At 50.7% G+C, this 121,896-nt stretch overlaps 4 protein-coding genes across 8 annotated transcripts; 2 read left to right on the forward strand and 2 right to left on the reverse strand.

Moving 5' to 3' along the window:
* The first annotated feature begins 23,655 nt into the window (after positions 1 to 23,655).
* LHX5 (LIM homeobox 5) lies at positions 23,656 to 36,482 on the forward strand. The gene is made up of 5 exons (XM_067550291.1): positions 23,656 to 23,828; positions 26,458 to 26,681; positions 28,719 to 28,996; positions 31,787 to 31,952; positions 35,746 to 36,482. Exons 1-5 carry the CDS (start codon positions 23,656 to 23,658, stop codon positions 36,111 to 36,113), a joined length of 1,209 nt encoding a protein of 402 aa, XP_067406392.1. The 3' UTR covers positions 36,114 to 36,482.
* Positions 36,483 to 56,132: 19,650 nt separating this feature from the next.
* Positions 56,133 to 74,370, reverse strand: SDSL (serine dehydratase like). 5 transcript variants are annotated; one of them, XM_067550165.1, is made up of 11 exons: positions 74,109 to 74,370; positions 70,683 to 70,783; positions 70,199 to 70,300; positions 69,104 to 69,242; positions 64,784 to 64,969; positions 64,277 to 64,316; positions 62,794 to 62,933; positions 61,390 to 61,478; positions 59,645 to 59,872; positions 57,665 to 57,789; positions 56,133 to 56,961 (listed from the first exon to the last, which is right to left on the reverse strand). In XM_067550165.1, exons 5-11 carry the CDS (start codon positions 64,949 to 64,951, stop codon positions 56,768 to 56,770), a joined length of 984 nt encoding a protein of 327 aa, XP_067406266.1. In that variant the 5' UTR covers positions 64,952 to 64,969; positions 69,104 to 69,242; positions 70,199 to 70,300; positions 70,683 to 70,783; positions 74,109 to 74,370; the 3' UTR covers positions 56,133 to 56,767. The 5 variants fall into 5 exon arrangements, with proteins under 5 accessions (XP_067406266.1, XP_067406265.1, XP_067406267.1 ...); XM_067550164.1 differs by lacking the exon at positions 74,109 to 74,370 and adding an exon at positions 71,578 to 72,217; XM_067550166.1 differs by lacking the exons at positions 69,104 to 69,242; positions 74,109 to 74,370 and adding an exon at positions 71,578 to 72,219.
* A 5,342-nt stretch (positions 74,371 to 79,712) lies between these two features.
* Positions 79,713 to 89,353, forward strand: LOC137154565 (L-serine dehydratase/L-threonine deaminase-like). The gene is made up of 8 exons (XM_067550293.1): positions 79,713 to 79,842; positions 83,467 to 83,627; positions 84,258 to 84,297; positions 84,783 to 84,922; positions 85,150 to 85,241; positions 86,181 to 86,408; positions 87,171 to 87,295; positions 89,145 to 89,353. Exons 2-8 carry the CDS (start codon positions 83,475 to 83,477, stop codon positions 89,351 to 89,353), a joined length of 987 nt encoding a protein of 328 aa, XP_067406394.1. The 5' UTR covers positions 79,713 to 79,842; positions 83,467 to 83,474.
* Positions 89,354 to 97,679: 8,326 nt separating this feature from the next.
* On the reverse strand, positions 97,680 to 113,119 carry PLBD2 (phospholipase B domain containing 2). The gene is made up of 12 exons (XM_067550168.1): positions 112,821 to 113,119; positions 108,535 to 108,628; positions 107,848 to 108,006; positions 106,869 to 106,969; positions 105,653 to 105,867; positions 105,102 to 105,196; positions 104,587 to 104,747; positions 103,199 to 103,294; positions 102,484 to 102,555; positions 101,541 to 101,693; positions 100,639 to 100,801; positions 97,680 to 99,327 (listed from the first exon to the last, which is right to left on the reverse strand). The coding sequence occupies exons 1-12, from the start codon at positions 113,033 to 113,035 to the stop codon at positions 99,160 to 99,162; spliced, it is 1,692 nt and encodes a 563-aa protein (XP_067406269.1). The 5' UTR covers positions 113,036 to 113,119; the 3' UTR covers positions 97,680 to 99,159.
* Positions 113,120 to 121,896: the final 8,777 nt, after the last annotated feature.

Consider the following 121,896-nt stretch of genomic DNA (forward strand, 5'->3'; position numbering starts at 1 on the left):
GAAGTGATCAGCACAAGGTATGAATCTGTTAGAGTCCATTCGTAGGAAGCCTGGCCGTTTAACTGAAGCTGTCTCTTATCTTTGGTGGCCCTCAGGTTCAAGTCCCAATAGGGTGGCCGTCGCATAAGATGGGAAGGAGCCAGAGCTGTTCATATCCTCTGTGGATATGACTGGGTTGCAGGAGGCCTGTGGGAAGGACAGAAGACAGGCTGGCCTTCAGGGTTGTGCAGCGTGATCCAAACAGGGTGGCAGAGCTGGGCCGAGAAGTGTGTGTGTGCAGGAATGAAGGGGAGACGGCGGGGGTTGAGGGAAAGGACAATTACACCCCACCCCCCCGGGGAGGAGCGAGGATGGTGAAACCGGCTAACTGCAGAGGCAGCAACTCTAAAATATGATGCAACTGGATAAATAGGGAAGTAGGATGGAGACCCTTGGGAGTCTTGCCTGTTCAGGATGAGCGGCTGACAAAGAGAACTGGGTGTTTGCAGCTACGGGCAGACATAGCACAGGGGTCCCTCCCACAGATTTACCAGCTGAGGGGCGGGCGGCGTGTCTGACTCTGGGAATTTACCCCCTATGTGCACACAATTTGCCTCGTCGGGGCTTGCGGATGTAATCGGCACATGCAAAGTGGCATTTTGTATATAGGCATGATGAAGACTTGGCTCACCTTGGGGGGGAGGAGGGTTGTTTTGTGTATACTGATTATATCTGCTTATGAGAAAGAGGCAGGTACGGTATATACCGACATATACAAAATGCATGTGTCCAATGCACACTAGTGCAAACAGAAAAGCTCCACGTGTGTGCACGCGCGTTCGTGTGCCCTGGCCTCCGTGTGTTTGCCTTTCACTTTGCTCACTGTACTGTGACACCAGAACGCTGCGCTGCCTGCGTACCTCTTTTCCCCGTCGCAATCCTTTGGGGATATCAAGGGCAAGCCAGAGAAGGGTTACCTGGAGAGAAGAGTTGCTAGGCAACCAAACACCCACCACCCCCAAGCACCACAAGCCCAAAACTCCGTTCCAGGCCTGCAACCAGATTAGCATATTAATGAGGCTGTAATTTCCCTGGAATTGTCTGCACGTACACGCTTGCTCACAGCACACTGGCCCAGGAGTTTGCTATGCAAATAAACTGGTTTTACAGGCTGTGGCTTAATTAACTCATCAAGTTCATCTTCCTAACAGAAAAGGCAGACTAACTGCAGATTAATGGACCTGTGTTTGCTCTTCTCTCTCTCTCTTTCCCCCAATCCTCCCCGTCTCTCGCTAAACCCACATATGCCCCCTCCCTTCTCTGACACCGCTCCATAGCACAAAAGCAAGGTAAAATCGCCATCATACAGATGGGCTAAATTCAAAGGGGGCCCGTCCTGCTTCCATCAAAGTCCATGGGAGTTTTGCCATCGACTTCAAGAGGAATGGGTTGGGTTGGGTTGGGTTGGGTTGGGTTGGGCCTTGGATTATATCTACACCCTCTGATTTAAGCAGGCAGGTGAGAGGTTTACAGGTAGGGGTGGGAACTTTGTGATGCCGTCTCTTTAAAGTGGCCCCCCTCCAGTGTGGTTGGTTTTTGTTGTAGGGGGGAGGTTGTTCGGAGGGGGGGGGGTTGATCCGCCATTTCTAGCTGAGCTTCAGCAGTGATACTTAATCACCCGCAATGTTGGGTCTGGGAGAGAGGAACAGAAAGAGAAATTCTCCCTGCCTGCCTGTTAATTAGAAATGCCAGTCTTGGCTGCCTCCCACCTTAATCAACTTTCTCTAGTTCCTGACGTATGACAAACAAACAAAAATAGAGCATTCACAGAAACTGGCTGGGAAAAAGTTAACATGGCTGCGACTCTGGATTCAGCTGTGAACTTTCAAACTGCAGGTTCCTTTGAGCATTGACTGAACTGTATGTGTCTTCTCTTCAATAGACTTTTTCTCTCTCCTCCCCCTACCCCACCGCCACACGCACACCCACTTTCTTCTTCATCCTTTTCACTAACGCTCTGATGGTTGAGTGGAGGTGAGAGGAGGAATTTTCCATGGGACAAGAACTGCTGGTTTGCCCTTGTTCTCATACCCCTCCCCAGATCCTTCAAAATGACTTTACTTTGGAATATGCAATTAAATTTTCCATACAGAACAAAAGGCCCTAGAGGCAGTTTTCGAAGGAACCTACTATTTTGTGGGTGAACTAGTTCAGGGTATTTTTTTTTTCAGATTGTCGGGGTCCAGGTGTTGAGCTGATGGAAACCGACGTACCTCCGTTGAGTTCAGTGAAAGGCTTACATCGCCTGAGGCTCTGGCTCTGAATGTTTAATTCATAATTTAGTTATAAGCAATTATTTAGTATTTGCCTAGGAGCCCAAATGAGACCATGCGAGGGGCTGTGCAAACACGTAGCGAGAGCCAGTCTTTGCCCCAAAGAACCTGCAGTCTGAATAAACAAGCTGGAGAAAGGCTGGGAGGGGATCCAGGCATAGTGAGGAGAAGTGACTGGGGCCAGTTCGCCTGGGAGATGACGCATTACAGTGTCTTACCCACGGAACCACCATATAACAACGATGCACTGAAACCAACGTTTTCAAAGTCGGTTGTTTGTCCATGAAGAGTTTGATCCTGCCAGACGCTGAGCTTTCCGGCTCTGAGCCAGCTCAGCACTTAGGCATGTACTGTCCTGTAAGCGGGTGAGTAGCCCCATTGAATTCAGTGGGATCAGTCACGTGCCTGAAGCACACGCTTTGCTGCATTGGGATCAGAGTGCCGGTACCATCCTGTTTTTACCCACACAGTCTGGTTTTTGGCTTGTGTGTCCGGGTGCCATTTAGAGTTGCCAGAGGGCCAGTTTTCAGGACCTGGAAATCCTAAATGGTACCCAAATCGAAAGCCTGGTTACTGCAGGGAGGCACCGGGTCATTAACCTGCACCAGCCCTTGCTCCTTGAGATGATCCAGCGAGCCATGGAGGGACGGGGAAGAGGAGTGAGTGAGAGGGGTGGGGGTCTGGGGGAAGATTTGGATTGGGGCAGGGACTCAAGGGAAGAGACAGAGAGGGGGTGGAGCCTCAAGAGAATAGGGTGGGGGCATGGGTGGGGCCTTGGGGGAAGAGCTGGGGCAGGGGACAGGACCTCGGGTTCCAGTTACCATCAGTTAGAAAGGTGGCAACCCTAGCTTCTAAACCCACGTGCTGACTCCTGGTAGGACATACCGGGCACAACCCAGTGCAATGAGTAGCTGTGTCGCCCCTGCCCTCTAACCTGGGGTGCCCTTTACAACGTCTTGCTGCTGTCTCTGAGGAACCGATTGGGCCATTCCCCAGATTTACCCGGAAAACGTTTTTAGTCATGATTTCAGCTTGTTTATAACTTCCCCTACAAGGCTGCTACGTGCATTTTGCCATGATATTACTGATCAGCAGATCATAAGTTTGAAATGCTACCTCACAAGACACGCTTTGTACAAACATTACCACAATAGTGTGCAGGTGTGAACACAGGGGTGTCATTCGGTCACACCTGGCTTTCAATAGGCCCTGCAATTGCTCAGCTGCTCTGAAAAACAGGCTGATGGTTTAAGTGCCTTGATCTGGATTTAGACGTTAACTTTAGGAAGCAAGTTGGGCAATTTGTGTTTTTGGTCTTTCTTCTAATCCCCCTCCAGATTTGGATGTGTTTTAAAGGGAATGGTCTTTTATAGCGAAAGAGCCCATGTTACAAAGGATACAGGGCCAGCGCCAAAGCTTGATGCTCTTGTCGTTCATGGACTTTGGAGCAGGTCCATAAACTCGATGGCAAGAAAGGAACTGTTCAGAGTGGGCTGAAGGGGTGTTTATAACTGGGGGGAATGAGCTGAAATTAAGTCCAATGGTTCTGGTGCAATCAAGAAACCCTCCTCTGACTTCAGTCAACTGACATCAAGGGCAGCATTTAACCCAACAGCTGCCTTTCAAGAATCACTTGCTAACAATGATGTCCCCTCGGGCCTGAGAGTGCAATCTTTATGCACATTGCTGACCACTTGCTCACATGAATAGTTGCAATGAAGTCAGAAGGACTACTCCAATAAGTAACTTCTCACCACGGTGAGGAATGATGACATAATAAAGCCCTTCCTGAATATAATTGTCCCATACAGGACTTAGCTTGACGCCTTTTTGTTAAAGTGGTTTGACTGAACAGAGTCCTGGAGAATATGCTGTACTTGCAAGCTGTCCTGCGTTGGCAGAGAAATGGACTAGCTGACCCAACAGGCCTTTTCCGTCTCTAATTTCTGTGGTTCTGTGATTCATCCCCCTTATTTGAAAGCATTTCATACATGGCGCATCTAGCACAAGGAAAGAATGATACTAAATAATCTTTTTCCATTTCCTCTCCTCATTGTCGGAGATGATGAGAGGTGAGAGGTGTTTCTGCCATGACATTAGCAAAGCAATGGAATAGAAAGGCAGCCGGGGATTTGGTGTAATATCAGATAAAAAAGAAGAGGCTATTCACACCAGGTGGGATAGCATGATATTCTAGCATGACATATTCTCAGCCAGCCCGCTCTTACCATCTCACTTCAACCCAGGAGAATGTACTTAGATACCAAGGAGAGAGCCCAGGCATGGAGAGAAACAAATAGGTGGCCCCGGTTGGTCGTGGCTGAGAGGCACAAGCAGACAGTTGTGGGGATTTTACTCATTCTATGGAGCTCCATTACAGAAGGGAGGAAGGATGGTCTTGTGGCTGAAGCGCTAGCTGAGTGATCAGGAAAGCTGGGTTCAGTTCCTGGTTCTACCACAGTCCTGTGTAACCTCATGCAAATTGCTCCATCTCTAGACCTCTGTTCCCATCTGTAAAATGGGACAATAATATTTCCCCTGTCTACGTAGATCAGCAACTCATTAGCACAGGGATTTTCTTGCCAGGCGTATGTACGGTGCCAAGTGCAACGGGGCCCTGATCTTGGCTGGAGTGTCTAGGTGCTATTGTAATAAGAGTTTATGGTTAATGAAATACATCTGGCCTAGACTGCATATTACAACAGAAGAATAAGTAGGCTGTGGTGATCTGGGTGGGAGGGGAAAAACCAGTTTTCTTTTTAAATATTGGTTTTAAATAGCTATAAACAATAGTCTCTGAGCTTCAGCTGCATGCCTCCGGCATACAAACAGCAGCTGGCTTGGTGTCAAGACTGACTCTTCCAGCTCCAGGGATCGCATCTCAGAAGTCCTGGCCTCCTTTCATTGGTGGGCCTGACGAATACCAAGCCCCTGGTCAGTTGCTGTGATGACACATTTACCAGTGCTTCATTCATTAGTAAACCCAACCTGCCTATTTCTCTCTCTCTCTCTCTGCTCATCTTCCCAAATTCCCTCCGAGGTTTTCCAGTTGTTCTCCATCATCTCAGGCTTCCCAAGGTTTATATCAATGACTGTGGATGATATTATAGGGCTAAATACTACTACGCCCTCATCTTGCACCAAGCCCAAGCCACTGGGATTTGCGCAAGAGCGCTACCAAGGATGTGTTTACACTAAAGGGACTATCCTGGCAAAGCCACATTGTTGTCACTATGCCACACTAACCCCATAGCATTGACGCAACCTGCAGCAATGGCAGCGGGTTTTCTCATTGGTGTAGGAACACCACCTCCCTGAGCGATGGTAGCCAGGTCAACAGAATCATTCTTGCGCTGATACAGCAGCCTCAGCATCAGCCACTCCCTGTTTCATTCCTGTCTTTCTACTCCTGTGAAGTTTCGCTACTGATTTCAAAGGGAATAAGACCAGGCCCCGAGTTTTGGGGGGGAATCTGCATCCTTGTTGGGTTGATTCCTGCTTGCCTTATTTTTCCTGCCCTTTTCCTCATCTCTAATAATAAAGATGTTACAATTATCTGGTGATTTGGTTGATGAGGGGGGAGCAGCTTCTTCTGGGTGTTTCTTCTTGAGGTGGGATAGGCTGCCTTTCCCACCCCCATCACTGTGCTGGCTCAGCAGTGCTGGCAGGAGGAAGAACTAGGCTCATCAAATTATTCCCTATAAATACCATTTTTGATTACTGACCCTTCTTCTGCTTGTGAATCCTTTGCAAACCAACCTTAACTTTTGCTAACAATTTATTTTGCATAAGTGTTCTTCATGCAGACAAACATCAGTGTCTGGATTGTTTGCACGCTGTTCACTTCCACTACTCTCCGGTCACTATTTGTGTCACATGAGCGGTCACCTAAGTCACATGATCTCATTTCCACTCCCTGATTGGATGACTGAAACTTGGTAAGCAAGGAACTAATGAATAACACATGGCAAATGACAGATATCACATTTTGGGGGAGGAATCTTCAGATAAATATTCTGATCATTTGTGCTAAAAATTTTGGAAACTTTGGGGATCTGTGAGCAATTTCATGTATACTCATGCATGTATACTCTGCATGCTCACTTAATAATATAACCCACTAGCAGCAGCAAAACTAACTCACTGCTCTTGTTTATGGATCACTTGCTGTATTATTCAAAAAGATCAGGCAAGAATTTGTTTTCACCAGCAACGTCAGCTAAGGAAAGAGGTTTGGGGGTTATGGTGTTAAAGGGGACTCAGGGTGAGGTTCAGTTCCTCTCTGCAACAGGCTACCTACATGGCCCACCTACAAGTCACTTGATCTTTCTCTCTGCCTCCGGTCCCTATGCTGTGCGATAGGGATCGAGCTACTTTGCCTTATGGGAATATTGTGATGGTGTCAGATACTATGCCGATGGAAGCCACCGTGTCTAGATATGCTTAAAGATACACAGGGAAAAGATACGTTGAGTAAGAAGGTGCAATTTTTTACCCAGAGCTTAATCCTGTTGTAAATCCACATTTAAAAGTCCCATTGATTTCACCATGAATTGTGGATCAGGCATAGCCATCTTTCTGACTAAAGCAATCTCTCCATGCTACTTCTTCTTTCTAAAAGAATGCAGTGAGATGAGGGATGTGTCTGGGTCTATGTATTTATCAATGCTGGAAGAAAATGAGAAGCAAACTTTATTTCCACTTGTGAATTGGAATTTAAAAAAAAACCAAACCCTTTATCTGGGGAAATTCTGGGCCTGATCCCAGACCATCAGTCGACAAGAGTTTTGTCATTTACATCATTAGGAGCAACAGTGGGCATGCTCTGTTCTCTCTGTTAAATATGTTTATTTGGTTACTCTTAGGAACTTTTATTAAATGTATTTGATTTTTTTTTATTTCTGTATTTTAACAAATGACATATTTTGTCCCATTTTGAAAGAAAAAAATGCTATATAAACCAAATTACTTATTTACAAATTCTCAACCCTTGCTACAAAATATAGTTACAAATTTTCTGAAACAAATACCTTAGGGATCCTGTAAAGCTATTGTTAAAGGATGCTCAAAACATTGAATTCTAGATATTTGTGCCCACCATTGTAATTTACAAATAGATTTTTTAAATTTAATTTACAAATAGATTTTTGTATCTATCTTTTTTATACAATAACATTTGGACTCTATGATTCCATAGTATAGATTCCTCCTTTTCTTTTTCATAATCTCCTCTTTAAAAGAATGGTTTAAACATTTTTCTGAGAGGAAACAATTATTTAATCTGGTAGGAAAAAAAGCAGAATGGCTGGAAGCAGAAGCTAGTCAAATTTAGGCTAGAAATAAGGTGCAATTTTTTTAAAACAGTGAGGGTAACCAATGGAACAATTTACCTAGAGATGGTGGACTCTCCATCACGCGCAATCTTTAAGTCAACATTGGATATCTTTCTAAAAGATATACTATAGTTCAGATAGAATTTATGGGTTTGATGCAGGAATTATTGGGCGACAGGGTCTGTGACCTGTGTTATGCAGGAAGTCAAACTAGGTGATCATAATGGCTCCTTCTGGCCTTGGAAGCTATGAATCTATTGACATTCTGGGATTTAAAAAGCAGCAGCTGCTCTTGTGTAGCACCTAGTTCTCATAAGCATTTGGTATAATATATCCATATTGTGCCAATGCATACTAATGTTCATATACATTTGCAGCTCACAGAGTGATGCTTTGGAGACAGCCAGGTGTCAGATTGAATCAGACTCAATGATACACCTGTCCCACACACCAGACCAGGATTTCTCCACTAGCTCCATTGGTTTCTGCAGCAGTGAAGCTTTCATTTCGCTACAACAATTGGTTTTATTCCTTATGGCTCTGAAAAAATAAATTCTGAATCCGACCCAATGGGGTGCTGTTTTCCTGAGTCTGCAGACAGACAGAAATCATTAGACAGATCCTGGGTTTCAGAGACAGTCAACAAGAAAAATTAGAGGCATGGAAAAAGCTCCATTTTAAGAGAGATTGAAAAGACTGGGATTGTAGAGCCTCACTTCCGACGTTAATTATTTAACGTGCTGTTATTCAGTGTCACAAAGAAACTGACAGCAAGGGCCAACTTCTGCTCTCAGCCATGCCCAAACAGCCTCCATTTAAGGCAAGAGAAGCAGCATGCAAGTATTTGCCAACAAAGGGCTTGATTTTACTCCCATCAAATGGAATGGCCAAGATCCAGTTGACTTTCAAGGGGCAAGTACAAGACCCAGGATATGGAGAGTTCTTTTTTGTTTTCTCAGGCCAGTTTACTAGTGGAAAAGTTTATTTCACGTTTTATTTTGGACTGAGACTCCTGTGTGTCTGTCAAGTCTTCTGATACTTGTGGGCCTGTTTAGGTTTTCTATGTAAATCGACTCATCAGATATGCGCCCACCCTACCAACCCTGACTCATTTGAATAGTCTTTATTCCTTTAGCTAATCTCATCGAATACAGTCTACCGCGTATATTAAAGACAAGCTGATAATTATGTTTTGCTATTAAATCAGCCTTGTATTGTGAGAATCAGGGTCAAACACATAATATTTCAGGACCGAAGGAGGCCATGCAACCTATATCTCGCTTGTACTGTTAACACGCTATGCCAGCCTGAGCTGTGTGTGTGTGTGTGCTTGTCATTGCACTGAAAATACCATATTTTATAACATTACACTATAACACATCTTAAGGGCACAGTCCTGCCCATTCTTGCTCACCTAAATGATGGGTGAATAGCCCTATCCACTTCATTGGGGCTAGTTGCACAGGTAAGGACAACTTGTGCAAGTTTGGGTTTGCTGGATTGGGCCCATACTTCATGTAAGGCTGGCTCCAAAGCTCTTGGAGGTCAATGAGAGTTTTTTTTTTTTTTTTCATTGGTTTCAATCGGCTTTGGCTCAAGTTCACAGCGGTTTTGATTGGGCCAAATTCGCATCTGGTCTTAAGAAGTTGATCTCTATTGAAATCTATGAATCTATTGATGTTGCACCCACTTATCCTAGGGTGGAGCTAGTCCCCCTCCCTTCCAAAACATGGAAACTCCTGTGAACAACAGCACAGTAAGATAGTGTGTAAATTCTGCTTTCAACATGTAGAGATGGGGGCTGAGCTGGTTTGCTCCGGTGCGAATCTGGAGCAGCTCCATTTATCCTCATTGTAACTGCAAGCAGCACCTGGTTTGAACTGTTACCTCTCGCTTGATTTGGAAATAGCATAGCGGGTGGTCCCAGAACCCCACTACATCTTTGAACCCCAGTTCGGGTGTCAGGGAAGAAGAGATGCTTAGCTGAGAGTGGAGTCGGATTAACAGACTCCCGGCGAGGTAGCCGAGAGCGTGTGGGAGGCGGGGATTGTTTTTTACAGCATCTTACCCTTTGATTTTTTAGTTTGGATTCTCTAACGGGGAGCAAATGTTGCTAAAACCCCCTTGGAAATGGGGAAGGCGAAGCTACCTTAGCAAGTGCCCCAGGGCCTGACACACAGCGGCAAAGGGGCCGCACTCGATAAGCGGAGAAGCAGCTTTGCCCCCCGGTTTGGTTTTTATTGCCTTCAGCGCGTCTAAGGGCGACTCCTGCCCTGCCCGTCACCGCAGAAGGGCCCATCGGCATCCGAGGGGCAGGAGAAAGGCGCGGGGCCTGTTCCGAAGAGAGAGGGAGACCCCCTCGGAGGACGGGCAGTTAGCTCTGCGTCCTCACGGCCTGCCCCTCTGTGCAATGGCTTTACAGGGACTAGGCCTGCCATACCCGCGGGCGCAGGCGGCCCAGTTTGACCACGCCTGTTCCCAGGGGGGAGAACTGCGCACCTGGCTGTCTTGGAGTCCGGGGCATGTGCAGGAAACCAAGCCGGGCGTGGGATGTGATGCAGAGCGACTCTCCCAGCGAAATCCGCTTCCAAAACGCGCACCACAAACCGCTCCCTCGTCAGCCGCCCGGCCCAGAGCCACTTGCCGGGCTGATTTCCGCCAGCACCGTCTCTGGCCCCTCCAGCTCTGGGGACGCTGGAAGCCGGAGTCTTGGGGCTGATTCTTCCCAAGGGAAACGCCTCTCTTCCCAGCCCCGTTTAGAAAGCAGGTCTCCTGGCTGGGGAGGGAGTTAGCAACGGGGGAGGGAAGTGAGCAAGTGTGTGTGTGAGACAGACAGACAGACAGAGCCACCAAATCCAGGCAAAGCTGCCCCGGGACTCGTCCGCAGCGAAATGATCAGAGTTCTGTAATCTGGGGGGAAATCTGAGAACTTTGAAGTCTTCTGCTCTGCTAAAACTGTCAGGGAAATGAACTTCTGTTCAACGCCTGGTTTGCTAGCGGCTGCGGCGGGTCTGAGCGCGCTCTCTTTATTTTATTTTAACCGAAATGGGATATTTATCCCAGTGGGATCTGACCGCCTGATTTCTCTCTCCTCCCCCACGCCAGAGCCGTGCGGAGAGGTGTAAATGGCCCAACTCCTGCATCGGGCAGCAGGCTATGCAGACGGCTCCGGTTAATATCATTCGAGCCTGTCCACGTTTGGCACTGATCGTGTGGACGGCACGGCTTGCCACGGCCAGACCACGGTCTAACCCCAGAGCAGGCCGGGTCTGACTGGATCCCGGTGACCCTTCAACCGTTAAAGTTGGCTAGGACTTTTGGTCTCCCTGTCGTACCCCGGGGTGAGGGGCTTCAATCAGCGACCCAAAAATGAATGTGAACTTCAGAATTAATCTACGCTTTCTATCCCCCCCCCCTTTAGTTCTGCCACCAGGATGCGAACGGATCCACCCGCCCCGCGTGGGTCCATTGTTGTGTCGCTTTAAACATCACATCGATGAACGTGTGCTTGTGTGTGAAAAAGTTAGGAAGGAGGGGAGAGAGAGAGGAGAAAAAATCCGTGTAACTGTGGTTTTGGGTGTAGGTGAGCTGGAAGGAAAAGTTCTTTCTTTCTCATTCAACTCCCACCCCAGCCGTCGGCAGGAAGAGTGAAATAAACCCGGTTTGCAACTTCTTCGGCTGCGACAATGCGCCTCGAAACAGGTGGATTTATTTTTAACTAGTTCGCCCAGTAAAGGCAGCTTATTAGATCTCAGAAACCAGGGCTGATCCGGGAAGTCTCTGAGAAATAACCCTTAGAAATTGATCTGCTGCGTTTAGCGGGGGTTTAGCTACATTACTTAGAGCTTGTTTATAATGTTTAATCACCGCTGGTGCGAATAATAGCATAACGATCAAATCACTTCCCCGTTTACACCGAGAAATAGAACCGGTGCCTGCAACTGACAATTTATACTAGAAAAAGCAGCCAATTTGCTCACTGTAATTAATGAGTTAATGTTTATACAGCAGCGCAGAAGATATAAAGCCCTATCTAAATGCTAAGCATTATAATGATATGATCATATTTGTGATTGCTGTTCACTATTTTATTGCAAAGGTAGCTTTTTTCGCGAGAGGAGTGACAGAGAAAGAAAAGATCTGTGAGGGATCCGTGTTTGATTCTCGGGAAGGAAGGAAGTTTGTAAGGACGGGTTGCCAATTTGAGAAGCCAATATGCGTTGCGAGCCGCCGGTTTTCAGCACCCTGGCCAGCTCTCTAGCTCCCGGGTGCTTTGATGCGCAGAGACCTCTCCCATTGTCTTCTTGCGCCAGGACTGCAGGGAGTACAAAGAGGTGTTGTGTATACCATACGGTGCGCACTGCTCCCTGGTGAAGCTGTGGGACTCTCCACCCCCTTCGCCAACCTCCTTTGAGAGGGAGACAGAGGGGGGCCGAGAGAAATCAGGTTATTTATTCCCTTTCACACAGTGTGGTCCGCCAGTCATAGGAAGCACAGGTATTATACACTGAGCATCTTCGCCAGATGACCCTTGATGCAAGGAATAATTATTAGATCTATTTCAGATTAAGGTTTCAAGACAAACAAGAGATTTAAATTGTAGACCTGTGGGGCCTCTGTATATGTTATTTTAATGCTGCTTTTTAAAAATATTCTTGTCAGTTCCTGCATCCCCCGGAACATGGAAATAAACCTTGTTAACTAGAGGAGATAGGTACGCCAGATTTAAAAAAAACAAAACAAAAAAACCACACGACTTCAAACATATTATTACACGTCATTTTAAATTTTATTTCCCTTTAAGTCACCCTATTGGGGAAAATGTAGAATATCTAAGATCTTAAATGAAATATTTTAACAGCATTTTGAGAATAAAATCCTGCGCTGGAGAGGGACATCCGTTTATTTAATAGCGGTGTGAACCAACAAAGAAGGAGGTTCAAACTTTTTTTTTGTTTTAAGTGCATGTCATTTTTAGCACCAAAAAAGCGAGACGGCCTTCCGGAAAAATAGCGTTCGTCTTTTCCCATGCAAATCGGATTGACCAATGAGGCGTGGCGATAAATAAGGAAAGAAAAATTGCATCTTTTAACTATTTCAAATAAACCCCAGCATTATTGTCTGCTTCTGAATCAGATCCGAATGAGCAGAGTGGGACTATCCGGAGAAATCCCTTTAAATATGAGGAGAAAGATTTAAAAAAAAACAGCCGCAGCAAAACAAAAAACCCAACAACAGCAACTAGCCACACTTGTGCAGAAGAAAGTTTAGGGAGGAGAGAGGCGCCCGCATTTTCCTCCTGGATACAAATTGACTCGCCATGGGATCCCTGAAATTAACAACAGAAACGAGCAATTTGCCAAGGCCTCCCTACGGCTGCGAGAGTGTGTGTGACTGTCACACCCACACCCCAGTCTTTGTCCCCGCAACAGTCTCCAACCTGGAGCCCCCGCCGCCAAACGTAGCTCGGAGCAGAATCTGGGTTTGGGTTTTGTTACATCGAAACGTGTTTCGTTTCCCGTTTGCATTGGGCCGCGTTGGAAAGGGAAGCATTTTGTAAGTCCACTGCGGGAATCTGAACCTGAGAGGAACGTTTTGTTCTACGCCTCTTTCCAGCGAGGAGAAAGCCTGGATCTGGGAGATCTGGGAGGTCGGGAAGTCTGTAAAGTTTCACAAGAGACCGCACCCCGCCCTCCACCCCACCGGCTCGGAGATAGTGGAAATCACTTAAAACACCCGCTCCCCGGACGCCTGCCTTTGCTTCTGTCCCCCTGCGGGTCTAGTCCCCTTTGCCTGGAGGGGCGAATGCGAAGCTCCCAGGTACCGGTGTTCCCCACGTCGCCTTGAGCTGTGCATGCGGCGGGCTTTCTAATGCAGATTTCCCTTTTAACACCTTCTAAACAAAGGCAAATGAGGGCATTGCCTCGCTATATCAACACGCGATCATTAGCAGCAAATGCAGCGCGAGGGAGAGAGAATTTCTCTCCCAAAGTCTATGCAAAGGGGCAATTAAACTCAGAAGGGGGTATGACGGAAGAGGGGGGGCAACCAAAATGTGGATCAACAGCAGGCTACAAAGCCGCCCCCGAGTTAACAAAGGCAGGATGAGTCTGTCATGGGCTATTTTCCTCCTGGTGCTGAAGTTTTCAGGTGCTATCCCTTCTGCCTTTCTTCCCAGCCACACTTTTCATGCCCAGGTTACGATCTTTTATTTCACTGTGACACACACGCTAAATACAAATAAAAATCCAGGCTGGGAAAGCATCTGCCCTGCTCGGCTTTATTGCAAGAAATCAGAGAGAAAGAGCCTCCAAACTCCGGACCCCCTCTTTGTTCAAGATCGGAGCCGATAATGGAAACGAGATCGAATCAGTGGCCAGCTGAATAGCACCCGAGCAGCAGGGACCGGTGCCTGCTCTCCCCTGTGCTCGGAGCGATTTACCCGGGCAGGGGAGGCACTGGAAACTGCGACAGCGGGCTGGTTTGGGGGGCGACTATTGAATCGAGCTGCGCTGGAAATTAACCCGGAGGCTGGTCTCAGTGAGGGCGGGAAGGTGCAGTTCAGTGCCAGGGGAAAAAACCAAGAGACGCATCCACTGTGCCCAGCCCCGCTCTGATAAGGGGGCGCGCACCGGCTGGAGAATGGGGTCGCGGGCGGTTTCTCCATCCAGGGCCTCCTTTGGCTTGGCCTGCTGCATTGAAGGCCGTGGGAAGGTTTCCCTCGCCTAGCCTTGGGATCCGGCCCTTTGCGCCGCCCGTTCTCCGACACCCAGGCTTGGGAAAGGCGCCTTCGCCCCGCGGCGCGGAAGCGGAGCAGCGAGGCGCGCAGCCCGCTTGGTGCCGAGGTCAATGTGTCGCCTCGCACCGGCCGTGTGGGGCCGGGGCCGGGTCACGGTAACCCCCTAGCGAGCCTCGCGCGTCGGGGCTGGCGGTGCGAGGGAGCTCGGGGTCAAAGGAGGCCCTTGTTCCATGAACCCTGCCTCTCTCCTCTGCAACCCCGGGAATGCCAGCCAGGGAGCCGCCACGGCTCCAAACACCCCCGAGTGCTGTCCGATAGGAGACACGGGCAGCGCATGGCCTGTCCGTGAGGAAATGTCACCCAGAGAGCAAATGCGAATCCAATGACTGAACTGTACACAGAACTACAGCTGTGTGTGTGTGTGTGTGTGTGTCTGTGTGTGTAACACACATGCATATTATACACACATGCATATAGAACTACAGCTCTGTGTGTGTGTAACACACATGCATATTATACACACATGTATATGGAACTACAGCTCTGTGTGTGTGTCTGTGTGTGTGTAACACACATGCATATTATACACACATGTATATAGAACTACAGCTCTGTGTCTATGTGTATAACATACATGCATATTACACACACGTATATAGAATTATAGCTCTGTGTGTGTGTGTAACACACATGCATATTATACACACTTGTATATGGAACTACAGCTGTGTGTGTGTCTGTGTGTGTGTAACACACATGCATATTATACACACATGTATATAGAACTACAGCACTGTGTGTGTGTGTGTCTGTGTGTGTGTGTAACACACATGCATATAGAACTACAGCTCTGTGTCTGTGTGAGTGTAACACACATGCATGTTGTACACACGTGTGTATACACACCGTTACTATTCTAAGCATAGACTGTATTTTTGATCTGTATTAAGCGATGGATCCATTTTTTCCTCTCGTGACATGCCATATCTAATCTATGTGGACACCAGCCGTGTGTTTATATACGTTCACCCAATGGCGACGTGTTGTGTGTCTTCGTGGCTGGGTGGAGAGAGTGAAGGATCTGGCCCGGCGAGTATCTATATTACTCATCTTTGTGGGGGTGACACCTTCAACGTCAATCAGTGACAATCACCCTAAAATACCGCTTGCATTCCGTCCCAGCACAGCTCCCCCGACCCCCCGGATACAGCCGCTGGTTAAATCTGAACCCAGCCACCAGAGAGGCGCAAACGAAAGAAGCGGAGGAGGCGAGGTCTAGCCAAAGATCCAGGCGAGATATTTATTTGAACAAGTCCAGCGTTAATGTGCACCCGATTTTTACACCCGCGGTGAAACACGGTGACAATCCGTGTGCGGCAGTGAACCGCGGTGCCTCGCCGCTCCCGTTTCCTTCTTTAAGCGGTACTGATCTAATGTCATTTTTTAAGTCTTTTTTTTGCCCTCCCCCGCGCTAGTAATTCACCCCTGCGCCTCTCAAGCTCCTGTTTGGTGCTTAGTTACCTTCATTTTCCATATCTTCCTTCGAAATATACTCCGCGGGAGCGATCGCTGCCGCTCAGAGAGAGAGAAATAAAGGAAAGGGAAAATGAACTGGCTATCCTTTTTGTCTCGGTAGTACTTTCATTCCGTGGGTGAAAGAAAGGCCCATTTAATGAGACAATTAATTACCAGGATTTAATATACTTGGTTTGGTGTCCCCCCGCAAACACCCCCCCCCCCTTTTCCCTGGCTCCAGTGAAATTAAAAACAAACCCAAAACAGGACAGAGGATGCCAAAAAAGAAAATCGGATTTGAATTGAGAGGTTGCAGAAGGAAGGATCCCTAGCGGTGCAGAGTTGCCCAGCTCCAAATGGCTAATGGGCGTCCAGATTCGGATCAAATATGAGCCCTGGTTGCATTGCAGTTGCATTTAGCCTATAGAGAGAGACTATAGGAAACACACTTCGAAATGCATGCCATGGGTTTGACAGAGCTTACAGAAGTGTGTATATACAGAGAGATAGAGAGCGGTGTTTGTACGGATATTTAATTGCAAATATCTGGTCGAATGGTTTTTGTTCTGTGAGTTACTCATCTTAATGCTGCCTTTAGGACGACACATCTGTAAATGTATAAGCCTCACACTGTGCGAAAACACGTGTGCGTTGCAAGCAGTGTAATTGTCTTGTGTTGTGTGTGCATCTGTGTGCGTCGTAGTTATGGGGGGATAGTTTTTGTCGGTCTGTCCATTATTTTGTGTTGTCTATGTGTGCGTTGTTTGTTGCCATTTTGTTGTGTTTGTGCATGAGTGCTGGTGTGTATGCAGTTATTGTTTGTGTGCATGTGAAGACTTGTTACCTTGTTCTGTTTGTGAGTGTGGCGTAATTGATTTTGGTTATATTGATGTGGTTATATCATTACTTTGTTTTGTGTAAAATGTGTGTAACGTAGCAATGGTGAGCGTATTTGTTCGGATATGTGTTTGTGTGTGCAGTGGAAGTATTTTATTTTGTGTGTGTGTGCATCTTTGTATGTTTTGTGCGTGTGTGTGTGCGATTGAGTGTGCAACGTTATTCTTTTGTAGGCATGTATATTGGGGAGGTAGGTATGGAGTTTACTCCTGGGGGAGATGGAGGTGACAACGCTGTGTTATTTTGCTATTGTGCAGTGTTGTGTTGGGTGCGAGTATATACGTATATAAAGGATGTGTCTGCCCTGAAGTTCCAAATTCCACAGCTGCCTTTCCTTTAACCTTGGTATTAATTTAGGACAGATATCTTTAAATGCCCCAGTAATGCATTCAGACGCTGCTGGAGGTTTATCTTTTTTGTACCGTGGGTTATATTTACACCCAAAACAAAATAATTACACTTTTGTTGGAGAGAGAAAGCTGGTGATTAGACTCCGGTTCTTTGCAGCAAAACCCTTTCTCAGTGGTACACCAGTACAATTTTTCACGGCTGGCTGAAATCAAACGCAGGGGGTAATGAATCCTGTGAGCAATTTAAATTTACAATTTGTAACGCAGCCACTCAGAAAGCTCCTATAGCCCAGCCAGGAGATTCTTGCTGGGTTTGTTTAATGTTAAAAACTGCACCGTCCCTTTACCAGGGGGAAGGAGGAGATTTGAATGATGAAAATCATGCAAAAAATGTGTTGCATCTCTAGTGACGGAGGTGGGGGTGGGGAGAGCGCCCAGCGTTACCAACAAACTCAAATCGCTTTCACATCCCCCTCTTCCGAGCTATTATTCCGATGCCTGAACCAAAGCCACTTTCGCTAGCAGGAGCAAATTAAATCTCAGTGCAAAACGGGGGAATCCGGCTCTCATTTTTTTAAATATTATTTTAAACCTTCCAGTTGCTCCTGTATAACACTCCCCTGTACACAATCAACACACATTTGTTTAAAGTAACACGGCTAAGATCGACCGTTGATGATGATGAAACACCACCCCTCAAAAAAAAAATACTTTGAAATATCAACAAACTCGTCTGCGGAGCATCCTAACAGATAGATAATTAATTACAAAACACAAGGGGGAATATGCAAACTGCATATTACAAATTCTACAGGGCTTAACTGATTGGAAACAGATTATTATCTTGTTTGTCTTTTGTCTGTTTTACTTATCCCTCTGCCGTCTGTTGTGTTGTAATGTTGATACACTTTACTCTTGAAAGGGGATTTTTTTATATAGTAAATTCCATCAACATCTTGTATAAGTGACACTGCTTCTCCATGCATTACCCTGTTAAGACACAATAGGTTTATTAGTTACATATAGGAGGATATTATGTTGCCTGAATAACCATCTGTCACCGCTGTTAGCATAGGGTAATGTGCCTAATAGTTCTTGGTTTTAATGCAGTGTAACTTGGGAGATTTAAGAAAGAGAAAGCAACCCCCTTTCCCCAAAGCTAACGGGGAAGAAAGGCTTGCAGAGGAAAGCAGTTGGGGTGAGGGTGGGCGGAGGGGGAGCTGATGGAAAGCTACAGAACCAAATGGCGGTGTTATCTGCAGGCTGCAGATGCTGATTGCCCAGTCTAGAGCGGCTGCATATTTATTCTCCACATTACCAGTCAAAATAAATACCAGGTGACATATAGGCGATGGACCTGGGACCTGTAAAGGACATGTTTACTGCGCTGAAAAGATAACTTCACCTGATAGGAGACACGAAAGAACGTGTGTGTGTGTGTGTGTGTGTGAGAGAGAGAGAGAGAGAGAGAGTACGGTGTGTGGGTGTAGTTATATCAATCTGTATATATCATGTGATCTTCACAGACACAAAACACTACTTACACTAGTCTAGGCCCATGTTTCTCTTGTCTGAGTCTTTCTCTGTGTTGGTCTATATATAAATCTACACGCGCAAAGATACAAAAGAAATCAACATAGGGCTAAAATACCGTGCATCTAAGGGTGTATGCGTGTGGTTGTGTATAATCGATTCAGCAGCACAGAACATACACAATCCGAAATGCAAACGGACATGTGTAACTGTCTAAATACACATCTCTGCCATTCAGTTCAGCCTGTAGTCCTCCGAAACTCTATACACTGTAGTAACATTACATACAGAATGATTGTGTATGTATGCTGCGGAATACAGGCTGAACTGAATGGCAGAGATGTGTCTATAGACGCTTATATTTGTACATTACAGGTGTATATCTTACAGATATCTCTAAGACCTGTCTCTCTAAGCTCGAGTTGTATTATGGAGCAAGCTAGCTTCTCCTTTTTATACATTGGCAATTGAAACACGGGTCAGTTATTCTTCCACAATCTAGGCAGTGCCGAATGCAGACTGTGCCCCCTTTCTTTGGTTCAGATCCCATGAAACTCTCTCCACCAAGGACTCTCCCCTTTCGCAGTAAATGCCAGATAAGGGCCAGGTCGGCCACACACCGTATATTCCGTACGCGCTGCTCGGGGGGAATTTTTCAGCCCGGTTCGTTTGTGGCCGCGGTTCATGGGAAACAGAAATCAATCCGCCTCCTTTAATTGTATGTTTTTTAATGTCCCTGGGTTTGTCCCTGGAAGTTCAAATTCTCTGCGTGAGTGGGGAGGAGGGGGTCACCTGGAGCATAGCAAAGACCAGAATCACGATTCTTCCCGGCGCGTGTCTCCTTGAGGGGCTGGTGGGGGAAGGGGTCCGAGCAGTGTGAGAGAAAAGCAGTGTGAATGATTTCGTGGTAAATGAGCGCACTCCCAGACCCCGCGAGTATCTGGTACCCAGCAAAGCAGCCACAGGATTAGCTTTAGCTGTCTTTACGGCTCACGTTTATGTGCAATCGGTGGCAAAATAAATGATTGGCGTGAGTAGACTACACACGGATAGATTGCTGAGTAGCTTTCCAGGAGCTGGCTGAGGTGTGAAATGCTGTGGCTCTGTTGTTTGATCCCAGTTGATGTGGGAGGGAGGAGAACGCAGAGAGATAAAAGAGTTCTAATATTCTACACCTATAATTATTATGGAGCATGTTTAAATGTTCAAATAAACATGAATAGGTATAATTGTTATATTGTGTTAGTTATAAAATGTGTCTGTATAGTATAGTGTGTGTATAAATATGTAATAGTGTTGTTTATAGGCTAAATATGGATGTAAATTATAGATTAAATATTAGTAAATATTTTATATGTACATAAGCACTGGAGCAAACAGACCAAGGTGATTATAAATATTTATTACATGTAATATATATAATCCACACATATAAATGTACACACTCACACATTTCGTTCTGCCCAGAGATGCAATTCAAATGTGGGACACACAAAATATTTTTTAAAACAACAGCAAGTATTTTTATAGAGATAAGGTGTGTGTTTCTATATCTTTTTGTTGTGGTGTTTTACAAATATTTTGTGTGCCATGCATTTGACTTGTATCTTCGGAAAGAATGAGCCCATTGCAGAGCCAAAACCCCAGTCATTTCGTGTTGTCCCGAGGTGTAACATTTTGAGCTAACCATTTTAAAATTGTTTCCCCAGATTTTTCTCCCCTCGAGACACTATTAACCTTTTTGTGAATTTCAGATTCGGCTGTTTGCTCTAGTCTAGTGGGACGATTCGTTTGTTTTTGTATTGCACGGAGATCATTAATGGATATTTACTTTTATTTATCTTATCAAGAACATCTCTCCTCTGCAATGGGGAATTTCCCTATTGGCGTTTTAGCTAGTGCGAAAGATTCACTAAATACATTTTTTTTTAAAGTTCCAAAAAGGTGTTAAAAATAGTTTTGGTCTCCCGACTCTAAAAAAAAAGCATACAAGAAAAGCAACCAACAACGAGGGACCCCTGTGCGTACAAATAGTTTGCAGGGAACTGTCGTCATGAAAGAAGGCTGAAAAGACTCTAAGAGCTTTTTAAAAATTATTTCCCTTTCTTTTTTGTAAAAGTCCATTGCGGGAGGGTGTCACCAAACTCCAAATAAATGACTTTTCCCCCGAAGAAAGGTTTTTATTACGTGTTAGAGGGAATCTATTTCCCTTCTGGAGCCAGGGATGCATCTAACCAGGGATGCTTCTCTCTGCGCGCCTACCTGTAATTTCTAATTTAAGTCGTTTGCTCTTGGTGTTCCGACCTAGAGAGAGAGATTATTTTATTTATGGTAGGGTCGCTCAGAGCTGCTTTTAAACCCTGCCCCCCCCCCCACCCGCTTCTCGCCCCACCACCGCTCGCGAATATTTTTTTCTCTCCCTACGCATTGATGTCTAAAGTGTTCTCTTCATCAGCAGACTTAATGAAATGACTAACTAAACATTTGGGTACTTTTCCACTAACAATTGCTTGGTGAGACCCTTGTCCAGCCCACCCCTTCTAGGGGGGTAAGGATGGGGGCGGGGGGACGGAGCAAGAGAACCTTATAACTTAATCTATTGTGCCGGCATGTCCCTCGCATGACAAAAGGAAGAAGCAGGGAATCAGCCTTCCCAACCTCCCCCCCCCCTCCCCCCAACACCTAAGCAACAACAACCAAATCCTGCAAACAAACCGGCCCCCTCGTTTAGCACGACCGGCTGCGACCGGCCGAGCTCACTGAAGCACGAGTTCCCTGAGATACCTGCCTCGCAAACGCGGACTTAGACATTTTTACACGCGCTCTTAATGGAACAGTTGCAAACATTGGGCTCATTGGGTTCAACAAGTGCACGAATCCAGAGGTGCTAAGCGACCTGTGCCGAGCTAGCTCCCGCTCTACCTATTCACCTACGTCTAGCGAGCGAGCGAGCGAGCCACCCATCCGCAGTGATACACGGAGAGACTCCGAGATTCCCAGGCCAGACGGGACCCTTCTGATCATCTCGTCCGCCCTCCCCCGTCCCAGGCCAGAGAACGGCCCCAAATCCATTCCCAGAGGAGATCTTTTGGAAAAGCAGCCCGTCTTGATGGTCTTCTCTGTTCTGATGCGTTCTTATCTCTTTACCTGTATTTCTATCTCTCCATCTAACGCTACACCCGCCAATCTATCTATTGCTATTTACTCTTATCTATCATATATCGATTGCTGTACCTTCTCAAATACCGTCCCCATACATTCCCGTCTATCTAACGATCGGTATTCATTCGTCACTATTGTTATACAGTCTTCTCTCTTTCATTATCTGCCTACCCAGTTCATCTATAGTTACATCTTCTAATCTATCTGTTGCTAGCTAGATCATCAATCAATAATATTTTATCATCCAATCTATTTTATCTATTGCATACCTTCTCATCTATCTATCTGTCTGTCTGTCTGTCTGTCTGTCCTCCCAAAGTAGCAATTTCGGATAACAACTTTTATTTTAAATCAGAAATATTTGCAGCTCTAGAACATGTATTTTAAAGGGCGAATTAATTCGAGCCATCACCTTGCGCACAAAGTGACTGGGTAATTTCAAAGTCCGCAGGACCTGAAATTAAAGAGAACAATCATATACAACAGCACAACAAGACGAAGGCTCCTTCTTTCCGAAGGGGGTTTGCTTTCCCGACTCTCCTCCCTTCGCTCTCGTGTTGACTCTGCTTTTAAAGATGTTGTAAATTACTTAAAGTAAATCTTTTTTTTTTTTTAAATCCTACCCCCGCCCCCCCCAAATCTGTATAACAAAAGCGAGCCGGCCCACTAGGGGGTCAATTACCTTCATACCTAAGAAGGACAAAACAGATCACTTTTCATCCCAATACATTGCCTGAACCTGCCTTCTGTGGGGCATTCCCCTCAGCATGCCAGTGGCCTGAACACCCCCTAGATCGGGTTCTTGTGGCTTTTCTCTTTTTATTTGGATTCATGGAGATCACTTAACAAAAGAGCAAGAATTTCCACCTTTTCTGCTTATGCAAAGAGGCCATCAGCTGCTTTCACTGGCTTTCTGTTGACACGGAGGCGAAACGGAGCTTGTTTTGCAGGTGCAATGACCTCCCCGAGGTCTCACTCCCCCAAGCACCCCCAAGAAGAGAGAAATAAAATATTAGGCTCCCCCACCCCCCTCCACCGCAAAAAAAAAAAAGATCTGAAATCTGCACGCACCCACCCCTGCGAACAAAATAAAGGTAAATACTTACTGAGCCCCCGCACCAGGTAAAACCTACAACTCAACAATAGTGCTGCCTTGTTTTTTTCCCTCTGTGCCAAGCGCAAGGCTGGAGCCAATTTAGATATGCTATAAATTAAGAGGTTGCCATGGCCACCGCCTTCCCATTGGCCCGCGGCCCCTCTACGTTCCGCGAGACGTCACCAAATCTGAATAAGGATGCGCGAATTACTAAACTGGGAGACAAAGCTGAAGATGGGAACAGCGTGAAAGTGGAGAAAAGTCCCAACCAGCCGTCTACACGTAGGGACACGGGGCTCCTGGCTTCCTTCTTCTTCGGTTTTATTCGCCTTCATCCCTCGCGTGGGCTTGCTGCTTCCACAGAGGCGCTGACGCTGCTCCAGGCCGAGATGCTGCTTTAAATTGCAAGGCACCCGAGAAAGTCGACCCGCACCCCACGAGGATATCTTTGCTTGGCTTCCCGCCCTCCCCCCATTGAACCTGCTGGGAGAGGTTTGGTGGGGGGCCGTGGGGGAAAGAGAGGCATCAGCCTCAGTGCTGGGGGGTCTGGAAAGTCCACGCGACACTTTTTTGCCTGCCACCAGGACGCCGGGGAGGAGAAGAAAGAAGTTGACGGTGGCGTTCGCTGTTTCCCCCACCCCTAGCGATCGTTGCAGGCGGCGGGGTGGGGGTTGCGTTGTGTTTTATTTTGTTTGTCTCTCCTTCCCCGGCGGAGGTCATGATGGTGCATTGTGCAGGCTGCGAGAGGCCCATTCTGGACAGGTTTCTGCTGAACGTGTTGGACAGGGCATGGCACATCAAATGTGTCCAGTGCTGCGAATGCAAGTGCAACCTGACGGAGAAATGCTTCTCCAGGGAAGGCAAGCTTTATTGCAAAAATGACTTTTTCAGGTAAGTTTCGTAAGAAGGGGAGGGGGGGGGGGCGGCGAACCCCTTCACTAGCTGCTTGACTAGCACAGAGGGGGCAAATGGCTGTACCCTGCTTCCGTGTAAACTCCCCAGCTACCCGGATCTGAGAGCCCGTTGCAATTTGCACGTTGTTGGAGCCTGCTCCATCGGTCGCTGTCGAATCCCGGAGCTGCCGGAGCTGCCTTTCCTGTCAGGTCTATATGCCACTCCAATTCCTACATCCCCCTGACGTGATTTTTAAAAGCCGCGGGCGTCTTGTGCCCATTTCCTCTTTTTGCGATATTCCTCCGAGTTTTCTGTGCAGACGGGAAGACCTTAACCCGCCAGTTTTATAGAACGGGGGGGAAAGTCCAGTCTGCTGGGTCGCTGTGTAACCCGATTCGCCTGGCTCTAATGCGTGTCTATTCACAATATCGAGCCAGGTAGGAGATGGTTGCATGCCAGGAGAGAGGGCAGGGGTTTGTAGGTTACTTTTTGAAAACATGCATTGGTGGGGTGGCGAAGAATACAACTTTCCTCAGCAGAAAACTGATTTTCTGGCTTGCCAAACAAAGCTACTTTTCTCGTGGCGAGGCGTGAGAAGCAATCAGGACCAAAGTGCAGAGAGAATCTCTCTGCAGAGAGCAGGATAGCGGGGGACCCTACCAAAACTCCTTTGCCCCGACATGAAACAGATGCCAGCCCCCAGCCTGAGCTGAGAACTCTATGAAGCCCAGCAAAGTTCCTCGCAAGGGTTAGGAGCAAGTCTTTGTGGTCTAATTGGCTGGGCATGCACAGAGCAAACTTGTTTCCCCCACCCCCTCTTTCTTCTTTTAAATCAACAAATGAACTCATTGAAAATGTAAAATCGCCCTAAATATCGCTTGGCCTTTTGTTTCTGGCTGTAATTGAGGTAAATGTGGTCATTTGTTTAGCGAAAGGGTGAAAGGCTCTGGGGATGATTAATATGGGGGGGAGGCAGTTTTCCTACTCCTGTAGGCCCTAAGGAAGGTGAATTTGAATAGGTTAAGTGTCACACTCGCCTTTACACATGTAAACTACTTTTAATGGCCCCTATGCATTCAGCCCCCCCTAATTCGGCAACTCCTTAAATGCCTTTAATGATTTTTGATAAGGTGCAGATGAGCCAATTATGCTGCAGGATAAGACCAAAAAATGACTTATGACTTTTAATGCTTTCACTAAATCAACGTCACGGACAGTGAAGCTGGGAGAAGTTGTGTTTAACCCAGGAAGAAAAAAGTCTTATTTCTCGCCCCATCACACACCGCACTTCCACTAGTGCCCTCAGATCTCTAGGGAGCCAGAATCAGGGCCCCAGAGTGGAAATTAAATTGCCTGCTTTAAAAAAAAAACAGGTATGACACCGATTCTTGATAGTGATAATTTCTTATGAAAAATATCTGCTTTCTGCAATGAAAAAAGAAAGGGGGGGGGGGGTGAAAAATGGAATAGAAGGAGATCAAAACTAGAACCTTTTTCAGCATCCATGTGTGGGTTATTTTATCGGGGGTTAGGAGATAATGTTTAGGATCCCCAAATGTTATTTAGATCTCCGATCCCCATTCTGATTTTAAATTAAATAAGCAGCCATCTGCGTTTCTCTTTTTGAACTAACCATTCCTCTAGCCAAAAAAAGAAAGAAAAAAAAAAAAGGGTATCAGTAGAGATTTACTTGACCGAAATGTGACATCATTGAATAGAACACGAATATTCATAAGAATTATAACTGGAAAGGAAGATCGATTGGTTACCTCCTCCTATAGCCTCGGGAAATGCATCCTGAAAAAAGGACGCAAACGCTTTGCGGCTTTCTGGTGGATACAGTTTGGCGCAAAAAAAAAAAAAAAAAAATTGCTCCATAAATGCTGCAAACCAAAGCGGATATTTATTTTTGCACCGAATAAAGGCTGCTATTTAAGTATCCCCTCTTTATCACACGCGTATATATAGAAACCGGATAGACTTCCCTCACGTTATATATCTCTCTATCCACATATTTCTCCCGCAAAATAAATCTGAGAAAACTCCCCCCCCCCCCCACTTCACCTCCCACCGTTTGCAACTTTGGCAACCCAGAGAGAAGAATTATTCTCTTCCTCCGCCCTGATTCTGGCAGTGGGAAAAAAGCTCCAGCCCGGGAAAGTTTTCTACCTGCCGGAGATATGGGAGGGATTTCACTCAACAACCAAACAAAAAGGACACTCCAGAATATTTCCCATGGAGACGGAACTATTAAAGTGGGGATGGATGGGGACTTTTTCTGGAGCCAAAGGAGGGCACTCCGGGCTAAGAGATAAGTCACATGTAAACGTGAGTCCTCTCTTCTGCTGCGCGACACGCATTTTGCTCGCAACCAGAGGGAATACTTTTGCGCACATATTTTGCTGGTGACAAAAACCGCTCGCATTTTATTGCTGGAATCCAGGCAATTGCTTTACGGGCCTCATCTGCCACTATCACCCCCCTCCACCCATGCGCCTGCAGTTGGGTGCGATGCGATTATCGAATGTGGAGGACTCCTAGGCCGATAAACACCCGGGTATTTATTTCCATTGTGTTTCATTTTCCTCCCTTCTCTCTCTTTCTCTCGCTCCATTTTTTTTTGTAGGAGGTTCGGTACCAAATGCGCAGGCTGCTCCCAAGGCATCTCTCCAAGCGACCTCGTCAGGAAAGCCCGGAACAAAGTCTTTCATCTGAACTGTTTCACATGCATGGTTTGCAACAAACAGCTCTCCACGGGAGAGGAACTTTATATCATAGACGAAAACAAATTTGTTTGCAAAGAGGACTATTTGAACTCGCCCAGTTTAAAGGAAGGCAGCCTCAACTCAGGTATGAAGCGTCGATCCACCGTGCCAGCCTAGGTGAATGAAAGCCTCTAACCCGGTGTGGGACATTAGCGGCCGAGCATGTGTGTGAATTCGAAAGCAATCGGGGCTCTTATTCCAACAGCAAATTCAGACTAGCAAACTGGGGGATTTGGAGTCTTTTTTGTATTGGTTTTGGATTGGACGTGACTTTTAACCTGTGCCTTTAAAATGAGCTCTCTTTCTCTCTCTTTTACACACACACACACACACACACACACACACACACACCCGTGGTCCCCATACAACCTGAGCTACAGCTGTCGGATACCACAAGGCGCTTTCATTCCATCTCAATAATTTCCCCATTCGGGAAGAATTGTGTTTCATCTCTCAGAAGGGTTGGACGTGCGCGGGGGCGAAGGAATCCTTTAACCATTTATTGTTTTCGATCACTCCATTTCGCTTTCTTTTTTCAACACAATTACATACATCTCTTTTTCTTTCCTCCTTCCCCTCACCCCCATTTCTCAAATTATTTGCTGTTTGGGGCCGGTAGAGGGGGAGTAGAAAAGTGAACTAAAAACTATGTTGGGGACGGGGCAAAGGGGCTGGAGGAGGAGGATGCAGGGCTGGAGACAGGATTAGAAGTGGGAAACGAATTTCCATTAACAAAAAAAACCAGGCCCCGCGAGCAGCCGGTGCTGGGGAAAAGCGACCATTGTCAATTACATTTACAGACCCAACTGTGAACATGTGACCAGACCGGGGAAGGGGGCGTGGGGGGAGACAGATGTTTCCCTGGGTTCCTGTTTGATGTGGGCTACCCACATTACCTTTCCTTACTCTCCACCATCCAAAAAAACAACCCACGACCTGGGATATTTTCCCGGCTTCCTTATGTGCAAAGAGACTGAATCCAGACAAGACCCCAAGCTTCTAAGCCCCACTCAGGGAGCGATCCCTTCACTACCACGGAGTAACAGAGAAAGGGCGACGGTATCTAGCCCTATATGAGGCCTTCCACCTTCTCCCTTCACGGATAAACTTCCTTCCGTTCCCCTGGACTCACACACAAATCCTCCGATTCTTTCTTGCCAGCTCTGTGGTACCAGAGCCCTTCAGAAAACGTCATGGATGCAATACTCCACCCCCCCCCCCCCCCCGTCTGTCCATCTGCTAGGCCCGTGTGTGAGGTGTGTGTACACACAATAGGTGATTCACATACACAGACGCATGTGGGCCTGATCCTTCTCTCTGTAAGCAGAGGCAAAACTCCCATTTGACTTCCTTGGAGGCTGTGCCTGCATCCGGGCCCTGGGATGGGGCCCAGCAGTCAGTGCTCACCCCCTACCCCGGGCTCGGTCTCCTTTCAGCCCCTGCGGCTGGATCTTGCCAGGCGTCTCCCCGGGACCGCTGCTCTCAGCCAGGCGAGCAGAGGTTGGCCGGGGTTTTTCACACTAGGGGCGGGTTTGATCCGGGGGGGGGCAGCCTGCCGATTTCCGAGCCAAGGGGTTCGTGTGGAGATGAGCCAGGGCCAAGGTGCCCTGCCGGCTTTGTGGCGCTGGATCCTTGGTCCCCAGCGCTGGCTGGGTGTGTGTCTCTGGAAGGAATACGCTCAGCTGCTCCACACGAACTGTGCTTTCCCAATTCGGGAGCCTCCGGGCTGGGCCAGCTCCCTCTGTGCCAGTGGGTTGCAAACTGCCTCCGGATCCAGCCACGCCGGTGTCAATCCGGTGCGACGCCACCGTAGCCAGGGGCTTTACACCGGAGTCACACCCTCTGCCTGTTCAAGTGGCAGAAAAGGCCAGGTGTGATGCGCGCCCCTGCTGCCACGTGAACCGATGAGCCCATTGTGCTGCTGATTCATTAACTCTTCGCGGAGTTCATTGGGGAGTGATTGATTCCTGTTAAATTAGCGCAGGGGATCTGGCCTCCAGAGAAGTTCACCCCCCATTCCCCTTCCCCCTCCTCCCCCCCCCCCCCGAAAGCTACCCTGTCTAGGACAGCGTGGGTGGAGGGCCCCATCTCTGAATCCCTCTCCTGTCTGGCTCTCTTGCAGTGTCCTCCTGTACAGACAGAAGTTTGTCTCCGGATATCCAGGACCCCACGCAGGATGACACGAAGGAAACAGACAACTCCACCTCTTCGGAGAAAGAGACCACCAACAACGAGAACGAGGAGCAGAACTCGGGCACCAAGAGGAGGGGACCCCGGACTACAATTAAAGCCAAACAACTGGAGACTCTCAAGGCGGCCTTTGCTGCTACCCCCAAACCTACCAGGCATATCCGGGAGCAGCTGGCACAGGAGACAGGGCTCAACATGAGAGTGATCCAGGTACAGAAAAACCTCAGCTCCCATAGCTGGCTGCCAGAGCAGAGCAAGGACTAGAGTGGCCGCCCGTAGCATTTACACTAGTCACCCCTACTCCGTTTTGGATCCATTGGGTTAGAGTTCCCAGCCGCCTGCTTTTGTTACATCACAGCCTGTCGCCATGGAGATGACTGTGACGTTCCAAACTCAGCGCGGTATCACTTCAGGTGGACCGGAGGGGCGGTGAGGGGGAAGCGGGGGCGAGCGAACTCGGCCATTTAAAGAAAAGGAATCTGGCAAGCAGCCAAAAATGTCGGAGGAAATTGGTAGAGAAACAAAGGGGAAGGAAGCAGATCGTTGCTATGAATATTTCCCCTTTGTAATCCCTATGCATAAGGCTTTATAAAGGAGGCAAGCAGAATTACCCCCATTTCACAGATGGAGAAACTGAGGCACAAGGCAGCGAAGTGACTCTCTCAAGCTGCCGCAAGTGGCAGAGCAGGGCTAGGACCCGGGACTCCCCCTCCCCACGCCAGTGCTCAATCCACTAGACGCTACTGTCCCACTCGTGTTGTTACCTGGATACTGAACATTTCCTCTCTCCTAACCAGGAGGACAATTTCCTCTCCTCAACGTTATTGTAACAGTTCTAGTAATTGGCCCCTGCGCTTAGTAATAATGATGATTATCCGAGATTTTGTTTTGAAAGCTCTCTAGTTATATAATTGTTTTCTTCGTCTGGAGAGGCCTTCGGCAAAAGCCAGCACTCAGTCTCAAATACTAACGTGTCTAGTGCCTCATCCAACGCCCATTGAACTCAGCTGAGAGGCTCCAGGCCTTTGGATCAGGCCCTTGCACACCTGGGAGTTGATATTCAGAACAACCCTGGTCGTGGAGCGTTGGACCTCAACCTTCGACTGAGGTCATCCAAAGACCACGGGAATCAGTGGAAAGACTCCCATTGATTTCAGTGAGTTCTGAATCAGAGCCAGGTTCCCTAAACAGCTGACCCAGCTCCCCACTGAAGTCAATGAAGAGGCTCCGGCTGGAGCCAATGCAAATGGAGGCCATAACAGCCAAGAACAAAACAAAAATGATCAAGGGGTCACCATTAGACTCCTGGTCTATATGCTGTATCTGGTGCTGGATGCAAACCCCGGCAGATGATGGGCCTATCACATCTCCATCCAATAGCGGATGGGAAGTTGTTACAAACGCGGTGTCCACCTGATGCCCGTGTTGCAACACCCTCAACCTCCGTCCAGTTTCCTGCCTCCTTATTTGAAGCAGTATCAGTTGTTCACTGAAATCTCTGTCTGCTCTGCTTGCCTGGTGGAACTTTCAGGCTCAGACAGTCAGCGCGAGAAAATGTGGAGTGTTGCCTCAAAAATATATATATATATATATATTTCCATGAATCATAAATTCAAAGTAAAAAACAAGAACAAAACCAAAACTTTTAAAGCGAAGGGGATCTAGAGAAGCAATAACTTTAATCCTTTAAACCTGGTCAAACTGAGTCTCTGTCTTGACGTTTTGCAACAAGATATTTTCACGCTGTTGATTAAGAGAGTCTGCAGATTTATATTGACGAGGAAACTGGGGGGATAAAAGCAATTCCCCACATAGAAAAATAAATAGATTGAGATGAAACAGAGAAGAATATTTAGGTCTCTTGCTACTAGTAAAGTAACGTATTCAAAGACGTTTCTGCTGTACGGCTGGCAAATATATAGTGTTGAGTGTGTGGGGGAAAATTATTCCAGTCCAAACAAAAGGGGGGAAGAAATGTTCCTCATTTCATCTATGAAATATGCAAAATGGGAAGATGTCCAAGAATTCCTTTCCCTCTCTCTCTGTCTAGCATCGGTCGCTCTAAATATTCATGTATCTATGTGTATATGTTCTTATTATTTATCGCTATCCATTTCTATCTACTTCTCTGCATTCTGTATTGCTGTATATTTCTGTCAGTCGATGGATAGATAGATTAGAAAAGCAGGCACACACACACTTGTTTGTAGTTTGAAAAGTCCCTTTAACTGCCTTTATGAATATGTCTTCTAGGATTTAGAGGGGGGGGGGGGAGTAGGAAACACACTTCATTATGAACCTCTCCAAGGGTGTGCAAAAATCCTTCACTCTTGGATGGTTCTGGGAGTTCACTCGCAACTTTCCTCTTCTTTTTAATTCAAAGCCAATCTGCTTCATTGGCTAAACTGCAGAGTTTAATCCCCCGGCTGAAGTTTCTCCTCATTTTTCTTCAGTGAGACTTCGCCTGCCTCTTGTAAAGGGTCCAGAAAGTATTCAGCTTGTCCAAAGAATGGGAAAGTGGATCTTCCGGGAGCCTGTCAGCTGGGAGTTGGGGGGGGGGGGGGGGGGGAGGCGGGGAGGATGTGACATGCTGCTGCCTTCATCTGGCAAATCCTGCAGGAAAAACTTGGACCATCTTGATGCGATCATGTGAAGGGAGCCCGTCTCAGCTGGCACCCTTCATTCTTTAACAGCTCCAACTCCCTGATCTGTGTGTCTGCCTGGATCTGTGTGTGGCGCGGCAGACCCACGCGCCCCTATATCACAGAGAGAAATCAGTGCATTAGTAGATGGATGCAGAGACCGAGACCGTAGTGCAAGAGACAGGCGAGCCCAGCTAAAAGCCGGCAAATCAGAACAAACGAATCCACTTGGTTACCGCTGTGCCTGCCCCTCCAAAGCTCCCGTGGTGCTGGATGGGCCCGTGGGTGGCAGCGGGCGGGTGCTGTGGGCTTGCTGCGGACGTGGTCACCACCTTGCTGCCGTTGAATTTGCCCGCAGGTTTGGTTCCAGAACAGAAGGTCCAAGGAGAGGCGAATGAAGCAGCTGAGCGCTCTGGGGGCCAGGCGGCATGCCTTCTTCAGGAGTCCTCGGCGCATGCGCCCGCTGGGAGGCAGGCTGGATGAATCTGAAATGTTGGGTTCTACCCCTTACACTTATTATGGAGGTAATGAGCGTTGTATGGATCACTTCCTGGGCGACCTCCTCGCCCTCCGTGTATTCAAACAGCGAACAAACACAACAAACACGGACCCAGAGCAAACACATTCCGGCTGCAGGAACCTTTCGCTTTCTTTCTTTCTTTCTTTTTCTTTCTTTCTTTCTTTCTTTTTCTTTCTTTCTTTCTCTTCTGATTTTTTCCCCTTTTTCTTTTGTTCGCTTGTTCTTTCTGTCTCGCTTCCCTTTATTCTTTCTTTTCCCACCTTTAGAAATGAAGCCTCTGACATGAAATTGCATTTCACAGCGGATGCTGTCGCACGTTATCACGGGCGTTTGTCTTGCTGAAGGCAGGATTCTCCCTCACCCACCCCCGTCCACGGCGCTTCTTCCCTTCACCCGGCAGCCCAGGATGCTGTACGTTATCACCTGGCTGGGCAGGGTGTGGGGAAGGAATGTGTGGGTCTGGTTAAGTTGTTACCTTCTATGCCATGCATCTCGCACGACTCCAGCAAACCCCGGTGCTTAACCCCTTGTCCTGTTTCCGGGCGCTCTGCAGCCAGGGTCCCGCCACTTCCCCGGGCGTGTCTCCTTCTACCGGGGCTTGGTTGGTTGGTTCGACGGTTGTACATACCCGGGACCAGAGGCAAATTCGCCAATCGCCATCTCTCGGCGGGTTTTGCCTCCCCCGGTGCCCCTAGGATGCGATCTGGGACTCCCGAGTGAAAGGAAACAGTTAATATTCTCCAGCGAACATCCCTCTCCTAAAGGGAAGGCTCCGGATTTCCCAGGAGCTGTGGGGCACCACCTGCAACCTTCCCGGGCGCCCTAGAGAATCACCGCTGGGACGTACTGTAGGGCTCGACCCTCCCAACTTTACTACTGGGTGTAAATGTGCTACTTCGGCGCCCAGCCCTGGCCGGGTTACCTTACTGCCGGTCACAGCAACGGGCTGGCTTCTGACGTTCACAGTTACCTCCGGTGTGAGTCTGGAAGCACACCGGTGTAACCGACGCCAGATTCTGGCTCAATAGGTCTGGTCGCCTGAATAAAAGCTTCCTCCCTGGAGTACACGCTCCGGATTTAGGCCCATAGCTGGCAAATCATCATGAAAGCTGCAGCACGGACAAAAGGAAAAACAATCCTTCCCTGGGGCTGGGAGGCTGTTTCTGGGCCAGAGGCAATGAGCAGGGGGCTGGTTGTTGTGTCGGTTTGGTGTTTGAGGCCGAAGGGGATTCCCTCGCCTGCCCTTCCCTCCCCTACAAACACAGCGCGCTCCTGCCCTGACACAGCTTGGTTGTCTTTTTTAAAGGCAGCGTCATTTTGAAAGAAGGTAGCGCGTGAAATGGTAGGAGGCTCAGCGCAGCAAAACTCGGCGCTGTTGTGATTTCACGACAACGGGGTTGGTGCTGCCAAACCTAGCAGGGGCAGGACAGACGTATTTGTATCGGCATCTCTCCGGACTGGACGAGTTTGAATGCAACATATTCCCTCCTTTCTTTCTTTCTTTCTTTCCTTCGATCTCTTTCCCTTCCCCTTTCCATCCTTCCATCCCTACTCCAGCTTTCCTTCACTTTCTTTCCACCCTTCTATCTGTCTGTCTGTCTGTCTATCTATCTACCGAATCTCCTGGTGCTCCGGGGCCCAGAGATAGCGATCAGTGATCATTCGCCGACAGAAATCAGCGCGCTAAAGACCAGGCAGGCCAAGGTGGTAGCGGGAAACAGGGGGAAGGTGAGGGACGGTTGCCATGACTTTGCCACCCTTCCTGTGGCATCTGTTTGAAGGTGTCCCCCCCCCCCTCCGGCCTCACGCACACCCCCCCCCCCCTCGTCCTGAATGCGAGCTCAGCTTGCCCAGATCCCCTCTAATCCCCCTGTTAGAGATTCCGTCCGGTCCTTGGCCAAGTTTGCACCCCTGCAGAAAGTAAGAAAGAGACATTGTGATGAAGCTGTCTGTCTGAACAGGAGCCCCTGCCCCTGCTCCCATTCAATCCCCCCGGTCCCCCCCTCTTGTGTTCGGAGGAACAAAGCTCCAGCTGCACCCTTTTGTACCTCTTTCAGACGGCATTTGTTCCAATTACCTCCGAACTCCTGGAGCATATGGAAGGTCACTATCACAGAGGCCGGGCCCCCGTGTGTTTGCTATTTGTTTTCTCCCCCTTATCGCCGCTTTCCCCCTCCCCATTTGGTCCATGATGTGGCCCCTCGAAATTCACGCAGGCAGGGAGGCTAGGGACAATCTTTCCCGGGGTGGGGCGCATGGGAAGGGGGGGGGGTCAGTTATTACCCCACCCCTGAAGGCATCTGGGGGCTGAAAGTTGGAGCGTGCATTAAGCGGGTGTTTCTAGACTGCCCGGCTGCTGTGTGAGCTGGGAACAACGACCTTTCCCTTTCCGACCTGCCATGGTTGAAGAGAAACAAATCGTCGGGGTATCTTGGCCAGCGCCAGCTAAATAAGACATTTTCACCCAGCCATTTGCTCTCTCTCTGGCTCTCTCTATGTTTATAAAATCTCCCTCTATCTACATCTGTATCTATCTATATAGAGAGAGAGATTTTCCTGGAGTTGTGAGTGTAGATTTTATATATATATACAGGTATGGATAGCTTTCCTAGTTCTGTTTTTATTTTATTTTATTTTTTTTTTTTTTTAATTTTTGGTCAATGAATATTACGGAGACTATTTTTTTTCTAAGTTTGGAAAGAAACTGGGAGCGTTCGCATACTCTCCCCCTCTCCCCCCTTGCCCCCCCCCCCCCCAAGGTTTCTAATAATTTCACAGATTTCGTGGCTTTCCAGATACTTCCCCTGGTTGCCGAGATTTCGCCTGCAATGCAGTGGGTGCCGGTGTTGTAGTGTGTTTGTGGGTGTTTTCTTGCCAGGGTGACCACGCCAATTGTTGTTTTTTCTTTGCGGGGTGGAGGGGTGCATCGAATTTAATCCGCTCTTTTCCCATCGGCTCTAACATTTGCAAACAAAACCTTGTTAACATTATAACTTTAACCCCTTCCCAATCCCCTCCCCCGGGGAAATATTGATTCGATGTATGATTGTCATTCCATCTCGTGTGAAAGCATTTCCGCCTTAGCATCTGGTTGGGAGAAGGCGCTGATGTTATTAAGGGTGAAAGTCATTAGTCCCCGAGTATGAATCTGGTTAGTCTGGTGTTTTGCACCGGATGGACGCGGGAGGAGATGCTCCCGGAAAGCGCGCAAGGATTAGCCCAGCCCTTGCTCACCCGGTGGAGAATTGAGCTAGAGAACTGGGGAACCCCGGCAACGCGTTTGATCCCACACCCTCCTGGCTGTGGCTGTGGTTGTTTGTTATCCCAGGATCTGGAAATCGGTGTCATTAGGCTTCATTTGAGGCTGGGGGCGGGGAGCAGCCAGTGAAAGAAGCCGGAGGAAAATAAACGCCAGCCACGTAAAGCTCCGGCGGAGAGTCACTTTGGGAGACTCTGGGTCTCTTCTCGGGGGGCGCAGACGCCCCCGGCCAAGGTCTGGACCGGGGTGGGGGGGGGACCCATCTCCGCGGAGGTGGGTGTGTTTCTGCAGCCGCGCTCCCGGCCCCCGGTGGCTCTGCTCCGCGTCTCACCGGCTCGGCGCGGCTGCGGGTGCAAAGGGGCCGGGCCGGTCCCTTCCCAGCCGGTCGCGCTGGCTCGGCAGGCCGGCGGGGGCTGGCTCCGGGCTGCCGCGGGGCCGGGCTCTGGGCGGCTGGTGCCCCCGCCGGGGCTGGGGAGGCTCGGGTTGGGATCGCCCCAGCCCCAGCCTCAACCTCCCTGCTCTATCTCCCCTGCTCCAGATTACCAAGGAGATTACTACGGGCCCGGCGGGAACTACGATTTCTTCCCCCACGGGCCCCCCTCGCAAGCCCAGTCCCCGGCAGACTCCAGCTACCTTCCGACCTCAGGGCCCGGCTCCACGCCCCTGGGGCCCCTGGAGCCCCCGCTCCCCGGACACCACTCCTCAGAAAACCAAAGGTACACGGATATGATCTCGCACCCCGACACCCCCAGCCCCGAGCCGGGCATGACCGGCTCGCTGCACCCCATCCCCGGGGAGGTCTTCAGCGGCGGCCCCAGCCCCCCGTTCTCCATGTCCAGCAATAGCGGCTATAGCGGGCCCCTCTCGCATCCCAACCAGGAGCTGAACGAGGCGGCGGTGTGGTAGAGCTGAGCCAGCCGGCGGCTGGGTGCGGAGGAGATGGCGGGGGAGGACGCCCGGCTCCCTCCGGCCAAGGCAGAACCAGCCTCCTCGTCCCATCACCGGCTACGACACCAGCAACCAAAAGCGGCCGCCCGTGTCACGCGGATGCCAACATCCTCCGGAGCTCTGACCGTCTCCCCGCTCCCCCCATCCGAGCCAAGGGCAGCCCAGACCGCTGGGTCTCCCCGGACTCGGCGTCTTTCTTCTTAGCCACGTGCAAGCAGGCATGGTTGCCAAAAACGTGTCAGTGCTGAAGACAGCATCTCTTGGACCAAAGCTGAACTGGACTGGATCACAGATTTCCTCTCGATTGACTGAACTTCATATTTTTTGAAGGGGGGGACCTTTCTTTCTTTCTTTCTTTCTTTCTTTCTTTCTTTCTTTCTTTCTTTCAGAATTGCATCTTGTTTGTTTGTTTTTTTTTTTTTAAATCTTAATCGAGAAAGGGGGAAAAACACCTCCCCATAATCCACTTTTTTTTTTAATTAGAAGGTTTGTTTTGTGGTGATGGAGGTGGGAATGGAAATTGGTGTGTCTGTCTTGCAGAAGAAAACCTCCCCTGATGACAAGACACCCCCCTAGTGGTAAGTTCTGGCTCAGCTTTCAAGGACTGCAGGACTTCAATGTTTGGAGAGACTTTACTGGGGTTTGTTTTGTTTTTCGCTGGGCAGAAATATAACTGAAACTACCAATAAAAAAGAAATCCAAGTGTGAATGTCTCTGGCAAACACCAAGTCAAATCCAAAAGTTTATTGGAGGCTACACGGATTGAAGGATGTATTATAGTTTTGCTTCTAGTTTCTTTATTTTGTATAAAGAAGAAACAAATAAAGTATGTTTTTGTGTTTACTGGTTATTTATTGTACTTTAGTCAACTGATGCTCCAACATTTTTATATTTTTTAAAAGGGGAGGGAACATGGGAGGGCAGTGACAGGAGAGAGGTTTGCCTAAAACTTTTTTTTTTTTTTTTTTTAAGAATAATAATTTAAAGAAAGAAAAGAAATTGTTTTTTCAAAAGCATTGTGGATTTCTGCCTCTTGCAGATGGTGGCAGCGCGACTAGCACTTGTTGTTCAATGTGAATAAAAACACTTTTAGTTAACTAATCCTCATTCACCTGGTCCCTTTCTTTAAGAAGAGGAAAATAGCAAGGCTGGTTAAAAAATGCTGCCACAATAGCTTTATCCTCTTTTTATAAGTCCTTCTTTATATTGTTGGGAAAAACTGGCTCCAGACAGTGCAACTAAAATATAGTGCAGAGAAAAATAATCTTTACAATTTATTTTAGTTGCCTTGCCTAATGTCAGGGGTATTAATTATTAATTAGTGTTATTATATTCTCCCTCCGGCATTCTGCAGGAAATGTATATAACATCAGGGGTTGACTCCTGCAACCCTGACTACTCTCGGCCTTACTCACGGAAGTGTCCAATTTCTGTAGTCCCATTACAAATCCATGTGAGTCCGGACAACTCCACCGAGCAGGGCCTGCAGGCTTGACTGCCAATTCATCTTCCCTCAGAGAAGTTTGCCAGGCTTCCGTTCAACTCCCTGGGTTGTAGGCCTGATCCGAAGCACAGCCAAGTCAGTGGCAAGATGTGCGATTCAAGGAAGATCGGCTTTCACTTTGTTTTTCCCTCTTGATATTCATATTAGCTTGAGGTCAATGAATACACAACGCAGGCAAAGGGTGAGAATAGATGTTTTGATTATCTTTTCATCTTCTCTGCGGAAAAAAAAAACAAACCAAACTCAAACAAATCTCCATCCCTACCCAGAAATTGGAGCTCTGTGGGAATGATTTACCAAGTGAGCACAGCACTTGTCACAATTGCCCAAGAAAAGAGACAGAGTGAGACCATTTTAATTAGGAAGCCACATTTCTCTCCTCTCATGCAGCAGCAGCAGCACTAAAGAAGAAGAAAGCCAGGTCAGAGAAGGCTGAATTTTACACGTTACAACACACCCAGCAATGGTGGAATCAGTAGAATAATAGCTATGGGACTCTGTGGTTGCTTAACGCTGTGGCTGAGAGATTAGCTCTGTAGCTATAACTCGCTAGGTAATCATTTTTGTTAAAATAAAATTGTCTACAATGATTGGTTTAAATGTGTGTGTGTGTGAGAGAGAGAGCTCTCAGATTCTCAGTCAGCATGAATAGGTGAAGAATGTAATTTAATTCTGTTTTATACACATAATTTCACACACACAAGAGTCACACAGACACACAACTAGACACATACAGGCACACACCTGTTTTATTTCTGATGATACTTTACCGTTATGGAAATAATTGACCTGATTTGTTGTTTTTTTTTAAATCCCGCCAATGTAAACAAGGCCTTTTTCTGCTAAGCAGAAAGTGCTGCCCATGTGGTGTTGGGAGTGATTCTAACTGGGGTGAAGGGGGGGGGGGGAGCTGTAGGACACAGGTTGATCCAAACTAACTTTCCCTGCATGTCGTATGTGCGTACGTCAGTGCAGAGGTACAGAAAAGGATGGTGTTGTTGCCAAAGGAGGAGGATGTGAGCCTCTTAGCCCAAGATGGTGTGAGAAGATGGGGTCACCTGGGAAACACCAGGGGACACCCCCAGAACCAACACTTAGCTTGTTGCTGCTGCTGGTTCTTTCTTGCAGGTGTTAGTTAATTCCCCTGAGCCAGGCTCATTCTGCCAAGAGAAGGAGCAGGGCAAAAGGGGCAGAGATGGAGACCTTTTTACATGGCTCATGCTTCCTTTCAGCTTGGGTGAAAAATACCTACCCCAGGCAGCAGGGATTTGTGCTGTTGGACAGCTCCCCCCACTGCAAGCCCAGGGCTGGTGATGGACCATACTGCTGTGGGGCGCTTGGCAATTGCCAAAAGAAAGAAAGTGGTGCTGTGGGTGAGGGTAAGCTGGTGTTCTTAGCAGCATCCCCCCCACACCCCATCATTGCTGGAGGAAGCAAGTGGTGCTAGTGCTGTGCCATGCTCATTGCATAGGGTACAGGCAGGGAAGGTGATGATGGGGTGGTTGGGGCAGGAGGCCTTGTGCTGATCTGTAGCTAACTTGCAGTAGGCAGGAAACATCCATAGATTAAGCCCCCACCCTCCCAACGCAACTCCCAGCAGTTGAGGGTGTGCGTTTCTTGCGTATCCAGTGCTGTTAAAGATTCCGTCTCTGGGCAGCCCAGTTGCCCCCTTTCTGGCTATAGTCCCTGCCCTGCCACTGTGCGAGATAGAGACAGGCAACATCTTTTAGTGGACTGGCTTCTCTCACCAACAGAAGTTGGTCTAATGAAAGAGATCGCCTCGCCCACCTTGTCTCACCCGTCCCCTGGGCCCATCATGGCTGCAACAACCCTGCATACCACTGGGCGATAACGTCAAGGATGGATGTGACCGACACCATGAAGGTCACATCGTGCTTGTCCCCAATGCTTCCCCTTCCCACAAGGCCTTTCTGGCCCTTCAGTCCCGTTGCTGGGGTCTTCTCCCGGCTGCGTGTTGGTTTTTTTTTTCCTCATAGGAATCCAGCACTCCCAAACTCGTGACTTCCCTTATGGCCTGACCCGGTGCCCACTGAAGTCAGTGGAAAGTCTCCCAGACTCAGCAGGGCCATTTTCCCAAGGCCCAGAAGACTCTTCCCCATCCTGACCCCAAAAGAGGACCCCAGATCCAGGAGGGGGAAAGCGAGGTGCTGCCATGCCCAGAGTCACCATTTCTCATCCACACTCTTCTGGGGCTGGTGTGTGAACCAGGGAGCTGACTGTAGCTGTGTCATATTGTTTAGTTTTGGTACTAAAACTATTTAATCTATTTTGGGTGAAAACACACGTGGGGCTAGAGACAAGTTCCAACCCCGGGAGGAAGAGGACAATGGGGAGAAAACAATGCTAGAACCTTTTCTTTTATCTTTTTCTATGACTTTTGTCACCAGCATTTTCTTCCTCTTTGGTCCAGATAGCACTAGCACCCTCCCTTCTGGTTCTGTTGGTCCAGTCTTATACATTCTTATCTCTCTGTCACATATACGCATTTTTTTCATTCATTCTCATATTGTAAAAGGAAAGATCCATATCGTCTTCTCTTCTGTTTGTCCATACTTTTTCATCATGATCTATCTGTTGCTCCATCCACACTCTGTCCCTCCTACCTCTCTATTTTCATCCTCCCATTTGCCCTCTAGTCTGTCAGATGACTTCAGAGGCCTACAAAGCATGGGCTCACTTCTTTAACCCCACAAGAACATTCAACATTTCTAGGTGCAGTCCTTTGAAAGCCCCGAATCTGTGCATTTTATTTATCCTTCCTTGCACAGAGCTGTAATTCTTAATAAGATGTGGCAGTTAAACTATATCGATTCCAGCCAGTATCATTCACACAGCCCTGCTGCCAAACAGCTAGAGATTCTCATCTCTTTTTTTTTTTCCTCTCTCTCTCTCTCCCAGAGATATAAATAAATAAAGTCCAAGGCAGGCTGTAGCTCTGAACTAATATTTAAAATGCAAAATCATTGTGGAGCTTTTTTTTTTCCTTTGGCTTGCAGTAAAAAGATATAAACAGAATAAATTACCTTCCCTTGGTGGATTATGAGAGTACCTATCTCCTGACCTGAATTTTAAGTCCTAACTCGATTGTACCACCATGCACTGGTGATTTATGAAAACCCAGTCACTTCTCTGCATATTTTCTCTGTTCAGCCAAGTGATGGAATTTATCCTTCCTATACCATTAAAGATTTTAACAACTGGGTTACCTATCACCGTAAATGAGCCATTCTAATGATGAACGGAAACCAGCGCGCTTGCTGAGGAATGAGATTGTGGTCTCACTCCTACTTTGGCTAATGCTTTGCTTTTACACAGCACCTGTCTCTTGTAGATCCTCAGGTGGGGGAGTGGTATTATCCCCTTTTTAAAGGTGGGGAAACTGAGGCACAAGGCAGTGACGCGACTGGATGGGTCAGAAGGAGAACTGAGTAGAAACCAATGGACTACTTGCCTGATGTGTTACCCCCTGTTTCATGCTAGTGTTAATACAGCCTTACATTGGGATAAATCCAGACTAAGTCTCTAGGTTCTCCTGTGGCATAGCTACTGGGTACCCACCCCTCAGCAGGCCATGCCAGGGAAACAATCCACTCTTGTTAGCAGGATAAACATGATAGGACCGGATGTGAAGCTGTGTCACGCTATTGATGTTCCCCGGAGCTACACCCATTTACACCAGCTGAGGAGCTGACTCATTGGACTGCACCAATCATGGGTGAGGGTTAAATTGAGCCTGTTCCCTTTTTTTAATGTTGTTTGTATTACTCGGGTCATAGGCGTTTTTATAAGTTTAAGGAGTTGTAAAGTAACTTTCTTAGAGCACTGATACAAAGTCACGTCCAGGGTTATTAGCTGTTGACAGAATCTCAATTTTTTTTTATTTTGTTATTTTTTAATTTTTATTTATTTGATTTTATTCCAAGGAACCAAGAAGAGCTCCATAATTTTTTAAGCAAAATGGGAAAATGACACCAGCTTAGTTGCAATTCCTGGAGCTTCTCATTGGACCCTTTGTCTCATTCTGGGTCCGTCATGCAGTCCCCAGATCCAGTCTCATACCTTTCCCTTCTCCTCCCAGTATTCCAGCTAGAGATTCAGTAAGGGTCCAACTCATGAAAGCAGATACGGTCGTGCTTAGATTTAAGCACATGCTTATGCCCCATTGCCTTTGATCTAAGCACATTGCTTTAGTGCTCTCCTGAACAGGGAAGCTTTCTTGAATATCCAGCCTAGGGGGTTCAGCCTGTACCCACTGAAATGAAGAGCCAAACTCAGGGTCAAGCCCTAAGAGAGATTACAGCCAGTGCAGACACAGAGGGCTTGAGTCTCTTGTCAATGAGTGAAATTCACCCCTCCACACAACACAAGCACAAAGATCAGCCAATATCCAGTAATGCCAATAGAAGTTGTACCAGTAACATCAAAGGACTTTGGACCAACTCCACAGCCCATGCACTGTTTAAATCTCGTTGAAGCCCTGTTCTCAGTGGTCCCTTGAGCTGAATATCACCTATTTCCACAAGCACTGAGTTCAGTGGATTAACTCCTGATTTATTCTGGTGTAAATCAGAGGAGAATCAAGCTCAGATAAACTTCCAGGAGACTGTTTGGTTCTGTCACCTAAAAATTAGACAGTTTCTGTATGTGTGTGTTCTTGCATGCATACGCAGGATTAAACAGACAGAAATGGGAATATGATATTCATTGAACTTTAGTCTTTCTCAGTTTCTCCTAAAGATGAGTCTTTAATTATAGCTGGAGCATGCTCAAGGGGGTGTGAACTTCTCCACTTCCCAGTCATCTCATTGGCGCATGTCAACACTAGCTAGTTCCCTGTTGGACATTTGAGTGGCTGGAACAGGAATGGGGGGTGGGAGCGCAGTCCCTCGGGCCGATGGGAGTTGCTGCAGGGAAGGATATGCAACCAGAAGAAGAGATAAGTCCCCAAGATAGGGGAAGAGGGAGACAAGCAGAGAGAGACATAGACTTTAAGGTCAGAAGGAACCATTGTTGTGACCATATAGTCGGATCTCCTGCACCCACCTACTCCTGAATAGACCCCTAATCTCTGGCTGAGTTACTGAAGTCCTCAAATCATGGTGAAAGACTTCAAGTCACAGAGAATCCACCATTTAAACTTGTTTAAACCTGCAAGGGACCCGTGCCCATGCTGCAGAGGAAGGCGAAAAAACCACCAGGGTCTCTGCTAGTCTGACCTGGGGGAAAATTCCTTCCCAACCCCAAATATGGCGATCAGTGAGTCCCTGAGCTTGTGGGCAAGACTCACCAGCCCAGACACCTGGGAAAGAAGTCTCTGCAGTTACTCAGCGACCTCCCCACTTAGTGTCCTAGCTCCAGCCACAGGGGATTTCTGCTCCTGGCCATCACTGACGAGCCATTGTAGGCAGTCCCATCATACCATCCCTTCCATAAACTTACCAAGCTGGCTTGAAGCCAGTTCGGTTTTTGTCCCCACTGCTCCTCTTGCAAGCTGTTCCAGAACTTCACTCCTCTGATGGTTAGACACCATGGCCTAATTTTGAGCCTAAACTTTTTGATGGCCAGTTTATATCCATTTGTTCTTGTGTCCACATTGTTGGGTAGCTTAAATAACTCCTCTCCCTCCCTGGTGTTTATCCCTCTGAGCTGATGTATTTATGCAGAGCAATAACATCTCCCCTCGGCCTTCTTTTAGTTAGGTGAACATGCCAAGCTCTTTGAGTCGCCTCAAAGGAGAGAGAAGCCTGGAGAAAGAGAGCAGATTTTCTCGTTGAATGTGACAAAGAGGGACTGATTACATGCGAGGATAGTTCCTACATCAAGGCTCCTTCATCTCTATACAAACCTCCTGACATCAGTGGCAGATCTGCTGTGCACCCGGGGGAGCGTGTGAATGCCTGACTGTGCATTCTGGCCCGTGGACCATAATTAAACATGGAATCCCTCCCTCTCTACCAAATGCACTTGACTCTCCTGCTCTAGACGCATCATGTCTCCATGTCGGTAGCTATGTACATAATCAGGCCCAGAGCCTCAAAGTTACTTGGAATCACTGGGTGTTTGTCACCCAAATACCTTTGGGGATCTGGGCCTTAATTAAGAGAAAGCATGCCCTCTGCTGGCACATACAGCTGTGCAGCATTGGCTCTAAGTCAGTCGGTTCAGTAACGGTTAGTATGCACTGCAGGTGGTGCTCCGCTTAACATGCGACGTCTAGCATCTCTAACCTGCTTCCTGCAGTGGACTGCGCCTTTAAGAGACCACAGTGGTACAATACCAGGATATGATCCGGGTTGTGGTGTAGCCTCCGTACAGAGAGGCTGCACCAGGTTTTTCTGGGTTAGCCTCAGCGAGCAAACAGGGGCTTTGATGTCATGGCAGAGAACGGGAAGAAATGGATCATTTCAGACCCCCTTCCCTTCTCTCCCTCCCAGCCCTACATGGAAACCCTGCAGAAAACCACAGAGAGTGGCAGCAATGTGTCACGCATAAGAAGGGTCCTAATGGGTCAGGGCAATGGACCACGTAGCCTGTCTTCCGACAGCGGCTGGTGCCAGAAGCTTCAGAGGGAATGAACAGAACCGGGCAATTACAGAGTGATCCAACCCCTGTCGTCCAGGCCCAGCGTCTGGCAGTCAGAGGTCTATGGATACCCCAGTGTATACAGTTGCACTTACCACTGCACTTCCTGTTGACACAGTGTGGTATATTGAGAACGCTGATAAAATGCTGATCTAGCACTTTAAATTCCCAGGGGTTTTCCTGGTCTGCTTGCAGGCAGGAGCTCTGCAGGGAAGCATGCAATCTGGCCTAGCACTTGCAACAGTCCGTCTGCAGCCAGCCAACCTAGAGTAAAGTGGGGTGCATGGAGCCTCTCTGTTTTCTACAGTGCAACCTGCTTGTCTTTCTCTGGTTTGGGGATCTCGTTTGGCATTCTAAGAAATATATAGTGTTACGCTGCAGCCTTCGACAGAGTACGTCATGTTAGTGGGGGGAATGGCACTAGATGTGAAAGAAAAAAAAATGGTAAATGAATCAAACTATACAGCAAAATCTCTCTGGATAGAAATTCCATGCTTGAATAATAAGAGTATAGGAGCAGGACTGTACTACCGGTGCCTGACCAGGATGGTGACCGTGAAATGCTCAGGGAGCTTAGAGAGGCTCTGAAAACAGACAGACTAATAATAATGGGGGACTTCAACTATCCCCAAAGTGACTGGGTATATTTCACCTCAGAATGGGCTGCAGAGGTAAAATGTATTGACACCATTAATGACTGCTTCTTGGAGTGGCTGGTCCTGGAATTGACAAGAGGGGGTGGTGGAATCTCCGCCCGTAGAGATTTTCAAGGCCTGGCTTGATAAAGCCCTGGCTGGGATGATTTAGTTGGGGTTGGTCCTGCTTTGAGCAGGGGGTTGGACTCCTGAGGTCCCTTCCAACCCTAATCGTCTATGATTCTGAGTACTTATGTTTTTACCCAACGTCTCTGTGTGTATGTCATGAACAGAACCAACAGAATATGTCCACAACAAGAACAATACTAATAACAGACAATAATTAGTGTAGGGCCTGATCTAGCGAGGGGCCAAGCACCCTCAATTCCATTTGACTTCAACTTGAATCCGTGTGTGCCAAGACTTCCAGCATAGTTTGCAGAAGCCCATCCTGAAGGGCTCTGGGTATCTTGACAGAGGATCGTTGAAAACACACTGACAATCAAATAATGCTGATGTCAGTTTCTGAAGAGAGGGTGTGGACTAGTGCTTAGCGTGGGAGTCAAGACTTCTTGGTTCAGTCTCTTGAAAGCAACAGACTTTGAAAATTTTAAATGAGTCTCACTATTACGACGTTCAACTGCTAGCAATTAAAAGGTGCTCACAATCTGTTGTGTAGGATCCTACCTAATAAAAAGTGACTTAAGGTAAACCCATGCTGTCGTCCGCTCCAGATGAGCGTTTGCAATGTCCTTTTTCAGAGAAACTTTTCACATTTGTTCTGAAACATTTATGTTATTTTCTGCTTTTTGAGAAGGGGAAGGATTGTGGAAGGTAGAAAGTGATCGGTTTTCAGATTTAAGATAAAAAATAGCTGGAGTAGGTTGGGTTGACTTCTTATAATTAATGGCATGCCTTGTAATAGGAGTCTCCAGCCGTCGGTGCTCCCTGGGACCACCTTTTTACATAAGATATTGCCCACCACAGAGCAGCAGGGTTTTGATTTATGGGGTTCCATCCTCCAGAAAACATCTCCTGGGGTTGCCTGACCAGTAACATTTATCAGAGGGGGAAAGAAAGGAACGAAAGAAGGAAAGATCCATTAGGGAGGGTTGCAAACTATGCTCCCAAGGAAATCAGCATCGTTCGAAGAGAAAACATAGTACATACCTCCTCCTATCATTCAACTCTGAAAGTAGTATACCACAATTAACAATGGACACCTTCTGTGATCTTTCACCTCCAAGATCTGATGTCCAGGAGAGGTGAGATAGATGCTAACAGCATGAAATCTACAGCTGTTGTTGCTGTTTGTTATTTGTGTTATGCTACTGCCTGGAGGCACTGAGTGAGCTTGAGGCTTCCACTGTGCTAGGCAGTGTACATAAACATAACAAAAGTTTCATAGATTTTAAGGCCGGAAGGACCATGAAGATCATCTAGTCTGATCTCCTGTACAACACAGGCCAGAGAATCCCACCTTATATTTTCTTTCATCAAGCCCATATCTTCTATTCAAGCTGTAGTGCCTCTTTTAGAAAGACACCCGGTCTTGATGTAAAGACTGTGAGTGATGGAGAATCCACCGTGACATTCCTGCCCTGGAAACTTTACAATCAAAATAGTCAAGACAGACAAAGGAAATATGCTCCGCATTTCACAGATGGAGACTGTGACAGAAGGAGGGTAAGCAGCATGACCAGGGTTACATAGGAAGTCTGTGACAGAGACAAATATGGACTCCCGGTATTTCGAGTCCAGTGCCTTAGATACAAGACCATCCATCCTCGCTCTATTTTCACTAATGCAGAGGGGCAGCATAAAACAATAATGTTAGATTATCTGTCCTCGTTGGTATCTCACTGAGGTTTCCTAGAGTGCGTGACCTGTGATATCTAAGTAGTCAGCAGCTTTAATGTCTATCATCCTCATTGAGCCCTAAATGCACTTCACAATTACATGCACACAGCCCCACCAAAGTGCTACTCCTTTGAGGGTGGAGGCCATCAGAGCATGCAAGCTGCTGTTGTTAACTAGCCTGCATTTGGCGCCTGGCACGTGTGAATTCACTCTGTCACCCACTGCCATTTTGGATCACTCACATTTAGAGTAGCTGCAAGATCCATGCACCAAGGGTGAGTGTGAGGGAGAGATGGAGAAGAGGTTGTTATGGGCTGGATTTAACCACCACCTTCACTTAAGATAGTTGCAAGAAGCCAGTAAGTTCGTTTATGGAACCAGGCAGCTGAAACAATAGACGTGTCCACTCAAAACGCAAGAACGCGTCACCACCCAAAACAAAGGCACGTGCAAGGCACACAGCAGTGAAGGGGTTTCACTGGGTATTGTTTGGTGCAGGTTTGTTTGTCAGTAAAGAGCCGGATCAGGGAACTTTACTACATGATTTCTCATGCAAGACCATCACCTGTGGTCACTGTGGTTGGTACAACAATCCTTAGTAGACGTGCATGTGAGTGTGTGGGTGTGAGTAACAGAGGGGCAGAAACCCTACAAGAGGAGACAGAGAAGGCATCAAGGAAGTGTCAGCCACAGCCACAGAAGCACTGGCAGTATGACACTGAGCAAAAGCTAAAGGAGAGAGCTTTTGGGAAAAGTGCTGGCTAAAAGAGGCCTGGAACTGTGAGCAAAGAAACTGTCTCCTGTTGTCTCATTCCTCCTGTATTCAAGGAAACAGACCTTTGTAAATTTTCTAAATAAACAGGATTGCATCAAAGAAATAACTGACTCCATCATCAATTTCTCCTCCTAATGAACACAATCTGTAGAACCATGAATTTTGGCTGATTGCTTGGGTCAAAGGGGATAACTGTGTAAAAGGTCTTTGAGGTATTAAAGTAGGGTTTGGGGCTGTGTGCCAGTACCTCAAATGTTGTAACTAGATCTAGCTCCACTGAAGTTCAATGTCTTCAATAGATTGACCCCAATTTGCCCCCAGCTGAAGATCTGGGCCTAAGGCTCTTACCAGAGGAGGAAATGAAAAGAACGGAGGAGGGAAAAGAAAGGTGATGGCAAACAAGACCATGGGTGAAAACAACCTGCAGAGAGAAATTAGAGAAAGGCCAAATCAGAAAAGAAAAGTGTGCTGGGGGGCAGGATATGTAAAATATGAAATGATAGAAAAAGAAGGAAACCTAGCTACTGAGAATAACTGAAGAAGGGAAAGTAGAGGAAAGACAGAGGACGGGGAAAGACCAGAGGGACTAAAAGTGCTGGGATGAGAAGTTTGCCAGAAGCATCATTCTTTGTCTCCATGGCTGACTCCAGACCCGATGAATGCCCCTCTGTCTCAATTGCTACGGCATGCTTCTCCCCCCAGTGATATTTGTGTTTTGCAAAGGGGGAGGGGTGGGTACAAGGCATTGACCAAGAGAGGAATCTTGATATGGCTCATCGGGTTGGTGTTTATTATAGGTTTGTACAGCACCAAGCACTATGGGGCCCTTTAGGTGGAACATACAGGTTACTATAGGCAGGTGACTTTGCTGCAGAGAGGTAACTGTATGGAAGCAGGGGGGTATAATGGGTGTGTTTGCAGCCAGCCAGCACTCCCCTAAATACTTCATTAAATAGCACATGCCCCAAACAAAGCCTCTCACTGGGATTGGGGAACATGTGTAGTGCTGAGGACCCTCAAATACTGACTGGCCAAAGGCCTCACTTAGTCCCATATGTTTGTGTGCATGGGTAGTGGTTGTGTACACAGAGGCTTTGTCAGTATATGTGTGTGTGAGATCGGGAGAGGGTTACAATGTGTCTGTGTGTACACTCGTGTGTATGGTTAGAAGGGGAGTCGGTATGTATGCGTGATCTCAGAGTTGTGTGTGTGTATTTGGAATGTGTCTTTATGTATATACTTGTGAGCATGGTTAGAGGGGTGTGTGTGTGTGTGCACGCATAGCAAATGGGCTTGTCTCTGTGTGTGTTTGCCTAGTTTCTAGTGTGTGCATCTGTGAAGCTTTATGGCGATTGTAGTTAGAGGCTTGTATGTTTGTGTGTCTGCATTATGAGAGAGAAAAGAGAATGTGTGTGTGTGTAGAGGGTGTGTGCTGGTGTGCGCATAGACAGAGGAGGTATGGGCGTCTATTGCATGGTGACATCTGGGTGTGCAGTGTGTGTGAGCAGACTACGGGTATGTTTTAAATACGGATGTGTTTTAAACAGTGCTCATGAACTCAGCCAATAAATCACTGTAACAAGCAGGTCTCTGTGTGTTGTTCTCTTCTGACCAGAGACAGAACAGCAGGAATGGAAGAAGAGTGCAATAATTAATAATAATTATAATAAAATGCATAAAGACAGTAGCAAAGTAATTAAACGGAGAAGGAGCGCTTGCTAATTAATGCACTGAGCTGCAATCTAAACAAGCTGACTGAGGACAAATATTAAGAGTAATAAACAATAACAATCATTGTGGCATGTAAGCCAGCACCACAGTGACTGGCTGGACATGGGATGACATCTCTTTGGCTGGTGTGCTCAACTGGGAACTCCACTGAGTTCAGTGGGGCTTGGTGGGAGTCTGGGAGGGCGGGGGCAGAGGGAAGGTTAGAAGGAGCAAACAGGCTTCTAAGATCCTGCCCCGGGTCTTTGCTCCAGGTTCTGGGTCTACAATACAGAGCAGTATGTGTACAAAGGGCTGTGGCACTTTCCCAGGGCACATCTCTGCACCAGCTGGGCGGTGTCATTCCCAGCTTGATCAGGCCGTAGAGCTGTACACGGTTGGAATTATGCAAGGGCTGGAGGCCCGAGAGTGCCCAGATACATCTCCCAATGGGAATTCGGACTCAACGGAAAAACTCTAGCCGGTTCCTGCCATGGGAAGTCAGTGGCGGGGGCGGTGGGGGGGTGTTGAAGGGGTGTCTTTGGTTAAGACTCAAGAGAGCTGAGTCCCATTCTTGGTCGCACCACTGGTTTGCTGTGTGATCATGGACAAAAGTCACTTCTTCTTCTTGTGCCTCAGTTTCCCCATCTGTAACATGAGACTAACGATACTTACTTTGTTCACCAGGCTAATGTGAGGCTTCTTTCATCGACAGGTGTGATATGCCATGCTCTTGTCCTAAACAGTTGCATCCCAATGGCTCTGTGCTATCAAACAGCTTACTCAGTCCAGCCCAGAGGTGGCTGCTTTTCAGTGGGTGGCCCAGTGAGCTATACATAGAACAAAGGCGTAAATATGCATATGTATTAGCTAGCTAGACAGACAGACTGTAAAAGACAGCATTTATATGATGGTAGCCCTTAGAGGCCCTCAACTGAGATCAGGACCCCTTTGTGCTAGGTGCTGTACATATACATAGCGAGAGACCATCCCTGCCCCAAAGAGCCCACAGTCTAATTAGACAAGACAGAGAACAGGTGAGCGGGGAAATGACACAGCTGGTCAGTGGCAGAATCAGGAATAGACCCAAGCCTCCTGTTCTAACCCCTAGACCATGCACTAATTGACAAGTTACATCCAAGCCATAAAGGGTGTGGGATACACCTGTAACCATAACATCACATTACTTCACCCAGCAACGAGCCATGGACTCAGCTAAACTAGTGGCGCGATACCAGTTTACACCTGCTGAGGATATGGCCTGTATATTTTGTTACATCAGATCACTTACCAGGAGAAGCATGGACACCCTCAATGATCTTAAAGGCTGATGGGTGAATGGAGGGAGGGGGAAACAGGCCTACCTGTTGAAAGTTATTGAGGCAAAATAGCCTTGCTAATTATTCCGTTATCACACCCCACTCGCTAGTTATGCAGCTCTGTGAAATTTTCAGCCGGTGAAAATTCCCCATAGAAAATGCCAGCTCAAAAATGAGCGAGATGATGGAAAGAAAAAAACCGATAGGCCAAGAGCTTCGGGAGAAGGCAAAGGATGCTGGGAATGATGAGCCACAGCTCTGGACGGAGCCAGCATCTCACACAAGTGCGAGCCGTTTGCTCTAGCTCTGTTTTGAAAACAGTCTGCCTTCTCCCACCAACCTACCTCCCCGCGGCCTGCTCCCCCGCTCTTCCTCCGCGGCTGTGTCGTGCGAAAACGGCATCTGTTGGCCCAGGTGGACCGGGGGAGGCAATAAAGAAGGGGGCTCGCCGTGCGTCTGTATGCCAGCTCCATAAACAGGAGGCAGCTGACGACAGCTGTTGCAGGGCCCCGGGTTTCACACAGCAAACAATGGGAGAGCGGGGGCCCAGCGACCAGGTGAAAGGAGCTGCAGAGTGACTCAGCCAGGCAAGACAAAGATCCAGCCGACAAGAACTCACCGAGGGGAGCGGGGCTGAGTTATTTTTATACCTTGGAACAACAAGCCGCGCTGGCACCAGCCGCTAACTGCTAGATGTTCATCAGGCCACACAGGGCAGGTTTGCCCCATTGTCTCGGCTGCAGTCTGCACACCGGGGATTGGCTGTGCTGGGCTGTCCTATCTCCACTGAAATCAGCGGTGGCTTTAAAGCCAGGCGTGGAAGGGGAGCGGGCGGGCTCATGCCCTCCAGGCCCTTCCGTCTCGCCCTTGCTCAGCCCACGTCATGGGATGCCAGCCAAACCTCCATCGCTATTTAGCGGCGCTCTCTGGGCTCCTAGTGGAGGGTCCAGGCCACAAAGGCATTGGTGCAGGTGGACAGTGCCAGCTGACTTGGTGACTAGGGATAGTGGGTGGAGCCTCCCAAAGTAACGAAAGGAGGGGGGGGCCACACCTAGACATCAACCGAGTGGGTGGGGGAGGGGCGCGCGGGAAATGAACAAACAGGCCCAGGAGTGCAGGTCACAGCGTCACAGTAAGGAAACTAGAAAGGGTGAAATTAAAGGAGCCATAGAATTTAAACTCTGTACCAGGCAGAATGGGAATTTGAACCCAAGACCTCTATAGACAGGCCTGACGGTTGCCATCTGCTAGCCAGGATAGTCCAGGGAAAACAGCTGTGCAGGCTTGTTCCCCACCCACATGCCTCAACCCTGCCCTGAAAGGACCATTTCTACAACGTTGAGCACGCTGCCATAGTCTCGGAACGCCTCCTCATCTCCGTGTATTGATCCTCAAACTCCCTGTGGGGCAGGGCAGGGCAGGGCTATTAGCCCATTTTACAGATGGGGAATGGAGGCACAGAGAGACTTTGGGTACATCTACCCTGTACACAACCCCTCCCCCCCCCACCCCACCTCAGCGAGTCTCAGAGCCCCGGTCAACGGACTCAGGACTGCCGTGTAGACATCCTGGCTCCAGCTGGAGCCTGAGTTCTGAAACCCGGCGAAGGAGGTGGGGCTCAGATCCCTGGCTGGAACAGGGGTAAGCAGTTCACCAGGGGTAAGCAATTAGTTTTGTCAAGGTCCAGACTCCAGAAAAAACAAAACAAAAATAATAACAACGAGTAAATTAAAAACTTACATGGTCCGTTCAAAAGCATCTGGCAGTCCAGATTTGGCCTACGGTCCGCCTACCGCTGATCTACACTTCTAGTTTTGTCCCGCCATGTGAGCCACATAAGCCTGAGTCCATTGACCCGGGCTGTGAGACTCACTGCTTTTGGCAGTGTGGATGTATGCTAAGTGACTTGCCCAAGGTCACAGAGGAAGGCTGTAGGACAGGAGGGAAATTATCCCAGCCCTCCTGAGTCTGAGGGTAATCCCTGACCACTAACCCATCCTTCCTCCCACTTGCCGCTTGACCCTACACTTTCCCATCAGTGCCATCACTAGTATATTTCCCCACCTGGAGGACATGCCAGTGTGAAAGTGGTCGGGCAGCTGCTGTCATTTTACCCATGTAGACTTGTTTGGAGGAGACAGCGCGGCTCTATCTATAATCTAACTATCTTGTTCACGCTGGCTATCTGGGGCTGGCTCGTGTTTAAATGTTGCATGTTGTAAATGTTGCTGCTAGAGAGGCCCATGTGAAATAAGTGTCATATAATAAAACAATAAATAATACCACCTCGCTGCTATACAGTGCTTGTCATCAGCTGATCTTAACACACTTTACCAAGGAGGTCAATCTCACATCAGGCTTAGCTTGCTCCAGGACAGGAATGATCGTTTGAGACTGTCTCCATGATAGCGGGGTAGATATACCTGTCTCTGCATGTTTGACAATGCGAGCTCTCTATTAGGGCCTAGTGTGAGACTAGAGTTAGTGGGACCTGAGCCAGCTGATCCATGCCAATGAACCCTGAGCTTGAGCGTCTACACTGCATTTTAGTGCTAGGTTAAAGATTTTCTGGTCCATGCTCAAACCTAGGGCTCTGGTGTCCATACGGCAGTGCACAGACCTGAGTCAGAGGGTTCTTGTGTCGACACTCTAGCCCGACCAGTGTGTTGCACTGTGGGACAACTCTACTGCCTGCCCTGTGTCCTGACTGTGGCGGTGCTACTGATGGGACGCACACGGTGCACACACGGCCATTAACCACGTTTTGGTGGCTGTCTCAGTACAATGACTGCAGGCGGAGCAGGCTTTCTACCATCTCATCTGAGAACTGGGCTCTCCACGCCGAGGCTGAGGCATGTTGGCAGGAAAAAGCCCACATGCCCCTGGTCTGAGGATAATTCGGGCATCCGTCCCCAGGGCAGTCACACTATTGAAATGAACCTTTGCAATTCTTAATTTGCACCATGGCTGTTTAGGGAAGGTGCTTTTGTTGGTTTTTTTTTTATTTATTTCGGGCTGTTTGTTTTGAAGTTTGCCACACAATGTAGGTTTCAGAGGAAACCCCCCCCCCCCCCAACCCCTCAGCCGGCAAGCACTGAAGTGCATCCCCAAGGCCTGGGATACAGTGTGCCCTAAAACCCCCTGGGATCCCTTCCCCCTGCCTCCACTGAACCCCAGAAGGCAGGGGTAAGGGAGCCACGGGAGGCTGTGGGGAAGTTTTGGGACTGGGTCCCACTCGCTGCCCTCACATTGCATGCTGCCTTTGCACACACAGGCCCAAGGAGGGCAGTGGGGCCCCAGAGCAAAGGACATAGAGAAAAGCCGGACCAAGCAGTTCCTGCTGGGAGAGGGAATGGCTGGGGTGCTGGGGATCATCCTCGCCAGCAGTGCTGGGCCGGAAGCTCTGCCGCGCCCCCTCCCAGCAGGGCAGTTGCATAGTGCCCACTACACTCTTGCCACCCACCCCTCCGTGGCACGGCATTTGCACCACAATCTGGCTGTGCTTTTGTGACCAGGAAGCAGCTCTCTCTGCAAAAAGCCTCTGCTCGGTCTCCACTGAAACACGGTGCACTCTCTAGCGGCGTGCATGCACACAGACGGGTGTTCGGCAGACAGCAGGCGGTTAACGCTGAGCTAAGCTGTGGCCCTTTTGCAAAGGGAGGCGTGGCTTCTGTTTGCAAGAGAACGCAATAGACTGCATCACCACAGATTGTCCACACAGAGAAGACTAAGGAAGTTGCCCCAAGCAACTCTGGGATACATCCGGAGGACTGCTGGGACCAAGGTGGGACAGTGTGCATACAGGTAAGCAATAGGGCTCAGACCCTAAGTCCCAGCTTATTACAGGTTTGGACCCTCCAGCCCTGCAAGGTCCTGGGACACTAGGTTTGAGCCCTAGGTTAACATAATTGATGTGTGGACTCAAGGGCGATTAAGTTCAAGCCCAGGTTTACATTGAACCAGGGGTTGGAGTAGATGACCTTCTGAGGTCCCTTCCAACCCTCATCTTCTATGGTCGCTGTGTAGACGTACCCTGGGAGTCAAGACTCTTGGGTATGATTCTTGGCTCTCTCTCTGACTTTTTCTAACCCCAACTGTGCCTCCGCTTCCTCCTCTTTAAAGAGGGACACGGAGACTGGCCCAGTGCTGGAGAAGTTCATGCAAACGCGACCCATGTGCAAAGCATTATTCTGATTGATTTTGGAAATTAAAATGGGTCTGAAAGACTGTCTGATTACTTCCAATTGTTTGCAGTGGTGTTTTATCCATGCTGGTCCCAGATGATAGGGAAAGAAGGTGCATGAGGTCATATCTTTTATTGGACCAGCTTCTGCTGGTGAGAGAGAGATACGCTCCAACACAGAACCAGGTTCAATAAAAGTGATGGCCACACACAGCTTGTCTCTAATTCTTCCCAAGGCAAATATAAAAACTGGATCTGAACTGGCCTCCCTCCCTTGTTACCGGAAAACAGACGACCTGGATTCTCCTCATTTACTTTTTCATATTTGGGGCAAATTTTTGCTCTCTGATCTGCTGAGCCAAACTCAGCTGGGTTCTCTGCAGGCATGGAACTGACAGGTGGGAGAGACTCTGCTGCTCCCTAGTGGAATGAAGTGATATAATCATATCATTTCCTCGCATCAGACACTTGTTTCTTCACGCCAATGTCTGTATCCAGGGGATAACCTGCATGAGGCAGGTTCCTTGGGATCTGGGCCCAGCACTCTAAGAGAGCCTAATGTAGCAGCGGGGGAACCCAACAGGTCTGATTTTCAGAGATGCTGAGCTCCCAATCCTCCAGACGCCAAGCACGTCTGAAAATCCGGCCCTACGCACCTATGTGGAGGGGTGAGGGAACAAGGCGTACCTTGGAGGGTATAGAGCGGGTGTGGCTGAGTTGAGAAGGCCCTTTAGGGGAGTTTGGAGGAAGAAGATGATGGTGTCCAGGGGACACGCCAGAGTTTTGGTGGATTTAATCATAAAAGAGACCCACAAAGGATTCTGTTTAAATCGTTGAGTCAGGCTCCTTTTGCAGCCCTGAAAGTCTTTTGTTGCTAAAGGATTTTTTCCTGTTGTTTTTTTTAGCTTAGAAATATAAGCAGTGTTGAACCGCCACAAAGAGAAAGGCCTGACAAAGCGAGAGTTTGGCTTAACAATCATAAGACTTTTAAAAATCAAAACTTTGGCGTCTTTTTATTTGCCTCCTGGCACTGGCGCCGTTAGGGATCATGTTCCTCAGCTTTTTCCCCCGACCAAAAGGGCTAGCAACATACCTCTTTTAAATGAAAGCTGAGATTCTCATGTTACCACCTGCCTCCAGGAGCAGGGGTGATCAGAAAAGCACAAATATCATGAGACTCACAATAAAATCGTGAGCGCACAATATTGTATCTGGAATAGCCAGGCCAGTTTAGCTGGAGGACTCCTTGGAGGATCTCAAAGATGTGTATTGTCAGATCTGACACCTTAGCTAAGTAGGCAGGAATGTTAGATCTTTAACAGCGCCTTCTTTCTCCCATCTGTTCAGACAACTGTTGAGTATTCCTGAAAATGATCATGAAGCCAGAAGAGTTTCACAGATTTTTAGCACAAATATTTATTCATCAGAGAGTTTGGCCTCTAAAGGGTGTTATGCAGAATCCCTCATTCACTTGCCTTTATTTGGTAATTTGCTAGCTAGCCAAGTATCAGTCATCCAAGCAGGAAGCAGAAACAACTAGATTATACCAAACGCAAACAAACACAAACACAGCTGACATGAACATTTTGCCCCATTGGCTGAGAATTATTCAGCAAATAAACCCCCATGGATAACAGAAACCTGGGTCAGTCATGAGTGATTTACACTCAGAAAAATGGGTTAAAATCACAGTGAGGAATTGTCACAGTCCATAACTTGCCTAGCTCCAGTATGTCCCCTGCAGTACCTTCCCAGATGGCACAGATTGCTAACGTGCAGAGAGCCAATGTTTGTTCAGCTGACTCCTCCTTCATTCTTACCCAGGACATGGCAGAGCACAGGCAAGCAGCTACACCTGCAGCGTTAAAGCCGTCACTCGACAAGACTTAAGAGGAGTCTGCTATTTATTCTATAAACTGGTTTGAATTCCATTAGATTCCACTTAGAAAAACCCAACAATATGATTTATTAGTGACTACATGGGATCCCATGCCCCCGCGAACCATCCTGGGGCTGGCACCCGCAGTCATTTCATGCCCAGCTGGGTTTTCAGGGCCTGGAGCCCTGCCATTTGGATGTTGCTTCCCCCGCACACGATGATGACAATGGAGCCCAGGTCCGGGTTCAAGTGTCCTTCTCGCTGCAGCTGTTGAACACAACCCGTGTAGAGTAAGGCCAGAGATGCTCCACAGGCAGGCTGCACCAGCATCCGCTCATCATCTGGGCAATGCCGGCAGGAAGGAGAAAAAAAGAAAGATCCTGCATGCTCAAAAGCACAAACCTCCATCACAGGAGCTAAAGGAGGAACTCAGCTATGCAGTAGGTTGTTATCCTCACGGGGGGGGGGGGGGGGAATGACGGGAATGACCATACGCACTAATTGGAGACTAGCCCTTGTGCTTTTAACCTAAGCAGCTATACTGCACGCTTACTGCACGCTGTGGACTGCATACGATGCACGCTTGATCGTTCCACTAACGTTCAAACGCCCTCCCACTAAATTGTGCTCCAGGCCTGTTGAGGAAGCCCTTCTCTACACCTAATTTCTTCAGGCCTATAGCCCAATTCCTTTACTGGCTGTGGCACTGTTTGGCCCCATGTACCCAGGTGAAGCCAAACACATACTATTAGGATACGTTTGGGAAACAGCTGGGTCGTAACTGCATGGTTGTCACTGCCAGTGCCTCTGATCCCTGGATCTGATTTCCCTATTCCATGGCCCCATTTGACAGAAAAATGCTAACGAAACCTACCTTCCTATTCTGCAGAGAATTGGCAGACGCAAGAGTCAACAGAGAGATCTAGAGACGCGGTTGAACTAGCTCAGAGCATGAAGGGCAGTAGGTGGTGCTGTCGGCTCACAGCAGTCAGCCAGAGAGCTGCATCAGCACCCCATGTCTGCAGGGAAGGCGCATCCGCTTACCCAGGAACTGCTCGACGGCTTGCACTGCTTCCAGGTCCTCCACCAGCTGGGAGATGAGCTGGCATTCGCTGGCACATTCCAGTGCTCGGGGTGACACCGTCTTGGCTCCTAAGCACTTTGCCACGCTGGGAAATGGAAAGCAAAAGAGAGAGCCCCCATTAGCACTCAGCAAGCCAGCCCAGGCCAGAGGGTGGGGAGAAATTCACCCCAAGATCTCCGCAGCGAGGACCCCGTGGGGGTGCAGGGTTCTAGGCTGGCAGTCCTTGGGGAAGGACGTTGACCAGACACAGCGTGGAACAGCTGGGAGCCCCACCATGAGCTTCAGCCTTGAGCAGGAGGAAACTATCACAAGGGTCCGAGGAGGGAGTTTGGGCTGCGTGGCCCATCCAGTCTTTTGCCTCTCTGCTGGGGTTGCCCCCAAGGGTGCTAACGGTGCCCCGGTGTTGCTGGTTTTTGTGATGTGGAGGCCCTGGCTGAGGCCTGCCAACTCGTTGCACACAAGGGCCACCAAAGAGTCCTCAGCTATAGCAAGAACGTGCAGTCACTACCGACTCCGGCTGAGTTTGAACCCAGGGCCCCACGGGGCGGAAGGCACTGTAGTGTCGCAATGATTGTCACACTGCTGCAGACACAGAGCCTGAACAGCCGCCAGATCTGTGCCACAACGATAAAAACCAGCTCAGCATGGCTGTCTCCAGTGCTGTTTAAAAGTTGCGCCATAGGCAGGTGTCGCCCTGACTGCATTAAACCAGGACCTTGCCCAAGCATTTTATCCAGAGCAAAGAGACGGTAGCAAGTGGCCTTCGAAGGCCCAGGCTGGGATTCTCAAAGGCGCCTGAAGAGTTGGGCACTTAGCTACCGAAGGTATTTCCACACTCCCTCTTACTGTAGTGTCTGAGCGTCCATGTACGTCTTCACACAGCCCTGGGCAGGACTCTGATCCCCATTGTACACGTGGGGACCTGAGGCAAACGGAGGCTGAGAGACTTGTCCATAGTCACACAAAGACTCTGCAGCGAAGGAGGAAACTGACCTTCTGTCTCCCCAGTGTGAGGCTAAGCCCAGACCACTGGCCCATCTTCCCTCTACTAACAAGCTCACAGTGGTCTGGAAACTTCAGCCCTAAGAGGGGAGGCTCGGACGACTATCGCTGACTGGTCAGCTTGATCTAGGGTGACCAGATAGCAAGTGTGAAAAATCAGGATGGGCGGTGAGGGGGGAGGTAATAGGCACCTACATAAGCAAAAGCCCCAAATATCGGGGCTGTCCCTATAAAATGGGGACATCTGGTCACCCTAGCTCCATCAGAACCTCCTGAATGAAATTCATGGCAAAGAAATTCTTGTGGGAGTTCAGGAAACAGCCCCTAACAAAGCTATGGCGGGTTCTGGTAACTCTGGCTCATTTCCTTTGCTCCTTTTGGCTGAGGACATGGTGTTAGCTCCCTGGATCATTGAGAAACATCCTGACTCCAAATCTGCTTCGTGAGTTTCTGGCCAGCTCAGTTCTCCCAGCCCTTGATGAGCTCAGCAGATCCACAGCCAGCTGCTGGCATTCGTAAATCCAGGGAAGGAATCTGGAATTCAGGGTAGGAAGATCATTCACAGAGGAGGATGGGACAAGGGTGGCCCTGGTATGGTGGGGCTGCCCCAGAGCTGGAGACCCAGGAATCCCACAGTGGGTAAGAGCTGTGCCTTTTCTGAAGACCTACCTCGAATATTATTGGACCCACTTTCTCTCTTCTCCACCCGCCCACTTGTATGTTTCGTGCACCTGCCACCTCTTCCCTTTGGGGGAAGGGCTGTCATTGTAATGAGTTTGTACAGCACCTAGCACAAGGGGGCACCCACCTGGCCAAGGCCTCACCATGCTGCTGCAAGGCAATTCAATATCCTCAAATCCCCCCTCCCCAGCCAGCCTCCCCCTGCACAGCCCCCTTTGCGATCAAGTCCACCACGTCACCACGGCAGTCGCACCCACCTGGTGATATCCGGCAGGGTGACCAATCGCCCGGCCCTGACCGCTGCGTTGAAGCTATCAGCTCCTTTGGTTTCCACGGCAATGACGGGTACATCCTGCCAGCCCACTTCTTGCAGGCCGGCCACCGCCCCGGCCAGCAGCCCTCCACCTCCCACCGCCAGGACGATGGCCCCCGGCTTGGTGCCCAGTGAATCCTTCAGCTCCCGGATGATGCTGGCATGGCCTTTCCTATGGGAACCAAACCAGCCGTGAGAAATCAACCAGTGCGAAGCGTCCCTGCCGTGCCCGGCTCGGACAACAGGCACGTGGCTGGACAGCTTCGATCTCAGCCCCCCACTCCCAGTCCCAGGCAGACCTCGCTGCGGTTGCAATGGGAGGCTGGGCAGGGCACATGCTGCCGGCCGGGCCATGCAGCGGGAAGCGCCTTTCAAGTGGCAGAAGGCAAGAGAAGTAGGAGGGGCTTGGGACCACGGCAGGAGGGATGGACAGACGCACAGGCACAACCAGTGGGGGGCGGGGGGTGACTCCCCAGACAGATGTTCCCCTCTGTCTGCCCCCCTCAGAGCAGCGACAGGATTTCAAGTCTGCCGTGCTGTTGCGACGTCCGTGCCCGCCCCTGCTCTGCCGTGCCCGTCTCGCGTGGCACGCCCGCTCCACAGACGGCCAGCCCTCCCCTGCCACGATTCGGGAGCTGGCAGGGAAGCCCCAGCCCTGGCCGCCGGCCGCTGCCATCCTCTCACTGGATTGCGGGGTGCCTTCGGAGCTGTGACCATGCCCAGCCGCCCAGGAGGGCCCGCGCTGGGGCTGCGGCCCCAGGGTTTGAGCGTTGGGCTGGCAGCCCGGGCCGGCTGTGTGTGACCATCACGAGCGTGCCCAGCCCTGCAGAAACGGGCCAGAGCCCAAGGGCCAGGGGCACCTGGGCCAGTGACAGCGGCTGGAGGGACACTCGGACCGGCTGCCCGAGGCAGGGGGCCGGGGGGAGTTTGGAACAGCCACCCAGGAGCCGGCGATGCTCGGGCTGGCGTTGCACACCCGCTTAAGCCTCGTCCTGAATAGGGACCTACCAGGGCGTGTCCTCCCCACAGCTCAGGCGCCAAGAGACACGGGGCCAACAGGCACCAGCAGCTGAACGCCAACGCGGGGCTGAAACAGCAAATTCCCCTTGGAAACGCCCAGCTGGTGGCATTCAGAGACGACCCTCCTGGCCCGACAGCTGCCCCGCGAGGCGCCGCCAGCGGAGATCTGGTCCGAGGAGCAGCCCTTTGCTCTGGAGTGGGGCTGTGGCTGTGTGCTGGCCAGCTCAGGGTAAACAGAGGCCAAAAGGGCACCTGGCCCCACCCACAACCCCACTGAATGCAGAGTGCACCGGGAGCGACTGGACCGTGGAGAACCCAGCAGCCGCTTGGTGCCCGCTCACTCCCGTGCCATCCCTCGTGCACCCTGCCTGGCTCCTTGCTTCTCTCGCCATGCGGGTCCCTGCCCGGTGGTTGGAGGCCAGTCTGAGCTCAGTCAAACCGGGGCCGATCGGCAACAACCCGTGGGGAGGCGATGGAGAAACCGTGCAGCAGGGGAGGGGAGATGCTAGCCCCAAAGCGGCACAGGTCATGCCCTCTGATTACGTGGAGAAGCAGCCCCTGCCAGCAGCAGGATATTTGCGTTGTAAAAAGAAGAAAGTGGGAGTCATAGAGCTAGGGAGAGGGGGGCAGAGCAGCAAGGTCCCAGGCAGGGGGATCCCAATCTCTCACCAGATCAAAGGGTGGTCAAAGGGGTGGATGTTGACCCAGCCGTCGGTCTCCGCTAACGCCAAGGCTTTTACGTAGGCATCATCCCAGACCTGTCGATACAACAATGCAGGGAAGGATCCATGACTTGGCTGCTGCTGCCAGCTTCGGCCAGCCCTCGCTAACCTGGCTGGCTAGGAGCAGGTTGGCCGCCACTTAGCCTGCGTGCTCTGTGGGACAGAGACTGGCTTTCCCTTTGTACATATGTGCAGCATCTAGCACAACGAGGTCTTGATCATCAGGGGAGGCTGAGCACCAGGTTCTGGTTACCCTCTCCTGGCAGGGTGAGACAGGAGCCAGTCCAGTGCAATGGAGTTACAGCGATGGAAAACTGGAGGAAGAAGAGAATCGGCCCTAGTGGTTTTTAGCATGTGCTTCTGCGTTCTGGTGTGTGTTTGCGTCCGTGTGTTCGAGTGTGAGAGGAGAACCAGGCCTACAGATCTGTGAGTGTGCTTGTGTGTGCGTGTGAAGTTGCAGGGACCAGAAATAACACACCAGGACAAATCTTGCATGCAGCCCTGGTCCCCCATGACTTGCACTGGGTTGCCTGCCAGCGGGTGAATGAGGCTGGAATGTGGCTGCTTTTAGCACATCAGTACCCAGGTAAAGTCCATTTATCTGAATTTCAGGTCTTCTAACAGCCTTTGTGTCGCCTCCCTGCCAGCCCCATGTGAGTGAATCACCTGCTGGGTAACTAACATTAAGGCTGCAGAGCTGCAGTTTGGAAAGGGAAGCAAAGAAGGAAAGAGAGGGGGAGTAGCAGCAGGAGACAGGAGCCCAGCATGCACTTCTGTCGACCCAAAAGCCAGATTATCCAGGGTATCGAATCTCCCCCAGGTCATTCAGATAAACAGAATTCACCCTTGTGTATATTTTTACTAACTACCAATTAGCAATTTATGGCAAGGAAAACGCCGGGCAGAGTATAAACAATGAGACTGGCTGGACCCTTGGGGTGGTTCTGATCCAGTTGGAGCTATCCCAGAACCCCACTGGTGCACGTCGCTGGCCTTTTACTGCCCACTGCCGTTCTGCAGGTGTTTGCCAGGCGCCGTTTTACCCCCTTCCCAGAGCACAGGAGGGAGGAATGCGGGAATTTTCTGTACTATTTTTATGATCTATCCACGTGACCCTACCTGTCCCTTTGGCATGGCTACCCAGAGAGTGCAGAAGGGGTCAAACACTGCTGGGCACACAGAGACGGGAGGTGTTAGTGTCCCCTGGCTGTCTGGGGTGATATGAATAGGTCACTAAGGACTGGCTAGAACCAACCCAAATCTGTGGGGGATCTGGGAAGACAACAGGAACCCCAACAACTGAGCCACTGGGGCAGAGATCAGACCCTGTGGCTCCGTGATCAAAAGGTACCTTTCCAAAGACCTCCACCTCCGCCCCATGCTCTTCCAGCTTCCGCACCGTGGCCTGCGAGGTGCTGGTTGGCACTATGATGGTGGCAGGGATCCCCAGCTTCTTGGCAGCGTAGGCTGTGGCGAGCCCAGCATTTCCCCCTGCAGGGACGGGGAAGCGGGGTCAGTGAACAGCAATGGGGGTTTGGCGACCATGGCAATGGAATAATGTTCCCGGGGACTATGGAGTCAGGCCCCACCCCGGGAATCAGAAGCAGGCCCAGGTCTCCATGTCTGGGTCCAAACATGGATTCTGAACACACCACAGATGAGGGCCACGCAGGGGAACCTAAATTGCAGCATGATGACCATTCGGCCTGCTGACCCCTGGGCACAAACATCACAGCCCCCCGGGCTGGCTTCAGTGGCAGAGCTGTAAATGATCCTGGGGAGACAGACACCCCGGGCGGACACAGAAATGGGCAGTGAGCAGCACCAGCCCATCGGCTTGAGCCTGGGGCAGAAGCTGGACCAAGCAATAAAACAACCTGGATGTGTCAACCTGGAGTGGCTCTAACCCGCACCCCTCTTCAGTGACACATAGCAAAGCAGGTCCCCACGCTCCCTAGCAGAGACCAGGCAGGATGTCCAAGGGAGCGTTGGGTTGTAAGCTCTGTTAGCTGACACACGGCATATTATGACCTTTGTCTCTCTGGGGCAGTTTCCCCACATGCATTTACAGGCTCCCCAGTCACTGGACTTTGGAATGACCAAGTTCATGCCAGGCGCAATGCAATGAGGATGCAGCCCAAACGCCCGTGCCCCCCAATTAGAGTGACCGGATTACAACAGAAAAATATCGGGACACGTGGGGGAGGGGACAGCGAGGGGACAGCTGCCACGGAGGCTCGGAGCCACAAGGCCGCCCGCAGTGGCATCAGAACTGAATATTCACCTGAGTCCTGAATATCGGGACAAAGGGCGTCCCAGGACATGGGACAAAGGATTAAATATCGGGACAGCCCCGATATATCTTGCAGTCAGGCTGAACAAGAGCGCTGAGAGTGTGAACGTCCTCCCATTCAGATTCAGATTACTGGGTGTTTCTCCATCCAGAGCCCAGATTTACAGCTGCAGCCCCAGGCCTGGTGTTCTCTCTGTTTACTACTGAGGTTAGAAATGCTGAGCCATGAGGCTGAGTTTGAGACACAAACATTATGCCCAGAAATGATCCCTTGATCCATGATCCACTGCATCGTTTCACACAGCTCCCCTCTGCTTGGGTTACCGACTTGGTCCCAAATGTGTTTTCTACAAAGGCTGGATGCACTCATCTGGGCCTTGGCAGGGTGAAAACTGACACCCACTGCCCCTAGGCGTTAAAGAACTCTCCATCTGTGACCCACGGAATGCCTGGGGCACCTCCCCAGGATCAGGTGATGGAGCAGAGGGGCCCTGTCTTGCTAGATATCCCAAAGGAGAAGAATAGTTTGAACTAAATTTACCTGTGGAGCAAACAAAATGTTTGCAGCCCTTCTTGGCAGCCTGAAACCAGAGAGAAAGTAGAGCTTAGAATTCATTTAACTCACTTCACCTCCGCCATGCTCTAAACACAGTTTGGAGGTGGAATTAGCAATATAATGACACCGATAATACTGCAAAGTCAGTAATACAATTCTGTCTACACACCCGCACTCGAACACATTCTGTGTCACATGCACACAACAGCTGCACCACCACATACCCACCCAAATGTATACTGCACCCACACATACACACTAATGCTTCCACCCCATCTTGCAAACACATACAAGTGCGTTTTGCAATACATTCTGTATTCTGCATTTTGTACCACTGCTATTACACACACACACACACATTTTGTACCACCATACCCACACACAGAAATGCACATGTCCTTCTTCGGTGCATGCTCATGACGCACTGTGTCAGCCACCAAGCTCTTCAAAAGATCAGAAGAGCAAGTGCTAACATCCCAATGCTGTGCTCACCTCCTGGCAGAAGTAGCCAATACCCCGAATCTTGAATGAGCCCGTGGGTTGGACATTCTCCAGTTTCATGTAGACCCTGGTGTCTGCGGCCTTTGACAGGGCCATGCTTTCCAGCAGAGGGGTGACGATGTGGAACCTTCTCTCATCTCTATTCAACAGGGCTGCCATTGGTGTCAGAGGAAACACCTAAAGTACAGACAAGGTGTGTTCCAAGGCAAGAGATACCAGAGGCCAAATCCTACTCAGTTAAATCTGGAGCATTTCCATTGACTGGAAGTTAATGGAACTACCCTGAATTTGCACTGGTGTCAATGAAGGAATCCAGCCTACAGCCTTTCATGCCACAACATGGATAAGGGTGCAGGGAAAACCTACGAGGCCAAAATCTGCTCTCTCTGCCCAGGGAACCAAGTAGGTAGGTGCAAAATGACTAGTACCAAAATAAAAGTGATTTGTCCTTGCACAGAGGTGTATCATAGAAGATGAGGGTTGGAAGGGACCTCAGGAGGTATCTAGTCCACCCCCTGCTCAAAGCAGGACCAACCCCAACTCAATCATCCCAGCCAGGGCTTTGTCAAGCAAGGCCTTAAACACCTCTAAGGATGGAGATTCCACCACCTCCCTAGGTAACCCATCCCAGTGCTTCACCACCCTCCTAGCGAAAAAGCTTTTTCCTAATATCCAACCTAGACCCTCCCCACTGCAACTTGAAACCGTTGCTCCTTGTTCTGTCATCTGCCGCCACTGAGAATAGCTTAGCTACATGTTCTTTGAAATCTCCCTTTAGGTAGTTAAAGGCTGCTATTAAATCCCCCCTCATTCTTCTCTTCTGTAGACTAAATAAGCCCAGTTCCCTCAGCCTCTCCTCATAAATCATATCCCCCAGCCCCCTAATCATTTTCTTTACCCTTCGCTGGACTCTTTCCAATTTGTCTACATCTTTTCTGTAGTGGGGGGCCCAAAACTGGACACAATACTCCAGATGTGGCCTCACCAGTGCTAAATAGAGGGGAATAATTACTTCCCTTGATCGGCTGGCAATGCTCCTACTAATGCTAGAAGGCTAACGGCACATTGTTCCATTGTTCAGAGGATCTCTTTGCATGGGTAAGAGTTGTTGGATCAGGCCCCAGAGGGAGGATATGTCATGCAAGCTATTTGCAACGATATCTGAATGGCTTGAACTCTGAATGCTTTTGCAGTTCATCGCCAAGTCGATATTGTTCCCCCATGCCTTTCCTTTTCTTTTTTGCAAAAATGCCAAGACCAAGCTATTTGGAGTGAAAAGGGGCCTGTGTTTTTCAGCCAAATTGCTATCACTGTAACAACATGGCGTTGTGTGATTTTGCAGGGCTTTTGTAGCTACCTTATTGCTTTCACAAAATTTCAGGGGCACAAAAACTGATGAAATCAATACACAGGTGAAAAATTTCATAAACAAACTGTTTGAGAAATTGTCTGCAATTTGTCACAGCTCTAATAATTAACAGAACTCAGATATTCTTTCTCCAGAAGCAGAACCCTCTCCCACGAGAGCTGACATTCAAGGGGACTCTCCTTTAGCTAAAGCAGTATAGGACATACGACACACAGTTATGCAATTCCGATACCATGCAGTAGAGGTCAGAGGTAACACCTAGACACTAGTCTGCTTATTACAATTTAATAAAAATCTTCTCTTTGGATGGAAAAAAGAATATTTAACAATTATTTATTGCAGTTACTCCGGATAACTGCGCTGACTTCAATAGTCAATAACTTGTTTCTTGGCTGTTTTTACTCATGTGGACCAGACACTTGGCTGATATAAATCAGCAGAGCTCCATTGACTTCCAATGAGAATCTCTGCAGATGCAAATCAGCGTATCTGGCCTGTGTTCTTTCCTTACGTTTTCCTTTTTTTATTTAATGTCATTGTATGCCCAGATGACCAAAGGGTCTGCATTGCGGTATTACCTTTCCCTGGGCAAATTGGCATGATACGTACTTTTTGGAGTTACCGGGGGAAAATGATACTAATTACAAATAAAGCAGTGGTTGCATTTATGAGAAGGGCTGGCTGAAAATTTTCCATCCAAAGTGTTTTTCAACAGAACACTGGGTTTTCAACAAAAAGAAAAATCTTAGATTCATAAATTCATAGATTTTAAAGCCAGAAAGGACCAACTATGATAATCTAATCTGACCTCCTGCATAGCACAGGCCAGAGAACCTCATGCAATAATTTTTGCATCAAGCCCATAACTTCATGAAGCTATAGCATCTCTTTCAGAACGATATCCAGTCTGATTTAAAGGTTTCAAGTGATAGAGAATCCAACAGGTCCTAAAGCAAGGTCTTCCAATGGACGATTACCCCGACTGTTAAAAATGTACATCTTATTTCTAGTCTGACTTTGCTCAGCTTCAGCTTTCAATCATTAGATCTTTCATGAAAAGTGTCTGCTTTCTGCAAAAAAAAGTTCAATTTTTTGTCAGAAAAGTGAATGTCCAAAAACCAAAGTATTTTGACTGGAAATGTTTTGGTTTCACCTGAAAACTAAAATATTTTGATTCTAAAGAACGCCACAGCGATGCCTCATGGGAGTTGTAATTCAGGTGCCTCGTGCTCCCCTCAATGGGCCGGGCTACCCAGATGGACTTCATCTCCCATGATGCACCGCAGCCATATATTGTCTTCTTTCTCCAATAGCAGAAACTGTGGTCCAAGGAGATGTAGTTTGACTAGGAAGCCTGGCCGACAGGAGGATGAGGCACTCAACTACAAGTCCCATGAGACACCATAATAGAATTTCATCATTTAAATATTTCGAGGTTTGGCCAAAATATTTCAATATTCAGACAAAATATTTCAGGGGTTTTTTGTTCACAAAACCTCAAAATGTTCCAGAGAAAAAAAATCCATTCTTTGACCAGCTCTGCTTGTGAACATCACCATTAGGTCTTGGAAAATAAGAAACTAGAGCAACAATTCCAAGGATGATAATTCTGATATAATTTGCATGTTCATTTACATACTATTACCCACAGTCCTCTGCTAGATAAGCACTAGATCACAGTATTGCTGGTGTGTGAGCTCTAGGGACAATGTGAATGGCGGGGGTGTGCTAGTAGGAGGCTAGGTGTGCTTTGCTGAACTCCTCTAAATTAACTGACCATACTAAAAATATCAGTACCAAAGCATTGCTGCTCTCTCCCTTGTCAATATGTGTGGACTTAACAAAGACAAGAGACAGGCAAACTGCCCCACCTAAATCAGTGTATAGTGCTGAGGGAGTTCTCATATGGGGGTTATTAATTATAACAAAATACGTTTTCTATAGGGGTTATTGGTAGTGTGCTAGAGTTAATAACTGGTCACTGTGCAATTCAGCCGTAGGTCATTCCTTGCATGGATAGTTTATAATTGTCTTTTGAAAGTTTACTAGTTAAGTCAGATTCAAAGGGGTTGCTTCTGAGAAACTCTTCGCCAGCTGCATTGGAGTTTTTCCGATGCCTTATTCTAAGGGTGGCTCAGAGCAGATTCTTTCTGCTCAGAGGTGGTGCTAGCCCATTGGGGGGTCCTAAGAAGCAATATTTTGGAGGGAATAGAGGCTGCCTTTCAGTTGTGCTAATGGCATCTCTATCTTGCCTCTTCCTTGCTGTAATATCCAGCTGGGAGGGACTCGTCTATGGCTGTGGGTTTGCTGAGAGGTGGAAAAACCACTTCTGCTGGTTTGCTGACCTTCTGGGAGGGGGTTTCCAGTGCAGTTCAGAGACCCAGCCAACTCATGTCACTGATGGCTGAGGCATGGCTCCGAACCCTTTACCTAGACATTAAAAGCTCTGTCTAGCACACAAACAAGAAATGGGATCAAAGGATTAAAAAAACAGCAATGGAGACTTCCAAATCTATATAAACGTATCAGCTGTGCCAATGGTAAACTCTGGGTACATCACGGACAAAAAAGAGTCTCCCCAGCTGCTTTCCCAGCCCCAGACAGCCAGTGTTTCCCACCTCAGCCTCCTAATTAGCCTACCCATCCCAGTGATCTGCTCTGCCCACTGGGGGACAAACAGGTGAGTCCTGAGGGTCACCAGCACCAGGCTTAGCAAACTGAGGAAGGAAGTGAATTCGAGATCCCAGCACCCCCCCAGCACAGAGAGTGCCAGCCCCACTTCCACTGATCTGAACTGCCTCCCGACAGCATAGGGAGATCTCTCCAACAGCTGGGACATTTCGGGCTTTAAAGATCGGACCCAACACGTTAGGCTTGCCCCGGAAAGCACTCAGCAGATCTCACCGCGTGGGTGTAAAGTGCTCCTTGCAGGACCTGCTTACCACAGCAACTTGTCTTCTGTGGTAGTAGCAGTTTCCCAGCTCGCAAAGAAGCCCTGGCAATGATCGAGGCAGGAGGTAATAAAGGGATGACTAAACCTGGCGAGCTCCCACGTCCGAAGGAAAGGACTCGACCTCTGGGCTAAGTGCAGATAATATGAAACACACGTATCAGCAACCACAGGCTGGGAATCCAGCTGGGGATAGAACAAAACGACCAAAACCTTGGAGATAAGTGATAGACGCACCCTGTCAATCACGGACGCTGCTACAATCTCTGCAGTTTCTCCTGGCACTTTCCCTATCGCCTCACTTTCATCTGGCTCCCAGATAGCCAGCTTGCACTCTGCTAGCCACCAGGGACCTGGCTATCGGTTAATCCGTGCCTACTCTGGGGGAAGGAATGATGTGGGGAAAAGAGATTTTAAGCCATCTTTGTGCTCCATGTTTTGGGGGGGCTCTGCAGGACCCTCTCCAGTCCCTGGTGTAAGTTAGAGCAGCCTCAGAGTTGCTCTGATTTAAGATTTGCCTTCCAGTGTGCACTTCAGCCATGCTCCCTTCCTGTCCCTAGCATGGCCGCGATGGCAGGGCCTGGAAGCAGGGTCATTGCAGAGCCCTCATGCTACTTCCACATCAGCCAGGGAGAGCCTCTTCACATTTATGCTGCCAGGCGGGCACGGGGGGCATTAATGTAACGGAGAATCAGACCCCAGGCAAGCAGCTCTGATGTACCTTGAGAATCAGAAGTCTGTCTATCTATCTAGCCCATCATGGGAGTATCAAAGCGTCATACACATAATTCCAGATGACGTCACTGCTACAGAACAGGGCACCAACTCCCCACCTCGCTATCCCTGCTATTTCCTTTTGAGGAGTCGTGGGTCCAGATCCTCAAAGGTCTGTAGGCGCCTAACTCCTTAGGTGCCTAAATATCTTTGAGGATCCTGGCCTGTCTGTCTGACTCCAAGCTGGAATCTTTTCTCCTGATCCATTTAGGAGCCGCTCTTCAGATTCCCCAGGGAGTTTTCTTCAGCGAGCACGCTCATGTAAAAACTAAAAGAGGGACATTGCTAGCAGCACAGCAAAAGCCAACCTCACCCGGAGATCGAGAGAGGCTGCCGTCCGCAGAGCCTCCAGAAAGGGAGAATTCTTGAGATCAGAACCTTTGACCAGTTGTCAAAGACTTGACGAGCCTGAGGGCTGAAGAAAGAGGACAGAGTTCACTCACTCATTTATGATTTACTGACTCTTGAGTGTGATTCCGGCCCACCCGCTGGCCCCCTCCACATCCCAGAGTAAGAAAACGCTCTTTACATCCCTCCCCCAACCCAGGGAAATGGGTCAGACTCATTCAAGGATTAACGGGTATAGCAGATAATCTCAGCCCAGGCAAGTAGAAAATAGTCTCTCCCAACAAGGCTGTGTCCTTAGCAAAGCCCTAGACACACCCCCTGCATGCAGGACAGGATTGGCTCCCTGACCTCAGCTCTCACCAGCCCTCCCTTATTAGCTATGTCCTCGGCAGCTTTGCCTGTCAGTTGGGTTGCACTGCTGCCATCTGCTTCCTATTCGGAATATTTACCTTGATTCCGGCTGGGATCTCTTGTCTTGCCTCCTCGCCCCAGGCCCAAAAGGAGCTGGCTTTCCCCACGCATACAGATGAGAGAAGTCGGTGATTCCAAACTGCAAACAGCAGAGCAAAGTTTAAGAAATGGAGGCGGAGAAACCCAGAAACAGGGTTAATAAGGGTTACATTAAAGAGACACGTCATCTTGATGAGCCCACATCTGCCAAAGAAACGTTTCACCGGCTTTTGTGGCAAACATCGCCAAATAAAACAGAACTGGATGAGATTAGAGAAGGGCGACAGCTTATGCTCTTTTCTCCAGTCTTTTTAGTTGGTGTTTCGTGTATTGTCAGTTTCACTGTTCAGCCAGGGTAACATTTTCAAAAGCACCCAAGTGTTCAAACAGCCAAAGCCCCCTTTTCAAAAGTGATTTGGGGCCACATTTGTAAAGGTATTAGGTGCCTAAAGATGCAGATAGGCACCTAAGTGGGTTTTTTTAAAGCATTGAAATCAATGGGAGTGTGTTTTGAATATCCACTAGGCACTGATCTAGATCTTTTGGTGCCTAAATACCTTTAAAAATCTGGCCCTCGGGACTTTCAGTGAGACTCAGGATCCTATAATTGCAAATAATCAATTATAAAAATAAGTGCCCAAGTTGCTTTTGAAAATGGGATTTCATCTCCTAAATCACTGAGGTGCTTTTGAAAATACCACTGTTAGTCAGTTTCTCCTTCTGTTTGTGTGGGTTTCTCATGCAGCAGCATCAGGGGAGAGGGAAAACACAGGAAAATATGGTTATAAATGCATAATTGGCAGGGAGAAAGGAGATGCTTTGGGGGCAATGTAGCACCAGAAACCACTTTGAACTCATTTTGTGAAATTAACCAGATTTCAGTTTAACACTCACTCAGCAGCCCTTGCTGCCCACCCCTGCAATCCAAGGGCCACTTCTGATTTCCACAGTCTGGCGTCAGTCCTGCAAGCCAACCTTTGCCAGAAAGTTAATAGTTTGGATAGTTTAGTTTGGATCTTGTGACACTAAGTTATGATTCATCCTCACAGCACCACGATGCAAAACTGCCATATGAGAAAGCAAATTGTGCTTCAGTGACAGAGCATTATTTTGCTGCATTGATAAATAGGTGGCATTCCCTGGAATTCCCAGTCAGGGCATCCCAATATTTGCCACTAGACCACTAGGACCCGCAACCCCAGCATGCACCAAACAGTCATGCAGCAACAAAGAATTTCCTCTACAATCCTAGGAACTTTAACCCCTTTACTACTGAGTCCCCTGCATTCCTGCTGTCCAGTTGTTGTTCTATCAACATACCATGGGAATATTTAGATAGTGGGTGGGATGCACTTCCCAATATGTTCAGGCACTCAGCAGGGGCCTCCCATAAGATATCTCTGGAATGTTTGGCCGCACATAAATAAACTAAAATCCATACCCGGGGCGTGGTGCGCGTGCATTCACAAGGGCAAAGAGAGAGCCATGTGTGCAACCCCCACAGGCATGCTTGTGTCGGAGAACTGTGCCTGCACCACCTGCATTTGTGGGCACATGCAAAATGCAGGGAAATGCTGGTGCACGCATACTATCTGCAGACATGCATTCAAAAGCCACACGTCTCCATGCCAGCGAACATGGAGTTGCTAGGCAATGTGCACATCTGCATGCACAGGTCAGCTCTTTGCATGAGCACATGCATCATTTGCTGGTGCAGCTTATGGCCCGAGTTTTGGAAATTTAGCTCTGGATGCTGTCAAACCACAGGGTCTCTATATCGACTTCCATGGCCCCAGCTGTGGGCATTCCCAACAAGGGTCAAGTTGAGGGGACCAATTCAGCACCACAAACACAGGCCCTGCTCTTGCTTTGCGGAGCATGAGCAAGACAAAAGCTCAAGGCTGGATCAGGGTACACCTGCCAGTTGGAGGGGAATCAGGGAGGGAGGAGCAGTGCACAATATAACCAGGTCTAAGTGCAGGTTATTTATTTGCTCAGTAACACTTCAGTCTGCACCATAGCCGCAAGTGCACTTGGATTATATAAGATCTGCATTTTACAGTCAGGCCCATTGCAGCAGCTGGATGCGTCCTGATTTCCTGCGCTACAAAGGCCGGGCGTGCACATGATCTTTGCAACCGGAGTATGCACGGGTTTGCCTGATGCTGTCATAGCCCTCAAAGAGAAGGTTCCAGCCTGATCAGCCAGGCACATGAGCAGCCCAGCTTCTTATCACATACACGATGCTTGTGCATTTGTGTGCATACGTGTGTATGCATTTTTACTTGTGTGCATGTTAGTGTGCATGTAGGTAGGTAATGCCTGTGTGGGCACACACATCGGTGTGCAGGCTTGTGTTTGTATGTGTGCATATGCATGAATGAATGCACGTGTTGTTCATACATAGATTTATGCCATCGCCTGTGTTGGTACATATATGTACGCATAAATATGTGTGCATGCATATTTACAATACTGTATATGTTCGTTGTACCACCCCTATTTTGGATAAACTACACTGTTTCAGGCAGTTCCCCCCGCTGTCTCTTACTGCATTGCTTCACAGCTGAAACAGCCCATCCCTTTACCTGTGCGCTCTCCCCTTCTTCTTCGGGGTCATCCTGACCAGATGTCACCTCCCTACCTTCTTAAACCCTGGCACACACCTTTGCGATCCTGGACTTCCTTGTCCACTGGGGCGAGGAGCCCATCCAGTCCCATCTGAACAGGAGTCACTGAAATGCCAGGATCTAGAAGCAGTGACCTACCTGAGCGAACGTCAGGACACACCCTGTACCACGCCAAAACCAGGGAGTTGAGGCAGAATTATAAAAGCACTGGGGACAAAATGAGACCTCCCAGGACATGTGCTACTATGAGGAGCTGACCAGATTTGGCCAGAGAGGCCACTTTACCCCCACTCCGTTGTGGACAGTTTGGAAGGCATCCAGTGGACCCTGAGGAAACCCCCCAGGTGGCAAAGGTCTCTGCAATTCACCCAACCCTGAGCCAGAGACCATACCAGACAGTGCAGCAGAGGGGGTCTCAACCAGCAAGTATTATATGTTCTATTACAGCTAAGCCTTTCCCCCTCTGCTTTTTCTAGAGGCTCAAGTCCCACAGCCTCCCTGTAGTTGTTGCCAGTGGTTTTACTGCTAACACGTCGCACTTCCTGCAGAAGGATCTCCAAGCACTTTACAGCCATTAATAAGGGAAGGCTCACAACAGCTCCAGTGAGGCTCCAGATTATTATTATCCCCAGGTAACAGATCAGGAGCCTGAGGCACCATGAGATATTACAACGTGCCCGAGACCGCACTAGAACCGTAGGGCAGAGCCGGGACTAGACCCCCACTGCTCCTGGCGCCTAGCCCTGTACTGACTGCATCGTCCCCACAGAGTGAATGAGCATGAGGCCACCGAACTTTTCTTGTACTTGCTGCTCCTAGTTGCTGGGTGCCGCCGTAGCCCTGGGCACAGGGACTGCTCTCCTGCACACTCAGTGACCAGCCTGCTGATGCCCAGGCCGCGTGGAGGAAAAAGCAGCCGCCACACTGAAACGCAGCAGAGCCAGGAATGGGACGGGGGAGACACAGGATGGGGAAAGAAAGAAGAGCAGGAAGGGGGAACAGGGGCAGGAGCTCAGGGTTCATGGGGGTTAGAAGCAGGCAGGGAAGAAAGGAGCTAGACGGGAACAGGGACTCGACCAGAGAGAGTGGGGAAGGAGGGACAGGAGCCATGGAGGTGGGAGGTTAGAAGCAGAGGCAGAGAACAATGAGCAGGGAGGGGGGAATGTAGGAGCAGGAAGAGAAAGGGGTGGGAGTTGGGAAGTGGAGTGATGGGCAGGAGCCAATGGGAAATAACAGCGGGAGTGAGGATGGGGGTGGGAGAATATGAGCAGACGGGTTTGTAACACATTCCCCTCCAAAACCAGGGACTGAACCCATTATTTCTGAGTCTCACCATTCCCCTGCTGCCTAGCAAACAACCTTGACAGCCACTGGCAAAGTGGGCATCTCCATGACCCACACAGGGGATAACAGCCTTCTACTGCTACCAGTTACTCCGTTAGCTCAGGTGGGAGGGAACTGGGCTGTAGATCTACAGTTTCCCACCCTGCTGATGACTCGGGGATGGGGGAGGGTGGATGGTGTTGGCTTTTATCTCTGTGTCTCAGGACCCCCCCACGTAAACTCGGTGTAATAACACCAGCTCACCTCCCAGAGGTGTGGTGAAAGTAAACTCATTCGCGTTTGGGAGGAGCTATGAGGCATCGAAAAGCTCATCATGCTATAGACACTGCCAGGGTTGGACGGCGTGCGGTAAATAAGAGATGGGGCCACACCGTGCGTTGAGAAGCACAAAGGGAAATATACAGCGACCCAGTCCGTAAGCCCCTGCTCTCAAACTGGGGGCTTCTGGAAAAAACTAGTTTGTGCTCATGCAATTAAAGACTGTCTCACCATGCAAACACCCCACAGGGGCTGAATCCTTAATTCTGGCATTTCCTAACTTTGGAGTGCTGGACTTTGCAGACTTCGTGTCTAGATAATACTTCATCCTGCCATAAGTACAAGGGACTGGACTAGATGACCTCTCGAGGGCCCTTCCCGTCCTAAGATGCTATGATTCTGTCCTATGTTCTTTTAATGTCATATCTTATTTCTGTTATGGGAGCGCCCGAGATCAGGGCCCTGTTGTGCTAGGGGCTGTCGTGATGGATGGTCTCTGCCTTTAGCCTGTAAGCTAAAGACAGACAAAAGGAGGAAGAAAGGGGATGTTAGTTCCCTATGGCTAAAAGAGGGGTAATGAGACGCAGAGGGTTTGTCTACACGGCAATAAACCACTCGGGCTGTGGGGCTATAAAACTGCGGTGTAGACATTCAGGCTTGGGCTGGAGACCCAGCTCTGGGAGCCCTGCAGTTTTATAGCCCCATCAGCTGCAGGTGTTTTATCGTGGTGTAGACGTAACCTAGAGAGACTGAGTGGGGGTTTCAAAAGCACTCAGCCTGGTACCCCAAGTCAATGGGTGTTTTACTACGGACGTAGATGGGAACAGGGCAGTTCACCCACAAAGCCCAAGGTCACAGTGAGAATTGAACCTAGATCTGCGCCAATCCCTTAGTCACACCACCACTCTCTTCTTTACCTGACCGGTGCGGGTGCTACCCAAAATAAGACCCTACTCAGCATCGTTAACGTTCACAGCTGCATCGCACGGCCTGGTTTATTTCTCGGCGAGGCCCAGACTCCCTTAATACCCCCTCCCCACCCACAGGGCTTGGCCAGATCCCTGGGTATTAAGAGGTCAAAAGTGTGTGACAGCTCAGAGCACAGACGAGCCAAGGGTCCCAGCCTGCTGCTGCTGAAGTCCGAGGTGAGACCTTTGGACCAGCCCCGGGCCAGGAGCAAATATTTGTCTAAGCCGTTTAGGGCAGCATCCCTTAGGAAATGACATCGCTGGTCTCCTTTCCCGCTGGCCTGTTCCTGCATTTCCCAGCGGATGGAGGGGGCTGCCCGCTCTCAGTCCCTGGCTCGGGATAGGTTTCCTGCTGAGCTTTTATTCCCCTATCCCTGTTGCCAAGGGAGAGCGAGGCTGGCACAAATAGATCCAGTTGCCCCCTGCTGCCCCTCTCCGGCTGTAAGGCACAATGGTCAGAGGGCAGCACCTCCTTACCCAGCCCTGGCGGTCAACTGCTCACCGGGCCAGCTCAGGGTGGGGGGTCAGTCCTGCAGGGAGGAAATGTTCGGGGTGGAAGTCTGGGCAGAGATTGGAGGGAGGTGACTGTTAGAAAGCTGGGGAGAGCTGCAATAAAGGGGGAGACACTCCGATTCCCTAGGGGTCCCCCCGCTCAGCATTAAACTACTCGCATACAGGAGCACGAGCAGGGATGATCACACTGCATCAGCGGGGTGAGAGCCTCTGACTGCCCCACGGCAGCCTCTCTGAGCCGGCCCTAGCCGGCAGGATACGGCTGGAGAGTGCCCGCTGCCCATGGTAACAGAGCCAGATCTCACCCTGGGCAGCAGCTGCTGGCAGGTGTCCTGCGTCTGATGAACGGGCCAGGTTTCACTCTTCTCTTGCATTGCAGCAACACTTGGGATCCTCTGCCTCCCGCTCACAATTTAAAGCTACAGAGCAATTAAGGCATGGTCACTGGAACAGTCTCTCAAGGTGCCCAGCCTTCCATCCATTCATGCACTGAAAATTGGGGGGCCGTTTATTAAAGAATTGGGGGTCTCAGTGCAGGAATACCTCAGTTCTGGAGACCTACACTCTAATCCTACTCTGGGCGGCCTAGGACTGAAGCAGCAGGAGATGCTGTAGAGGCTGCATTTGAGGTGCATTAGCAGTGGGGGATCCAGAACGGGAACAGCAGGGGGGCTATGGGTCAGGACTGAGGTGCACCGGCAGAGCTACTGTAAGTGGAGGGGCTGTATGCAGCACAGTCGGCGAGGAAGCATTGTCTTGTGGTTAAAGCACAGAGCTGGGCATCGGGAAGTCCAGGTTCTTTGCCGCCGTCTGCCACAGATGTTCTGTGATGGCCCCAGGCAAGTCACCTCACCTCTGCGTCTCTGTCGTCTCAATCTGTGTATTCCCCTCCCTTTGGGGAGAATACGGCTCTTCTACTGCCGGCTGATGCGCAGCAGCTTTGGGGGGGAAAGCAAAGCACCCGCATGATCTTTGCAAACCCAGAGTTAAACAGTCACAAACTCCACAGCAGCTAGAGCAAAGCAAACCCAGCGCTGTGTCAGCAGACAGGGCCAGGGCACCGGCCTGGGGGTTCTTCCTGCTTACAGCGAATACAGCGGAGGCCTTCTGCAACAAGCTCCGTGTCCCAACAAGCAGTGGCTTATACGGCAGAGGAATAAAGCGACTCTGAGCCGGGAAGTGGAGCCGCAGCCTGCTCATCCCCACGCACAGGACCAGTGGGGGACTTTCACTCTATTCCTGGAGTTTCACTATGTCCAAGGGGCTTTCGGGCAGTGTGAGGGGGAAGTTCCCCTGCGGGGGGTGGGGGGTTGTTACCATGCGAGCCTGGACAACGACCCAATGGGACACATGAAGGTGTAAAGAATTGAGCTGGGGGGATGCTCAGGACTGCAGTGCCAGCAGGAGGCAGTGTGCTGCACTCCCGGCTATCAACAGCCCCATGTCATGGCTCCCCCAGGCAGATTCAGCCCCTGGATGAAGAGCAGTTGGCTCACGCTGAATGCAGGCGAGACCAAGAGAGTGTTGGTAGGAGGAGGGAAGTGTTTTGAAGAATGCCTCCTCTTCAGAGAAGAGATCACCCTTGTTCTGTGTCTGTACAGCACCTGGCACTGTGGGGTCCTGGGACATGGCTGGCATTATGGTAATGCAAATAATAATAACCTGCAACATCTTCCACTATCGAGGGCAACTGCCCTCAGATTGCTAAATCCTTCTGCAGCCTTACAATCTCTTTGGACTTGTCTGTGCTGTTAGATACGGAAAGAGCACCCTAAATAGCTACTTGCAGCTGCCACTGACCAGTAGATTGCATCCCAAGCCCTTGGTCACAGACCTGCTCCCAGGGAGCCGCGTGTTTGTGACGTGTAGGCTTGGGTATTGCAACTCATTGGGCCAGATTCTCCTCTCAGACACCTGTGTCAATTCATGGAAGTCAGTGGTATTACACTAGAGTCAGAGGGGCGTAAATGAGAGGAAACTCTGGCCCTGTATGTCTACAACACTCCCTGAAAAAACTCTAACTGGGACAAAATGCAACAGGTCATCATATATCTATCACCCCTGTATTTGTTCTCTGTACCACTGAATAGCGAGTCCAGCGCCAGGCTTCTGTCTTCATATTCAGCGCCCTGCCTGCGACTGGCCTAGGCTATCTGAGTGACACCACCATCACAACCACACGTAATAGCTAAGTCCCCCCCGAGCAACAAAACGGTGAATGTATATGGGGAGATTCATGAGTGCAGGAGACAGAACACTCAGAGCAACTGGACATAGACTGTGGAATTCCCTGCCACAGGAGAGAAGAGATCACAGGCTCACCACGTTGAGAACTAAACTAAAAAATTGTCTCCTTGACTTAGCTTTCCATCAGTGTGTGCTTCATACTCAACACACCTACTCTCTGTAGCTCACCCCCTCTCCCAGACAGAATACCTACCAAACCAATCAAGCTATTTCTTCTACAGGCTGGGAATGAACACACACACAGAGAGATTATTATTGTTATTTCTCATTTTAAATAGCTGGGAAGTGCTAAGTACATGGATGGAAGAGGCCCAGCAAAGCTAAATGACTTGTCCCCGATCGCACAAAGTCAACAGCAATTGGAACCCCAGAGTCCTGCCTCTCATCCCCCCATTTCATAATTTCATGACACTGCCTTTTACAGTGTAATTAACTACATAGAAGCAAACATGCCAAAGTCTTGTGGGGAAGGAAAGAGTGAGGGAAAGACGGGAGTAGGACAGAAAATAAAAATAAGCCAGGTTGGAAGAGTTTGGAGAAGCAGCGATCCCCGTTTTATGGGCTCCCTTCGTCTGTTCCAGGTTCTTGCGTGCATTTCTCTGAGAAAGCAAAGGGACTGGCTGTCCTTGCGGAAAGCATAGGGCCGCAGACAACAGCCATTCCCCCTCATCGTAATTCCAGACCCAGCTCTTCAACCTGGTTTGATCCGGCTCAAAAACATCTGACTCAAGGAACCTTTGTCTGAGCAATCTCCCCTCCCCAGTGTGTGTGTGTGTGTCACTCTCCTTTTGGTATTGGAGCGCCTGAAATAGGCTCTTTTCCTTTTACAAAGAGCCTGAAGAATCCCCCCTCGGGGACCTCTTCCCTTTTGGTATTCTTTCTGCTGGTAGCTGGAGTCTCTCTGCTGTGAGAAGGGGAGGGGAATGACATCAGAGGCAAGGGGAGGTGTGCCTGTGGTGGGGTTGCCCCAGCCACCAATTGGCCACCAAGCAGAAACCATAGACCTATAAAACTTGCCCAGGGACTAGCTGCCTCCAATGAGACAGTGGCTCCGCTGATTACCCGAGCTGCCGAGACGGGACCAAGGGAGACCACTTTGCAGTTTTGCTAACTCTTGCACTGAACAGCAGCAGCAAGAACATAAGCCATCAGGACACGCAGTAGCCAGAGGACCTGCAGCTCAGATTTAACGCTCACCGGTAAGTGCCTTGACTTTCTTCCTTTCCCAGCACATAATGAGATGATTATTTGTTACTAATAAATAAATAGGAAGGTGTGGTCCCAGCACAGGGCTAGGAGCCCTGGCTAATCCCGGCTCTGATACTGACTCCTTCTAGGACCTTGGGCATGTGACTTCATCGCTCCATGCCTCGGTTTCCCCATTTACACATTGAGGATAACAGCGTTTACTTGTCTCGCAGGGGTGTTGGGAGGCTGAATGAAAGCTTCAGAAGAGTGGTTTGGCGAGATGAATTAGGGAAGGTTTCTGATGGGCTCCTACCTACTTATTCTGCTTTCATCACCTTAGCAGCTGAGGATCTTGGAAGATGAAGGACATCATTTTCAAAACTGGCCACTGACTTTTTGGTTGTCTCTGTTTCTTTGGGGTCTGAGCTGAGACGTCTTAAGAAGGCTGCCGGGATGAGTGGCCACTTCTGCACAAAGCCAGCTCGCAAGTGTTTTATCCATTCCAAGTCCAGTTATTGCCAATTAGGTTCCTGTGATGTGCTAGGAGCTGCTCAAACCTATGCAGTGTCAGGCATCTCCACGGGGCTATGCGCACTGTTAACAGTAATAAACAGGACTCTAAAGGAGGTTGCTTTGCTGTGTCTGTCCGTCACACACACGCTACCCCATGCCTCTGTTTCCCTGCTGGATCTCTGGGGACCCATCCCCCTATTCCGCCCCTCCTTTTCCATCTTTAAAACCCATAAGTCCCTGTATCTCTGCCATTGCCCTTCTAACCAAAAAGGACTCACCGCGGAGCCAACAATTAACCTGATGGCCAAAGCAGATGCTGTGGGGGCGATAATGTCACCGTCTCCTCTCCTCCCTTTCCCCTCACCCGAAAGAGACTGAAGTACTCTGTCCCAGCCATACGTGCCAAGGCACTTGCCTTCACAAAGAATGAAAGAGGAGGAGGGGTGATCTGTTTGGGTATTTCTCCTGGCAAACCAACCTCCAAGGGATCAGCTATAAATGGGATGGAAGTGAGTTACGGCCCAGAGTTAGAGAAAAGGGTTTACACCAGCATTGCCACAGGGAGGATCTAGTTCAGCTCAGCGATGATGTCCCCCCCTGCAAAGAGGATCTTTGCCTTGTGCATGCCTAGGGAGCTACAATTCATGGGCCCCGTTGAACTGAGGTCACAGGACAGGTGCACAGGCAGCAGCAGGGTGAGCTTCCCACACACAATGTGTTTCTGCCCCCACGTCTGTGAGGACACAGGAGTTCAGACTCCCAGTTACGTCCTTTGCCTAGATGCTAAGAACGAGGTGCTGGTGGTGTGCGGTGATGGAACTGGACTGAAACACCGAAGTCATTCTATACTGAGCTAGGTGGGAACGATACACAGGAGACCCTGGTCACTAGGGTGGGTTGGGAATTTTTCACCCAAACATTTTTTCCATCAGAAAATGCTGACTTGGCCAAACAAACTTTTCACGGGAGAAGGTCAGGTTTTACAAATTTTTCAACTGAAAACATTTTTTAACAACGTTTCAAAATTGCCAAACCAGCTCATTTTGACAGTTTCTAAATAAAAAAAATTCCAGTTTATCAGCTCACAATGACTTTGTTTGACCATTTAATCTAATTATAGTTTTTTTTTAAAAGTAAAAAAAAAAAAAAAAAAGGTCAAAAGTGAAACAAAAACTGCAAATTGACCCGAACCAAAATTTGTTTCAGATTTTTAATTTTCAAGTTTGACTTTTTGTCCTGATTTGGGATGGGAAAATTTTTTGATATCTCAAGAATTTTCATGGACTAGGAAAACTACATTCCTGGCCAGATCTACTGTTTACTAATAATTACTGATTTATGGAGCTGGAGGGGCAGCGGGAGGGGTAAATCACAACTTTTTTTTCCAAACAAACAATAGCTTGTTGACCAAGACAGAACACTTCTTTGTTTGGCTAAAACTGAGAAACATGCATATGTGTTCCTTTTGTGGGAGGGAGGACAGAAGGAAGGGGAAAGAGAGAAAAAAGGGTGAGAAAAAACAAAAAGCATTTTTGTATAGTTATAAGAATCCCTAAAATGCAGTAGAAAAAATTAGACCAAATTGAAAACAATTTTGTTTTCACCCCAAGCCTCTCATGGAAAAAACCCCCAAAAAACCTTACCAGCTCTACTGATACATCAATTCTGTGTGTTCTAAGGACATTGTGGGCGAAATATGAAGAGAGGTCCTTGCCCCAAAGGACCTACCTTCCAGACAGACTGACAGATAGACAAGGGATGGGGGTAGGGGAGTGACTGAGTGTGCCAGGTTAACCATGCTGGCCAAATGTCATATGTCCCCCTCTAGTGGCTGGTCCATATAGAGTATAAAAGCCCACTACTGCTACTAGCTACTCTAACTCAAGTGGCAGAAGCCTAGATTTTTGGGTTTTTTTTTTTTTTTTTAGTCCTATAGGCCCCAGATTATAACCCTGCTGCAGGCCTGTGGGGAGGTATTACACAGGCATCTTGCTAATTCCATGGTCTATTTTAGGGGTGTCATTTGCTACCCTTCTTTCAGGGGAAAAGTTTGGTTTAATAGGCCTCACTGTGTTTTGAGGAGAGAATTGAAGGGTGAACGGGGCCAGGGACATGGCAGACTGTGCGCACTCATAGCGGGCCACATGGAAGACAGCACAAGGACGGGAGTAGCAGAAGCACACAACTGGATGAAGGGGGTTGGACACAATCGACTGACTGACCTGGGGTCCCCTGGGAGTGGCCCTCACTTATGTCAGGTCTGGATTTGGCCCCGCACGATGAACAGCTCCATATCCCATTCCCACAGTACAGTTCATTCTGGATGGCATCTTTTACACGCCAGCTCACAAAGCACTTGGCCACAGGGAGCCATAAACTAAGGAGCAAAGGAAGGTTTTCATGTGACATCTGCAGAGATAATGAGACTCGGACAAATCTAGCAGACATGGTCCAGCATGGCCTCCCGCAGATCTACACCAAGAGCAGAGAAGAGGGAGTAGATGGACCTGAGACCACGGCAGTTGGATAGAGATGGCCATAGAGAGCGTGGGGAGGGTGACATTTTGGGCAGGGACCCATGTCCCCCAGGGCAAGTTGGGTGTAGATTCTGTAACAAGAACCCCTGATTGCTGTGGCTGTCTGGTAACTATGCCAGGCTGCTTCTCTGCATTTAGAATATGGACGGGGCTTAACTAACAAACCAGGGAAATGAATGACCTAGTCAGTGCAGCAAACCCCCCTCACTCTGTGCTTCTTAGATGAAATTCAATTTATTTGACGTTGGATCCAACTTTCATTGTGCCACAGATTTTTTGCATTGTCCACGTGGGAGAGGGGAGAAGCTAAAGCAACTGTGTAGGGGGAACTGGAGCTTTTTACACCTCGGGAGGAGGCAATTTGGAGTTGGGGGATAAATACATTAACTGAAATGCTCAGCAGTGAAACAGTTAGCCATCCGGACACTGGAACCATCATTCTGCTTCAGAGTCAACGGTCCATTGACATGAATGGGCAGCTCATACCCCTATAAATGGGAGAGGAGGCCCTGAAGCACAAATCCATAGCAAGAGGTGGGTCCTTTTGTGTCCTGATGATGCGCCTTATTTCCCTTATTCCCTCAGAGCCCAGCATGACATCTGCCAGGAGCCTGCATGTGAACACGCCCCTGAGGGACAGCATCCCGCTCTCCAAGGTGGCTGGCACCACTGTCTACCTGAAGCTGGATAATGCTCAGCCCACGGGCTCCTTTAAGATCCGGGGCATCGGCCACCTCTGCAAAACGGTATGGACTCCGGGCGGCAGTGGGAAGGGCAGGGTGACCGATGGTGGGGAAGGACGATTGCAGTGCACAGCTGGAATGTACCATTGCTAGAGGGGGGTAGCTGGGATCCATTTGCAGCACCAGCTGGGGCGTTCCCTGCAGCGATCCCAAGATCCTTGACCTCTAACGAGGGATGACTAAGGAAACCTGGCCTGGATTCCTGTGCCCACCTGGTGTGGACATTAGCTGTGCTCTCTGCAATGAGTCAAATGGGCTGTCCGTGAACAGCAGCCTAGGGCAGTCCCACAGCAGATACCTGATCTTGGCAGTCCACACACGCACCTCACCGGCTGCTTTCGGATGGGAGGGGTGGGTGGAAATTGCTGGGCAGGATCCCCCGTCATTAGAGCTGTGGGACTGGAAGGGAGGCTGCTGACCGGCCTGGCGTCATTGTGGCAGCTCTGGCGGTGATGCAGGGACACCAGAGAAGGGGCCGCTGAGAGGCATAAAAGGAGGGCCTGGGGAGAATGACCTGAAACATCAAATGGGTTGGCGGGTCTAGGCTGCCAAGAGAGGAGCAGCGCTTGTGCGGGCACCAGCTGTGGCCACATTCGCTCCCACTCACTCCTTCGTCTTGCTTTGTCTCCACAGTGGGCAGAGAGAGGCTGCGAGCGCTTCGTTTGCTCCTCAGGTGAGATACACTAACCCTGGGCCCCCGCTCCCGAAGGGGGCTGGCGGCTGGGTCACACCCCAGCCTCTGTCGCCCCAGAAACTCCCGGCCTCTGGCTCCTCCGCTTGCTCCTGGCTGTAAATAACGGCCACCAGGATGCACAGGACTCCAAATCCAGGCTGCCTCCTGCTGGCTGGTGCTGGCACTTGGGGGATGATTGCAAAGGGAAGAGATGCCCCATGAAAGATATTGGTGTGGGTTGTGCATGGGGAGGCGACAGGGCTTTAGACGCTGGAGGGTCCCGTGGGAAATTTAATGTTGAGTTCCTGCTACGTTGCAATCCTCCCTGCCACGCACTGGCAATGTCCTTCTGTTGGGGCACTGCCCAATTCCCCCCCCTCCTGGGCAACCCCAAGGCTGGGGAGGGCCGAAGGAGGACACCGCGCCTCCATTCTGCTGCACGGTGGAATGCAAGAAAGCATGAGGCCCACTGTGGTTGCTTTCAGGTGGCAATGCCGGCCTGGCAGCTGCCTACTCTGCCAGGAAACTGGGCATCCCAGCCACCATCCTCGTGCCCACGTCCACGCCAGCTTTCACCATCGAGCGGCTGAAGGACGAGGGGGCCACTGTCTGCATTGTGGGAGAGGTAGGTGTGTGTGTGTGTCTGGGACAGGGGGTGCACAAATGAGATCAGCCGGCCTGCCTGGGCTGTGAACCTCAATATCTCCCCCCCCCCCACCACGTCCCAGAGCCCGGGGTGGGACAGCTCTGCATGGAGGCTGCCCCCTGGGCTGTGGGGTTCACCGGTGCGTCTGTCAGCTGCTCTGAATAGCCCTCGAATGGGGGGTCCAGTAAAACGTGTCTTCTCTGCAGATGCTGGATGAGAGCATAGAGCAAGCCAAGGAGCTGGTGAAGAACAACCCCGGCTGGGTGTATGTGCCCCCTTTCGACGATCCCCTCATCTGGTATGTGGCCTGGGCAAGGGGTAGACACCAGAGGCCGGAGTGCTGACCATTTTAGCCATCGCTGCCTATTAACGTCCCTGCAACCCAGAGTACCAGTGGCAGAGAGTAAATCCAGCTGCAGGCAGCCTCAAGAAGGTCATTCCGGGTTGCACACCAGGTGCTGGGCTCCCTAACCCGAGGTGATGCTGGGGCAGAAATCCACCCTTTGCTCGGAGCGTGTTAGCGTAGCTGCCATCTCCTGGTGCACCAGGAATGGGATCCAGCATGGACCTGGCCCGAGAGATAGTGCAGTCTATTGATCACACGCCGTTGTGCGCTGTGCTCCACGGGGTACGTCTCTAAAGTCAAGGCATCCACAGTAACCGCGGCCACCAGCCGTGCCTGGGTAGCTGGGCACCGTACCAGGGCCGGGAGCTAAAGGACATAAGTCGTGAGCCACGCAAGGGAATCCACGCCCATCTCCATGTTATTTCAGACCTGGGCTTCACAAGCACCACTCCACTGACGCGCCCCACCCTGCCCTAAAAACAACAGCCGCGTCTCACTCCCATTGGAACGGGTGCTTTCGAAGATCTCAGACCTGGACAGACCTACAGAGGTCCTCCCTTCCCGGACTGAGCTGGGAACTCGGTCTCTTTGCCTCCACGGCCCCTCATCTTATAGTTCTCAGACCTGGGCCTGGTCTGACAGGTCACTCTGGCGCTGTATCCAAAGCTGACATTGGCTCAGGCTGCTAAACCGAACTAGCCCAGACTAGGGGAGAGCCTGCTTCTCCGACGTTGGTGTGACCCATGATGACACTGGTGTCACTGAGCAGAATCAGGACCTGTATTTTCCAGGCTCTTATCTTGAAGGTGCTCAGGACTCTTGAGCCCACGTCATCTCTATCCATGACCGTTATTTCCCCTCAGCCTCATCCTTCTTGCTATCTCCCTGCAGGGAAGGCCACATGTCCATAGTGAAGGAGCTGAAGGAAAACCTGGACTCCAAGCCCGGGGCGCTGGCCCTGTCTGTGGGAGGCGGCGGGATGCTCTGTGGCGTGGTCCAGGGCCTCCGGGAGGTGGGCTGGGAGGATGTGCCCATTGTTGCCATGGAGACCAAAGGGGCACACAGCCTGAACGCTGCCATGGCTCTTGGGCAGCTGGTGACACTGCCAGAAATCACCAGGTGAGTGAGGGGAGGAGGGGAACGGGAGCTCTCGGCCTGCAGCCAGTGACCGGATGCTGAGGGAGAGCAGCCATGGCTTGGGGTGGGCCAGGCAGAACCACAGCTCAGCGTCCCAGGGAGAAGAGAGTCCTGCTGGCCGGCAGCCTCATGATTCCCCTCTGCAACCCACATGCTTTGGATGCTATTTTGGTTGAGCTTACTTCCCCGCCCCGGCCAGGGCACCTCCCCCCAGCCTTCTCCTGGCAGCACCTGAAATTGCCCAGAGATGCTACCCCAGGGGGGACCAAGTTCTCCAAGCACTGCAGACACCTGCTGCTGCCAGGGGACTAGCACCTGGCCCCAGATCCCCACGTTTAGGCTCCTTTGTGATCCAGGAAGAGGCAGGAACCAGGCTGGACTAGCACGTAACTCGTGCTCTCATCTGCCGCTCAGAGCAAGGGAGAACCTGAAAGGGCTGCTGTCCAAGCAGAGATGGGGGACAAGGGACGATGCTCTGACAAGGGACTGCTCAGTGCTACCCAGAGAGACGCAGCATGAATGCAGGGACCCCTGGTCTGGCCAGGAGAATGTGGGGACTTCACCCCAAGATCCCACAGCTCTCTGCCTGAATCAAAAGCTGGCTGCCTGCATGCTGGCCTGGGCCCCTCAGAAGGGACAGGTAGCATGGACCTTACAAGGGTGTGCTGTGGGGACTTTGTGATCACCAGCTGATCTCTCTCTCCTCCTCCTCCTCCACCCTTTCCACTCCTCTCCTGGCTGCAGTGTTGCCAAGACCCTTGGGGCGAAGACGGTGGGAGCCGAGACGCTGAAGCTGGCCCGAGAGCACCCTGTCTTCTCAGAGGTCGTCACAGACCAGGAGGCAGTCATGGCCATCGAAAAGTTTGTGGGTATGTAACAGACCGCTCCCACTGCATTGGGCCCCCCGCACTCACAGACACCTGCACACCAAAGGAGGGTCCCTTTTTCTAGAGCATGGCTACTCCCCAGAGGTGAATCAAAATGTTTAAAATAGACATGCAGGCCATGGGGCTCTCAGTCATACAGCATAGCAGGTGCTGTCTATGTCCCCTTCATGAGCAACTGACCCCCACACAACGGCTGACTGTCTCCCCACAAGTCACGGCTCCCACCCCACACACAGCTGCTGCTGCCCCAGTGCCAGATTGGGCCTGTAACATGTTGAGGCCACCTGCTGCCAGGTAGCCATCCTTGCAGGTCTCACAAATCACTATAGAAACTCTGCGTGTCACAGCAAAATACAGGATGGAACAAATTAGTCTGAGTAATTAACACATTTCAGGGGACCCTTCATGGTAAAGTCCCCATTAACACCTCTCCAGTGGTGGGGGAGGGGGGGAGAAGGAAGGGGGAGAAAGCAGCCAGAGGGGCTGTGAGTGGGTGACAGATTGTTGTAATAAGCCATACAGCCAGTGGAGCTATTCAGGCCATGATCGTTAGGGTCTAGCAAAGTTGTGAATTTCAGCTTCCGGGCTCCTCTGTTGGCGATGTTGTGCAGGTTTCCTTTGAGGAGAAGCACTGGGAGGTCAGCTACAGAGTGAGTGCGGTGTAAAAGATGTTCCCCCATCAACAATGGGAGTATTTTAGAACCCACTGGAAGAACCTGGCCAGGGCTCCGTTACTGGGTTACAGGATCCTGTCCCAGCCCAAACCCTACTCAACAAAAATCCCAAACGATCTCACACAACCACTTCTCCAGAGCTTTCCTAGCCTCGGGCCACTCCCCTTCCTGAGGCAGGAGCGCTGGAGTCTCCCCTTCTCTTAAACAATCCACCCCAGCCCCCAGTTAAATCTGAGCTCCAAACAATTACCCCCTACCCTACCTGGGCTGGGCTGGGCTGGGCTGGGCTCGGCTCCGCTCCACCTGCTGCCCCCAGGCCTCTGCTCCAGGCCCTTCTGCCTCTCTAAACCCAGAGGCCAGCAGAGAGCCTCTCTCGCTCTGTATCCTCTTTATAGAAAGCACTCCTGGCCCTGCCCAGCTGGGATGGATGCTGCCAATTGAAGTAGCACCAGGTGAGCTAAATTGGCCCCACTGAGAAGCAGCACAGGGAACTGGTCCCATTCCCTCTTAAAGGGACCAGGACGTGCCACTGAGAGCTCCTCTCCTGCAACCCCCCGTGGTCCCTGGAGCCACGGCTGTCTCCAGGTTAGCCTTTGTCTGGGACGCAAGGCTCCCTCCACATGCCTGATCCCTCCTGGGAACGTCCCGAGTTGGAAGTTGGCCTGTTTTACTCGTGGTGCAGAGACGGGGAATCCTACAGAGAGCGAGCAAGAGCACCGCCTGCTGCTCTAATTACCCGGGGGGGGGGCGGGTCAGTCAGGTTATCCGTGGTCCTCTGCATCAGTGACTGCAGAGATCAATGGCTGCTTTGACCATGACCAAATAGGTCGTTCCCTCCAGGCTTTGCCCTTGGGTGGGGGGGAGCCCACTGCAAGTTTTTCCAGCCCACCGGCCCTTCCCCGAGAGCTGTCACGCTGCCTGCTGGATTTCACCCTAGCCGGCTGCTGGAAACACATGGTGAGTGTGACTGAGTCCATGAACCAGGGACCCCTCCCCCAGCAGCCGGCTCACCATCCAGGATGGCCAGATCTGTGCCCGCTCCCCTGCCAGTGGAGGCCTCCTACCTGAGCCGTTGTGGGGGGGACGAGTGCCCCCACGGTCCTTTGGGAGCACCAGCTATCCTCCCCCGTCTCTCCTCCCTCCCTCCCTCTGTGCAGACGACGAGAAGATCCTGGTGGAGCCAGCCTGCGGGGCGGCGCTGGCTGCCGTCTACAGCGGCGTGGTGCAGCGGCTGCAGGCGGAGGGGAAGCTGAGCCACGCGCTGGGCTCCCTGGTCATCGTCGTATGCGGTGGCAACAACATCACGCTGGGCCAGCTGCAGCGTCTCAAGGAGCAGCTGGGCATCCAGAACGTCATGGCGGCCTAGGCTGGCGGGGCACAATAGGAGGGGCGGGGGCGGGGGAAGGGAGCTCCGGAGTTTTATCCAGGGCCTTGTTTTTAAGGGTGGGTTTTCACAGTCGGCGCTATCAGCCACGACGTGCGTTTCTCACGTGTCCTCACGTCGCCCCTTCCTCGCGCGCCGGATCACGCGGGCGGAGGCTACACCAGGCTCCCAACCCGCCTACTTCCAGTGGTCAGGAAGGAATCTAGCCCCAGGCACAGACCTCTGCCCAGCGAGATGGGTTACTATCAACATCTGATCCAATAGCCCCTCCCGGCCTGCACTGAGATCTGGGCCCCACTGCACCAGGGGCCACACGGACACGGCGTGAGAGATAAACCCTGCTCCTACAGAGCTGGCAAGCTGGAGGACGTGACTTTGCCCACGGTCGCACAGTCAGGAATAAACCCAGGTCTCCTCAATCCTTATCCACAGCCCTGACCACCAGGCTGTGCTGTGTATCTGACCCACCATCAGCAGCGTTCGGCAGCTAAAGGAGTCCAGAAGGAGCAACAAAAAGGGAAACAGGTTTAGAAATCCTGACCAAAGAGGAAAGGTTAAAACAATGGGGCACGTTTAATCTGGAGACTAGAAGGCGTAGGCAGGACCTGGTCACAGTCCTCGAATACCTTAAGGGCTGTTAAAAAGAGGATAATGATCAACTGTCCCCTGGCAGTAGGGCTTACTCTGCAACAAGGGCGATTTAGGTTAGATATTAGGAAAAACTTGGTAACTCTCAGAGCAGTTAAGCTCTGGAATAGGCTTCCAAGGGAGGTTTTAAAGAACAGGCTGGACAAACCACTCTCAGGGGTGGTCTAGGTTTACTTGGCCCTGACTCAGCGCAGGGGGCTGGGCTAGACGACCGATCAAGATCCCTTCCAGTCCTACATTTCTCTGATTCTCAGCAGCGAGCTCCTCAGGCTGGATGGGCTGTAGCTCTGTCCTGGCATGGCAGGGAGACCGGCAGCCAAACTAGATCAGGCGCGGAGTTGCTCTGGTTTGGCCTGCTACAGCGGGGGTGCGCCTTACCTTGATGAAAGCTTTCGCTGGTGTAAAATCCCATTCGAATTCCAACCCGGGCCTTTGGGGAGGTCCCTCGTGCCATCTGCTTTAGCATCAGTCTTATCAGCCTGGCCAATACCTCTTTCGCTTCACCGCCTGCCCTACGGAGTGCGGTTGTCGGGGCAGGTTTTGTGTCACATGGGAATAGGGGTGAGTATTGGATGGTGTAGCCAGAAGTCAGCATGCCATGACATGTTGGCTTTTCTAACGGTGTCAGCTATTTAACCTTTTGCACTTAAAAGAAATTCCATATTTCTATAAGGCTGTATTCCTCATTTGTTTCCAGACTCAATTGCACAGCTATTTTCAGTGAGGCTGCTCTGGTGTCACCTTATTTTATCTGGTTTTTACGACCGGAGAACCTGAGCGCCTCACAACACCCCCGTGAAGTAGGGCAGGGCTGTTACCCCATTGTGCACGTGGAGATCTGAGGCACAGAGAGGTACATGAGTGGCCTAAGGTAATGAAGAAAGTCTGTGGCAGAGGAAGAAATGGAACCCAGGTTGCCAGCTGACACCCTAACCCCTGGACCATCCTCTTGCTGCTGTGGAAATGTAATGATCTTATCTGTAGGGGTTTAAATCCAGAATCTTTTGTATCAAAGCACAGGCCTCTGCCACTTGAGTTAAGGGAGTAGCTCCATTAGCTATCAGCAGTAGTAGGCTTTTATCCTCGAAGTCAGTGGTTTCCCACCTTTGCAGCCTGAAGGCAGAACATATGGTGGCATACAAGGTCAAGGGGCCATAGTCCATAATTTGGGGGTAATTCTGTGCCCTGATCTGTGCCCTTTGCTCTGCTCAGATGGTGCAAAGGGAAGAAAAGTCCCATCACCTCTGCCCAATCTCAGACAGTCCCCATTGGCACAGAGCCAGTGTAGCGATTTCCTGTACCCCCCTCTTTGCAAACCCTGGCTGTCCCCAGCTGGCATGTGATCCCTGAGAGTCCTTTGCCCTTTGATCAAAAGCAGAGCATCCCCAGGCTGCTCAAACCAGAACTGCAGCAAAGAATCAGGGCACAGTAACTAATTGGTTTACACCTTCTTTCTTCACTTCTCCTGGGCTGGCCTGTGTGGGGGAAGGGAGGTACCCTGGGCAAGAAGCATCCCTGGGCTCAAATAGAGCCAGTAACCCCCCCTCTCCTACTCTCCTTTGGACTCCCACAGCCCAGCAGCAGAGCAGAACCACTCACACCTCCTTCCCCTGAAATGCAGCAGGCTAGCCGCGGGGGCGGTGCTGGGCACCTGCAACATCAGCAGCCCATAGGATTCCCGGCTCACAGTACGGGGGAAGCTGTGAGAGATGGTTCAGGATGGGTAGCACTCCCTTCTGTCTCCCTGTAGCAACAAGGCTCATTCAAACACTGCAGCTTGAAGGGGGGGGGGGGGAAACAAACCAAACCCCAGAGCATGGCTCAGGGAGCCCATTTCAATTCATAATCAAGGGCCACAGGTTGGAAACTGCTGCTGTATGTGGACCCAGCCAGTAGAGGGAGACAAAACACACTCAGCCAATGTGTCACAGGAAGTGACACAAGAGCCATGCACCGCCAGCATTTAACAGGGACAAACAGAGGTGGGTGGTGGTTAGTAAGTGACCAAACCTGTCCTGGAAGGACTGCCACGGCTCTGTTTTCTCACACATAATACCGCCTGCATTTACATTAAGGGAGTGGGGGAACAAAACAAGCACGACCAAGCAAGAGCACCCATGGGGAGAGCACAGGGTGTTTTTCTCCTCCTTAGCATGCGGCACCTGAATTGAATATAAAATAGCAACTGCCTGGCAAGTTGAGTCACTAATAAACCTCCAGAACTGCCCAACTCCCAGAGTGATCAGTTACTAACCCAGCTGCCAATTCCCTCCTGCAGCAGGCCTGAAGGGCTGGTAGGATATCTGCCAGTTAGGCACAGTTGCTGGGCATCTGGACAGTGTTTGCAGTCTAAACATTGCAGCAGTGTGAAAGTGCATGGGCACGTCCTGTGAAAAAGTGCCAGAAGCCCAGTGGTAGACGGACTTAAAAAAAAATCATAAAGAAAAAGGGGGCAGAGGGGTAGGAGGGTCTTTGTCTTCCAGTTTCCTTGAGGCTGCACTAGGGTCAAGCTTCCTTCTGCAACCAGGAGCATTAGAAATTCACCAATTTTTAAAAACAAAAGCTAAGATTGTCCTCTAATCACATGACCCAGGAGCTGGGGCTTTGAGCAGCGCCCCACATGTTGTGGGAGTCAGCAACACTGCAAATGTGAGACACAAATCTATTTAGATTCTTGTCGAGAGAAAGGCCAGGGGGAAACAAACACTATAAATAAGCGCAAAGAAAAGTTAGCAATCCCACTGATTTGACGGCATTACGGATACTGGGATTAGCACTGATCTGGAAGTGAGGGTTTTTAAAACCCCTGTGCTCTTTCCCTTATAATCCCTTTGAAACTAACCCATTTTGCTCACTCAGAGGTGCCCAGCTGGGAATGATGGATAATGTCTTTGAAACTGCTCTCTGTGCTGGGCTCTTACGGCTAAGATGAAATTGTTCTGTCTCATTCCATACTATGTTGCCGAGGATCAGGGAGGAGGGGGGAAATTCCTTCTAGAGAGGAAAGAAATTTATGAGCTGTCTGTGATCCCCCTTCTCCTCCCACTTCCCTCGCTCAGCTGTTGCTGGATTTAAAAGCAGTCGGAGATTCCCCATTTGCCCTCCATCCATTCTGCCAGTGACTGGCCCATAAAGTATCTCTCTGCAGCAGTCTCTTGGGATTTCCAGAGAAGGGAACTACACACAGACATGTCACTTGGGTCGACAGCAATGGACTCCCATGGCATTAGTGTAAACTGACGCCATGGGTGGGTTGTCAGCACCAGGGTTGAACCTGTGACTTTTGAATCTAAGCCCGTGAGTTTCTATTGCCAGATCAGGGAGAAGTTGTTAAGATAAATACATTGCAGATAAATACATTGCAGGTGCTCAGATATTACAGTGATGTGGCCACTTAAGAATTATATTTTATAAGGGATTATTGTGATCATCAAGTTTGACTTCCTATCTAACAGGCCATTGGATGCCCTTGAATTAATTCATTTAAACGAAGGCAGATATTTTAGAAAAACATCCTCTCTTGATTTAAAAAAAATTCTAGTGATGGAGAATCCTCCACCACATGTGGTAAGTAGTTCCAATGGTGAATTAATCTTGGTGTTAAAAATGTGCCCCTCATTTCTCACCTGAATTTGTCTAGCTTCAACTTCCAGTCAGATCTTGTCACAGCTTTGTGTGCTAGTCTGAAGAGCCCGCTGTCAAATTTCTTTCCCCCCAATATAGGTACTCTAGGTAGATACATAGACAGACAAATCACGTCTGAATAACTCTTTCAGCTGGGGGGGGGGGGGGGGTCCTTCACCTGCCCAACCCAACCTGAAAGGAGGATTGAGGTGAGACCATCCAAGTGTGAGAAATAAAGTCAGTCAGAAAATGCAAATTATTTTTGCCAAAACAACAACAAAAAATCATTGTTTGCTTAACGCACCTGGGCAAATTTTTCAGTTTTAAAAATAACCTGAAAACATTTTTTTAATTTTCTCTCCAAACTTTTCATTGTCAGAAAAAAACCTGATTTTTTGCCTTAAAAACGCAAACATCCCCCCTCGAAATAAAATAAATGCCACGTTCTGTTTCTATTTCCTCATCAAAATGCTGGAAAATGTCCACCCAGATGAAAATATTTCACTAAAAATGGTTTATTCAGTTAAAAAAAATGGTAGAGTGAAAAAACAAGAGGCCCCCTTACACCCCCTGTTCTGTAGGAGTAGCGTTGAGGCCAGCTGGTAGTGGAAACCACGGCTTGGAAAGATATTGGTAAACCAGCTAAAGCCTTGACTAGAGGTAAGAAGATGGTCCTCTAGCTGGATCCAGGGGTGTTTGGGCCCCAGCTCCAGTTATCTGCTGTGGGCTGGAACCCCCCCCCCCCACACACACACACACACACCCCAACCCCTCAAAAGACAATGAGAGCTGGGGGCAGGGTAAGAGAGGAGGGTAGCTTGTAAACTGAGAAGTGAAATTGACAAGCTGCCCCCGAAAATGAGGGATCAGCACGAATTGCAGGCGGTGGGTAAGGAAAATGTGGCTCTTCGCATTATCAATAGCTATTTTTTGTCTCTTCGTCTCTGACTAGTTGGCCACCCCTGAACTAGGCTGTCCCTTCCCTGCCCTCCTTAGCCATTATCTGACAGTAGCAGGGCCCAGAACAGCTTCGATAGCCCGTCTGCCAGAGGCAGAAGGAGTTTCTGTGCTCATACCATATCACCTGGGTCCCCTTCCCTCCCTATCAGTGGCCAACCCCCTGCAACACGTCTCCAGAAGAGCAGAGGCAGCTGGTCCCAGCCGCAGGAAGCCGGGCAGTACCTGGGATTGAAGGCCTGCTGCCTTTCCCACCCTCTGCAAAATCCCAAAAAGGCATCATAAGAGCATTTCACAGCAGGGCAGCCAGGTGTGTTCTTGGAGAGGCACTGCTGGTGAATGCACCTTTAATAACGTCTCGTTCCTGGCTAGCATTTTCCCTCTAGAGATCTCAAAGCACTCTAAAAAGGAGATTAGCATCATTAGCCTCATTTTACAGAAAGGGAAACCAAGGCACCGGGGGGGGGGGGGGTGCGGGCTGGAAGTGACATGCCCAAGGTCACCCTGTAGCCGAGCCAGGATTAGAACCCAGGTCTCCCACCCCCAGGCCAGCCTATGCCCTACCCAGCAAGGACCAGTCACTCTTGTACGCTACGTCAAACCTGCAAAAGGCTCCCCACACCCATAACGACCAGGGTTTCCCGGGGCCAGGTAAGAGCTCAAAGGGAAACAGGCCCTAATCTGGAGGCAATGGGCAATCCAAGGAATTACAGAACTGGCAGCCTGCTCTATGGAGGGCACAGAAAGGGTAAAAGAGGAGATACCCAGTGCTGCCAGCACAGGTAAAAGGGACCCACAAAGAGGGGGAAAGAACCAAAATTGGGCTTAAAATAAAATTCAGGTTTCAGCCCTCATTTGTTCCTCATTAGACTCTAGAGAGCAGCTGGAAGAGCTGCCATGCAAGTAAAGGGCCAAAGCCGCAGCCAATGGGAGTCTTCCCTGGGTTTCGGATCAGCATGAATAACACTCCATCTGTCGCCACCTCTTTAACTCAAAGACCTGTAAAGCACAGGGTGGGGGAGATTTTTCTGTGAGAGACTTAGCACCCGTCTCTTCGGTCAAAGGCCGAGACGGCTCCCGAGGCTGGATTCTCTTCTCATGCCCATCAAGAGAAACTGTGAAAACCAATGCAGTCCCACCAGGGTAAGCAAGAGGAGAAGCAGGCCTGCAGCCTCCATCCCCAAGACCTCCAAGGAGTACTCCAGCAAAACCAGACAAGACTCGACAATTCTCTACCACTTGTGCTAAGAAAGAAACTCCCTCAGCTGCTAGCAACACAGGGATTAGGATACACACCTGAGCAGTTCCAACTGTATCCAGCAGAGAGCATTATTGAGACAGCCACATAGTCCAGCCGATTCCAACAGAAGGACATTACACTGGAAGTTTGCAGTGTTGTTACAGCCATGCCGGGCCCAGGATATGAGAGACACAAGGCAGGCAATGCACTATCTTTTATCAAACCAATTTCTCTTGGTGAAAGAGACACGCTTCCAAACACCACGGAGCTCTTCCTCAGGTCTGCTTCCCAAACCAGCAGAAGAGCGCTGCGTAAGTTCAAATGCGTGTCTCTTCAGACATCAGGCCAATGAAAGATATTCATCTCATTTCTTCCCGTATCTTACCAGGTCTCCAAAGATGGCCTTACCTAAGAAGAGAGATTTGGAGGGAGTGGACTGAATTTACAGAAGGACTTTGACTGAGCTCCGAAGGGCAGGAAGAAAACTTTGCCAACTTTTTGCCTCACACTGTCATACAAGAACAGAGGGGGCAGCTAATTAGACAAAAGGGGGTGGGGATCAGTTTAACCCCCCCAAGGAAATCTCTCCCTTACTGTCTAGTTGCTCTGTGAAGCCAGGTGGATTTAATTCTTGGTGAGCCCTTTATTAAAGGCACTTTACAAACCTTAGCTAAGTATGCCAAACTAATGAACTAATTACTTCCAACTGCTCACTCTCTGCCAGAGCAGCTCAAGGAATCTAGATTAAGAGGACTTTGCAATCATTTTACGACCATTAGAAATCTCAGTAGCTGGCCCAGCTACCAAACATCTAGCTATAGTACTTACTGGTCTCCCATCCCTGTGGTATCTGAACACCTCAGGGTCTTCACACCACCCCTGAGACATAGGCAGTGCTATTATCCCCATCGCACAGATGAGGAAACTGAGGCACAGAGTGACTTATTCACTTGGCCAAGGTCACACAGGAAGTTTGTGCTGGAAAAGGGAACTGAAATCAGGTCTCACAAACAGGCTAGTGTGCTAACCCCTTGGGCATTCCTGTCTCTTCTCCGCAGCATCTCCGAGAGCCAGGCTGGGCAGATAAAGGTCTATGCTACAGGTCTGCGCCAAGGCGGGGACCTACTTGCCTCCAATCACACTCCAGGGCAGTACCATGCTTTGGCCCTGGTTTTAAAACAACCCTCAGGCAGCAAGCAGCTTTAGCACTGTTTGTCTGCTGCCACCACATAACTAAGCCTAGGAGATGAGTTAGCCCATCTTCCCAGGTCTCCCTGCGCAGCGACCCCAAAAACGCATTGCAGCACACACACCTCATCTCTTGCCCTGGCCCCAGCAGCTGCAGCAGGAAAGGACAGGTGCTCAGCTTTTCCCCATCACGCTCAGACAGTTGGGCTGAAATGCTGCTTTCATGGATGCACCCAACTGTGGTGAGCTGAGAGCGCATCAGTGTTTGGGGGCAGGAGCTGAGTGATTCATATTCAAGAGCATCCTCAGGCGCTCACATCTTGGGCCGAAAAGGGCTGGTGGGATTGTGAAGGGGTGAGGGAGGGAGGATGGGGGTGGGATTAGCAGACAGCAGCTAGGAGCTATTGCTGGTAGCTGGAAAAAAGAGACCCAAAAGGAAATTTTCTACACCCCATGCATGAGTTCAGCCAGAAGTTATGGGCTCAGAGCAGGAATCACCGGGTGAAGTGCTCTGGCCTGTGTGATACAAATCAGACCGGATGATCATGACGGTCCCTTTCGGGTCTTGAAGATCCAGGACTCTTTGCACCAACTGAAACCCCAACCCACCTCCTCCCACCCCGAGGGCCGGGAAAGAACCAACTCTGCAAGTTTTATTACTAAAACCAAACCAGCTGTTTTAATCCCGCGCGCACCCGTCGCTCGAATGCCTGGGTTCGCACTGGAGACACAGACCAAGCCCTGCTCCACTGCACATTCTTCTCCAGCCCCACTGGGAGCCAGCTGGCAGCTAAGCCAAGGAGGTGAGAACGCCTCCGGCAGGGGGAACAAGGGGCATCGCCGGCAGCCGAGCATTGCGTCAAGGGAGCCTGTTTCTCAGCTCTCGCTGCTGTCACCTTTTCAAGAGGAGAGTGTTCTGCCCACGTGACCTCTTGACTAAACCTGGCTCCATTTCTCTTTAACGTGCAAAAGCTTCCTCACCTGCCTGGGCCGGGGGGGGGGGGGGAAAAAGGAGTAGTGTGCACAACAGATCAAGGGCAGAAAGATTTCAAGCTAGGGCTGTACCCCCAGGCAGGCCTCTGGGCTTTTCCTTTGGACTGGAGACAGCAAAACAAGGTGCAAGGGCATCACCCGGGCCCCAGGCACGTCCCACAGCAGCTGAAATTTCAAAGGCAGCATTGGCAAAACAGTAGCGATCACCCCACTGCCTGTCCCCCGTCGCTTTCCAGGGGGGGGTGCAAAGCCCGTCCTCACCACCCCACACAGAGAGCAGTGCAGAGCGACCCAGCAAAGGGGTGGGGCAGCCCCCAGGCATTGAGGGTTCGGAGCTGGAGAGGCAAATCTGCCGCTGGGCGTTACATTCGGCGGGGATGGAATTAAAGGGCAGCGCCCACCGCTCCGACTCGGCTACAGAAAGTGAGAACGCTCCTTCCCCTGGGTCACCCGCAAGGTTTATGCCGGGGACCCGCCCGCTTCTTGGTGCCAGCGCATACGTTGGCACCCCAAGGGGGGCCCAGCTTCCCCATCACAGCAAGCAGCTCCTCCTGGGGTCTCCCATTCTTCTGGGGGGGACCTGGCTGCAGGTCCCAAAGTGGGGAGCGCTGAGTGACAGTGACCAAACAACCAACAGGACAGGGAAGGCAGGGAGATGGGGGGGGGGGGGAGGCAGTAAGAGGCGGGGCTTCCCCTGGCTTCTGGGGAGGGGGCGCTGGAGCGTCACAATTTGTTTAGAGGGGGAGAAGCCAGTTGGCAAGCTAAGACAATGCAGCAAAACACAAGAGACGTTCACTGGGCCAAACCAAAGCCTGGCATTAGCAGGTGCAATGGCCATGAGCTTCGCTGAGCTACGCCCACTTACACCCGGGCTAAACTGGACGCAAGAGCTGCCTGATAGCCAAGATTATCATGCTGCCCCCCTGTCGTTTCCTCCCCACCCCAGGTAACCCATGCACTCGCCCTGCACACAGACACATCCGTCCCTTATTTCTCAGGGGAAAGTCAGCGGGGGGTGGCCCAGCCCCATCTGCCCTCCTACAGTGGACAGGCCGGAGGCCAGACTGTAAGGAGGCAGACTGGGAGCATCATCAGCACCCAGCCTGCCACGCCACAGCCCCCACCCCGGGGACCCACTTCAGTCCCACCGGATCCTGATGGGGGAGAACTTCCAGAGGTCAGGGTGCCCCATGTGCAGAAGGTTGCTGTAGGGAGAGGTGCTCCACTGGAAAGGGGGGACATCGTCCCAGGTGGGCCCACTGGCGGCGATCAGGTCGTAGCCCTTGGCCATCGCATAGGAAGTGACCTGGGGAGAGAAAACAAAGCGGCTGATGACCTGGGGAACCCTGCAAGCCACCGCTGCAGAGTTAGCGGGAGCATCTCGGGGCATGTGTCCTGCCAGATGGCCTCCGGCCACGAGGGGGCAACACGGGCAGACACGTAGGTCCAAAGCTTGACTGTTATATTGATCCTATGTAAAATACCGATTCTTTTGGTACGCGACAAGCCTCCATCGCCGTCACTGTGGGGCTTTGCACTTTAAGTACGTAGGGTGAGCTGTTCACTAGTAATAGGTTTGTTTAAAACCACTATCTGTTTGTCTGAAATGAACATCTGGTCATTGATTATCCTGTTTTTCCACAGAATGATCTTTGGTAACTTTACACTGTTGCTCTCATTAAAGTACATATGTTTTAAAATTACTGCTTAAAGTAACATCAGCAAATGTTCGAACACAAGGAAAAATTCAATGTTACAAAATATTTGTATTTAACAATATTTTAAATTTTAAAAAAAAATGTTATTGTTTCTGAAAGACACGTGTGTGTCTTCCAATTACAAGTTTTAAATAAATGTTAAAAAATTAAAGTGTAAATAAATAAACTAATACGTGTATGTAAAACAAACAAACAAACAAAAAAGGCACCAGCCACAAATGTTCAAGGAACTAAAAATAACTTTTACGACCCAGACGACCAAAGACTGCCCACCCTAATAACTCTGGAATCCACCTCAAAAAAACAATGCAAAACATGGGTGATTGATAATCACCCCAGGATGCAGATGCAGCATGACAAAGCAAAACCCATAAAGTGGCGTAAGAGCTTTACCCCTATTAAAAAACAAAACAGAAAAAAAAAACCAAAAAACCCCCAAAACTTTGTGTTTGGTTCTACACTCATCCTCCAGGAGCGTCGGGGCGCACCGACAGACCCCTGCTCCGTCCCTCGTGCTTAGCCCCTGGCCAGTGGACTAACACGAGCACCTGAAGCTAGTAACTATACCCCATCTTCGTAGAACTCTCTGTGTGTGTGTGTGTGTGTGTCTAAGCAACTGCTTTTTAAAATTTTTGAATTCACAATCAACGTGGAGTCCTGCCTTATCCCCCTGAATAAAATCCTGCTGTTTATTTTATAACAGACACACTTAAGCTGGGCTACGTCTATGGAGCAGGAGCATGTGCGAGTTGTCTACCCCAGGGATTGAACCTCCAGATCTACTGCCAGAGCTAGAAGAGCAGCTCTGTTAGCCAAGACTGCAGTAGGGCTTCCGCCCCATCTGCTTCCGCCCCATCACAGGGCTCACACCTCTACCACACCCCCCATGGAGCCCCCACCTTCATGTCCGTGCCCCCGTGCGACCGCTGGCGCAGCGCAGCAAACGGGTAGGTGCCATTGGCGGGGTTCAGGTCCGACCTGGCGGCGATGGAGTTCTCGGCGTTCTGGGGCGGGTCGCAGCCCTGGCACCGGGACAGCGGGTCCTTCAGGAAGTTGTTGTACCTGGGAGGTGGCACAGACACATCCAATGGAGACAGGCCCCAGGGGAGGGGAGCCGGGGAAGGGGGCTCACGGCAACAGGTGGCAGGAGAACAATTAGCTGCTGGGGCAGCTCTGCACGGGGTGGGAGGAAGGATCCTAGGTGGGGTTTGCACTAGGAGGTGGGAATCCAACCTCAGCCTCGCTTAGAACGATGATTAGGCAAAATCAGCCCCGGGAGGGATGCACCGAAAGTTTGGCCTAAGGAAAACCATCAGGATCTGGACACTTCAGGGTGCTCCTGATCTGGGGCTGATCTCGCTCCGAGCCCATCTCAGCGTATAACTGTGCCTGCCCCAGCCAACCCTCAGTCCCACACCCAGGAGGGGCTGCCGCCTTTGAGGCAGTAGCCCAAGGGCATCAGCGTGCCAGCCACGGCCTACTCGGCGCTTTGATGGCACGTGTTGCACTGTTCTTGCATCTTGGCATCAGCTCCCAGTCGTTCCAGGGCCATTTTTAGCACGCCACGCGGCCAGCACACAAAGCTGCCTCCTCAACATCAGAATAAGCGGCAACCCTACAATAACAGAGCGCTTAACACTCTCCCTCGGCCCCAGCGCGCACACAGCTCAGCTCCCCTTGTCTGTGCCCATCTCCCTCTGCCCACGCCGAGGTGCTGGAGGGCACGGAGCGCTTGTGTGCCTAGGTCCACGCTTCCCAGAGCAGGATGCCCTCGCGGGATGAGCTGGTGCCAGGCCCTCACCTCATGAGCCGGATCATGGAGTCCATGTCCCGGACGAGCGTCTGATTGCGCCTGAAGATCTGGGCCCGGGGGTTCTTGTCGTAGGTGAACCAGTCGCCATATTTCTTCACCAGCTCCAGGTTGCCGCTGGCGTTGAAGACCTCCTCAAAGTACCTGGGAAGGGGTGAAGGGCACAACGCACAGATCGATTCAACTGAGCAGGGACCCCGCCTGCCTTTATACATGGGCCTCAAGGAATTCCATGCCAGGATCGTACCCCATGGGGGTATCCCACCCCCACCCCCACCGCAGGGAGGCTGAGGCAGGGGCAAAGGGATGGGGGAAGGTAAAAGGCGGTTCAGTGGTTAGAGCTCTAGTCTAGGACTTGGTTCAACTCCCTGCTCTGTCACAGGCTTCCAGTGTGAGCTGGGGCAAGTCACTTAGCCTCTCCGTGCCTCAGTTTCCAATCTAGAGAATGGGGATAACAGCCTTGCCCCACCTCAGGGAGGCGGCGATGATAAATCACAGGTTGTAAAGCGCTTTGAGACCCACTCAGCAAGGCAGCTCATTCGAAAAGCCTGTCAGGGCAAGGCCCTTTCCAAAGGGGTATTTCCACCCAGTTGTCACCCGGCTGGCAAGTCCACTCCGCACCGACCCCCAGAGAGCAATGAAAGGCGGAGTCCCTCTTCACCGGTGAGGTGGGCTGCGTGCTTTCCCCTTCTGCAACCACAAAGCACAGCTCCCCGACGGCACAGCACGCCCAGCCCCAGCTGGCTGGAGGGGCAGAGGAAAACGCGCCTCATAAGCCCAACAGGCTTTGGATCAGGCCTTCAGTACGGTCTGAACAGTGCCCCATGGAGGGTGACAGCAGCGGGGGACGGATGCTTGTCCACCCAGCTGACTCCCCGGAGCAAGGCGCCCTAAGCCAGGGGGTTGGGATGGAGAGAGAAGAGAACCTCCTTACGGCACATTGTAGCTGGCCCAGTACCCCGTCTGGTACAGCTCCTCTGTTTTGTCAGCCACGACCACCAGCCCCCTGTCAGAGAGAGAACGAGACGGGGCATGAAAGAGACCAGGACACAACGGGAAGCAGATTGCATGCTGGGAAAGCAGGAGTGAGGCCTCAGTCTTGGCTAACCAAGAACCCCGGCCAATCAGGGGACCAGAGTACTGGCCAGCCAGATCCACAGGGGGCATTTAGAGACAGTTCCTGACGGGCAGCTCCCCAGGTACAGGCAGCCAGCTGGCTCCCCCACGGCCCTCTGGCTCAGCAGAGCTTCCACGTTTGATCAGAGCTAGAATAACCAATCCATGACCCAGCCTGAAAGCCTGGCCAGGAGCAGAGGAGCTGGCCAGCCTCGGGGAAAGCAGCCAACGCTGCACGATCAGAACCCCCGGCTTTTATCCAAGGCGCCAACCTCAGCACTGAAGACAAGGAACGTGACCTTGTCTCAGAACAACAAGGGGCATCTCAGACAGTCGAGGCTGGGCTGCAAAGACAAGTGCCACAGCTAGACCAGGGCAGGGGCAACGGACTCCATATGGAGGTGGGGGAGCTGTAACAAACCAGGCATCGCTCTACTGCTCTCCAGGGCCATGAGGAGGGCTGGGCAAAGGAGTGAGTTCACGGCTTGTTAACATTACGGCTCCCCCAGATATTTGTTTTTGGAAGCACTTACGGGATCTGCTCCAGCACCGTGAGCACCCCGTGCTGGAGGCCTGCTTTGCCCGGCAGGAAGGTATTATAATCCACAATCATCCACTGGTTGTTGTACCTGGGCACGAGACAAGAGGGGAAGCGTTTGGGGTTCAGTGCCCTTGCCCCATGGTAGTAAATGTCAAGTAACAGTCCTGGTGTGTTTATACTGCCACCACATGGCTGCTCTAGGTAACTACATGCTCCTGGGTGTGTGATTTCCTTAGTAAATCGATACAGTCAACCTGTGGAACTCATTGCCAGTGGATGTTGTGAAGGCCCAAAGTATAACTAGGTCCAAAAAAGATAAGTTCATGGAGGACACTGGGCTAGATGGACCATTGGTCTGACCCTGAATGCCATTTTTGTGTTCCTGTTTGAAGGATCCCTGCATAGCTGCAGCACAGCCAACTCTCACATGACTGCAGTGGACAAACAGACACCACCATGACGAACAAACTGAACACCATCCAGGTTTCCAACAGATTTCCTTCCCTTCTAGGTATTTCCACTCACCCACCCCCACTTCTCACCCCCTCGCCATGTCAGATCAGTACACCTCAGGCAGCTGGTTTCAGAACAAACTGCAGAGAAATCAGAACAAAGTTGTTCTGTGGGCAACGGCTGCAGCGTCGCAGGGGGCTCTGTGAGCCAAGCAAACCGCCCAGTGGCAAGTGCAATGGGCTCCATTATTCTTACAAATCCAGGGTGACCCAGAGCCTCCACATTGTCCCTATGCTGCACAGAGACAGTGTCACAGCAACAGCAGGGACAGACTCAGGTCCTCCTCCTTCAAAACCACAAGCCCCTTCTAGCTGCATAAGACGAGAGGCTCCCTGAGCAGTACGGATCCTATGACACACAGCTGCACAGTTCCAGTGTTCTGTGACTTTCCCCTATCCTTGATCCTTCTTGGCTATTTAGCTTGTAAATTCTTCTGCTGGGGTGGGAGCACCTAGCACAAGTGGCTCTGATCTGGACTGGTTCTAGGCAGGAAAGTAATACACATGGTGATGGCGAATAATAATAATTCCACCCAGCAGCAGGCAGTGGTGCATCTGCATGCCAGCCTCTAAAATGTGTTACGTGATCTCAGCGCCACCGACCTCATGCAGTGCACCGAACCTCGGCACACTGACTAACAGCATGTGACGCTCCATAGCCAGGGCATCACACGATCACGTGACGTCCCACGATATCGCACCATCGTCACCAGGGTGTGCAAAAACCGGACGTCAAAGACAGGTCGAATCCTCCTGCTCAACTGAACGCAAGGACACGAAGCGGGAAGTCTCACCCCATCCCATCGCTGCCAGAGGGAGGGAAGCGGGAGAATGACAGGAGGGTCTGGATGACTGTGAGTCGACTTACGTGCCACTGTTGAACTGCTGGAAGACGGCAGCCCACTCGGCCCCGCTCCTGGCTAGCCGGTTTGCCACTATATTTCTCAACCACTCCAGGACACTCCCTTCCGGCTGGATGTACTTCCACAAGGCAGCATTGCTGTTCCCGATGGTGGTTTCCAAAGTCACCTGCGGGCGGCAGAACGCAGCCCTGAGCAAATCCAGCAAAGGGGGCATGTGACCTAGCAGAGGCCAGCCCTGGGCTCCTGGCAGTGGGGCAGGGGAGTGAGCTAGAGCGGCAACCTGCCGCATGGCCCATGTGAAGAGTGCAGTAGTGGGACCATCCATAGGCAGAGGTTCAACCCTGAGCTGACAGGACTCCTGCTGTAAACAGTGATCCAGGGCCCTGTGTACAACCCCCTTGAACCCGAAAGCAGCAATGGGGCAGGCGGCTCAATCCCCAGCCAGCAGAACCCAGGGACAGCTGGGCCACAGGGGAGGGAGGCTGGGGAGGGGAGACGGGTCCAGACAGCAGCTACCCACCAAGCCGCTGCTCAAGATGTAGAAGTCGTCTCCTGAGAAGATGGTGCCGGGGTAGGACGAGAACACCTGGACGCGTCCTGAGATCGGGACATCACCTGGGGTAGCAGACCACAGGAAGCCATCAGGGGGGCAGACGCTGCGCCCCATCCCCTCCAGAGACGGACGTGGCCAGCTTCCCACAGCAGACTCTGCCACAGAGTGGCAGCAAGGTCCAGCTGCAGGGGCAGGGGGAGCTGGATCTAGGGTCCATCGGGGTCATTACAAAGGAAATAGACGGCAGGGAACCCTTTTCTCTTTGCATAAGGAGCAGGGAAACTTACACAGCATCTTGGTGGGCTCTGGAAGCTCCTTTCTGCTAGCTACTCCTTGCCCTTCCCACAGGACAGCTGGCAACCCTGCTTCCTGGCAGGCAAATACGCTGTTTACTGCTAAGCTATGGGGCCGTTATTCCCCACTCGTCCTGCCCTCACAGCCTCCCCTCCTCCTGCCCGGGGCTAAGGGGCTCTGATCCTGGAAGCAGCCCACATTGCTGCCTCTTGCGCCTTACGCACTGCGGGCCGAGGTCCGGAAGGGCAACGTGTACTTCTTGACGATGCGCAGCATGGACTGGTAAGTGTTCCAGGTGTCGTGGGAGACGAAGAGCTCCTGGTTCCCCGGCAGCAGCTTGATGAGAGCAGAGCAAGACCCTGAGCCCAGGACGTGCTTGTTTTCGGTTTTGTTCAAGGCAGATTCCAGGTCCTCCAAGTCGCCACCGAGCTGAAACAAGCTGTGGGGCCCGGGGGGAGGGAATAGAGACGTGTGGTATCATAACAATCCCTGGCAGCGTAGACAGAGGCCACTGGATTTGCCAAAGCAGAGCAGGTGCTTGGACCCCTACCCTTGGCTGGAATCCTGCTATTGGTTACCCCAGCCGTGCCAGAAGCAACTCCTGGTCCTGGCCATTTGCACGCGACAGCGTAACGATCCGTTCATCTCCACGGCTCCCTCCCCCTGCGGTCACAGCTCCCTCATCTGACCACGGACGAGCCGCAAGCCTTAGTGACAGCCATAAAACTGCCGCCGGAGGCACATGTAAACACAGGGCATCGGGGCAGAGCTCCTGACCTTCGGTTCCAGGGACTCCAGCCTTTCCTCAACCCCAGGAGCTAATGAAACAATGCCACGAGTGCAGGCAGTGCAAGAGGGCAGCAGTGCCACCCCCACCAGCCAGGGAACGCAGCACAGACGCCCGGGCAGTTCCAGCTCACCATTACAGCCCACAGCTGGGAGCGTATGTATCTTCTGGAGAACGGTCTGTCTGCCCGGCCGTGTGGCTAGAAACGCATTGTGGGCAGGAAGGGCTAAGGGGGTCTGGGCAGAGGTAGCTGAAGGAGCTGCTGGACTGCAATGTATTGTCATTAAAACGGGAGGTCCTCTCCTCTGGGTCAGCACTCCGACATGGAGTGATCAAGGCACCCTGCAAACGTCGACTCGCTGGTCTCGCAAGATCTTGGGAGGAGGCAACTACTCTCCCTGTGTTATAGATGGGGAAACTGAGGCAGAGAGCGACCACCTGCCCAGGAAGGGGGCCTGCGTTCAGAACTCAGCTAGCGACACGGGAGGCAGAAGCAAACCTGGCCTGGCTCTTCATCAGCTCCTTGGCGCTGCCGGGCTGACAAGAGCCAAGGCCCACCGGCCGCTCAGCAAGCTAAGCAGGTGACATCATCCAGGACCGAAAGGGTTAAGTCCAATCACCCATCACCCGCCCTCCCGCCCAGAGGGACTTACAGGAAGCCAAATGGGGTGACGGAGAATTGTCCCGTCGGGAAAGCCACTCGCCCGTTATAACTGTCCTCGAGGCCCTTGAGCTGCAGCAGAGCCAGGCGCACCTGTTGGGGGAGACCCAGACGCACAGAGATCAGTGTGGGGGCCGGGGTCTGGGATCTCACACCAGACGCGTGGGAGGGCATGTGGAGGGGGGCTGGTAACAGGACTCGGAACAGGGGAAATGGAAAGGAAGGGGCAGTTCGACTCTGAAAAACGGCTTTGGAAGGGCATCCGGCTCCTCCGTGTTTAATTGCATCTCGGCGACGCCAGATGAAGCGTGCTCAGCTTGCAAGATGGATTCCCCCCGAACCTGCAGCCCGGCACCTCTGCAGGCTCCTCGAGTCTGGCGGGGAGCTCTCCCGCAGCAGGGCTTCTACCGGCCAAACGAGGCCACTGGAGCGATTAAGTGAGAACTCAGGGAAGGATCAGGCTTCCCATGGCTCCATCATTCTCCCCTCGCCCCCAAGCCCCTGAAATCCACCCTTGTGCGCATATGGAGCTGCCCAGCCACCGCTGCCCACACAACACCCTCTAGGCGAGGAAGCGAGAAGGAACTTCTCTAACGGACGCTGCAAAGAGGAAAGACGACAGCTGGATCGAGTCACCCCAGCTGGAATTTGGCCAGGGCCCTGGCGTTCACTTCAGTCCTGCATGTGCTTAAAGAGCCAGGAGACCGTTAATGGTCACGGTGGCCAAGGGCTCAGTTTTGCAGCTTATGGCACCAAGGGACGTCCAGTTACTGGCTACCCTTTGTATTTAAAAATCAAGCACTGCCCTGGTTGTCACTAGCAGGTATCTGGTCTGCGGCCCCTGTAGGAGGGCGGTGGGAGCTGACCTCAGACGTCAGCCCTGGGCTCAAGGAACCTGTCCTTGTCAGACAGCGACCAGCACCCCCGTATAAACGCCTGGCACCGCCCACCCCCGAGCAGCCCAAACCCACCTGGTACCAGTACTCAGGGTCTTCTCCTTTTTCCATCTGCTCCTCCATCCAGGCCAAGTTGGTCATGATGTAGCTCTTCAGCTTCTCACAATAGCCAGTCTGGTATTTAAAGGGGCCGCAGTAGCCCACCATGGTGTTCATCCAGTGCATGTAGATGAGCTGGAGGAAGAAAGGGGCCCAGGGTAACAATGGGAAAGACAGCGCTGCAGACCCCAGCCTCCTCCCCCCTTTCCATCCCACTTAACATCCTTGAGTGAGGGGGCTGGTTCTCCAACACCTCTGGGGAAAGGCAGGCTCTCCTTGCCACGGCATCTCCTGCTGGCTGGCTGGAGATTTAGGGACAAGCTGAACGGGGCGGGAGGTGGCTCAGGAGTGCAGAGAGGCCAGCCAGCCACCCTGTGTTTCTACAGGCTTCAGTCCAAGCCAAGCTTAGCTCACAAGTGAAACGAGCACAAGAATCTCAGTCTCACCCCCACTGGGCATCCGTGAGCCGTAACCTTTGGCACCACCGGCCATCTCTGAGAAGAGGCCCAGGAACGGACTCAACGGGGCGTCAGTCCAGATTGAGGGGCAGTGGTGTAGCAGGATGTGGGGGTAGCACTGGACTGGAATACCAGGGGACCCTGCAGAGCCAGCCTAGAAGAGCTCTAGGGGTCTGCTTTTCCCCTGCCTTGCGCCATCATTTACCTGCTCAGACACAGCGGCTTCAGCCATGCCAGCAGCATAGGCCTGCAGGCTGTCATTGTACTTCTCATTGGTGGCCAACTCCAGGAAGGACCACCTGCCCCAAGCAGAGAGGACACCAAATGAACAAAGAAAGGCAAACTGCAGCTTGAACCCACCCGCTGCCCAGTCCCCAGGCACCCATGGCGATACGCGGCTCCCTGGAGCTGTGTGTGTCTTTTACTTTATCTTAAGTGTCCTTCTGATAAAGGCTCCGGCCCTGGGACAAAGCAAACAGCTCCCGAGGCAGCTCTGTGCTTTGCTTCTTGTTTGCCTTGTCTGGAGCTGCTTCCAAGAATCCCCCAGCACTCGGACCACGCAGCTGAGGATAAAGACACACTGGAGCCGTGGGAGGTGCTTACCAGAGTCTTTCCCCCACAAGGAGGGCATCAGGGGCAAAAGGAAGCAGATAAGGGGACCAGAAAAGCTTCTGCTCTCCCTTAAAGGATCTCCAAAGTCATCATCCCTTATATACTTATCAGTATTTCCGTGGCACCCAGCACCACAGGGCCTTCTGCACACAGAGCTTTCTTTGAATTTGCACATGCCTTCGCTGTTAATTCAACCTCCATCGCCCCCAAATCCCTAGGAGGTGGGATGTGGTGGATTAGCAGTGGATGGATAAGACTCAGCACCATCTTGGTCTCCTTGGCACCCCTTTGCAATGCAGTTCTCCAGTCCCCAGCTAGGTCCCGGGTGGATCAGCCACCAGCAGCAAATAAAATCCACCAGCCAGCAGCCCCTGGGATGTTCAGGGCCCACAGAGCTACTGTGTCGCTTTAGAAAGCAGAGGGCTCTTCCCTCCCCCCCAAAAAAATCTCCCCAGCTCAGTTGCTCACTTTGGCAGGAGAAACTGACCATTCCCAGCCTCCTGTGTCTGACTCCGGCCTACAGAACAGGGAGAGGCACTCACACTCCAGAGGCAGCCCTGCCAAGATCAGCAAAATTCAAGGTGGGCACAGGAGGGCACCAGCACCCGGCCAGATACTCACACCAAGACAACGCACTGCTCCACCGCAGCTGGCTAATGGGCTCCCGCTCACGGAGCAGGAGAGTTATTCATTTACAAGAGAAACAGAGCTGGTGCCAGCCTGATTGCTCTGGAGACTGAGGGCCCCTAGGACAGGCCCAGCAGGCCTCTGGCAGTGTGAACTCTCCCCTCCCCTGCACCAGTGATGGAGAGTCAGGCGTAAACGGGACCCTGCTTGTTAATGCAGTGGGATCCCCGTGGGGGGGGAGGGGGACACTATATCACCTGTGATGCCTGGATGAGTATTGTGTAAAGTATTTCAGAGTGCTGGACGCACAGTCACCCCTCCAGTATTAGGTACAGAGAAGCAGCTTGACCAAGGTCACACAGCAAAATCAGGCCTGAATACCACCCCTCTGCCATAACCAGTAGCCAAACGTCCTTCTTCCAACCGAGCTAGGTACATCACCACAATATCCAAACACAGAGGAGTATCTGTCTGCTGCTGGGAGACAGCTGTCACTGTGCGCTGCAAACTGCTCCAGAGGGAGTAACGCATCGCAGCGTTGCCAACTCCCATGACGCTGGGTGCTTTTAGTGAAAGCCCAAGCTCCTGGAGTCATGTGATCACATGAGAATCTCCATTTTTTTTTTTTTTTTTTTAAATAAAAGAAAGGTACATTTCCAGCCCTCATGGCTTCTGAGAAAAGCTTGAAAATGTCAAAGTCACAAGGCTACCACACCAAACAAAAAGAACCCTAAAGCTATTCTTTAAAAAAAAAAAAAAAAACCCTCATGATTTTTAAGACAATCTTATGATTTTGGGGGGGATTGACATGACTTCTGAATACTTGGGATTAGCAACACTGTTCTCTCACCTAAAGAGACTATGTTTGTTATTTTCCTTAATTTGGAAATAAGCCACCTAGACAGAAGCACAAAGGGATTGTTCTTTACACTTCCTCATATGCACGTAACAACTATTTCTGCTACACAGGGTTAAGGGAAATGCTACGTACAACAGCCCTGGGGAGGGCTAGTGAAATGCAGTTATTTATCGCCCTCGGGGCACGCTTTTGACCTGGAAGAGAGGATTGCGCAACACGTCCAGTTGAGAAGTAGCCCCTGGCCTCAGTAACCTTGCACTGAATGGCAGAGGAAGGAGAGAAGGAGGGGCAGAAGGAAGCCTGATGCTTTGCTAGACCCACACCGTGGCTCTGCTCAGCTACTTGATGTCCCACCGTGCACTAAAGAGACACACTCAGGGCTAATTAGGGATGCTCACCCAAAACCTGAGGCATCCAGACTGTCTCACTAGAGGGCAAGTCAGGTCAGGACTGTCCGTAGGCGAGTCACTTCATTTCCTAGCCTGCTACCAAGACAGATCATTTTGCCTGCCAGATGATGGGGGGCTGGAACGACAGATGCTCCCTGAATAAGAGGAGCTGAGAGAGGTTTCATGCAGTCTGAGGCCAGCCTGCTGCATTCATAAAAAGCACAAATAAAAAAAAGAGAGTCCCCCCCCCATGTATTTATTTGAGGTTTCAAACCAGCAACAGATTTTTTAAGCTGGGGCTCAGACACAGCTATCTGATTGCCAGATAGAGATTGCAGGCAACATGTTGCCTCACTCCAGTCTCACACCCTTCTACAGCCTGGTCCAAAGGACAATGCAGTGTAGACATGCTGGATGAAAAAAAAAAAAAGAAAAAGCCAGTGTGTTTCTGGAGGGATTTGTTTTTTAAACTGGGTAGCAAGAGGGACCTGATTTGCTGTAAAAAGTTTGTGAAAATAAGGCAGGATCAACGTTCCCCAGCTGCGGCACCCTTTCCATCAGCCGAGAACATGAGTGTCTGGAAGAGGAGATCGGGTCCAAGCGCTTCCCCATGACCCAGCAGCTGGGGTCTGACACTGGCCGGAGCAGAACCAGAGCTTTGAGAGCACAAGAAGGCGGCTGGTTCTTCCCTGTAATCGGTTATTTTCAAATTGAAGAGAAAAGCTGAAGCAGCTTGAGTTTAAAAAGAATAATAAAACTCACGAGGCCAGGAGTTCTAGATCTGTGCCCAGTCCCCTTTCAGACTATTGCTCTAGACCTACGCTCATCAGGGCAGGGACTGCCTTTCGACATGTACAGCACCTGGCACAACAGGGCTCCAGGCCCTAAATGGTTGATGCTCAGATATGGTGGTGATGGGACAGGTGATTAAGACAGGATCAATCCTAGCCGGAGCCTCTTGGCGCTAGTGCAATGGAAATAGCGACAACATCTCAAACCAGACAGAGGAGTCCCCCGACAGCATCCCTCTCATGAACGACGCGGAGAGCTGCGTGCAGCCGGCCCAGCATTCCTGGGGCTGCGACGTGTCCGGAGGCTACACCCGCAGAGCGGCGGGCACTGCAGGCAGACAGAGGTGGGCTAGTGCCACTCGGGGTAGCGCACTGAAGAAAGCAGCGGGGCCGCTTGGCCTAGGCGAGCGAGTACGAACCCCGAGGGTCACAAGGGATTGGACGCGGGCAGCTAGCCCAGATCACCGTAGGCGCCACTCCAGCCTCAGGGCTACTTGTCAGTGAGGTGGCTCCAGCTCAGCTGGCCGGGGTCTCTCTCCCGGCAGTGGAAGGCACCCTGCCAGCTGCGGGGCAGATGTGATCTCCAGCGCACAGATGTTAGCCCTGCAGCCTTGCTCCACCTGGACGGGCAAGCGGGGATCGCTCCTCGCCCCCGGCAGCGGCAGCAGCAGCCGCAATGGGCACAGGGCTTCGCAACCAGTGGAAATGCGAGAGCCACAATGGAAAGCGAAATCAAATGCAAGCGGGGCCGTTCGGCCCGGCTGCTCTGATCCGATCCGATCCGGAACAGAAGGCCCCGGCTGTGTGAACGGCAGGAAACACGCCTGGTGGACGTGCACAACACGGGGCCACAGGCAGCGGAGAAGAATCCGGCTCAGCCCCTGGTCACGGGCCGTGCCGCGTTACTAAAAAGCAGAAGCGAAAGCGGGGTGAGAAGCGGGACCGGGAGATCTGTGCCCGGGTTTGTGCGCGCACAGGCGGGGAGGGAAGGGCCGGGGAGCCCGGCTAGAACAGCCCCGGGGCAGAAACCCGCCCGGACCGGACCGTCCCGTCCCGCTGCAGGGACCGGACCCGACCCGACCCGACCCGCGCCCCCCGCCTGCCAGGGGTCGCTTGGAAGGAGCAAGCGCCCCCCAGCCCCAGCGGCAACCCCCGGCTGCAGCCCGGGAAGGGGGAGCCGGCCCGGGATGGGGACCTGGGCACCGCCCCTTACCCCGTGTCCTGGATCCGGTCGCTGAGACTGGCCCGGGCGACGGCGGCGGGGTCCCAGCCCTGGACGATGCGCAGCTGGCCCGAGGCCGGGTCCAGCAGCACTGAGCTGCGGCGCGTCTCGGGCCCGGGGAGGGGCGCGGCGGCCCGCAGCAGGCTCAGCACCAGCAGCAGCAGCGGGGCCATGGGGGCGGCGGCCGGGCAGCCCCGGAGGCCCATCGCCCGCTCCGGCTCCGGCTCCGGCAGCGCAGCAGACGCGTCCCCGCTCCCCAGCCCAGCTGCTCCTGCAGCGCCGGGTCAGCTGACGCTGCTGCCGCCGGCCGGGGGCGGCCCCTCTTAAAGCGGCCCGGGCTGCTTCCTGCCAGGCGTGGGAGCGGCCCCGAAGCAGGGAGACCCCAGGCCTGGGTTAGCCCCGCGGCTTCTGCCTGGCTCCTGCCCCGCCTTCCCCCCCCCCCCCAGTCGTCATCTCCACCCCGCCCTGGGACCCCAGCGGGGTGTCACCCAGCTACTGCGCCCCACCCTCCCTGGGGCCCCAGCCCGAAGGAAATCTTTCCCCGGCCCCCCTCTGCGCATCATCCCGGGCAAGGTCCCCACGGACCGGGACCCGGAGCCTGCCAGAACAAGCGATGCCAACCCCGCAGCTCAGGCTCCCCTGCACACCCCCTGCAGACCTGTCAAACTCCCTGCATGCCCCTGTCACAACGCGTGGGACACCTCGCTGAGGCAGGGCACTAAACACCCCAGAAACAACCCTGGGTGAAAGCAGACCGACAGGCAAGGCACTGGCTCACACGGGAAAATGATCCAAGACCGACACACCCGATGGCCTGTGGGTAGACATTCCTGTCACACAGTAATCGCTCTGGGTCTGACCTCTCAGGCCTCGGCCTCAAACGAAACCTGCACGACACCTTCAATAGATGAGCCTGGGAGTTTAAATTCATAACTTTGCTAGACACGAAAACGACAGAACAAAGAGACGCTGGATTTATGGTTGATTACAATACTCTGTAACCCACTGACAACATACACACACCCGGCTGCTTCTCCCCACCTTTTCTCCCTAGCACTTGGGGGGGGGGGTGTTAACAGACCACTTCACCTTGAATAGTCCCTTGAAATGTCTATTAACTACTTATGCTAAACAATCTGTACCACCTGGTATTTAGCTGGGACTCTCCCCAGACCTGAAGAAGAGCTCTGCACAGCTGGAAAGTTAGTCTTTCTCACCAACAGAAGTTGGTCCAAAAAAAGATAATACCTCCCCCACCTTGTCTCTCTGCTGCACCATGCACGACTCCACGGAAACTGGGATCGGGGTACTGGCAAGGCTGTAGTGATGGGCACATTGCAGAGTTCATTGCAGGGCTCTGACCCCTAGAATCTTCTGCCTTCACAAATAAATCTAAGGCCAAGAATTATGGCTTCTCCTCCCTTGGCTTTGTGCATACGGCTGGCCCTGGTTTTAGCATCTAGTCTATTGGCAGTGTCTTTCCACCATTCTCCTGTCAAGCTGCCATATTATAAGGCCAGGAGTAATGCGGTCTGACTCTCTGCACTTGGGGAATGTTTCTGAGCTTTCCCAGATCCTACAACGATGGGCCCCAGGTAATATGAGTGTTGTGGCTTGCTACAGAATGGAATCAGAATTTCCTAGCTGTGTGTCATAGGTCCTGTACTGCATACAGCGATTCTCCTTTAGCTCAAACAAGAGAAATCATTTAGAGCAGAAGAATGTAAATTCTATCCTAGCAGATACAATGAAGTTCAGCCTATTTGTGTATGTGGCCAGTTAGTGTCACCTATAATATATAAATCAACAGCAGCTATGCTGATGGAGAAGCAGTTCCCGCTACACTTTTCTGAAGCAGGATCTTACAGTTACACTATTATTTATGGAAAGAGATTTGTGAAAGAAAGAGAAGACTCCAAAGCAATTTCCATGACTGAGAAATTTGAGTGCAACCCACCTTTTGTACCGCATCTGCCATGCTGAAGGGATCCCAAAATATTTGCAGAGTTACAGAGATGCATTCAATAAATAAGTAGCGTGGGGTGAGAAAACGTAATGGCACTGGCACAGGAGAAGGGCCATGTTTGGGGATTTAAAAAATGGGAAAATCAAATATAGAAGGTGGCAACTGTGCAGGAAAAGACTCGGGCAACAGCAGTAGGAGGTGAGTGTAATCAGAGCTTCAAGTGGAAATCTTGCCATTAAAATTATTCACATGGTGCAAATAAATGTTCTACACCAAAAACTATCTACCAAATGGAGGAAGGGCTCTTAAATCCAGTTCTCATTCACTAACTCCTTTATCTCATAAGGGAAACTGTTGGCATCCATCCAGAGAAGACAGCTTTCCCTCAGTTATACTTAGGGGTAGCAGCAGACACAAATCCCGCCTCTTCCCTGGGGCCCTATGCTTCAGAGGGGATCAAAGCAACGGAAAGGGACAGGGGTGAGCAGTGAGTAAAGGAGGGCATGGTGAGGTGGGAGGCTACCCAGTCAGGAAGCTGCTGCTCTAAGCACCATGTCACATGCGCCTCTTCAAACTGTTACTGCTTGGAAACCCAGAGAAACTGTGGAGGTGTATGAACTTCCATCCACTCCAGCTGATCTGCGCCCCCACCTTTCGGAAAGGGTCATTTATGCCACAGGCGGCCCAGTGATGCCAACTCTCGTCTGATGATAATTATTGTTTTCCTCAAAGCCCCAGCTCCTGGAGTCAAGGGATATGTGATGATTGCAGCCTTCATTCTTAAAGAAAAAGTAAGTTTCTAGCCCTTGTGGCTGTGGAGAAAACTTCAAAACGTGACCCCTGTGGCTCAAAAAGCAGAAGGCGAACACAAAGAACACCAAATCTATTATGTTTACATAATCTCATCGCGTTAAAGCCAATCTCATGATTTTTGGTGAGCCTGACTCATGATTTTTTAACATTTGGGGTTGGAAATCCTGCAGGCTGAGCAGGGAGAAGCCAGTGGCAGAATCGAGTGGCCAGGGATAGAGGGGCGAGGCTGTCTCACACAGGCGGATTGTTTCTTGTCTTCAGAGTTGGTTCTTGTCTTCTTTGCAGCTCAGCCGATTCCAGGGGGTTTAAAGACAGTCCAATCTCCCAGTCCTCAGTAAGACAGAACTCCGCAGTCAGGGGAACCTCTAAATGGCTAAAACGGGGCGGGTGGAGGGTTGAATGTGACTGGGTGTGAAAGGTCCAGACTGGACAGGGATGCAGTACAACCGCATAGGTCAGAGCCAGTTCGACCACAGGAAGACCCACAAGTAATGGGAGACTCACCCGCCAGGGAATGACCCAATACTAGGGGTCTGTTTTATTACCTAGATCCAGTGCTACCGGGCATGGCCTACAAGCTGCTTCATGCAGATGGGGTGATACTGTGGAGGATCCAAGGCGGGGGTAGAGGTGACGTGTACCAAGCCCCCCCATGCAGCTCTGGCAAAGAAGTTTGGGCAGGGAGGGAGGGGAAAGAGGCACAATAGGTTAAATCCTGGCTCTATTTAAAAACAAAAACAGTGGGAGTTTTGCCCTTGACTTCCCTAGGCTGTATTTTACCCATGCTGGATCTTGGCTCCTGCAGCCATAGTGCAACTGGCTGGTTTGAAGAGTGCCTGAGATTTGCTTGAACCAGCCCTGCCAGCTGTACCAAAAAACATCATGCAGAGACTGTAGGCACTGGGGGAGACGCTTGCTGCTCCAGGGTAAGCTGATGAATGACGACATGTGACCGGTCCCTGACTCAGAGGCACCTGAGATGGGGTTTCCAGGGCCCTCTGCTGGTTGGAATCAGTACACCACCCACTCCAGTAGGCGTTGGCTCTGGGATGTGCATGGATTCCAGTATGTTTCCAAGTGGCATTCTAGATGGTGGCTTTAAAGCCCTCGGTTGTTTGGGATCTGGTTGTCTGAGAGCTGCGTCTCTCCCCATGCAGCTGCAATCAGGACAGGCACTTGAGGAAGAAAACCAAAAAATGTTAGGCTTTTGTTGAAGAAGGAATGATTGAGTCGGGGTTGGTCCTGCTTTGAGCAGGGGGTTGGACTAGATACCTCCTGAGGTCCCTTCCAACCCTCATCTGCTATGATTCTAAGGGAGTTCAGTTCTCCTCTAGCTCCTGGAGTATAAGAGAAGGGATCCCATCCAAGAGCCTTCCCCCAACATCCACCCCTTTCTGCCTGGGCTTCAGCCTCGTATCCCAACTGTTGCCGATCAACGAATTAGCCACAGCTGGGGCAGTAGCAACTCTGTCCCTTAACCCCTTAGGCCTTGTATACACTATGCCGGCAAAATTTTGTCGCACATCCCTAAGCGACAAAAGTTCTGCTGGCATAAGCGCTTGCATGGACAGCACTACGTTGGTGGAAGACACTGTCCTGCTGACATAGGTAACACCACTCCTTTATGTGGTTTTATTATGTGCACGGGAGAGCGCACTCCCATCGACATAACGCGGCTACATGAGCCCTCTTACAGCGGCACAGCTGGACCAATACAGCTGTGCCACTCTAAGGTTTATGTGTGGACTAGTCCTTCGTGACTGTGGCAGAATGGGATTTACACACCCCATCACAGCGCACAAAGCCCATTTTTAATGGGCCTTATTAGTATTTGTTATTTCTATTACATAAGCACCTAAAGGCCCCATTTAAACTAGAGACCCCACTGGGCTATGAAAGCGTACAGCGAGGGACAATCCCTGCCCCAGAGAGCTTACAGTCTAAAGAGACAAGTCAGACAGATGCAGGGGGCGGGGAGATGACAGACAGGCACAGAGAGGGGCAAATGACTTGCCTGGTGTCGCCATAGCAGGTCAGTTGGCAATAGAACCAGATGTCCCGAGTCCCAGGCCAGCTCGCCATGAGCAGGAAATAACACACAAAACATGTGCCTCTTCCACAGGAAGGGGGAAGCACTACTCAGCATGGAGAAAGCTTTGCATCGCGATGTCCGTGGCACGGAGCAACGAGCCTTGCTTTGAAATCACATCAGTGGTTGGCGAGCCTGCTGCCACCTCTCTCTGACGGGCACTGGTGCCCATTTTTGCAGCTCTGAGCTCTCAAGGAGGTTTGATCTGTTCGGCAAAAGCATTTGTAACTCTCCTGAACACAACAAACCCAGTGCCCCAGGGTGGCTGGGTTCATTCTTTGCTCAGTTAAAAGCATGGATATTTTCCCCCCCTGGAAGGCATGTGATTTTAGTGGGCAATTTAACTAGGTGGGAAATTGACCCTTTAATCTCTTAAGGCTCTTATGTCGCCAACAGCCAGGCTTCTGTTTTCCCATTATCAGCTCCGTTGGCTGGGCTGAGAGGTCTCTTATCTGATCAGAGTCTTGTCGCATGAGCACTGGCGTGGGGGGAGGAAGCGCAAAAATCGAAGCCAACCGAGCACAGTGACTTGGCCTCATGCTGGCAGTGCAGGAGAATCAATTCTGGGGGCATTCTTCTTCCTAGCCTGGGGAGGTGGGAGCTGGGCAGGCTGGAGATACAAGATATTCTAGGTGTGGTTCCCAAGGAAGGAGGGCCAGGGATGACTGCGGCACCTCCTGCTGGAAGATCCATGAACTGGTGCCTTTGGCTGAAGAGCTTCTGCCTTCTTATGGGGAAGAAAAGGAAGACGGTACCATTTGGGGTGAATCACCTCCTTCCTGCCTCTGCCACCGATAGCTGGGTCCAACGCTTGCTATAGACCCATTCTGAAGCAAAGGTCTCTACAGGCATTGTCACATGCCCTCTGCTCTGTTCTGTATGGTCTAAGAAGCCCAGTGTGTAATATCCTGATAGCATGCTCTCCAGGAGTTCAGATGTCACAGGGATGAGTGTAGTAGCTGAACCAGAGTAGAACAGCGACCGGGGCTTCAGAATGACTAAAGAAGTGATCTTCCGTGAGAAACCACCACAGAATTTATGCTGAGCCTCGTGCATATTAGGAGAAGGTGGTAGTGACTGCGGTGTGGATACCAATGCAGTGCAGGCGTTGCCATGCACCTCACCATCAGGTCTCAGTGCCTTGATTTAAGGAGCTCCCAGAAAGCTGGGACTGCATGTGAGCTGTCCTTTTGTCCTGTGTTTGTACAGCACCTAGCACATTGCAGCTGGGGCCCCCATAGGCATGACATAAATAATGGCCCCGTGTCATCACCATGTCCGCCCTTAAGCTTTGTTCCAATCCCTTGGGGTTGCTGCTGTTCCCCAGAGATAGAACTGGAATCCAGGGATGCTGACTCCCTGCTCGAACTGCTACAAACTGCTTCCTCCTGGTGCAGGCATCTCGGCCAGTCTTGATTAATAAGAACTTCAGAGCCAATGTTGGGATCATCCCTGGGAGGATCTGGCTAAACTCCATGTACTGTCCTCAGGGAAGAATAGCACATGACGGATTGAGTCACCCACTGGGTGGCTGGGACACTGGTGGAGGGCCCCATCCGGTGGCTGCACTAGGTGTGTGTGTGGGCAGGTCTACACTAGATGCGCTACAGCAGCGCAGCCCAGGGCAGACACTCTATGCCAATGGGAGAACGTTCTCCCGCCGGCACAATAAGTCCACCTCAACGAGAGGCGGTAGCTATGTGGGTGGGAGAAGCTCTCCCGCCAACATAACTGTCGACTCGGGCACTTAGGTCAGTGTAACTTACATCACTCAGGGGGTGGCTTTTTCATAGAAGTTATAGTGATAGAAGTTATACCGACATAAGGGCTAGCCCTGTATTCTGCATGCAAGCCCTGTATTCTGCATGGTCCTCTCATGGGGGTGCCATTCACACCCCTGGATGTTTGCAGACACAGCATTGCTGGGGAAGCTGGAAGCGCGGCACGTGATAGAGATGTGCTGCTGGCCTGGTTTCAGCTGGAAGTGGGCCTTTAGATTGCTAGCTGTGTGATATGCAGAGAGGATGTGGCACTCACAGTCAGGTTCACACAATCAGCCAGCGAGCGCTCCATTTACAGCCACTTCTGCATGGATACGAACGCCTCATGCTGCCAGGCAATGTCTCTGTAAGCCGTGATTTGCGCTGCTGGACTCCAAGGCCCCTCCACTGCTTGTACCGAAGCAAGCTGTCCAGATATTGCTAAAGTTTAAAAGACGGTGACTTTGTCTATCTGTTAGAAGTCAGGACAGCCCATCCAGAGCCAGATTTTCAAAAAGGGGTGCGCTCCCTTGTGGCCAGAGGTGTTTCCACAGGGCCCTCCCTCTGCCTCTTCTCTTCGGGGACCTCTCGATAGGCTCTCTCAGGGCTCTCACCAGCCCTCCTTGAATCTGGGTCAGTCGCCTAAAGTAATTCAAAATAATCTTCAGTGTCCCAAATGCAAAGTCCGTCATAGTTTGCACTCATCGCCAACGCGCCTTTCTTCCATGGAGCCCTTATTCCGCTCTGCAGAAGCCCAGCCTTCTGGCTCAGCCTTCCTTTCTCCATCCCTGTGCACTGTCTCTTCAAGGCCGCATATATACTACCCTCCTTTCGAAAGCTTCTCCCGATTGGCTGGAAGGGAGGGGAGATCTGCCCCACACTGCTCTACAGGGCTCTTGATGCCAGGCCTTTAAAGAGACAATGTCCTGGGATCTTTCCATCCCATGGATAACTCCCTGGGATCACCCCCTCTCATCCAGTTTTGGCCGTTTTCTGAGCCTGTGCTCACACTATCCTCTCTGGAAGAGAGTCTTTGTGTCCCCCTAAGGCTTACTGGACACCTTACAGTAGGCATGGAACCATAGATGCAGAATGCGGATGCAGTGACATGTCTTGTTTGCACATGCAGTTATCAAGACTGATGGATTTGCTTGCGTTAGCAGGGAACTGGATTTGATGACCCCCTTCCAGGCCCGTGTTCCTATGTAGCTTGCAAATTGGATGCACAAATGATCAGAATGCTGTGAAATGATCCGACTTGCACGTCCACTCACAGTAATTGTGCTTGCAAATTAGGCATGTAGTAAATCGTGTCCACAAATTGCATGCACTGTTGTACATCTAAGTCATTTGGAATCCCAGCTCCAGGTGACTGGTCAGGTTAGGGGTCAGAGCAGAGTTTGGGGGCTTATCCATTAGCATTTTACTGCCCTTGGGGGCAAAGGAATAGGCTGCCCCACCCAGACCTTGATGCAGGAAGAAGGGGAGATGCTGCAGCAGCAGCCTGGAGGAGACTGTTGCTGCATTTTATCTGGAGTAATTCCGGGTTTTTTCAATGTCCCCCAGACCTGTGAAAACTTTGGGCATTGTGTGAAGGGTGGGGGCAGGGTATAGGGAGGGGCATGAATTAGTGACTTGGTGTCACAGCAGCACCTGATCACAAGTTCACGACCTACTCTTGGCTTCTCCCCTGCCTAGTTCAGAGGAAGAAAGCCAGCCCAGCACAATGAGGAATTTGAGGGCCCCACCCTCTAGAATTCAGGGAGGCAGCAGAGCCAGAAAACAGAGAGAGCCCTTAAAAAGTAACCCACGCAAAGCAAGCCAAGGGAAAATTCAAGCTGAAGGACCGTGGAGATCAGGAAACTGGGCCCATGGGAAAAGAGTCTGCTGCAGCTTCAAGGGGGAACAGGAAGGTCAGCCGCAGGGGCGCTAGGGCCGGGCTCCCGGAAGGGCTCAGTAGTTTTCAGTGTCAATTGGCAGGACAAGGGTGCAGATTGCGGATGTGCTAACGCTAACGCACCCATGCCTCCTGCCTGCCCTTTCCAGGGAAACACCCTCGTGGGGGATGAATTTGTAGGCAGTCTTCCAAGCACCTCTGCACAACGCGTCGCAATGTGACATGTCAAATCTTCCTTCCTATTTCAGCCTTGGACACTGTATCTTCAGGTGGTTTCAATTCCCAGGCAGCAAATGTGGGGGGAAGGGCGCTGCGGAAGCCTAGCTGGTTCTGTTATGCAGAGGCATGGGAATGGCATCGCTGAATGAAGAGGATCTCCTTTCAAGCACACTGGGCCCAGAGAGGTTCCTGAACACCACACCAACACTATAAGCTTAACAGCCCCACATGTATCTCTGTAAAGCTATATCTAGCCATTGCCATGTGCAGCACCTAGCACCATGGGGGCCTGGGTCGTCACAGGGACTCCTACAAATAACCAA

Source organism: Emydura macquarii, unplaced genomic scaffold, assembly GCF_026122565.2.
Source record: "Emydura macquarii macquarii isolate MOO-44397 ecotype Brisbane River unplaced genomic scaffold, CSIRO-AGI_Emac_v2 contig_1254, whole genome shotgun sequence".
NCBI classification, from domain to species: domain Eukaryota; kingdom Metazoa; phylum Chordata; order Testudines; family Chelidae; genus Emydura; species Emydura macquarii.

Bases quoted from the DNA above. Each gene is read 5' to 3' on its own strand.
- LHX5 (XM_067550291.1), top strand. From the start codon at position 23,656: ATGATGGTGCATTGTGCAGGCTGCGAGAGGCCCATTCTGGACAGGTTT. The intron at 23,829-26,457 runs GTAAGTTTCGTA...TTTTTTTTGTAG, and splicing joins TGCAAAAATGACTTTTTCAG to GAGGTTCGGTACCAAATGCG. The intron at 28,997-31,786 runs GTACAGAAAAAC...ATTTGCCCGCAG, and splicing joins TCAACATGAGAGTGATCCAG to GTTTGGTTCCAGAACAGAAG.
- SDSL (XM_067550163.1), bottom strand. From the start codon at position 70,871: ATGACGTGTCTCTTTAATGTAACCCTTATTAACCCTGTTTCTGGGTTT. The intron at 57,790-59,644 runs GTGGGTGCGACT...TCCATTTCCCAG, and splicing joins ACCCTGCCGGATATCACCAG to CGTGGCAAAGTGCTTAGGAG. The intron at 56,962-57,664 runs GTAAGCGGATGC...GGCATTGCCCAG, and splicing joins AGCCGTCGAGCAGTTCCTGG to ATGATGAGCGGATGCTGGTG.
- LOC137154565 (XM_067550293.1), top strand. From the start codon at position 83,475: ATGACATCTGCCAGGAGCCTGCATGTGAACACGCCCCTGAGGGACAGC. The intron at 85,242-86,180 runs GTATGTGGCCTG...ATCTCCCTGCAG, and splicing joins TTCGACGATCCCCTCATCTG to GGAAGGCCACATGTCCATAG. The intron at 87,296-89,144 runs GTATGTAACAGA...CCCTCTGTGCAG, and splicing joins GGCCATCGAAAAGTTTGTGG to ACGACGAGAAGATCCTGGTG.
- PLBD2 (XM_067550168.1), bottom strand. From the start codon at position 113,035: ATGGGCCTCCGGGGCTGCCCGGCCGCCGCCCCCATGGCCCCGCTGCTG. The intron at 103,295-104,586 runs GTAAGTCGACTC...TCTCGTGCCCAG, and splicing joins CAGCAGTTCAACAGTGGCAC to GTACAACAACCAGTGGATGA. The intron at 100,802-101,540 runs GTGAGGGCCTGG...GCCACCTCCCAG, and splicing joins TCCATGATCCGGCTCATGAG to GTACAACAACTTCCTGAAGG.